The sequence below is a fragment of the Rhineura floridana genome, chromosome 6 (genome assembly GCF_030035675.1).
Source record: "Rhineura floridana isolate rRhiFlo1 chromosome 6, rRhiFlo1.hap2, whole genome shotgun sequence".
Taxonomy (NCBI): Eukaryota; Metazoa; Chordata; class Lepidosauria; order Squamata; family Rhineuridae; genus Rhineura; species Rhineura floridana.
Window position 1 is genome coordinate 127,664,443 of NC_084485.1, and position 121,896 is coordinate 127,786,338.

Below are 121,896 nucleotides of genomic sequence, written 5' to 3' on the forward strand. Positions count from 1 at the left end.
TGTGCTTTAAAATTTACTTTTCACATCAAAAGAGGATTGCAAAGAAGCACACTGAAGGGACATTAGTGGTGGTACACGTTCACCTCAAATGACACATGGATGACAGGAAAAAATTGTCTTAGGGAGTGCAGTGAATGCACATTAAAGTGTAGTGTGTCCACAGCCAATATCTTAACCATAATCACAACTGGTGATGTGTGAATAATAGTAAGGTCAGGAAACAGTAGACTATAATTACAATATTAAAATAGCTATAAAATAATATTTAATGTTAAAAATTATGATATCTCAGGCTTTGGACGTGTGCAAAAGTGTATTTATTTATTTATTATTTGATTTATATCCTGCCCTTCCTCCCAGCAGGAGCCCAGGGCAGCAAACAAAAGCACTAAAAACACTTTAAAACATCATAAAAACAGACATTAAAACACATTAAAACAAAACATCTTTAAAAACATTTTTAAAAGCTTTCAAAGTATCTTTTTTTAAAAAAAGGTTAAAAGCTTCTTTTTTTAAAAGGTCTTAAAAACATATTAAAAAGCAATTCCAACACAGACACAGACTTGGATAAGGTCCTAGCTTAAAAGGCTTGTTGAAAGAGGAAGGTCTTCAATAGGTGCTGAAAAGATAGCAGAGATGGTGCCTGTCTAATATTTAAGGGGAGGGAATTCCACAGGGTAGGTACCACACTAAAGGTCCGTTTCCTATGTTGTGCAGAACGGACCTCCTGATAAGATGGTATCTGCACGGGGCCCTTATCTGCAGAGTGCAGTGATCAACTGGGTATATAAGAGGTAAGATGATTTTTCAGGTATCCTGGTCCCGAGCTGTATAGGGTTTCGTATACCAAAACTAGAACCTTGAACTTGCCGGTAGCAAATGTGCAGCCAGTGCAATTCTTTCAGCAGTGAGGTGACATGTTAGTGATACCCTACCCCAGTGAGCAGTCTCGTTGCCACATTTTGCACCAGCTGCAGCTTCTGGATCAACCTCAAGGGCAGCCCCTCATACAGCACATTACAGTAACCCAGCCTGGAGGTTACCAGTGTGTGGACACCAGTGGTCAGGCTATCCTGGTCCAGAAACGTCCCCAGCTGTCTTACCAGGTGGAGCTGGTAAAAGGCACCCCTAGCCACTGAGGTCACCTGGGCCTCTAGCAACATAGATGGATCCAGGAGCACCCCCAGACTACAGACCTGCTCTTTTAGAGGGCGTACGACCCCATCCACAGCAGGCAGGAGCATCAGTCCCTTATGGAAACCCCCGGTGCCATTATGGGTGATGGTAGGCATGAGCACACAGCGCACACAGCATTTACACTGATGGGAGAGGTAGGTGTGGTGTGGGCTTATTGAAGCCTGCACTGTCTGTATTGGGGAGGTGCCTGGGATCTCCTTCTCCGCAATCCATGGCAGGTTGGGTTGCAGGACCTGACACTGCTGTAGATCATGGGACAGCAGCGCCACCCTCCCACGCTAAGGAGGGGCCTTCTGAGCCACAAGGGCCCTCAGCCAGGGCCCAACCTGGCCGCCCTCTGGTGCCGGCCCTGCACCAAAAGCTATTCTCTGAAGCCAGCGTTGGAGATATGATTGGAACCACTGAAAACCATGCCTCCAATACCCATCTCACCAAGTCATCCCAGAAGGATACCATGGTCAATGGTATCAAAAGCCACCAAGAGATCAAGTAAGAATAACAGGGTTGCACTCCCCCTGTCTTTCTCCCAATAAAGGTCATCCATCAGGGCGACCAAGGCTGATTCAGTCCAATAACCAGGCCTGAACCCAGACTGGAATGGGTCAAGATAATCTGTTTCATCCAAGGCTACTTGCAATTTTTGAATGGGTTCAAAAATGCCTTTCCCAGCTGACAGGAAGTAGCTTTTTAAGCACAGTCCATTTACAGAGAGGTTACTTTGAGCGTATTCAGAGTACCCATCTTCTGAACTTTACCATCTATTTATGTACTTACTTTTCATGAGATGTATTTTTAAAAATAAGAAAATCACAAAAATTCCAAACACAAATATTTGCTTCTGCCTCATTTCTTCCCATCCTGGCAACGGGTCCCAACACAAGAATGAAATTTTGTTGTAGTCTAGTTCTGACTGACTAGTAAAGTTGAGGTATAGCCATTGTACACAGATATTAGCCACATTTGTATGCATCGTGCATGTGCATTGTAAATAAATACTATACACATCCATGCCTAGATGATAAATGTCCTTTTGGCTCCTTCATTTTAAATCAGCAGTTAAACCTGCTTCATCTTCTCTTCATCAGAGTTTTCTTCTGCATACATCTTTAGCAACAGCACCTAATAGCTTTTGTGCCACAGTTCCACACCTGTAAAATGGAGCTAATAGTCACTTTCCGGTTTCACAAGGGTGTTGTGAGGAATGGGGATTAAAGCACCAATGCTGAAAGAAGTCGGGAAATATTAGTAAGGCAGTGGCTATGGAAGTACAAGTGTACAGCCATTCAAATAAGAGTTACACCTCACCAGTCATGTCCTGGAACATCCCTCATTGACTGAATGTTACCTAGTGGTGATATCATGCTCTCGGAAGATTATAAATCCAGCATATCCTTTGTGGCTCAGCTATTACCTTTAGGGCTTCTGCTAATGGAATAGTGATCTGTGAATCATAGGTGTTTCCGCATCAATGAACAATGTTTGTTTCCCTACCTTTCTACTTTTTGAGCATATTTCCACACATTTCACATCAACAAGCAAGGCCAATTGTTCACATCTTTATTTAATCCAACCATTCTCTTCCTGTAATAGAGGAACAAGTGCACACAACCTCCTCCACTACAGTCATCACATGACACGTGATGTGTCCACACTCTATTCAGAGGTCCATAAACTCAAGGAAGGAGGGAAAGACTGTGCAGAGTGGTCTGTCATACACAGGAAGGAGGGAGAAATTCAATTCAGTTCACATTGAAAGGCAAACCTACAAAATTTGCACTTTCCAGAGCAATACACAAACTGTAACACAGCCATTCAAAATCTGCATTTTTCCAGCCAAGTAATGGGTTCAGAAATGCACATACTAGGGTAAATAGTACATAAAAATTCATATATTCATGAAGATAACATACAAAAATGTATTATTTGCAAAACTGTGCAAGGCAATATTACATAGAATAATATGATTATTAGGAGAAATTCGCACTAAAATCCTGACAAATTTTCATTTTAAAAAAATCACAAATTGCTGCAGAAATATATAGAACTATATTTAGGATTGGAAAAATTAGAAATGGAGAGAACTGAAATGGGCAGATCCACCCGCTCCTAGTCATACATATGAGCTACCACATGTTAAGCACTCAGTTGTGACATGTTCTATGAGTGAAATATGCACTCACTCTTATACCAGAGCTTGGAAAAGTTACTTTTTTGAACTACAATTCCCTCAGCCCAATCCAGTGGCCATGCTGGCTGGGGCTGATGGGAGTTGTAGTTCAAAAAAGTAACTTTTCCAAGCTCTGCTTATACCATGACAAGAGAATAAGGCTATCAATGGCCACTAATCATGATGGCTAACTGGCTGTATGCTACCTCTAGGAACAGAGACAGTATGTCTCTGGATACCAGTTGCTGGGAAATAAGAGGGTTCTGGCCCTCATGTCTTGCTTGTCAGCTTCTCATAGGTATCTGGCCACTGCGGGAAACCGTACAACAACGAAACAATAGCAAGAGCACCCACACACAGCCACAGGAAGGTTTGGCAGCATATTAAAAACAAAACATCATCTTAATCTTTCAAATGCCTGGCAGAAATGGTATGTCTTTACCTGGTGCCAAAAAGATGTCAATGATGGCACCAGGCGGACCTCAATAGGGAGCATATTCCAGAAATGGGGAGCCACAACTGAAAAGCTTCCATTTATTGGCTCTCATCCAGGCCACTATCGCAACCAAGCACTGATTCAGCACATCCACTGCCTCACCTGCAAAACATGAAAAGGAGAAATAGATCTGTGTGTCATCAGCATACTGATGAAAATGCACTCCAAAACTCCATATGACCCCATTCAGTGGTTTCATGTAAATATTAAACAACATAGGGGACAGAACCGGCCCCTGTGGGACCCCATACTGGAGAGTCCATGGAGCCAAGCAATGCTCCCCAAGAACCGCCATCTGGAGCCACCCATCCAGGTAAGAACAGAACTACTGCAATACGGTGCCCCCAATACCCAACTCAGGCAGTCGCCCGGGAAGGGTCCCATGATCAATGGTATTGAAAGGCGCTGAAAGATCAAGGAGGATCATAGAGTCACACTCCTGTCTCTCTCCTGACACAGGTCATAGTATGGGGCGACCAAGTCATTTTCTGTGCCAAACCCAGGCCTGAATCCTGATTGAAATGGGTCTAGAAAATCTGTCTCCTCCACGAGTACCTGGATCTGGTTGGCAACCACCCTCTCAAGAACCTTGTTCAGAAATGGGACATTTGCTACTGGTCTAAAATTATTAGGATCTTCCGGGTCAAAGGAAGGCTTCATTCAGGAGTGGCCTTACTTCTGTCTCCTTCAAATGGTACCTATCTAAATTGAAAAGTGTCTTACTTTGGTACTGAAGGGATCCCTTCTGCCACAGTCGCTTCTCTAATGGGAGGAAAGTTGTGGGGCCATCTGTTCTGGTTCTATCCTCCTCCTTTTCAAAGAAACAGTGGACACTTAAACATTTCAGTTTTATTTATACTTAGCACCTCACAGAGCTTTAGTCCTATGCTTACTCTCATGAGTGTGCACAGTTAAGTCATACTTTGTCAGAGTAGTGAACAGAAACCCAGATCTCTGCTCATTTAGTAATGTTATCTCAATACTGTGTTTTAAACCCCACACACACATACCCAAAGTGAGTAAGTTGCTGGAAACTCACATTTAGTAGGCACTCCAAAAGGCTTCAGTCCTGTGCTCATTCTCTTGAGTAAGCCCCACAGAACACAATGGGTTTTACTTACTTTTGGAAAAAATGAATAGGATTGTGTTAGTAACCACCAATGCTTGAAAAGTTCATTTTAAAAAGGAATGAAATAATTCAGTTCAAGTTCATCCAAATGCACTTTTAGTTCATAATAATTTCTGCCTGCCACATATCTTTTAAAAGCACAAGAGTGTTGCTCTCCCCCAATGCCGACTCTAAACCATGCAAAGAACTCAAGTTAAGAGTAAAAAGAAAAGAAAACACACATTTGGGCAACTTGATAATGCATTTTTAAAATTTAAAAAATATTTAAAATGAACATCTGTAATTGTAGAGATGTAATATTCTCTGGAATGCTCTGCCAACAGAGATTCAGCAGGCACTTTTAAATGCCTGCTGAAAATGTTTCTGTTCCACCAGGCTTATGCAGGCTATTAAGCAATAGTTCACAATAGGTGACATTTGTTTTTATTGTATTTTTAATGTTTTTATTGTAAGATGGTTGTTGTTTTACTTGTTAGCTGCTTTGATGTTTTTAACGAAATAGAGGTATACTAATATATTTATAAATATAAATAAATAATGGTGAGAGTGTTGGATTAGGACTTGAAAGACTAGGGTTCAATACTATACCCACTTAAATGAGCAGAGTAGGGCTAAGTAAAATGGATAGGATTGTATTAGTAACTACAGCTAAATTATACCTTCTCAGTATAGCTAAATATTACACATGTGAGACTATATTACTTCTATGGAGAAAAAGCCAATATTATGTTCAGAATTATTATGCAGTGGTGCACAGAAAGAACCTCCCTGACCTGAAGCAGTGTATTTAAGTATCATGGATAATAGTCATTGGCGAAAGATCTCCAGGGTTTCTTCATTGAAAAATTAAATAAAACCAATCCTGGGAACTCCTATTGATCGGAGAAAAGATGTGGTGGGTGGGAAAGACAAGCTAATACACTGAAGTTGTAATACCTGTAACTGTTTTTGTGGGAGAGAACATTCCAGGTCCCAAATGTCTCTTTCCCCATAGAAAATGCAGGGAGAAGATCTAGAGCAAAGTTGCTTGAATATGCAGGTGTTTCTGTCATCAACAGAGAGTAAACCTTCCTCTTCCCAGAGTTGTTTCGGGGGCTCACTTAGAGTATATCACTCCGTTTCTGCTTGGTCTGCTCTGGCTTCCAGTTCATTTCTGGGCTCAATTCAATATGCTGGTTAATGCCCTAAATGGCCTGGGACAAGGATACTTAAAGGACTGCCTCGTCTCACACAAACCTGCCTGCCTGCTCTGTTCATCATCTGAGGCCATCAAAGGCGTGGATGGCTGGGAGAACAAAGGATAGGATTTGTTCGGTTGTGCCATCCAGGCTGGCCCAAAAACTCTTATGGATTTTAGATAGGCTGTAATCCCCCACACAGATGTGAACACCAAGCATTTCAGTGGTTTTGCATTCCTTTTTGCTGCCAGATGGTGCTTTTACGGCTCTGTTTTTACAGACCTTTGCTTTTATTGTATTTGTACTTCATATTAATAAGATGCTTAATTAAAGGGGGCCTTTTAATTAAGACCTAAGATGCAGGGTATAAATAGTTTTTACAAATAAGTAAATAAGGCTGCGATCCTCCCATACTCCCTTGCCTGTGAGTAAGTCCTATTGAACCCAGTAGGACTTACTCCTATATGGCCAGACATACACAGGATTACTCTGTAAGTGACCTATAAATAGAAGTTGTATGCTGTGATTTGCCTTCTATTAGGATTTTGTGTGTTAGCAATTACACCCAAATCTTTGGCTGAGAGGTGTATGTCTGTGCCACACAATGCTATGGTCCTGCATTCCACAACACATGAGATAAGAAGATGCAACTATCACTACAGTTCACATGAAAGTGCCTCTGCCACCAGGGAAAGTGTAAGTATGCATCGTCAAGCCATGGAAATGGGTTCTTTGGAACATACAGTCTAGATGTTGATAAGTTGCTAAATAGTTTTCTTATTGGCCGCTCAAGTGCCACTTGCATCAGTATCAGATTCTTTTTTTTTTTAATGGCCATGGAATTATTTTGCCACTTAGGCAATGAGTTTATTGCTGATAACACAAAGATAATTACTATCACTATCATTATCAGATAGGAAGAATGGGCACATGGTTAGAAAGAGTTGCCTTGGAAAGTGAGAAAGCTCAAGTTCTTTTCCCAGTTCTGTCCAAGAGTGCCAATGATCCAATTAGTAAACTAAGAATAATTATAATTTTCCATATTACTAGTGTATTATTGCATAAATCAGGCAAAAACCGCATTATTGAATAAATCAGGCGAAAACATAACCATAGCTTATATTCTAGGCTGAGTGTTCTTATTAAATGTGGTTCCCAATCCTTCTTCAAATTACCAAATCACCTTAAATTTAAGCTCCAGCCACAACCCACAGAGGTTCAGTTGCACCACTGTCAAGACTGTGATATGCATTGTGTTGTATTACTCTTCTGGAATCACCCATATATCTTGCTTTTTCTCTCAATGTACTTCCATCCATATAATTTCAGGCAAATTTACAAATTGCAGTATAATCTCCTTCCACTTGTTCTTTCCTATGGTTGCTGTAAGAAACATTCTTCTAGGTTACTGGAAATTTTACCAAGAACTCACAGAAATTATTATGTATTTATGTCTCATCCGATCTGCCACTGAGACTAACTAAATGTATCACAGGAGTTGCTTTCCTAGCATATAGGCCATAGTTGCACTTTAGATTAGTTTAACCCCTGGGATTAAGTGTGTGTGTGCGCGCGCATGTGCATGTGTGCATGCAACTGAACCCCTGTGGGTTATGGCTTGAGAATTACATCACTAGGACCCGCCCCTGAAATCTCAGGGTTTGGGATGCTTCTGACCAGGCAACCCTAATATGTGTGTGTATAGTTGGAGCCAGACTTGCTCTTTCTGTTAGTGGAAGGAGCTGAGAAGCTCCCCACTGGGAAAAGGGGGGGCAATTTTGGCTGATTCTCCCTTTTCCCTGCAGCCCCCAGTACCACCTCTTACACTGTTCCTAAGGTCCCCTAATCCTCTGGAGCTGTTTGTCAGGGATCACAGGGGACTGCAGGGGGAAGAAGGAATTTGAAAAAATCACCTCGCTGCCGCCACTTCCAGCAGGAGTGGAACTCTCTGGAGCTCAAGTCTGGAACCAAACCATAGTGAGTTGGACTTGGTGGCCTTATGGGCCCCTTCCAGCTCTACTACTCTATGATTCAACTAACTGTTTGCACTAGCACAAGGATTAGCACTAGCGCAAGGGGATTTCCCACCTCTCATCCCCTTGCACAAGTCCTGTGCTGTTCCCAAATCTGCTGCGGAGGGTGGGGGAAAACCCCAGAACAGATTTAGGGGCCATCTAGGGAGAAGACAGGAAAAATCCTTGTGCTGATGGAACCTTAGCCTTAGTGTAACTTTGAATACAGCCTGCTATCTCCACATTTATTGGCCAATACAATCAATATATTAATTGCCCTCTGACTTTTCCCAATAACATCCCAATTCAAAACCCTTGCATGTCTTTTACAAGGCCTATTACTCCCCTGCAGGGACAAAAGAATGTCAAAGTAAACTGTCACAGCCTCAACAAATGGGGAAAGGAAGCTCTCATAAGAGTTTGAAATCAAATAAGTCTCTTGAAACTCACACGGTAAAAGAAGATAGATAATGGCTTTGGAGTTCAGATGGAAAGAATAAGAAGAGTATCCGTGAGGATTTCCCTTTATCTAATTATTTTTAACTACTTAGGCTTGTAAGATGACTCCTAATGGTATGTTGTACTGTATTTGAATTGTATTGTATATTTTTGTGATTTATTTATTTCTTGGATAGTTTTTGGGGTTTTGCTTGGTATATTTTGATGTTTCTTTTTCTACTGTGATTTTTGATATTATTATTATTATTATTATTATTATTATTATTATTATTATTATTTCTACCCTGCCTTTTGGCCAAAGGCCCTCAAGGCAGCTTACAAAAAAAATAGGCACAAGCATAAAAATACATCAATGAAGGCAATACAATTTACAAAAATTAAATAACAAATATCATTATTAAAAAAAACAGCGATTACAACTTACACCCCTGCAGATGTTGCTGGACTGGATTGGATGTATGCATTGTCACAATATATGTTTTTGAGTTTTTTTTGTAAGTTGCTTTGAATTTAGTTCTCAAAAAAGGGACTAAAAATATCATTAATAATAAAAAATACTGTAAAGATACAATAAAACACAGTTGAATAGTATAGCATATTCAGTTATTAATTTCAGGTGGAGAGTTAATCACATGCGTACCTCTGCTCCATTTAAATGAACAGGATGTTTGACTCTGGCCAGCTTGAGGCCACCGAGTCCCCTGTAGACTGCTGCTCTGCAATTAAGGATACAGAATCAGAATTCAAGAAAGGCACTGCTTCTAACAGAAATGAAATACCACCAGTTGGACACTCTGTAGGGCACAAAGTGCGTAATTGCTTTGATTTGTACAATAGCCGGTGCAAAAGGATATCGGCCTCAGGTACTACTGCAATAAAATGCATAATAGCAGTTAATAATAAGTTCCTCTGAGTCAAACAAAGGGAAGAAAAAGGCTGTAGTGAAGCATTTGACTTAGAGGTGCTGACATCGCCAAAAAACCTTAACTGCCCAAGGCCTCACCCAGGTGCCTCATCAATGTCACAGCAAACAGGAATGCACCTTCAATCTCCCAACACCTTCCTTTAACACCTCCTTTGGTGATAATGACAGTGGTGCCAGCAATACAATGATGTACTGTGTTGTCATGACATGTTTAGTTTAATAATTTTGTAGTGTGATGGTATAATTGTTCAAAACTCCCGGGAACTCAGTATTGAAGATGCATTATACTGTTTTTTCAAGCTACATCAGCACCTTACATTTAAAGCACTATTATACCACTTTAACTGCCATGGCTTTTCCCAAAGAATCATGGGAAGTACAGTTTGTGAAGGGTGCTGAGAGTTGTTAGGAGACCCCTATTCCCCTCACAGAGGTACAATTCCCAGTTCCCTGGGAAAAGGGATTGACTGTTAAACCACTCTGGTGAGGGAGAGTGGGCATAATTCAACCAAATGACTCTCTTCCCCAAGCAGTTTATTGGCAGGTTTCAACCTTCTTTTAGCACCAGAGCTTGAATTACAAGGCACCAGACAGGACCTAGCCCCTGAACTCTGTAATGGTCTCCTTAGCTATTGTTTTAAGAAGGTAATGAGGAGAAGCATGTTTTGGCAACAAAGCGGTTGTGTGCGCGTTAGGGTTGCCAGGTTCAGGGCCTGATCCTGATCCTGTATCTTTAGGAGAAGAGAAAGTCAGCCAAGTGCAGGTGTTCTTGCAACACTGTAATGGGAAAACCCACAAGGTGGAATTCTCCTTCCCCCCTGCACACCTTTTAAAGAGACAGAAGAACTCTTGGAGGCTTAATTTGAGTACGGCTACTCATACACAGCCCCAGCTGCTGTATTGGTCTGGTAGGGAATCTTATATAAAGCACCCATTTACACCTGCGATTCCCCATCCAGCCAGGGATTCACATGTGTTTAGTAGGAACAGTACTGGTTTTGCAAGGAACAATAGATATATGGATTCTGAATGCAGGAAAGTGAATCTTTGCTAATAAATGGGTTTGGCTGTTGGAAACAAACTTTTCCATGAATGAAGAATATTCAAAAGGATTGGATGGTGTTTTGGGGAGATTGCTTGTTTTGTGGGTTGCTTGTTTTTTGGCCAGCTTATTTTGAAACTGCAGGTTGATCTGGTATCTTTGAATACTTAACTAATTGCTATCTCTACATTTTTCTTCCCAGCTGTATCTTATTTCTCTGAACTATACACCTATTTGTTTTTACAATTTTTAGAATACATAAGTTGATATTTTTTGGGCGGGTGGAGGGGTATACTTTCTTATTGTTCATTGTTATTTTTTTCAACAACTTGTTGCAGTTTTTTCACAAAGTGAATATAGTTTTTAAAAAAATCATTTACTACTCTTGCAATAAAAAATAATGTGGTATATTCCTCAGAGTCATATTGGCCTACTTCACACATCACTTTAAACCATAGTTAAGCGTAATAGTTTAAATGTGAACATGCAGTGTGCTGGTGCATCATGGCCGCTTCAGTTCTGTCGGGAGCCAAGCCATGGTTTGGTTTAATGTTACATTAGAACCTGAACTTGTGGTTTGACTCTCTCCCCAAAAACCATGAGCTGTGACCAAGGTATGTTCTTGGATTACTGTTTGTGGTTTGTTGGGGGGGGGGGAACAAACCATGAGCCATTACATTTGGATGAAATGCTAAACTAAACCATGGCTTAGTTCCTGGCAGCACTATAGCAATAGAAGCAGGGGAGAAGTGAAGCTACCACATTATAAGCTCTATGCCCCAGCATGCTGTGTATTCATTTTTAAATCATAGTTAACCTTAATTTTGGTTGAAAGTGATTTGCAAACCACTGTCTGCAGACCCCTAGTTCTGGAAAAAAATGTTTTAAAGTTGCTAGGTCCCTACCACTTTAGTCTGTAAATATTAATTAGCTTTATTTCCTTTCATACCCTGCACCAAGACACCTGAAGTAGCTTTGTGTCATATAAGCAGTTTGATATAAGCATAGATCATAACTTAGAAACTAGAAAGTGGGGAGCAGAAATGTATTCTAGCATTTACTTCACTATAATGCTACTTCGCTTCACTTCCCAGTAACACAGTAGTAACAGTAAGATGCTTAGAGATGAAAGTTGAGAAGTAGTTGTCACTTGAGATTCCAGCAAAATGTTCAAATTCTTGGTTGCTTTGCTTCTGTCGATTTCCTACTGGAAATGTTGACTGAAAACCAACCTCATCCTAGGCTCCATTTTTAAGTCTACCAGTTTCAACCCAGGTGGTTTTAAGGTCAATGGAGGCATGACTCATGAACAGTATGAGTGCTATGCAGGATTTCACCTGTTATGTCCTAATATATGAGGAGGAGATGCCAGTGCCACTGATTGGCTGATTTCCTTTCTCCACCCTGCCAGTGATTGGTGGATCCTCCCACCTCCCCTTAGCTTTCTACAGTTCTTTGCTAAGGCTGTTGCACTCCGGGACACTTGCTGCACACTGACCACAGGGGTTGCTCACAGCTGATCAGGACTCCAGAAACAAGGTGTGTTGGCTGGAATTTTGTGGGAGGAGAGGGTGAGGAGGCACAGTTTCAGCTGCTCACCTTTGGTTTCCTATAGCACTGCAGTTTGCTTAATGGATATTCTACAGTGATCCCATTTATAAAGGGAAGGATTGTGATATGTTAGGAAATATTAAAGTTGGATGGAAACCTGACTGTTTTCTGTGCCCTGAAATATACATTCAGTTAGGACAGTGCTGAAAATCAAAAGAAGCAGAGTGTGTATGTGTGTGTGTTTTAGTGTGATTTTATTTAGGTGTTCCACTTTGGGATGAAATTATCCAATACTTGCAGCTAACACTCCTAACAATCTTGTATATCTAAGGACATGAAGTCATTCTAAATGATAAGTGGGTGGATGTCTAGGATAAATGATTTGGCAGTGCTGTGGTTGAAGGCAAGAAAGCTCATACAGTATTTTCAAGTCAAGGACAAAATGTAGGATGAAGCTTGCTGCTTTTGCGGAGGCAAAAGCAATGTCTGTATTCTCTCCTTTCCCAATCTTTCTTTCTGAGATACAGGATAAATCTATCTCCATGTGAATGTCACCCATTTCCAGTTGGCTAATATTTATGTTCAACAGCGGGTATAGCACAGTGGGGAGGAGTGCCTGGCTGGGAGTCCAGAGTCTGTGAGTTCAAATCCCCACTCGTGTCTCCTGGCTGTCAAGGGCCAGCTAAAGATCACCCCCACAGCAAGTGGCTCAGGGGTTACGTGCCCTGCTACCTGTGCAGCCGTGGGCAAGCTGCATAGTCCCAAGGAGCTCAGTTGCCCCCCAGCTGGCAGTTGCGGACAAGGAAGGGGCTGGCTTGTGCAGCTGTGGCAAGCTGAGCAGGCCCTAGCCAGCTAGGGAGGACTAGCCTCAGAGGGAGGCAATGGTAAACTCCCTCTGAATACCACTTACCATGAAATCCCTATTCATAGGGTCGCCATAAGTTGGGATCAACTTGAAGGCAATCCATTTCCATTTTTCAATATTTATGTTCAGGCCTAAATCAAAAAAGTCCAAAATGAGCTTTTACTTGCGAATGTCCTTTGTAAGATTGTGCAAAGGATATACATGGTATCTATGTGCCAGATTATTTTTATAGTGGAAGAATGTCATCGTTTGTGGATTTCTTCCAGCTGTGTGTTGTCTGTGCAAACGGCAGGTGAAGTAGTAGAACTTCAGAATGTGTGTGGAAGAATTGCATGGCTGAGTACTTCCCACAAGGGTGGTGATGGGCAATCACTGCGTGCAAAATTAAAATATCAGGGAGAAGGCTTGGCTTTCATTCTTTCCCCTAACATCTGCTCCTGAGTGCCCAATGTTTGTTTTACATGTGGAGGAGCATTCAGTCCTGACATTCCCTACCTGCAATTTGAAGCAGATCATTCACTCTAGATCTAGACAAGTTTTACCACCTGATCTGTTATTTGTGCAGACCAGCGTTGCCAAGACACATGGGAATTCTCATAGCTCCTTATAGCCCCCTTTCATATTCCCAGTGGAGGCTGGTGGCTCCAATGTCAGTGGGGGAGTGAATCTGCTCCGGGTTTTCATCTAAACTTTCAAGGAGCTGTCCAAGGTGCCTTGGACATCAGCCTCCACCGCATATTCCTATGAGCAAAACACATGAGAATTTGGGGTTCCTTAGTATAGCTTTCATTTTGACTGTGTTGGCAGTTCCCAGCATGGCCAGCAATCTGATGAGAAAGTGGGAATGGAGAATGTGGTGGGAGTCTGGAGAGAAGACAGGTTGACTCTGTTTGTCTGCTGTTGTTGTTCCAGCCAGGGGTGCTGTGACTTTCAAAAGAGAATTCTGGTTTTGTATTTCCTCCCCTGCTTGTAGCACCTCCTTGGGCAGCATTACTGAAGAAATAGAATGGGCTGGAAAAGTCTGCAAGGAAGCATATGGGGAAAGGGGAAGAGACTAATAGCACCACATAGCTTTCAATAAGGCTAGGCAAGGAGGACAACTGATATTCCTAACCCCCTTGGTGCATGAGGTGAGATGATGAAATTGCAGAAGGATATAGCAGCCAGCCCATGATACATCTAGGCATTATTTTCCTGAGGTGAAGTGGCTTCTGGTGCTGCTGTGAGGAAGAAGGGCGGGAGCGCAGGAGGAAGGTCCCCCTGCAAGAGTTGTGGGGTGGGAAGACAAAGAATTTTGAGGCTCTGGAGTTGAGAGTGGTATAAACTGGGTGTGAGTCTAGCAAAGACAATCCAAAGGCCAGTGGGATCTCAGATGTCCTCCAGCTGACCTGTTTATTCATCCTGTGGAGGTTATACAATGTCCGCTCTTAACTGAGCATTCACTCTTATTTATTTATTTAATTTATTTATTACATTTATATACCGCCCCATAGCTGAAGCTCTCTGGGTGGTTTACAGCAATTTCCCATCTTGCCATTATGTTTTTTGTTTATTTAGTTTTGTGATCCAATGCATTTATCAGATTTTACTCATATAAGCCACTTCAGGGCCCTCTTTGATGGTGAAAAATGAAGTATACTTAATTAAAAATTATCACCAGGTACCCAACCCCCTCCAACTAGTATGGGACTGCAAACAGTTGCACTTGACATAGCTCAGTGGTAGAGTGGGTGCTTTACAAGCCCAAGATCCTAAGTTAAACATTGTTGGGCAATGGGTGGTGTTGAATAGACAGGCCTTCGTTTGTTTGTGGGAAAAATGAGCATTCATCAAGGTTTGTTAATTAGCATTCATCCTGGTTTGTTTGTATGTCTTCCTATCCATCCATCGTTATTCTATACTTTTTTGTGCATTTCCCTGTCACTTTCCTAGCCACAAAAAGCCTGTGTGTGTTTTTAAGGGCACCAGGCAGTTTTAATCCACTTTAATTTATGCAAGCCTAAATTTCCGGTATGCGACTGAATTCCTCCCGCAAACCAGTGACAGTCTAGAGATCTCTGTTTTAAGACATTTATTGTGGTATAAGCTTTTGAGGTATACAGTCATCTTCATCAGATTCTTTAAACAGTCTGGAAAGTTGCTAGGCATGTGGATTTCTGTAGTGTTCAAATTTGCATAGGGGAATGGTTCTTGTTGATGTGGACTCTCTGTTCCTGATTTGTAGAATTCCATTTGGCCAAACCGTCATGCACTGATCCAACTCTCTTAGCTTGCATATGTGACTCTCCCTTTCATTTCTAGTACCACACTGGGTAGATTGAGCAATGACTCTTCCTCCAGTCCAGCCCATGGCATGACAGAGACCTAGTGAAAAAAGTTTCCCCCTGCCCCACCCAACCCATTTACATTCCTTTTGTCATCACATGTCCCTGTGCGGATGGAAGGTGGAAGTGCCACCTACGCACATAAAATGCAACAAACGTAAGCTAAAATTGTGTCATTGATCACCAGATTTTTAAAAGGAAATAAACTGTGCAATTTTAGCAAAAGCATGTTGGATCTGATGCATATAGGCAGCATTTACATGTTCCATTCCTGCTTGGATATGAACATCAGAAGCTCATTTGATCCAGTGCACAATAGGGTCATCACACATTATGCTGAGGCAAACTCAAGTTTGCTCAAAGTGAATGCTCAACAGTGAGCTGTGTCGCCAATTACTGCCCCCTAATGAATGTACACATGTCTGTTACATTTACTGTTTCCATTGTCATGCATAACATCTTAGAAATATACACCTCCCCCCAAAAAGCAAAGTGTGAAGTGGCCGTTTCAGCTTGTGATGAGGGATGCTGATTTAGCTCCTTCATTTGCAGATCAGGAAGGAAGAAAGGAAAACGTTCAGGATAGAATTATTTTGAAGCTGCCTTTCCCAAACCTAATTTAAATGCAGCATTTCAGAACAGAGCAGCTCATTACTGATGTTATGAGTCAGAGAGAAAGATCTCAACGACACAGAGGCTAGCTCATACGAAATCACTATTTATCACAGCGCTTAAAAGAACAGCACCCACATGCTCTACTTAAATTTTAATTAGAGGTTGGTCAAGTCAATATACCCACAGGAAAGTGAGCGACCACACCTACCACGCTGATACATAAACATAAACCCATGTGAAGAATCACATGTGAATGATACTTCCCTTGGCAGCCAAAGGTGAAACAGTCTCCATCCCTTTTGTTTCATAGGGATGATCGTTGTTTCTACAGGTGTCTGATTGCTCAGTACCTTGCATTGATTGTGATAACTGCAAAGCTTACGCAGGTCCTCCTGGCAGTCCCCGTGACATGATTCAGTTCTCATATTTCTGCCAATGCTGTGCCTTGCTTATTTATTTATTGTTTGATTTATATCTCACCCTTCCTCCCAGTAGGAGCCCAGGGCATTCTCAGGGGGGCTTGGTTTCTGTTGTCGCATAAGCTTGTGCACCTAAAATGCAAGACTGGAAACTATTTAGAAAAGTTTCAACAGTCTATGGATCTTGCTTGTTAGTGACTTTGGGATTTGAACTTGCTGAAGTGGTGGTAGCAAGGGATGTGAAGCACAATTCACCCATACTTCTTTGTAATATCCAAAACAGGGCTCAAAAGATGCACCTGATCTCACCTATATCTTTGTACTTGTTAATCAGCCCCACCCCACCCCGCACCACCTGTCACCTGCTAAAGAACAAGTGTGGCTTATTTCTGTTGGTTGATTCATGTATGAATATTCTGTTTTCTGTTTGTGTACTTTGTAAAACAGTATTTTCCACCACTGTGCCCATCTGTGTGTGTGTGTGTTAGGAAGGGGAAAATCTATCAATTTTAGCTCTCTCTCATTTTTCCAATCCTAAATTCAGTTCTCCACATTTCTGCAGCAATGTGCGAATTTTGAAAAAAAATCCTCATGAAAATTCTCCATCTTTTTAGTTCAAATTTCTCCTAATAAACACATTGAAGGCATTTTTGCAAGCAGTTTCTCGTCATATAATGGATTTCTGTATGTTATTTTCACTAATATATTCATCTTTATACACTTTCCCCTATGTATGTTTGTGAACGTTGTTCTGTTGGTGAGCTGCATTGCAAAATTTGAGTAAGTCCAAATTTCAAAGGATGGCTGTGTTTCAGTTCTCATATTGTTTCTGAAAGTGTGAATTTGATAGTTTTAGCTTAAAATGTGTTGTCTATTTCATGGCATTCATCTGATGAGGTAGATTCCTGCCTACAAAACCTCATGCCGTAATGCATTTGTTGATCTTTATGCAACAGATCTCTTGGTAGTTCTTGAGCTGAACATGAGCACTCAAAATCTCTCGCAAGACAGGAAAACACTTGTTTCAGAAATTACAAAAAAAGGAAAAAAGTGTGCAACTCCCCCCCCCAACAAATGATTTCTGTACTCCACTCTTCCCACAATTTGGAACATCAAAACCTGCTTCCATTCAACTATATCATGGAAATCATTTCCAGCCTACTATGGCATAGAAGTCATTGTTGCAGTCTACAGCATTGCCTTTAATGGTGGGTCCAAATTATTGCTAAGGGCCAAAAAAGGATTACATGCTGTTTTGTGATTTTCATAGGATCCATCTGCAAGTGAATTCGTTTCACTCCACTTTACAAATCTTCCCTCACATACATAACTCAAAAGGGTCATGGTAGAACTCAGCACCAACATTGTATCTGGGGCTTAGGGGGCAGTGCTTCCTGTGCAGGTCCTACTAAAAAGCACACAAACCTTTTGCCATGTCGACAGTCAGGGGAATTGACTCAGGCTCCAGTTATGGGCATGTAGCAGGCTTGTAGAGATGCAATGAGTGAGTGCACTTAATGAGTGCATCCAATATACTAAGGGTGCACGAACCTCTTCCTCCATAAAATTGTGTGGATTTGCTCCTAAGGAATCTGCAAAATTGTACTAGAATGCAACAGAATAAATTGCCTTTTAAACAACAACAATTGCATGATGTCATGGCATGGCAGTATTTTTTAAAATATGTTGACAATAAAACTTATTTTTACAGGAAAGAGTCAAGAGAACTGTCCCTCTTCTAGAAGCTAAGGCATCACAAATATAACCAGATACATTGCAGGAAGATAAAGTCTTCTTTTTCTTGATCAGTCTTCCACCTTTTACAATTTGTGCCTACAGAACTCGCCTCCTTTTTCATGAATAGTTAAGAGCTTAATTACACAGAATATTAACAACATGATTAGCAATCACATCATTTAAAAACAAATTAAATACCAGGTGCAACCCTCTCCTGATTATTATCAAGACTGCAGCTCATGGTGAGTGAAAGTTTAAGCCAGACTTAGGAAACTTGCGGCCCTTTAGATGTTGCTGCACTACAAATTCCATCATCCATGATCATTGGCTGTCCTGGCTAAGGCTGATGGGAGTTGGAGTCAAACAACATCGGGGGGGGTTGACTCCATACCCCTGGTTTAAGCTTTCCCTCTTCAGAACTAATCTCTGTGGAAACCCCCTTCCTGGCATGGCAATTGGAATTAGGAAGAAAAATCAAATTGGCACATTAATATCCAGTACTATTACCACCTGACATGGAGGCTGGAGTCACAACAGGAACTGAACGAGAAAGTTTCACCGGTGCCAGTCAATGAGCTGGAAAGGGAACTGTCGCAACAAAGGTCCAGAGGAGATTGAGAGACTTATACAGCCACTCCTCCTCTATCTGGTCCTCTGTTGGATCATTGCTTGTACCAGGGTCTTTTCCCTCCTCCAAAGAGAGCTAGTGTGATGTAGTGGTTAGAGTGTTGGACTAGGACCTGGGAGACCAGGGTTCAAACCCCAACCCAGCCATGAAGCTCACTCGGTGACTTCGGGCCAATCGCCATCTCTCAGTCTAATCTACTTCACAGGGTTGTTGTGAAGATAAAATGGGGAGGGGGAGAATAATATATGCTGCCTTGAGCTCCAGGGGGGACAGGAAATAGCATGCTATGCTGAATATGAGTTTGTAATAATGGGAAGAAATTCATATGCCCAGAGTAGAATAATATTTGAATCAGTGCAGGATCCCACTTGATTTGAGCCTTGACCCTGATACATAATTAAGAAGCAGGCCAAAAATAACCCCCTTCATTCAGTTAAGGTGAAACATCATGTTGTGTTGCTGTCTAAGAATTTATGTTCTACAGATTTTGGTGGTTTCATTGCATGCATGATGCAAAAAGTATTCATGACAGTAGTGATAATTTCTAAAACTGCGTGATTAACAGATTAACTAATATTAACAGAGAGTAACAGATTAACTAAGAGTAACAGATTGACAAAGACTGCGTGATTAAGGCTGAGACAGCAAATCATGAAACTGTAGCAGTCTTTAAAATTTCCTGTCCAGCCTTGCTTAGAAATTCTACAAGGAGCAAAAAGATCCCCACTGTTAACTGTTAAACAGTTGAATCCAAACTGTTCCTTCAGAGAGACTCACTGTTACTTACCGCAAACCCCTTTAAAGGCACGCTCCCAGTGCCAATAAACTGATTGGCACTGAAAGCACGTATTCAAAGGGAAGTTGCTGTAACTGCCAATCTGCTGATCTTCTGGTCTGGTGGCTGGATCCAGTTTCCATTCTGTAGTCAAACTGCTACTATGTTTGCTGATTTCCCCTCCCCATAATATTTATTCTTAGTTGGCATACTTTAAACTCATTTTTCAGCAGGGATGGGCAAGAAATTTGATTCAGTTGGCATTTCAAGCCAAATCTTGAAATTTACACTTTCCAAAACAATATGAGAACTAATCCAACATGAGAACCGCAACACAGCCAACCTTTGAAATTCACTTATTTCAATTTTGCAGTGCGGTTCTCCAAACAATGTTTACAAAAATGAATACATGAGTAAAAATAACATAAAAATGCATTATATGAAGAGACATTGTTTGCAAAAATGTGTACATTAGTCAAAACTGCCTCCAAAATTGTGTTTATTAGGAGAAATTCACACTAAAATTCTAGAGAATTTTCATGAGGATTTTTTAATACAAAAAGCAAATCACAAATTGTTGTAGAAAAGTGGAGAACTAAATTTATGATTGGAAAAATGAGAAACTCAGAGAACTGAAATGGACAGATCTTTCCATCCCTAGTTTGCTGCTTGTATGATCCTTAGTGACTGTTGTGGTTCTCCCTTTCTGGCTGAGATTTTTTCAAAATTGTTGAAAGCTGATATGCTCTCCAGTCCTACTGAGTCCTTTACTACCGCAAAGCAAATGAAAGATAAAATTGCATTGGCACTTGGTGGGCTACAGATTTACTGTAATGTACCAAAGTGACATCATCTCATACCTTGGCCAAAAAAAGATTGACTGCTACCTGAGTCCTGCAATTTGTGTTTGCTACTGCATCGGTGCTTTGGTCTGTAGAGTTCCACTCACCTGTTTTCTTTTTCTCTGTTTCCCCACAAGATGGAGAGTTACCACATCTTTGCATTTTTGCTCTGTGGAGTCTTCATGTCAAGAGTCTTCAGCCTTCCATATAGAAATTTTTCAATCGATTGTGAACTTCTGTTGCCAGACTACCGAATTGAGCCACAGAAAACTGTATCGCCTTACCATATTTCTGTATCATCAGACGAATATGATCCAGGAAGTGAAATAAAAGGTAAATTACATAAATTTTCTCTCTCTCTCTCTCTCAAATTTATATCCCATGCTTCCTGCTAGAAGGAGCTCATCATTCTTTTTATTCAGATCACCTTCTTGGAAACAACCTGCCCTCTTTCCAAGAAGGTGATTGGCATAAGATAGATGGTGAAGTATGAAAATATAATATATTTTACAAGACCAACGTGTTGGGGGGAATGCAGCATTATTATAGCAAAGCAGACTATAACTGAATTCACGTAAAAGCTTCACCATTTTCCTGCTGTTCCAACAGTGTATTATATCCAGCAATTATATTTTCTCATTCCGCAATGTTAAATTGAAAATACCCCCACATGCCATTATGCTTCTCATAAGCTCATTTCAAAACAAAACCTTACAAAACTTATAGTCCTGAACTCAGAAACACTAGCTTAACAACCGTCTAAGTTTTCATGGCAATACACAAAACAGTCGGAGAGAATTGAGCATTCAAAGTGTAAAAAGAGAGAGAGAAAAACCAGACCCCTTTTGGACTTTTTTCTTTCAGAGTTCTCATAATCAGTTGAAATTCATTAAAAATCTGCCATGTTCACAGAGTACCTGTAATCCTATTACTGACCTTGCCCCATACTCTGACCTTCAATCTTCTGCAGTTTAAAAGTTAAAAAAAATGTCTGGCTGATTTTTAATCAATTTAAGAAATTTTGGCTTGAACTCAATGATAATGTCGGGCATGCTCAGTAAGAACCAACTGTCAGTGTTCTAAAAGCCAGACTCACAGCTGCTGGGCTTGGCTAATCAGGGGGCCACACCCACATCAGACATTGATTTCATGTGAGTCACATGACCCCCAAAGAATCCTGGAAAGTGTAGTTTGTGAAGGGTGCTGAGAGGAGACTCCTATTTCCCTGACAAAACTCCAGTGGCCAGAGTGGTTTAACCATCAGCCACTCTGATGGAAGGTCTGTGAGAGGAACAGGGCATCTCTTAGCAACTATCAGCACCTTTCACTAACTATACTTCCCAGGATTCTTTGGGAGAAGCCATGACTGCCTAAAGTGAAACAGCAGTCTGGTGTGGATGTGGCCAGGGACAGCTTTGGTTTAAATTTGGGTAGGAGGCTACATGAGCCTGCTATAGAACAAAAAGATGGGGGAAATGCTGAAAAGCAATGATCCTGTTCACAATGTTTTCCTTTTGGAAAGGAAAGGGGCTTCCCCTCTGCCCAGTGCCCACTCACCCACCCAGTCTCCTCCCCTCCCCTTCCTGCCATCCCCCAGTTTCACCTATCCTAAGTATGATTGCACAGGAGTAAATCCCACTGAACTCAAAAATCATGCAAATGATCAAAACTGTCCTTCCCTCCTCATTCCTCCTATCCCGTCCCTTTTGCCCCTTCCCTCTCCCTTCCTTCACCCCTCCCTTCCCCTCCCCCATCTCCTTCCAATCCCCTCCTTCCCCCTCCTCCTCCTTTCCCTCCCTTCCACCCTCCCCCCCAAATTCTTCCAAGCTACACAGGAAGTGAATTGGACTGTGAAAGACCCAAATTGTGTTTGCATTTTGACAAATTTGTAGGGTACTACAATATCTCAGAGAGGAAGTCAGGTCTCCTGCTCCCCTGGTACATTCACTATAGCTGCCCAATTTCCCTGCTTTTTAAAGTTTGATAGAAATATCTGTGGGCTATAGGTACATTCTTAAACCGCAAGGTTTTTTCCTATTAGTGAATACATGATGGCTATTATTGGGATGCTTCTTTAAAATGACTGCTTTAAATTACTTCTGATAATGCTTGTATTCATATTCACACTCAGCTGCTGATGTGCTGTGGCACACCTTGTGGAGCAGGGAATTTTCTCCATGCCATCAATCTTTTTGCCAGAATGGAATCTTGAGCATGTAGCTGCACATGGGATCCCTAACTTCAAAACCATGAAATACTTTGGGTGGTATTCAACAAACTCCTTGTGCTAGTGGAATAACTTCAGCTAGCACAAGGGGATTTCCACCCTCTCCTTACCCTGCACACATCCTACACCATCCCCACATCTGGTCTGGATGGTTGGGGGGAAACCCAGAACAGATTTAGGGGACGTGCAGGGGGAGGGGGAAGGAAAAGCATTCAATTGTGGAAGGAAACATCCTTGTACTGAGTGCTACATTTAATATAATCCATTGGATGCCCCCTATTTCTGCTTTTAATAGGAATATCATGAATTTAGTGACAACATCTAAAAATGTCCCACATTACTGAAATTAAAGCAATGAGGAGAGGCCTAAGTAAAGGATAGGGTGACTCAGTGCATCTATTATTGCTAACACTATTGACAACACAGTATACAAAATGTATAGCACTTATGATTCTCATATTGTCTGTTTCTGCAGTGAACATAGAAGGATCATCAGATGCTGGGTTTAAATGGTTTATGCTACAGGCCCGAGACATTGATGAACACATCCCTGTTGGTTCATTTCAAATCACAGATCCAAATACACAAACCTATGACTGTTACAACATGTCGGTATGTCTTTATTCCTTCAGCTTGGTTATTTCACATGGTTGAATTTGTTGATTCCATCTGGAAGAAATCTACCTGGTACATTAGATGGGATACTGCATGATAGAGGATTCTTATAATGCATGGGGGGGGGATCCCTGTCTGAAGAAATTATTATTCTATTCAGGCAGAAAAATAGATTAAAGCAAAACTGTAATTACTACCCTTAGGAAAATGTATATAGTGCTGCTTCAGTTGATAACTTTTGTAGTGAAGTAATGGTAGAATCCCTGTTGAAGGAGGTTGCCTGAAGAAATCCAAAATGAGATAGAAATAGTCAATAGACATGTAGATGGAGTGATCCCGTAGATCTCATATGTCTGGATTTTCAAGAAAGCTTTTGAAATTGTTGCGACATTGTCAGCAAGCCAAATTTTTATTGCATGCATGCAAAAAAGCATGGTGACCATGGAGTCCATTATGCATTATGTTGTCCCTTGGACAACCCAGTTTATTATACTGAACCAAATGGAACCAGATTGCATGCTGGACATCAAATCAGAGCTGCCTAGAAAAGAGGCAGCCTTTGATTTAATCCTGGTGCCCAGAATCTTCCATGAGATGTAAGTGTTGTTGAAACACATGGGTATAGTGGTTGCAGTGGCATCAGATTCTCTATGTAAGTGGGAAATTGCCTGATCTAATATGGTTATATTTTGAAAGAGGACATTCCTGAAAAATGTGGTGAAATATTGTTAAAAGTTGAAAAAGTATCAGGAGTGTCAAATCTTTACTGGAGGGCATTTAAAACCACTATAATAGAATCTTAGATAAAAAAATATTCTGTGGATTAGGAAAGGTACTTCAAAATGAAGCCCTTCCTAGGGATAGGGGAGAAATGTGGTTCAATTCAGATTTTAATGCAAACCTACCTAGTTTGCAGTTTCCAAAACAATATCTGAACTGAAACACAGCTGTTCTTTGAAATTCACACTTCTCCACATTTCATGAAGCAGTTCTCCAAATAACCAGGGTGTACAAAGATGTGCGAAAAAAACCCAGAAAATGCATTCTAGTAAGGAAAATTGCTGGCAATTGACAGATCCGTCCACCGTAGTCCTGCCTCCCCATCCTTTGAGAATTCTTTGAAAGTGCCAAGAGGTATACAGATGGGGTGTTACGGTAGAACATATATTTGGATTTCCAAGAAAGCTTTTGACAAGATCCCTCTTGAAACAATCTTGGATATACTCAGAGATCATGGGTTGAGAAGATGAGTCCGCACTGCGGCTGATTCGTTAAAGAACAGCAGTAATACACAAATTACTTTCACAACAGCAGGAAATAAGCAGTGGGGTCCCCCAAGAATAAGTATTGGCACTATTGCAATTTAATTTGTTTATCAAACATAATAAGGACATAATGAGAATGTGTTTACAATAGGGAGTGGCATTTCAACAATAGGCATCACCCTCTTCGTATGTGTGTCTATGCAACATATATAGGGAGCCTGCACATGCACAACCCTGCTTAAGCAATTATCAAATGGGGAAATCTGCTCTCACAGGAGCCTGATCTGTACATAGGTATACAAAGCTCTGGGTCATGCAGTGGCTGGGGAAGTCATTTTGTTAACTGTTCACCTGAGCAGAAAGGATAGTTTTGTCGGCAGCAAATCATTAGATTTCATTGAGTATTTCAAGCCCATAGCTTTCTGTTGTATGTGTGCTAGGTATGGCTAAACAGTGATTACCAAAGGCATTAGGACAACTTTAAAAGAATACAAGGCGTGGTGTGATCAAACTGCACCAGTCATTGCCAGAAAGAGTTTATCTTGTGCTGTTTTTGGCATGACCAACTCCCCAAGGGTGCACCACATAATTATCTGCCACATTGCAATAGGTTCTGGGGGATAGTCTCAGTTTGCAGAAGAGCATCTCTGCCTTCCACTGCTTAGGATAGGGGAAAAAATGAATACAGCTCTCTTCATACATGGAACAGGAAAAACGCGATGTAGTCCTAACAGAAAATGAGTCATATTAATTAGATTTCTGTAGAAAATATAATGGGATTATTTTATTATATAATGCTAGCGATGCAGAAAACCATGCTTGAATAGAACATCAAGAGGACTGAATGCCTTCTATTGCTTTTTGCTGGGTTATTATTATTATTATTACATTTATAATAATAAATGTATATCCCACCCTTCCTCCCAAAGGGAGCCCAGGGTGGCAAACAGATGATAACGCACTAAAAACATTTTAAAAATAAAGCACCATAAAAGCATCTTTAAAAACAATTCGAATACAGATCTATTTTTCTTTTCAATATTAATATAGTGCCCATTAACGAAAAATCTCTGGGAGGTTTGCCACAAGTAAATAGGAACGCTGTCTCCAATGTTGCTGTTAAAACACTGCCTTTAAAGAAGCAATTTGAGTAAATGTCTAAAAACAAATGTGCCATGTTCTTATGCCTATCTTTAATTTTTCAGAATTCAGCATTAATTCACAGGGGCTCTGAAGAAAAGCACAATGTAACATCTCTTTGGGTTTCACCTGATGCTAAAAGGGTTCAGTTTATGTAAGTGTATATTAGAAAATATTAAGTGTGATTATGGTTTTCTTTTTCTATGGAATTACTTTTTAAATCCTAAAATTCCTCTAATGCCTACAAACATCCCTTGGTTTTATTTTTCACTCTAGCTTGGTGTTTTCGTTTCAGATTTAATATTACTGTATTGCATGCAGTAAGAGTTGTATTTTTTTCAGTAGACCTACACCTAGGGTGCCATGCAAGCTGCACCTGTTGAAAATCTGTCTTCTATACAACTATTAAAGACTCAGGAGGAGCCCTGTCCTTTTTTCTTATTTCTTTTCATTTGGCCACCCAGTGTGTGACATAGTGATCTTTCTGGTTTACTGGTGTGGTGATTCATTACATATTTACACTTAGGCAATACTCTTTATTAGACCTAACAAAATGTTACAGAATGGTGTGCAAGCTTCTTAAGTTCTCCAGAATTCTTCATCAGCCTAGATCAGAGCTGGGAAAAGTTACTTTTTTGAACTACAACTCCCATCAGCCCCAGCCAGTGCCGTGCTGGCTGGGGCTGATGGGAGTTGTAGTTCAAAAAAGTAACTTTTCCAAGCTCTGGCCTAGATGGTAAACATATCTGGGGAAAGAGGGGGAGGGAAAACATGGCTGATTATGGAGCCATGGATGGAGTCTGCATTAAACCATTCTCATAAGACGAGATGTGAGAGGAGTTTGCAGACATTTAAATGAGGCACTGTTAGGTGCATTGCATGTTTCAAGTTACACTGAGCAGTGCTAGGAAACAGAAAAAATACAATGGTTGATCTCCCAGTTTTGTAAATGTAAAATCCATGATTTACTCATTAATGGTTACTTATGGAGAAATCACTTCTTTTTGCTATTAATTTTACAATGCAGCTCTCAAGCCAAAGAATATGTACGAAAATGTGTATACTAGGGGAAAGCATACTGAAGTATGCATATATTCATGAAAATAGCATTTAAATGGATTGTATTAGGGAATATTACTTGCACAAATTTGTAAATCAGGCAGAATTGCATAAAATATGCATAGTAGGATAAATTTCCACTAAAATGCTGATGGCTTTTCACGAGGACTTAAAAAAAGAAGAATTGCAAATAGGGTTGCCAGGTCAGAAGCATCCCAAACCCTGAGATTTCAGGGGCATGCCCTAGTGATGTTATAGGGGCGGGCCTTAGTGATGTCATTAAGCATGATACATTAAGCATCAGCCATAGTTGCTTGGCGCATACAATTCAAACAAAAACATTTCTCTGATTGAAAATTAAGATAGAAATCTTAGCTAAAAGATGGAGCCTGGGTAGGGAACATTTAATCTAGTTTACTTACTTCTGGCAAGAAGGATTTAAGTGCTCTCAGACCAGGCCAGTCACTGGAAGGCCACTGTAGGAAGAAAGAAGCCTAGCGTTGTGGAGATGTTAGATGGGAGCACTCAGGAGTAAAGATGGATGCCCCTGAAGGCTGCAATTCTAAACACACTTACTAAGCAACTAAGCTCCATAGAACTCAACAGGACTTACTTCAGAATCATGCCACTTTAAGCTGCTTTGCAACTATTTATACTTGTTTTTATGGTCATTAGATTTTAAAGGGATTTATTTCTTATTGTGAGCTGCCTTGGTTTCCAGCCAGCAACCCTACTCACAGGGTTGTTGGAAAGACTCCATATATACACACATACTGGAGATGTAAAAATACATACACCCCATATAATAGTTTATTGTCAAAACCAGTTGGTCATTGCAGAACTTTTTTTAAAAAAAAATGAAATCAGTATTAGTTTCCTACATAATAACAGCAAGGATACCTAAGCATGCCCTGCCTAATTTGCTTTAAAGATAGGATTGGAGGGGGAGAGAAATATTTACAAAACAATCACAATTTCTTGCTATGTTCACTCAAAAGTCCCATTAATTTACAGCACAATCCTAACCATGTCTACTCAAAAGTAAGTCCTATTTAATTCAATGGGGTTGACTCCAGGTATGTGGGATTAGCATTGCAGCTTTACTCCCAGAAAAGTGAGTATAGGATTAAAGATTCATATTAGGAAGGTTTTCAAAACACTGCCCTCTTCAACAGCCCAGGAAAATTTAAATTTAAATTTGTTTGACTCGTGCACACAAGAGAGTAAAAGACTTTGGTGAATAAAATATAAAGAATAGAAGAAATAGCATACATTTGGAAATATGGTCGAAAGCTTACACAAGAGCAAGAAGGCAAAAACTGTGATTAATATTGACGTCACATTAGAAAAATTGTTAGGATTCAAACTGTGAACATCTTCTTTCCAGAGGAACTGTTTTTCAAGATCCTGAAACATACTGGATACTTGTTCCCAGCATAGTTCTCATTCCAAGAGATTCCAATGAGACTAAAATTGAAGAGGAGCCTAAGAAAGCCAATGCATCATCAAAAAGTAGGAAGAAGGTATGCTGAAATGATTTGGTCTTTATATAAACTTTTCCTTTTAAATATTATGAGTGGAATTCAGCCAAAATTGTGCACTTCTCAGCCCCATAATGTTGACTGGATCATTCTCTATTAATTTAAACATTTTCCCCTCTCTTTCTCTCTCTCTTTCTCTCTTTCTCTCTTTCTCTCTTTCTCTCTTTCTCTCTTTCTCTCTCTTCTCTCTTTCTCTCACCCTCTCACCCTCTCACCCTCTCACCCTCTCACCCTCTCTCTCACCCTCTCACCCTCTCACCCTCTCTCTCACCCTCTCTCTCACCCTCTCTCTCACCCTCTCTCTCACCCTCTCTCTCACCCTCTCACCCTCTCTCTCACCCTCTCTCTCACCCTCTCACCCTCTCTCTCACCCTCTCACCCTCTCTCTCACCCTCTCACCCTCTCTCTCACCCTCTCACCCTCTCACCCTCTCTCTCACCCTCTCACCCTCTCACCCTCTCTCTCACCCTCTCACCCTCTCACCCTCTCTCTCACCCTCTCACCCTCTCTCTCACCCTCTCACCCTCTCACCCTCTCTCTCACCCTCTCACCCTCTCTCTCACCCTCTCTCTCACCCTCTCACCCTCTCACCCTCTCACCCTCTCACCCTCTCACCCTCTCCCTCTCACCCTCTCACCCTCTCTCTCACCCTCTCACCCTCTCTCTCACCCTCTCACCCTCTCTCTCACCCTCTCACCCTCTCACCCTCTCTCTCACCCTCTCACCCTCTCTCTCACCCTCTCACCCTCTCTCTCACCCTCTCTCTCACCCTCTCTCTCACCCTCTCACCCTCTCTCTCACCCTCTCACCCTCTCTCTCACCCTCTCACCCTCTCTCTCACCCTCTCACCCTCTCTCTCACCCTCTCACCCTCTCTCTCACCCTCTCACCCTCTCTCTCACCCTCTCACCCTCTCTCTCACCCTCTCACCCTCTCACCCTCTCTCTCACCCTCTCTCACCCTCTCTCTCACCCTCTCACCCTCTCTCTCACCCTCTCACCCTCTCTCTCACCCTCTCTCTCACCCTCTCACCCTCTCACCCTCTCACCCTCTCTCTCACCCTCTCACCCTCTCTCTCTCTCTCTCTCTCACCCTCTCTCTCTCTTTCTCTCTCTCTCTCTCTCTCTCTCTCTCTCTCTCTCTCTCTCACACACACACACACACACACACACACACACACACACACACACACACACACACACACACACACACACAGACTCTCTTCTGGTGTACAGTACTATGCATTTGTGTACACGGATACACAACCACACAGAGAAAGTTTAGTGTGAATTGGGTGGTACACAGGATGAATCAGTGTGATCATAACATCTATAGTTGTAGAAGTGGTGGCTCATTTCCCACATGTTCACACACTACTGGCCATAGTGAAATCTTTTGTATTTTGCAGGGCCTGCTGTCTTGTCACACTGGTTCACACACTAACATATTTTTCCTCATATACAGTCATGTGATAAAACTAGTTCACATTATGGATTTTTATGTCAATGATATGATTCACCATAAGTAAATTGTAGAACAAGCATTTTCATAAAACGTAATTATTTTTGTTTCTTTACAGTCATCCAGTATTACAGTAAGAGTAAACTGTGGCCCGGTAAGAATCCTTGAATTCCTATTTCCCATTATGTCCCTTATTCACACAACTGCTTTTTGTTGCATAGAATCCATTATGTGTGTTGTAGTGTATTTAAATTTAGCGAATGGCTCTCATCTTACAGAATAAGGCTAGTGGGTTGTATTCAATGAAGTCCTACTCAGAGTAGACCCATTGAAATTAGTGAACCATATCTATTCACTTCAGTGGGCCTACTCTGAGTAGGACTAGCATTGAAAGCTACCCAGTGTTTTTCTTCTCTGCCAGAGTTGGCTCAGGATATTGGTGCAAGTGGCAGTCTTTACGGAGCTGACACCTTTGCCTATATCTGCCATGGGCTCCTACTGGGAGGAAGCGTAGGATATAAATAAATAAATATATAATGCAATGAGAGAGAGAAAGGAGGGGGCAGGAAATGTGGGAGAATCCAACTTGCTGTGCCCATACTTCTTTAAATCTCCCAGTCACTAAACCTGAATTTGTACTATATTTGCAAAAGTCCTTAAAAATCAATAGCTTTTTATTACTTTCAGGGTGGCAGCAGTGAGTGCGCCAAGGTAAGCCCTCATTTTTCAAAATATACTACGCAAATGACAGCAATAGCACTTTGGTGGCCTTTCCATTATTTGCTATAAGTAATTTCCTTTATCTCTTCTTAAATATATATTTTCTCTTTAACTTCTCCCCCCCTCCCCCCCCCCCATCCACCAAAGCATATACTGGAATATTACAGCTACTGCTAGTTATTACTGATTCTGTATGCCCATGCTGTAGCCTGCAAAAATGCCTCATGGAGTTCTCAGGGCCAGAGCCTACATTTGAACAGGAATAGCCTCTGTTCACAAGACTTAATCAATGTACAGGGGTCCAGAAGAGAAGAATGCAATATTAGGCACGTAGAGAGCTGCCTTATACCAAGTCAGGCCATTGGTCCATCTACCTCAGTATTGTTGACAATGACTGGCAGCAGGGTCTCCAGGGTTTCAAACATGAGATATTCCAAGCTTTTCACGCAGATACAGGAAATTGAACCTGGAGCCTTTTGCGTGCAAGGCAGATGCTCTACCACTAACCTACAGCTGTTCCTTCTATTGCTCCCACTTCCACATCTTGATGTGTACACTCATTTATTATGTGAACACCCCTGTTGCAATTGCATGAAAATATTAAGGGTGAACAGCTATGCAGGTGTGTAGTCATCCAGAGTCTGGTGGGGTTTTAGACCCCTTACTTTTTGGGGGGAGGGAGCAGAGTCCCTGTGTCACCAGCATCCTTTCCTATTGATTGGAGCCAATCAAAGTGAAAGGAGACAAGTCAGACACTGAGAAGACTCTTCTCAGTAGCTAATACACTCCCCTTTCATGCTGATAGGCTCCTAGCAATGTTTGTTGTTGTGGGAGAAAGCATGCATGGAAAGAACTGAGTGTGTGGAGATGACGATGGAGAGCAAGCAAGCAAGGGAAAGTGGAAAAGGAGGTAGGGGAGGGGAGAACTCGGGCTGAAGGGGTCTCTCTCTCTCTCTCTCTCTCTCTCTATGTGCTGCAAGTCCTCCAGTTTGTTTGTTTGTTAACAAGGTACTTATTCTCAGTTCAGCAGCAAAAAAGGGGGGAGAGAGAAGATAAGAACAAAGAAGAGCCTGCTGGATCAGGCCAGTGGCCCATCTAGTCCAGCATCCTGTTCTCACAGTGGCCAACCAGGTGCCTGGGGGAAGCCCGCAAGCAGGACCCGAGTGCAAGAACACTCTCCCCTCCTGAGGCTTCTGGCAACTGGTTTTCAGAAGCATGCTGCCTCTGACTAGGGTGGCAGAGCACAGCCATCATGGCTAGTAGCCATTGATAGCCCTGTCCTCCATGAATTTGTCTAATCTTCTTTTAAAGCCATCCAAGCTGGTGGCCATTACTGCATCTTGTGGGAGCAAATTCCATAGTTTAACTATGTGCTGAGTAAAGAAGTGCTTCCTTTTGTCTGTCCTGAATCTTCCAACATTCAGCTTCTTTGAATGTCCACGAGTTCTAGTATTATGAGAGAGGGAGAAGAACTTTTCTCTATCCACTTTCTCAATGCCATGCATAATTTTATACACTTCTATCATGTCTCCTCTGACCCGCCTTTTCTCTAAACTAAAAAGCCCCAAATGCTGCAACCTTTCCTCGTAAGGGAGTCGCTCCATCCCCTTGATCATTCTGGTTGCCCTCTTCTGAACCTTTTCCAACTCTATAATATCCTTTTTGAGATGAGGCGACCAGAACTGTACACAGTATTCCAAATGCGGCCGCACCATAGATTTATACAACGGCATTATGATATCGGCTGTTTTATTTTCAATACCTTTCCTAATTATTGCTAGCATGGAATTTGCCTTTTTCACAGCTGCCGCACACTGGGTCGACATTTTCATCGTGCTGTCCACTACAACCCCGAGGTCTCTCTCCTGGTCGGTCACCGCCAGTTCAGACCCCATGAGCGTATATGTGAAATTCAGATTTTTTGCTCCAATATGCATAATTTTACACTTGTTTATATTGAATTGCATTTGCCATTTTTCTGCCCATTCACTCAGTTTGGAGAGGTCTTTTTGGAGCTCTTCACAATCCCTTTTTGTTTTAACAACCCTGAACAATTTAGTGTCGTCAGCAAACTTGGCCACTTCACTGCTCACTCCTAATTCTAGGTCATTAATGAACAAGTTGAAAAGTACAGGTCCCAATACCCCTTGAGGGACTCCACTTTCTACAGCCCTCCATTGGGAGAACTGTCCGTTTATTCCTACTCTCTGCTTTCTGCTTCTTAACCAAATTCCTTATCCACAAGAGGACCTCTCCTCTTATTCCATGACTGCTAAGCTTCCTCAGAAGCCTTTGGTGAGGTACCTTGTCAAACGCTTTTTGAAAGTCTAAGTACACTATGTCCACTGGATCACCTCTATCTATATGCTTGTTGACACTCTCAAAGAATTCTAATAGGTTACTGAGACAGGACTTTCCCTTGCAGAAGCCATGCTGGCTCTGCTTCAGCAAGGCTTGTTCTTCTATGTGCTTAGTTAATCTAGCTTTAATAATACTTTCTACCAGTTTTCCAGGGACAGAAGTTAAGCTAACCGGCCTGTAATTTCTGGGATCCCCTCTGGATCCCTTTTTGAAGATTGGTGTTACATTTGCCACTTTCCAGTCCTCAGGCAAGGAGGAGGACCCGAGGGACAAGTTACATATTTTAGTTAGCAGATCAGCAATTTCACCTTTGAGTTCTTTGAGAACTCTCGGGTGGATGCCATCCGGGCCCGGTGATTTGTCAGTTTTTATATTGTCCATTAAGCTTAGAACTTCCTCTCTCGTTACCACTATTTGTCTTAGTTCCTCAGAATCCCTTCCTGCAAATGTTAGTTCAGGTTCAGGGATCTGCCCTATATCTTCCACTGTGAAGACAGATGCAAAGAATTCATTTAGCTTCTCTGCAATCTCCTTATCGTTCTTTAGTACACCTTTGACTCCCTTATCATCCAAGGGTCCAATCGTCTCCCTAGATGGTCTCCTGCTTTGAATGTATTTATAGAATTTTTTGTTGTTGGTTTTTATTTTCTTAGCAATGTGCTCCTCAAATTCTTTTTTAGCATCCCTTATTGTCTTCTTGCATTTCTTTTGCCAGAGTTTGTGTTCTTTTTTATTTTCTTCATTCGGACAAGACTTCCATTTTCTGAAGGAAGACTTTTTGCCTCTAAGAGCTTCCTTGACTTTGATGTGTGCTTTTGATCCAGCCCAAAGACAGGAGTAGTAGGGGAGGAGGGAAAGAGAGAAAAAGTACATTCAGGAGGGTAAAAAATGTATGTGTGTGATGGTGTTTGTTGTTTTAGTTTGTTGCTTTTGATGATGATGATGATGATGGGGTGGGTGTGTTGTGCATGATAAGGTGAAATACAAATAAATATGCCTCAATGGGGGGGGGAGGAGTATAGCAAATACCACAGGTTAAGATCTGGAATTTCCATGCTTAAGTTTCCTCTTAAAGCTCATAAGCTCTGTCCAAATGCAGTTACTCTGAGTCTTAGTATGACTACCAAGAAGGGAAACTCAGCAAAGGAAGTTCCTTACTTTACATAGTACTTTTGCCCAGAAAATAGTAGATCTAGCTGAAAGGCAATACATGGAGATCTGCAATGATCTTGAAGGGACCTGAGCATTTGAATTTGCCACTACACTGCTATGCATGTTTATTCGGAAGGAAATCCTATTGTGTTCAACAGGATATACTTCCAAGTACGTGTGTATAGAATTGCCACTTACTAAATGTAGAGTAAAATAACAGAATGTTGTGAAATAAAACTCAAGATAAACTGAATAAACAATTGCATCTCGGGTAGGTGAATTTAAAGGTGAATTAATCAAATTTGTCTTTCCAAAAGGCTATGAGAACTGAAACACAGTCATCATTTGAAATTTGTACTTGTCTGAATTTTGCGGTGTGATTCTCTAATCAAACATTGTTTACCAAAAAATGCATTTATTTATTTATTTATTTATTTAATTGCACTTTTAAACCGCCCTATAGCAACAAGCTCTCAGGGTGGTGTACAACAAGATAAAACCACATTTTAAAATACGAACAAGTGTGGATTACACTATACAATTATAAAACATATTTAAAAACAAAATTAGAATAAAAATGAAATAAAAATTACAATTACAGTTTAAATTAAAATTAAAATTAAAATTAAGCTTAAAATGCCTGGGCAAAGAGGTAGGTTTTTACCTGGCGCCGAAAGGATAATAAGGAAGGCGCCAGGCGTATCTCATCTGGGAGGGCATTCCATAATTCGGGGGCCACCACTGAGAAGGCCCTAGATCTAGTTACTGTTCTCCTGGCCTCCCTATGAGTTGGGACCCAGAGAAGGGCCTTGGACGTCGAGCGCAGTGAATGGGTAGGTACATAGCGAGAGAGGCGTTCCATCAGATATTGCGGTCCGATGCCATTAAGGGCTTTATAGGTAAGAACCAACACTTTGAATCTGGCCCGGAAACATATTGGTAGCCAGTGCAGTTGGGCCAGAATAGGTGTTATGTGGTCAAATTTCTTCGTCCCAGTAAGAACTCTGGCCGCAGCATTCTGCACTAGCTGAAGTTTCCGAATCGTCTTCAAAGGTAACCCTGCGTAGAGTGCATTACAGTAGTCCAATCTAGAGGTTACCAGAGCGTGAATAACTGAGGCGAGGTTCTCCCTGTCCAGATAGGGTTGTAGTTGGGCTACCAGCCGAAGCTGGTATAACGCATTCTGTGCCACCGAGGCTACCTGGGCCTCAAGTGACAGGAGCGGATCTAATAAGACCCCCAAACTACGGACCTGCTCCTTTAGGGGGAGTGTAACCCCATCTAGGGCAGGTCTGACATCAACCATCTGGGCAGAGGGCCCCCCCACCAACAGCATCTCAGTTTTGTCAGGATTGAGTTTCAGTTTGTTAGCTCTCATCCAGTCCATTATCGCGGCCAGGCAGCGGTTTAGTACATTAACAGCCTCACCTGAAGAAGATGAGAAGGAGAAATAGAGCTGCGTATCATCAGCATATTGCTGGAAACGCACTCCAAAACTCCTTATGACCTCACCCAGCGGCTTCATATAGATATTAAAGAGCATGGGGGACAGAACTGAACCCTGCGGGACCCCATATTGGAGCACCCAGGGACTTGAGTAATGTTCCCCAAGCATCACCTTCTGGAGACGATTCCCAAGATAGGAGCACAGCCACTGCCAAGCAGTGCCTCCAACTCCTAAATCCGTGAGTCGCCCCAGAAGGATACCATGGTCGATGCTATCAAAAGCCGCTGAGAGATCAAGGAGAACCAACAGAGTTACACTCCCTCTGTCTTTCTCTCAACAGAGGTCATCATACAGGGCGACCAAGGCCATTTCTGTACCAAACCCCGGCCGAAAGCCCGATTGAAATGGATCCAGATAATCAGTTTCATCCAGGAGAGCCTGGATTAGGGGAAAGTGTGCATTAAAATGAATATGTTGGTGAAAATAACATATAAAAATCTTTATATCAGGAAAAATGCTGGCAAAAATGTATATGTTAAGTAAAATTGTTTTAATTGTTTTGTTTTTATTATACTGTGATTAAGAAATCTGATTTGTTTAATTTATTATGTTTTAAAATAAGCTTGTTTTAGCATGTTGGTTTTTCCTTGAAACGTAGGGAATATTTTGTTTAGTCTATTATGTATATTATTTTTTTTCTTGTATTTCTTGTACTTAGTTTTATATGCAATGTTTATATTACACTGATACTAAAGAGCATATTTTTGTTCAGTTAACTGTATTTTATTGTTTTTTGTAGTTGTTTTAAGATGTTTGGACTTGTTGCACACTGCTTAGAGTTTTATTTAAATGTAAGCGGTATAAAAATAGACTAAAATAAATAAATTTGCATACAAAATTGTGTAATGGGTAAAATTGTATACAGAAGTATATATAGGTAAAATTACATACAAAGTGTGTTTATTAGGAGAAATTCACACTAAAATGCTAATGAATTTTCATGAAGCCTTTTTTTAAAATTGCAAATTGCTTAAGAAATCTGTAAAACTGAATTTAAGATTGGAAACATGGGGAAAAGAGAACTGAAACTGACCAGTCTGTTCATCCCTAATCTTGGAACACTGCGACTATGAAAATACTGTAATTTAATAGCTGTCTTTGCTGAACAAATCATCACTTTATTTGATTTGATTTACAGAGTTCAACATTTTCCTCTCAGAGTGGTAGCAGCCAACCCCAGGTAAACTCTGCTTTCCTCAAGATATTACTAGCTTCATAATCTCATTGCCCTCCCATTTTTTCTTGTGTTTGCTGTGCTACCTGTTTTGGGGAGCTGCTGCCTTCTCTTTCTGCCCAGGTTTTATTTGTTTCTGTTTGAGTATAGGTGTCTTGCTTGTTGTTTGGGTTGGGGGGTTCCTATAGCTGAGGATAGTGTCATGTAAACATTTGTGATGTGAGACTCATGAAAAGAATTGGCCTCTCTCATGATCTGTTAGTCTTTCCCTTGATGCACAAGCCATTCTTCCCATGTCATATTGGGTACTGCTTCCAGTTGGGTGTTTATTGTGGGATCAGTGCTCCTCATGGTTGCAAGTTTTTTGCAGCATCTATATGATATTATTGGCATCAAAATGCCAACTCATATTCCCCTGCCCCATCAGCCATTTATTCCAGATCTACCATTCCTAGAGAACATTTGATGATGATTATGATGATAAATGTGTCACTTGTTACCTGACAGTCTCCAGGCAACTTACAACAATGTTAAAAACAAAAATATATCATACTATGAAAACAAAAAAAATGAAACAATAACACCCCCATGCAACCCAAAGGAAGCTTTGGCAGCATACTAATAACAGACAACATCATCACAGTCTTTCCAATGGTGCCAAAAAGATGTCAATGATGGTGCCAGGTGGACCTCACTGGGGAGCGTATTCCACAGATGGAGAGCCACAACTGAGAAGGTCCTCTCCCTTGTGCCACCCTCCAAGCCTTCCTCAGAGGGAGCACCTGGAAAAGGGCCTCAGAAGAAAATCTAAGGGTTTGGGTAGGTTCAGATTGTGAGAGGCATTCCAGAAGATATTGGGGTCCTGAGCCATGTAGAGCTTTATAAGGCAAAACCAGCACTTTGAATTGGGCTTGGAAGTGTACAGGCAGCCAGTGTACCTGGAACAGGACTGAAGTTATATGTTGCCAACAATCCATTTGTGATATCTCAGTCACCCATTTGCAAATTAACTCTCCCCTCCCCAACTGGAAACACCCATTTTCTCCAGAGTGCTCCAACGAGCAGTGCCATCCCCTTGTCACCTAGCCACAAACCTTCCATTCTTTTATACCACTTTTTGTGTAATCAATTATGTCCTGCCCTGGGCTCCTGCTGGGAGGAAGGGCGTGATATATATCAAATAATAAATAATTAAATAAATAATCCCCCAGTTGTGAATCACTCATTTAGGGCAATAGGATGAAGACATAATATAAGAAAATAAAAGTTCTCCTTGTCCTTCACCTATGTGAAAAGCAAAGAAGTCATTTGAAGCATTCACTTGGTTTCTCTCTCCCTTTAACATCAAAGCAAATAATTTCCGGTTTCTTTGCAGATTGTACATGTTGCTCCCAAGGGCAGCAACAGTTACTCTCAAGTAACCCTCCTCCCCCCAATAGCAGATGGACTGCAATGAAAGCTCTTAGTGGTGCACATTGCAGTTTCTTTGCCTGCATTGAATAAAGCATCTGACAAAGAAATAACCTGTGTTTACTTTCTTCCAGGGAGGTGTAGTGTATCAAGGTGGTATCAAGAAAGGTGGATGCCTTGGTGTAAGTAGAGTAGATGCATCTCCGTTTTGGTTTGACCTTTGTCCCTGTGCAACTATTGTTCTTAAAAATTAGGCGGCACTGTGGGTGTTCTGTTCATTTTCACTTAAATTGGCCTCAGCATTCAGAAACTAAAACTCCACCAGTATACGCAGTTGTTGTGGTGGTTTGATTTCCCCCCGTGATTATTTTATTTTATTGTGTATTGTATATTTTTATGTTGTATCCCACTCCGGGATTAATTCTAATTGTCTAAATAATTAACAGAAACATAATTGAAAATGCTGCTTTAAATAGCTTGGGCCTAAGTACTTTCAAGATTGCCTTCTCCCAAGGATTCCAAGTGCACTAATTGTGCTATACCAAATTGTATGCTTTGTAAGGTACACTTAGAGGAGTTCTGTCCTCAGGTGCTGTCTCACAACTGTGGAACTAATTTCTTTTTCCTAGAAGCTCACCATGAAGTCTCAGCCTTGGCAATTTCCTGAGCCCTTTAAAAACTACCTCCTTTGGCTTTTATTCAGTGGTGTGAGCAGGAGCTGAGATTTTAATTAGGGTGTGTGTATACACTACACATGCTCATTCAGTTAGACATTTTGTTCTGTTTGTGGGAAAAAATGGTGTTAACCTAGTCTGGGTACTAGGGTTGAGATGGCACATAAATCAGGATTAGTAGATAGATAGACAGACAGTTGGCGTGTGCATATTGTCAATATTTACACTGTGATAAGTGGTCACGCCCAGAAAAAGTTGTAATACAGGAGAAGGCTTCCCAGTTCTTACTGATTCCACACTTGTAAGAAATTGTTCTTTTCGTGTGGCACCACCTACCCTTTAGAACTCCCTGTCTTTTGACATCAGGCAGGCACCTTTGCTGTATTATTTTTGACTCCAGCTTAAAACTTTTTTGTTTAGGCAAGCCGATCCAGAGAGATGTTGATGTGTTTTAACCTGTTTAGTTTGTTGCTGTTTTAATTGTTTTTAAAATGTGCTAATTACTTGTTTTTAACTGTGTTATTGATAATGTTAGCGTATTTTCTAAACTGCTTAGAGGTTTCTACAATCAAGTGGCATATACATTTTGTTAAATAATATAGCATGTTTGTATGCAGTGCCTTCCCCACCCAATATTACAACAGCCAGTACCCAGTAGCAGTTAGCAGGGGTGATGCTAACCTGACCTCATCACCAGTGTCGCTGTAACTTATGGGGAGGGTCAAGGTGGTGCAATGACGCCAATGACAGGAGGTCAGATAAGCTCCTCTGTCCCGCCGACTGCTGCTGTCAGCACCTAAACATCAAAAATTACCTCAGATATTAAAGCACTGGAAGAGAATGTGGAAATTCCTGTGGCCAGCTGGGAATGTGTGTTTATCTCTCCAAGGAGATAAACACACACTTTCAAATGTGTGTGGAGCTTCTGCATCTCTAATTCTCTGTGTTATTATTACTTATAAATAGGGATGAGGGAAAAATTCAATTCAGTTCACATCCTACGTAATTCACAATTCCCCAAACAGTAGAAACACAGGCATCATTCAAAATTTGCTCTTCTCCAAATTCTGTAATGCAGTCCTCAAGCCAAATACACACAAAAATGCACATACTAAGGTAAAGTGTGCATAAAAATGCATATATTGATGAAAATAATATAAAAATATATTAGGATAAATTGCTTTCCAAAAATGTGTGTATTATGCAACATTGCATAGCAAAATGAGTATATTAGGAGAAAATCACACTAAAATGCTGATGAATTTTCATAGTGACTGATGTGGAAATGTGGAGAACTGAACTTAAGACTGGAAAAATTAGAAACTGAAGTAAACTAAAACTGACAGATTCACCAATCCCTAAGTGTAAGTCAGGAGGGATGGCTCCCAGGAAGGCTAAGTCCTAGTTCTTTTCTTTCTAGAAATTATTATTTTTAAAGTTTTATTTATTTTATTTGTACAAATATTTATAAATCACCAACTCATCAGAAAAATATCATGGCAGTGTACAATGAAATTATCTAAATCATTATAAAATAATAACATACAGAACAAATGACTAACAATGAATGAGATTTATTCTCTAAAAACACTTGGCAAAGCAAAAACATTTTCAGCAGGCAACAAAATATCAAAGGTGTTGGTACATGTTGACATTAATCACTAAATTAATAACTGAACTCACAACCTAATACTTTCCAGCTGTAAACCAAACAAACTAAAAATAAAGCCAAAATATTTCCAGTGAAGTCCCTCTCCCCATGTACCTCTGTGCCTTTCCAAATCTGCTCTGGAGGGTTGGGGGGAAACCCAGAGCAGATTTGGGGTGTGTGTGTGGGGGAGACAGGAAGAGGCAGAGGAAGTCCAATTGCAAAGCTAGAGGTCCTTACACTAACAAATCCATTATCTTTTCTGTAATTCTGATATTCCTTCTCAATCAACAGGAATATTTTTAATGCAATTAATTTCTATTAACAGGCAAAGTGAAGTAAAATATCAAATTAGTTCTCTATTTTCCAAACAGGGCGCAACTGCTAGTGTCTACAGCAAGCATGGCTGCGTTGATGTAAGCATTCTTCTGGGGTTTTGTTTTCGTTTTGGTGGGGGTTTTTTATGCAAGGGTAGCATTAGTTCAGCCCCATCTCAGTTTAGCAGTACTATGTTTTGTAATTCAAACTACAGCCATGGCTGTTAGAAGTTTGCTGCAATTTGTAGCTATCTGATATAAAATAAAATTGAAAGCACTGCCAAAAAACTGGACCAATGAGTAATGTACTGGTCGAAACACAACAGTTTAAAGCCTAATAACTGTGAGCAGAGTGTTGCTGATAGAATGTGGCTTTCCTGCCCTTTTCCTCTAGTGTAGCCCACTATGCTCCCCAAAATAAGGGTACCTTCGAGAATAGTGTGGGATATGGTAGTGATTGCAAAAAGAAGTGGGTGTTAGTGGAAATTGTGGAACCCCCCCACCCCGGTCCTTTGGGATCCAAACTATTGGGGTCTAATTAGCAAATGATTTAGCAGTCGTATATCCACCTACCTAGGAATAAGCACTATTGAATGTAATGGGACTTACTTCTGAGCAGACATATACAAGTGCATTGTTAAAATTAAATAATATGCTTGATGGTCTGCACTGTAAATAACTAATGCATAAATGTGCAAGCATTTTAAAATTTAAAAGAACACTGTGAAAACCTCCACATTATTTTTTCAATATTAGCTCATTTGGATCTCCATTGCCCTAGAGTAAATCTGAATTTGATTTTCCCCAAGGTCTAGATATTTAAATTAGATAACAAAATGCCCCTTAATAATATATGCAGTTTTCCAGAATTCTTTCCACCTCTGCTTAAATATACGGTTGCAAATGGGTCTAATTTCATAACGTAGCAAATAGTTGAAACATATGCCTATTATAAAGAAGTAACCAGGATTTGTTTTATATGCAGCCGGGTGTAAACTATGGTGGTGGCAGCTCCTATGGACAGGTAAGGAATTAGTAATCAGCTAGTACTACTAGGTCAAAGGTTTACAAATATGTAAAACAAGACTCCTACAAAGATGGGGAGGATACCAGGGAAAGGATGGGGAACCTCAGATCCAGGGGCCAAATGTGGCCCTCCAGGCCTCTCTGTCTGACCTTTGGGACTCCCCCCAGGTCACCTCCTCTCCCAGTCACACCCCTCACTGGTCAGGCTGTGCATCATACAGGAATGTTTTTACCTGGCTGGAATGCATTCTTGAACTCTGAAAATGTGTCTTGCTTGTCTGGATGAAGATAGAGAGAGGGGTGTGAGTGTGGGTGTAAAAACTAGCCTGCTATACAAAGCTTAAATTGGCATTTGCTGCTCTACCTTGGGTGAAAAACCATTCCCCACATGGGACATAGGAACTACTCCCTGATGCCTCCACCTCAATCGTTTTAGCACAAGGGTTGAAAGTATTAAATATTTGCATTTTCTTTTCCTTACAGTCTGTTTCAACTGTTTCAGACAAAGGAAAGGTATGTAGCTCCTTCTGAACTATAACACTGAAGTGTCTCTACTCAAGTACCTTCTTTCACCCAAGTCCTTACTGTTAGGGAAGTGCAATAATTCTGCTATGTTTGGATTTCGTACTGGATTTTTCAACGGTCCACTTATTCTCCATCTCAGTGAAGTGATCCTGTTAGCTCCAAATTTTAGCAGCTTTCTCCTGACACCAGTTTTTCCCCTTGAATACTCCCTCAAAAAGGTTGTTCTTTTATTGATGTTAATCACAGCACAGTAATAAATCTCTCTCTCTCTCTCTCTCTCTCTCTCTCTCTCTCTGTCTGTCTCTGCCACCTCACCTCCACTCAAATAATCCAAGGTCCAAGTGGGAGGAAGCAAGCCAAACCTATAAAAGAGATTAAAAGGCAAGCCTAGCTGTAGAGAATCTCTCCCACATTAAGGACTCTAGGCTTGTTGAGGAGGAGATGGGGGATGGAGGAGCACTGAAAGCTGCTTTCTTCCTTTCCTTTCCAAATGGAAAACAGCCAGTTTCTGCATGCTGACATGAAAACTGACCAGCCTCAGTCACAGTGAAGGAGGTGGAGGAGGCAGAGCGGCTTTTCTTTCCTTTCAAAATATCAATACTTCCTTTCATTTATCAGTATTTCCTTTCAAAATATCAACATTTCATTTAAAAACATTGATATTTCCTTTACAAAATATCAATATTAACATCAATATTTTGAGGGAGAAACAAATGGAATGGTAAAAGTAGCAGATAGTGGACAAAGAATGAATTTGAATCAATACTGCCTCTTAGGTCGACGGAATGCTTTCAAAGCTGTACTGGCCTATAGATCCCATCTCTACTTATAGTCAGCACCTGTACTGGCCTATACAGCTCACACGTTTCTTGTTGACTCAAGCAACATAACATATCAGTAGGGGTGGTGTATAGTACCCAAGGCAAACCTAGTTATTTTGGCAGTTGAGTCAGAAGATCCCAATAATAAACAATAAATAAATTACAAAGTTCACCATTTGCTGCCCTTTAATGACACCTAAAATCAACTGCCTGAGGCAGCTGCCTCACTGTGCCTAATGATAGGGCTGGCTCCAAATATTTGCTTGGGGTTGTCCTGCACATTCTGGCTACAACTTAGTGTACAGTTAAGTTCACCTAAGTCTGGTTTGTAAGTAATTGAACTACAGTGCACCCAACTCTGTGCTGTTATGGCCCTTGCCTTTGGAGAGACTTCTCCCAAACATTCAGTGTGGGGCTAAAACACTACAGTTGAAGGAGATGCTCCCATATAGGTGTACCCTAAAGCCATGGTTCTCCAAGAAGGATCTTCAAGAGCACAGGCTATAGGGTATTGTGGAAACTCTTTCTTCTCCCACTTTCTGCTCATTTGTGACATGGGACGTAGGAAGCTGCCTTATACCAGGTCAGATTGTTTGCCCACCTTGCCTAGTATTGTCTACTTTGACTGGCAGTGGCTCTCTAGGGTGTCAATGTATCTATGGTGGCAGAGTGCCAACTCGGAATGCTGTGTGCCTGCTCAGTTGGGTGGTTTAGTGGCAATTTTTCTCATTTGTGGATATTTGTATAAAATACTTGGCAATCACAGTAGCTCCCAGGACTGAGCCTTAGGGATCCCATGCAAGAGTCCACTGGTCCTTCTGACTGCAGCAGTAGATATTGCCAAGTTTTTAAGACACAACGTTCCCGCTTCCTGGTTTAGGCAGAGAGATCCAACTAGAGAAGGAGGCTTCCAGATGTACAGTCTGCGCGTGGATGCAGATATGCATTTGCATCCACCATGTGATGCTCTTCCAGGCATCAGTTAAGCCAACAGCTGTTATGCACAACTAGACCTATGGATACAAGCACAGCTCCCCACTGGAAAATCAGTGGGAAAACACTAGTTTGCGTTAATGGAGGAGCAAAGCATTTGTAAAAAAAAAAAGTTTTTTTTGTAAAATGGAACTAATAATTAAATGTATTTACACTATATATCTGAAGAAAGAAGGGAGAATAATATATTTGTTTGTTGCTTTGCTTTTTGTTGCTTTCTGGTGATTTTCCAGCTGTCAGTAAGATGGGGGGAAACGTGAGTTTAGGGGCTTTTCTCGACTTTTTTATTTTTCTTGGTTGAAAACTGTAAAAGTGTTAAGCTTATTTTCTTTCTCTCATGTTTTTCTTTTCATACACTTCTTAGTTTCCAAAACTAAACAATAAAGGCAAGGGGAGAGAACAAACTAGTACATATATAAGAAATCCTGTCTTTTGAATTCAACAAAATGTAACTTTCATTTTATTTTATTGACAGGTCATAGTGTATGCTCCCAGCAACCCCTACCCACCTGAAGTAAGCATTTTTTTAAAAAAAACATTTTTTAATTTTTTTTCTTTGACATTTTTATTAATGTGAGAAAAGAAAAGCTATCTGGCAACAGCAAATTAATGACATTTCTGTTTTCTTGACAGCGCTCAACATACCCTTCGGTAAGAATGTTTTCATTTTTCTTGTTGTGTCCTAAATCACCACTTAAGCTAATTCACACAAGAGATCTTCCATTCATGCAAATATTCCTGAAAGTGATTTTTAAGATTGGGTACTGGTGGAACTATAATATACCAATACATTGTACCCCTGCATTGCCTTCCTACCACATGTCCAGGTGAGTATTTAAGTCCAGAGGGTCACATCACTCGAAAATGCTTGGAAGTTGTTTAAAAACACTATATTAGAAGCTCAACTGGAGTGCATACCGCAGATTAGAAAAGGTACCGCCTGGGCCAAGAAGATGCCAGCATGGTTAACGAGCAAAGTCAAGGAAGCTCTTAGAGGCAAAAAGTCTTCCTTCAGAAAATGGAAGTCTTGTCTGAATGAAGAAAATAAAAAAGAACACAAACTCTGGCAAAAGAAATGCAAGAAGACAATAAGGGATGCTAAAAAAGAATTTGAGGAGCACATTGCTAAGAACATAAAAACCAACAACAAAAAATTCTATAAATACATTCAAAGCAGGAGACCATCTAGGGAGACGATTGGACCCTTGGATGATAAGGGAGTCAAAGGTGTACTAAAGAACGATAAGGAGATTGCAGAGAAGCTAAATGAATTCTTTGCATCTGTCTTCACAGTGGAAGATATAGGGCAGATCCCTGAACCTGAACTAACATTTGCAGGAAGGGATTCTGAGGAACTAAGACAAATAGTGGTAACGAGAGAGGAAGTTCTAAGCTTAATGGACAATATAAAAACTGACAAATCACCGGGCCCGGATGGCATCCACCCGAGAGTTCTCAAAGAACTCAAAGGTGAAATTGCTGATCTGCTAACTAAAATATGTAACTTGTCCCTCGGGTCCTCCTCCTTGCCTGAGGACTGGAAAGTGGCAAATGTAACACCAATCTTCAAAAAGGGATCCAGAGGGGATCCCAGAAATTACAGGCCGGTTAGCTTAACTTCTGTCCCTGGAAAACTGGTAGAAAGTATTATTAAAGCTAGATTAACTAAGCACATAGAAGAACAAGCCTTGCTGAAGCAGAGCCAGCATGGCTTCCGCAAGGGAAAGTCCTGTCTCAGTAACCTATTAGAATTCTTTGAGAGTGTCAACAAGCATATAGATAGAGGTGATCCAGTGGACATAGTGTACTTAGACTTTCAAAAAGCGTTTGACAAGGTACCTCACCAAAGGCTTCTGAGGAAGCTTAGCAGTCATGGAATAAGAGGAGAGGTCCTCTTGTGGATAAGGAATTTGGTTAAGAAGCAGAAAGCAGAGAGTAGGAATAAACGGACAGTTCTCCCAATGGAGGGCTGTAGAAAGTGGAGTCCCTCAAGGATCGGTATTGGGACCTGTACTTTTCAACTTGTTCATTAATGACCTAGAATTAGGAGTGAGCAGTGAAGTGGCCAAGTTTGCTGACGACACTAAATTGTTCAGGGTTGTTAAAACAAAAAGGGATTGCGAAGAGCTCCAAAAAGACCTCTCCAAACTGAGTGAATGGGCGGAAAAATGGCAAATGCAATTCAATATAAACAAGTGTAAAATTATGCATATTGGAGCAAAAAATCTGAATTTCACATATACGCTCATGGGGTCTGAACTGGCGGTGACCGACCAGGAGAGAGACCTCGGGGTTGTAGTGGACAGCACGATGAAAATGTCGACCCAGTGTGCGGCAGCTGTGAAAAAGGCAAATTCCATGCTAGCAATAATTAGGAAAGGTATTGAAAATAAAACAGCCGATATCATAATGCCGTTGTATAAATCTATGGTGCGGCCGCATTTGGAATACTGTGTACAGTTCTGGTCGCCTCATCTCAAAAAGGATATTATAGAGTTGGAAAAGGTTCAGAAGAGGGCAACCAGAATGATCAAGGGGATGGAGCGACTCCCTTACGAGGAAAGGTTGCAGCATTTGGGGCTTTTTAGTTTAGAGAAAAGGCGGGTCAGAGGAGACATGATAGAAGTGTATAAAATTATGCATGGCATTGAGAAAGTGGATAGAGAAAAGTTCTTCTCCCTCTCTCATAATACTAGAACTCGTGGACATTCAAAGAAGCTGAATGTTGGAAGATTCAGGACAGACAAAAGGAAGTACTTCTTTACTCAGCGCATAGTTAAACTATGGAATTTGTTCCCACAAGATGCAGTAATGGCCACCAGCTTGGATGGCTTTAAAAGAAGATTAGACAAATTCATGGAGGACAGGGCTATCAATGGCTACTAGCCATGATGGCTGTGCTCTGCCACCCTAGTCAGAGGCAGCATGCTTCTGAAAACCAGTTGCCGGAAGCCTCAGGAGGGGAGAGTGTTCTTGCACTCGGGTCCTGCTTACGGGCTTCCCCCAGGCACCTGGTTGGCCACTGTGAGAACAGGATGCTGGACTAGATGGGCCACTGGCCTGATCCAGCAGGCTCTTCTTATGTTCTTATGTTCTTATGTTCTTATGATTTTATTTATTTTTAAAATGTATGTCCTGCTTTTCACCATCAAAATTTCAAAGCAACTTATAATGGTAAAAATATACTGCATACAGAATTTAAAAATAAATTAAACCTCAAAAATTTAAAATCTCAACGAATTTAAAAAAAGAAACCAAATTAAAAACACCAGAAATGCAGTGATGATGCAAAGACCTTCCAAAATAAAACAGTCTTAACCAGGCACCCTGAAACTGAGCAGGGACACTGCCTGCTAAACTTCTAACGGGAAGGAGTTCCACAGAGTTGGGCTCACAACAGTAGAAAACAATGTGTATAACCAATTCACACACAATATTTTCAGGAGTGAGCCTGTGACTAGAAAACAAGTGCATGAGTCAGCTTTTACTATATAGGTTGATTCTTAATCCTCCCAGTATGGACATGCTGGGGTGTGAAACTGAGTCTGTGGTACATACATACTCAGCAGATGCACACATAGACACATACACACTCTGTATGTAGAACATCTCCATATGTGACTTGGCTGCCTAAACCGTTCTATTTCAGTGGCAACAACATTTTCTGTCTTCATACTTTCCCCATCCCAGGTTCTCATTTTGTTCTGTTGCCCTCAACATGAAAACTTGAAAAGTAGCAGAATAAGTCCTCTCTAGATTGCTACCATCAGGCACATACTTGGTGTTTTTAATTGCTTGGATAAAACCAAAGGTCCAAATTCTGTCGTATCTCATGTTTTTAAAAATCACATACTTGGTGTGGTAGAGATAAGGTAGACATGATGTGGGGCTTCTGTGACTGGAGCTCCCAGTGTCTTTTTCTCATCCCCCCAAAAAAGCAGCTGAGGGACAACTTGGATCAAGACTGTGGTGCAGGAGGTAAATTCTTTGCCCTTCTACTAATTTTCTGGTGTAAATCAGCCCCTGAAGCTGGTGTTAGTTGCTGAGGGAAAAACATGCCTACCACCCTTCCTGTTTTTAAGACAAGAACAATGCATTGTGTGTTCCAGTCATGGCACCCTCCTATCACATTCTGTTTGGCTTTTAGAAGAGCTCTGCTCTTAGTGATAAAAAACAGTGGAGGATGGTGGCTCCAATGTCAGTGGAGCAATGAATCCACTCCAAGTTTTAGTCTGAACTTTCAAGGAACTGTCCAAGGTGCAGCTCTGTGAAAGTTCAGAGTGAAACCCGGAGTGGATTCGCTGCTCCACTGACATCAGAGCCCCCAGCCCCCACTGATAAAAAGGTATGTAGCAGAACTGAGCTACACTGGAGGGGCACTTCTCATTAAAGTTTTTTTCCCCCCTCTATGCCACAACAACAACAAAACAAAATGACACCTCTTTAAGCAATCTGGGTAGTATACAAACCAGGGCAAAATTGTTTCCCTATTGTATGGACCTGGGTGTCTGGGTGGGATGAAATTTCAGACCAAATGTATTTATAAGTGATCGTTCATGTGACAGTGCTAGTTTCACAGGGAATATCAGTATAACATCTTAACGGGAAAGAGAGGCTGTATCTCCTTTAATTTCTGTTGCTGATACACATTAGCTAGTAGGTTTTATCTCCTAATACAGAGATTCCCAAACATCCCCCCCCCCCACAGACCATCTGGAAATTGCTGAAGGTCTTGGCGGACCACTTAATGATTGTTCTACCTGTTGTAGAAATTGTAATGTGCTGTGCTAAATGCTGTATGATTTTTAATTATAGTTTTATTGCTTATTTTATTTCTTACCTTGTATTTTTGTATGACAATTTGAATTCAATGAAAGCAAACAAGAAGCAATAAAATGCCATTAAAAATCAATGAATATTTAATGGGATCTCCAGCCACAAATGCACAGGCATCTCGTGGACCACCTGGATGAAGTTCGCAGGCCACTGGTGGTCCACAGCTCACAGTATGGAAATCCCTGTCCTAATAGCAGTTGGAGTAGCAAGTCATTTAAGAAAAAAACTGATGTTATGTTTTCAGGTCAAATCCGATTTCAGTATCTCCTGTCTACAGTGCTGCATGTTTATTATTTCATCACTAGAGGAGGAGAGAAACAGTGATTCAGTCCAAAATGTATGAAATTGTCCAAAAACATCCTCAGTAATTTGACGAGAAATAATTTAATGAACTGATTTCCCCACTCCAACTTTGTTTTGCGATTCTTCAGCATGTCTACTTGGGAATAAATCCTATCAAATGTAATGGGGCTTTACCTCTGATTAGACATGCATAAAATTGCAGTGTTCATCTCTGATTCTCTCTCCTATCCAATTAAAGGATGGCATAAGACACCTTTTGAACGTTTGGGTTTGCGTTCAAATAAAGCTATTTGCGTTTTTGCAGGACATTCATATTTCATCAAAAAATCTATGAATCTAAACAATTCATTTCAGTCAAATGGCTGTACAATTATTATTTTGAGCAAGCCCTAATTATCATCTAGTTTGTTCTGACAATGAAATTTTTTTCTAACCTTCCTTCCTAAATATTATTACATTATCAAGACATGGGCTATGGAAAAAACGATACTGTGTGTTCCTGTACAGTACAAATGAAATGTTTTTTGATTTCTTTTTAGCAACTTGCCAACTCTAAATACAAACATATTCAGGTAAGCATTTTTCTCTCTGCTTTGTTTAAAACAAATTGTGGGCTGTTGCTGCAAGAATCCTCACCAGGGTGTAGTTGTCTGGGGTCTTGGGGAGTCTTAGACTCCTTACCATTTTGGGAGCAGGGCCGCAGCAGGTTCTCTATGTCTCCAGCATCCTACAGGCCAATCAGCATGAAAGGGGAGTATGTTAGCCACCAAGAAGAGTCTTCCAACATCCTTCTTTGTCCTTTCCTGCTGATTGGAGCCAATCAGAGTGAAAGGAGGTGAGTCAGCCACCACAAAGACTCTTTTCAATAGTTAACACTCTCCCCTTTCATGCTTATTGGCTCCTAGGGATATCTGTTGTATTGGGAGAAGGCATTAACAAGCATCTCACTCTCAACCCAGCAGCAAAAAAGGGGGAAGGGGTGTGGCTCTCACTATCATTACATGACCCAACACTTCTGAATTTGCCGCTACACTACTGACCCTCACTCTAAGATGCAAAAAGAATGAATGGAGCGAGAGGAGACGATCAGATTTATTGTTTTGAACTGTTATCTTGAGAATATGTGCTCAGAACACTCTAGGTCAGTCTAATGGCACAGTGTTCTGGATGCAGAAATGAATAAAGAGGACACCAGCCAGCATATATTTTAAAATCAGGGCTTTACATTTTGCTGTGTATTTTGGCACATTATTTCCCAGATAAATGTAACTTGGGAAACAGACAAAAGAGGGTAGAGCTGGCAGCAGTTCTTGTGATCGTTGGGACACACTTGTCCAGCTGCCTTGATCACATAGATTACTGCTGTACCGTTGACCAGCTGGTCCGTGCATTGCATTCTTCATGCAAATGCAAATCTATGGATGATCAGGACTGTTTGAATGTCTCAGAGTGAAGTTAGTTGACCTAGATCCCATGGAGTGGCAAGCAATAATTGTGGAGAAGGAATTTCACTACTTTCTGCCTGCTCTCAGGCTGTTTTCCCCAGCAGTTTAAAGAATTAATGTCAAGATTCTCAGGATGCCAAATTCTGAATCACATTCCAGATTTCTGTACTTGTCAAATCCACATGTGCATGGAATACCTGTGATGTCAGTCTGTAAGGAACAATTAACTTTATGGAATCATGTTCATTTGCATCTATATGATGCTTGGAATTATTCAGGAGCCAGGACTAATAAATGACATCCTCAAATGGTGGAGCCCATGGTCCACAGCTAGCTCATGGGAGGCTTTCAAAGTAATGGTGTTGGAAATGATGCAACACATCATTTTATGAATGGAATATACATAGAGGTAGGAAATATTTCAGTAAAGCAAGTATACCTCTACATGGAAATAATTAGTTTCTGGTCCCTTTGCAGAGTACTAAATTCAGTGACAAAATCCAGGTATGTTTTCATCTTTCTTTGCAATCTGTACTCTTCGCAGTACCAATTAGGCTGATTCTGTTCATGGTTTGCATTAGCAGATTATCCTATGGTATTGAGGATTCTTTCACAGAGCGCTGTGGAAATCTGGGACAAACAACCTGGACTGCAGTCCAACATTCTGATTACTCAGGAGAAGACAGCATGTGTTGTTTGCAATGACTGTGTAACCTTTTAGATTATGAGGAATTAATAAATTTAGCATTAAACAACAGACTCCATACCTTCACTGAAGAGGAGTCAGACAAACCATATACTGAAGGTTGTAAACGTCCCCTCTTGAATCTTGACTGCTGAAGAAATGATATGTAGTACATGATACATAGTAAAAACAACAAAACTGTTGAACATTGATGCAGAAATGTGGCATACTGAATTTAAGATAGGAAAAATGAGAAACAGAGAGAGACCAAACTGACAGATATGTCCATCCCTAGTGATCACCCACCTGGCAGGTCACAACACATGGCTGGATCTGCCCAGTAATTGCTACCTCACATCCCATTTTGGGGCTACATTTGACTTAGTAGATTTCAAATAGAGATGGATGGATCAGATTCATTCACTTCAGAATACAGATCAAATTCCTCAAGCGACCCTTGTTGTTCACAAGCTATACAGACCTGGGTTTACAATTACCAATCAACTTCCAGATTTATGTGAAGGGAGGAGTAAGATTCCCTTCTTCCTTCAATATACAAAAATCTAGAAACAGTCTGCCTTCAAGTAAAGATGCTATCTTCTATTAGGAAATATTATACAATTCAATGGCAAATTCAGTGGAAAGATAGTTATATTTGGATGTGGGAGACCCTTTTTCAATTTCCACTTCTGCCAGTAACTCAGAGTGTGGCTTTGGGCATAATAATCTCTCAGCCTCACTTCTCCATCTGTAATGGTTGTTATGAAGACCCCAAAGAAACATGAAACTAGTTCATGGGACAAGAGACTTGTATTTCTCAAACAGCAGCCATCTGCAGTGACACAGTGGTTTAGTTGTGGCAATGCAGTTTGGTCTATGACTGTAAATAAACATCAATCAATCAATTGTGGCAATTGCCATGAGTGAGCTGAAGTACCTCTGGATCTTGGCCTGTAAAAAAGAGATATAAATTATGCAAACAGTGTGTAGTAATAGTCCCCATCTCTTTCACACACACAAATGCATCAGAATAATTATACTTGGTTATTTATTTATCTTTATTAAAAAAAATTGTACTGTGGTCCAAAGTAGCCACATAATTACATAATCATATTTTGTCCAAATGATTAGCTTTTGAGCACAGATAATTGCAGCTGTGGTTCATGGGAGACTGGTCATGATCAATAATACCGTTTCTGTGATGAAGAGACTTTTTCCATTCATCTTGTCACCTGAACAGATGCTTCATGTGACCAGTTCCCCACACTTATATGTTATCAGTTGGTAAAAATAGGTATCTTAGGAAACCTTTGTACAAATAATTGCTGGACATTCTAGAACCAGCTCTTTTATTGGGAAATTGTTATTTTTTCTCCCACAGGTCTCAAGCCCCAAAGAAAGCATCCGCATTACTGTCCAGGTAACCATAGTTTCATTTCACTAAACCATCTTAGTGGCTATCAAAAATGACAACAATTGTGTTTCTTGGTAATGGGTCATCCACCACTTCCCTGGATGCCCCATGTTCAAATCACAATTTTAACTAATTTTAATTCATTAGTTACATACGGTAGAGAAAAACAATGATAATCAAAAGAGTGATTTGCTGTGTTCAGAATCCTAGAGCTGGCACCACATAGTAGATGGGAATTATTAAGGAGCTGATGATGGGATCCATTGTCTCTGAATTAACTTTATGAGAAGAAACAGTAGTTTGACAAGTCAGCCTAATGCACAAAGCTGTGTGGATTGTTTCTCTAAATGGAAAGGGATAGAAATCAGCAACTAGTTTTACTGGAGGGAGACTCTCTTGGGGAGTGAGGTGGATAAGGTTGTGATGTGGTCCATGGCTTTGATTCTATTCCACAAATTTGGCTGCTGGCATGATCTTAGTCACTGCTTCCCATACACTCACCTTTTTCCTCCGGTTTGGGTATTACAAGGGGCTGACTGGATCCTTCATGTGGCTGGGTTTAATCTGATAACTACCAGTTCCTGGTCTCTAACATAGTTTGTTAACGAGAGGAAGTCAGAAAATGAATTAGCTATTACTGAAATGCCTTTATTGCCAAGAAAGCTTAAGGGCATCTGTGATTCTCTTTTTGGCTCCAGTTTACTCATTCATCTCATTGATTGTTAGATCAGCATTACATTTCTGAGTGTTTAGTTATTTACCCCAGAACGTGTTATATTCTTCTCTCCTCTATATCAAGAAGCTTTCAGTACATTATAAGGATCTGTTTACCTTCGTGTTATATGAGTTCTATGATTCCCCTTCACATCGCAAAACCAATTAGTGTTTATATTCAATATTTGAAGTTTGCTAACAAACAATTTTGACTGTATAGTGTGCAGGATTCTCTTCTAACATAGTACTATATTACACTTTAATAGTTTCATCTTTTACAATGGCTTCCATTTTCTTTCTCTCCCCCCCCCTCCATTAGAGTGGACAACCTGGGCAGATTTGTGATAAGGTATGTGCGCTTCACCCCTGGGTTGGATACATCTTATTAAAACTGACTATTTTTATCCATGTTACACAATAGTTGTAATGTTTCTAGCTGGCAGCTTTTGCCGGCAGAGCACACACTTCTGACTATTGATAGAAATATCTAGAAGGCATCCAAGGCTAATTAAAGGCTAACTATTTACTAAGCTAATTATTTACTATTAATAAGTTACTATCTACAACAGGGAACAAGCTGAATGCTCATTCACATAATTTTCTGAGTCCATGATACCGAACAGTGAATGGCAACAATGTTCTTGTTGAGAAGGAAGGCCTGAATGGGGCTTCTAAGAGCATTTGGTAGAACACACTCAGAAGGCCCCCTTCCACAATCAGAAAACTTGCAATATCAGGGTTCTTGACTGTGAGGAGATTCCTAAGCACGTTTCCCCAACTGCAATGGGCTCAAAAGGTGATGTGAAAACCCAACTGTTGCTGTTAGGCATGTGATGATCTAGCTCCAGAATAGGACAGAAGGGAAACAGTTCCTTGGTTGGACAATATATAAGCCCAAAGGTGCCCTTCTTTGAGCAGAAGGCCTCTTCTGTGATTGGAACAGAAGGCATCCAACCAGTGCCAGCTCTAGATTTGGAGCTGCCTTTGGGCATGATGCCCTCAGTTCCTTCCCTTGTGTAGCACTACAAGGTGGTAGCTGCTGCTCCTTTCCATCTTTGCCACTTGCTGAGTAGGTGGACAGGTAAGTTGAAAATATGGTTCTAACATGTCAATTAGTGGATCCAGTCAAGGTCTATGCATACACTGCCAAACTCTGGCCTATGCATTCCTCACCTGGTTGTATTTGCTCAGCAGCAACCCAGTGTAACAGAGAAGAAAACACACTCCATGATTGAAAAACACAAATTGAAAACTATAACTGACACAAATACACCAGTTTATTGATCAACAGAGCTTCATGGTATTATGGGATTGATAGAAAATAAACCAAAGATAATACTTTGGCATTACAGCAACTTAAAATAACCTGGAAAATATCTTAAAGTGATATGATATATATTTGCATAAGTTGATTAATTAAAACAATTAAAATATGAACTAACAGAATAACATTTATTTTCCTTCTAACTCCCTTCTGCCCACTACTTGCATATTTTTAGTCTAAGTTTCTTAGAATATAAGACATAGATACCGATTCACTAATACGCAGAAAACCTTGCCGTTTAAGAACATACCTATAGCCCACAAATATTCCCATCAAACTTTAAAAAGCAGGGAAATTGGGCAGCTATAGTGAATGTACCAGGAGAGCAGGAGACCTGACCTCCTCTCTGAGATATTGGACTGCCCTACAAATTTGTCAAAATGCAAACACAATTTGGGTTAGTCTTTCACAGTCCAATTCACTTGCTGTGTAGCTTGGAAGAATTTGATGTGCCTCTGAGCAAGTTTGATAGAAATATGTGTGGGCTATAGGTATGTTCTTAAACTGCAAGGTTTTTTGCCTATTAGTGAATTTCTCTGCTTGTTATTTATTTAATTTTATTTATTTATTTATTTATTGAATTTATTAGTAGCCCATCTGGCTGGCTGTCCAGCCACTCTGGGCGGCGTACAAAATAGGCATACAATACCTAGACATTAAAAATCTAAAAAGAATGAAGATAAAATCTAGCCAACCCCAAAAGCCTGCCTGAAGAGCCAGGTCTTCAAGGCCTGGCGGAAACTCATCATGGAAGGGGCATGGCGGAGGTCATTTGGGAGGGAGTTCCACAGGGTGGGGGCCACAACTGAAAAAGCCCTCTCCAGGAGGTAAGAAATGGGATCCTGTGCAAGTTTGCTGAGAATAGATTGATTATTTGCATGCTTATTGAGTTCAGTGGGATTTACTCCCCTGCAATCATGCTTAGGATAGGTGAAACTGACCACAGGGGAGGGGGAGGGGGAGGAGGGGGCAGGGAAAGAGAAAGGGAGAGGAGAGGGGAAGGCAGGAATGGCAGAAGGGAGAAGGGGGATGGGAGCAGGCAGGGGTGGGAGGGGAGCAGAAGGACAGGTTTGATCACTTGCATGTTTATTGAGTTCAGTAGGATTTACTCCCATGCAATCATGCTTAGGATAGGCAAACCTGACCGGGGGGAGGAAGGGAGGGCTGGAGTGGGCAGGGAAGGAGGAAGGGAGAGGCGAGGGGAAGGAGGGGAAAGGCAGGTCTAATCATTTGCATGATTATTGAGTTCAATGAGATTTACTCCTAGGCAATCATGGTTCGGATAGGTAAAACTGACTATGGGGAAGGATGAGGATGTGGATGTGGCCCCCTGATTAGGCAAGACAAGCAGCTATGAGTCTGGATTTTAGAACACTGGCAGTTGGTTCTTACTGAGTATGCCTGACACTATCATTCAGTTCAATGCAAAATTTCTTAAATTAATTAAAAATCATTCAGGCATTTTTTTTTAACTTTTAAACTGCAGAAGATTGAAGGTCAGAGTATGGGGCAAGGTCAGTAGTAGGATTACAGGTACTCTGTGAATATGGCTGATTTTTAATGAATTTCAACTGATTATGAGAACTCTGACAGAAAAAAGTCCAAAAGGGCTCTGGGGTTTTTTTCTCTCTTTTTAGACTTTGAACTCTTTATTCTCTCTAACTGATTTGGGTATCGCCAGGAAAATTGAGAGGGTTGTTAAGTAAGCGTTTCTGAGTTCAGGACTTAAGTTTTGTAAGGTTTTGTTTTGAAATGAGCTTATGGGAAGCATCAGAATGGCATGGGGGTATTTTCAATTTCACATTGCGGAATGTGAAAAATCCACACTGACTACAGTATACAGCCACTCTCGTGGCTGTATAATGAGTGGGTAGGCCTGAAGCCTTCAGCTTGGCAAAGTATGTGAAAGCAGGGCAGAGCAGAGCGGATAGCAGCAAGAAAAGAAGAAAAAATAATTCAAAGGCAATCCCCACCTTCAAGACCAACAGCTTTTTCTACAGTATAAATACATCCATTTTATATCACCCAACAAACTTGGATCAGGATGCTGGAATTATCTAATAATTGAACATGAATTTTAATAATTGAGGGTGGACCCCCCCCCCCAATATGCAGACCATGAAGTACCATAATCTGTCAGGGAGGGGAATAAAATCAGTATCTGAGACCCTTGCAACAGTAATTTTTCTGCTGGCATCTTTGACAGAATTTCAGAAACACATTTGTGTTTTTCTTAAACTTCAACATTGTTTTGGCTGTTCAACATCTCAGTACCGACTTCTTATCAGAAGCTCTTCTCTGACAGCAGAAAGTGCAGTGTTCACAGAACTACCAGCAGCCTTTAACCAGAAATGACACACACAGCACAAAATTGTCCTCCATCTTGAACCATCATGGCTTCACTTTGGCTGCTCTACTCTAGGCATACACTTCTAACCTGACTGCCATATGTAAATGTATAGGGTCCAGCAATGACCTGATTAACATAAGTGAGTCATGAAGTGACATCAGCAGAGAATTATAGGTCTTCTGGGGCACTGGAACCTTGGCACCTGCCCAAGGATACCAACCAAACATTGATGTTGGTCAAGAAATAAACTTACAACTAATATTTGATCAAACGTTCAAGAACTGACTTTAGGACAAAGTACTTGTAAAACAAAATGAAACGAGAACAAAACACCAGTTTATACATGTATATCAGTAGCGAGGAAATGTTACAGAAATATGAGCTGCAAACTGTACTCCTTGCCTCCTAACTGTTCCACTATTTAATTTCCAAAGACTTTTTTTCTTATTAAGTAGTGCTAGAAAAGATCATCCGTGGAGCACAGATCCTCCGTGGCGCAGAGTGGTAAGCAGCGGTAACGCAGCCGAAGCTCTGCTCACGGCCGGAGTTCGATTCCAATGGAAGGAGGAAGTCGAATCTCTGGTAAAAGGTGTTGAGGTCCACTCAGCCTTCCATCCATCCGTGGTCGGTAAAATGAGTACCTGGCATATGCTGGGGGGTAAAGAAAGGCCGGGGAAGGGGCTGGCAATCCCACCCCATATATACGGTCTGCCTAGTAAACGTCGCAAGACGTCACCTTAAGAGTTGGAAACAACTTGCACTATAAGTGCGGGGACACCTTTACCTTTTAGAAAAGGAGAGACTATGAGCAACTTATTGTTACCCTCCCTTCACCAATCAAATAACTTCTACAGATGTTGAAATATACTATGACAACACAAGTTAACATATTAACAATGTCTTCAGGAAGTAATTTTTTTCTTTTTTCTTCACAGACCTCATCTTCTTACAACAGCCAAGCCTGTAAATTGGTAAACACATTCATATGCCTGAAGCTCTCCTTTTACTCCTTTGAGGGATCTGTTGGTTAAGACAGCTCTGTGTGCTTACCCTGTGGTGAAATGTTGCCCTTGTCCACTTGAATGTTCAATAAAATGCTTTGAAAATAATTCATTAAGAGGTTCTAAGAATACTAGCAAGAGATTTGACACACAGGAAGGAAAACTCCAGCTAGCAAAGCATTTTGCCAAAGCATAAAGGCCTTAAGGCCAGTTCCAAAACAACAAATATAGCAATTAAAGGAATACACAATCAGAATGCGAGATTGCTGTGCAGAATGTGAGATCTGTAGTGAGTTAGTCCATACCCTTATATATGAAAATGCAAATTTTTCCACAATAAATGGAATTGCTCTCCAAACTTACTGTGCAGGTAGGGATCTACTGCATGACCAGAGCCTCTAGTACGTCCAATCAGGGATGGAAACATTAATTTGTTTCTGGTTTTCCCTGTGTTGATTCATAAATCTGTTCTGCCCAATTTCAGTATAACTGAGTGATTATTTCTTTTAAAAATTAAAACGTTCTGCAATTTTAAAAAGCTACAGCATAATTCACGTTTTTGGTATGCATTTTACTCTGACATAAGTATTTTGTACAACTCACCAGCCTGCAATACTTGAGAAGGAGCACTTCAGAATAGGGTTTCCAATATCCCTCCTGATTATAGTAAGTAGAAGGACTAGAGACAAGTAAACAAAGGAAATTACTCCTTTATGCAAGTAGGGCAGCCTTTCTCAACCTTTGGGTCCCCAGGTGTTGCTGGACTGCAACTCCCATCAACCCCAGCCAGCATGGTCAGGAATGGTAAGAACTGTAGTCCAACAACATCTGGGGACCCAAAGGTTGGAAAGGCTGACGTAGGGTTGGGGGAGAAATTTGATTAAGTTCGCATTTCAAGGCAGATTTACCCAATTTGCATTTTGTGAAACCATATGCAGACCGAAACACAGCCATCCTTCAAAATTAGCACTTCTCTGAATTTTGTAGTGAATTCTCCAGCCAAGCAATGCGTACAAAAATGCATATACTCAGGTACAGCATGCATATAAATACTGTACATGTCTTAGTGAAAATAACATACAAAAATATGTTATTTGGGGGGAAATTGCTGTGCAAAAATGTGTATAGTAAGAGAAAATCACAGTGAAATACTGATGAATTTTCATGAGGGCTTTTTTAAAAAATCACAAACTGATGTGATAGGGATAACTGAAGTTAAGAGTGGAAAACTGAGCAACTGAGAGAAACCAAAATTGACATATGGACAAGGCACCTTCTGCAAGATCTGGTGCTAGGTAGCAAATATCTTGTCTCTGCCACTCGTTGGATTGGAAAAGAGTTTTCTCTCTAGAGAAATGCTTTTGGTCCCTTACAAACAAAAATTTGGACAAACACTTTCTATTTTTGACTGCACCATCTTTTAAAGAAACACACGAACAAGAAGGAAAGTTTTTATTTACCTATTTAAGCATTTTATTCCACTCTTCGACTGACAAATCTCCCAGAGTAACTTATAGATCATGGTGATGATGATGATAATGTCCCTGCCTTTAGGCTTATACTATAAAAGACATGCCATAAAAGAAAAAAATGGATGGGGAGGGAAGAGGTGAGGAAAGCAAACTCAGGTACCAGTTCATGGAGCTCATATGAAGGCCAGATGGGAAAGGAGAAGCCAAATGAAAATGGTCGCTCAGCAGAGCTGATAGAATAGCTCTGCGTCCCTTCTCTCTCTCTTTCTCTCTCTGCTGCAGTTGTTGAATTGCATTGTCTGCAATATTTATACATTGCCTAAAATGACCAAAATGTCTGCTTTCTTTATAGAGTGTACAGTCTTCAACACTACAGAGCAGTGGTTCTTATGGCTCTCAGGTAAATAGTCGTAGATGAGTCCCACTGGCTTCACGAGGACTTCTTGGGGCCCTCTCTGATGTTATTTTAGTCGTGTGGGAGGAGCTGCTGCAGGATATGTCCTACCCATGCTCTTCTGGCAATGTCAGAAACCCAAACTCCCATGGGAGGAACAGGAACTGTTTTATTGTTTTATATTATATTATTTGTATTATTTTAAATTGTTTTTAGATTTTTAAGTGCTTTTTAAGGTTTTAAGGTTGTGCATAGTTTAACTGTATTTTAATTGTATGTTTTTCTATGTTTTTAACTACATGTAGTTCTATTTGTAAGCCGCCCTGAGTTCCAGTTTGGAAAAAGGGCGGGGTAAAAATAAAGTTTCAATCAATCAATCATCATGATGCAGCTTCTCCTTCCTATGCCAGCTTTTTCCAGTTTCTGGGAGGGGCAAGGCAGGCGTGGGAAGCAGCTCTTTGTGGAATCTTCCCATGTTCTAGTTTCTTCATCACAGCAATCTTCTCCTGCACAAAAGCTTCTGCCCATGTGTGCGTGCATAGCTCTTGGTGCTGCATCCACACAGCCTTCTTCAAAAAACATGAATTGTGCCAATAAAGTTCTCGGCAGAAAAGATAGAGCGGGGGGTATATATAACCCCCTGCCTCCCTACAAACAGCTGATGTGATTGCTATTTTCTGAAGAAAGCTTTTTACATGCAACTCAGGCAGCTGGATCACTGAGAGGAACCCCTCACACAGTACCAGTTTGGGTTTGTGGTTCCTCATCTAACTAGATAAAGCCACCTCAGCTTTATCAGCTAAGTTTGAACTGATTTTAATATTGTATTTTTATATTGTTGCAACCTGCCCTGGAACTTTTCAATAACAACAACAGCAGCAGCAACAACAATAGTTGTCTTGAGTCTTGCCCCTGCCTGGATTGGTGCTTCCTGAACTCAATGATTTTATGACTTTGCAGGGCTTTCCAAAAAATTTCCTGTAATCTTAAAAAGCAAGTACTGTACTATTTTCAGCATTTGGAACGTCAATCATCTCCCCCCTTTTCCTTGTAGGTTCTATGGCCATGCTTTTTTCAAACCCTTATTTGTTTACTATTTCAGATGTATAGCTCATCCTTCCTCCCCAAAGGGAATCCAGGATAAGTCACAATTATAAAATTACATAGAAACCCACTTAAAACAGTACTCTAACATATCTCAAACAGTATTTAAAACCAGCAGTGTGAAAAATAAGAAAGTCTTTACGTGTTTCCGAAATGCAGGTAAAGAAGGGAGCTGCCTGATTTCCCTTGGGAGAGAGTCTCATTGATGGGATGTCACCACGGAGAAACCCCTGTCTCTGGTCCCTGTTCTTTGTGCTATTCCCACCGATGGGCCACAAGTAGAGCCTCTCCCCCAGATCACAGATTTCGGGTTGGAAAGTGCTGGTGATGGTGCTCTTTCATGTTAATAAGGTCCTTTTTTCTGTTTGGGTGTTTTGGCAGAGTGGATCCTCTACTTCCATTGGTGGCAGTGGAGTCTCTGTTACATTTGGTGGCAGTGGATCCCCTTCTTCAGTTGGTGGCAGTAGAACTCCTACTTCAGTTGTTGGCAGTGGATCCTCTACTTCAGTTAGCAGCAGTGGAGTCTCTGTTACAGCTGGTGGCAGTGGATCTCCTTCTTCAGTTGTAAGCAGTGGATCCTCTACTTCAGTTAGAGGTAGCCCTTGTGGTCAGGTAAGAATTCCCACAAATTAGTAGCAGAACAATTTGCTAGAATTGTGTCATATCTTGTAGTGGCAAAGAAAGATTCATTTTGTTTTCCCTAGTGTAAGTAGTTGAAGATATACAAATAATACAAACACTGGTTCAATTTGACATTATTTTCTTGTGTCTGACCAACATCTTTTTGTATCCATTCTCATTTATTGCTATGTGGAGAATTTTTCAAAGTTTAAAAAATCAGATTTCTATAATAAGTTTTGCATCATAAATCAGTATAATAGTCAGTTGTCAGCAGCTTAGCTTTCTGCTGCTTGAAGAAGCCATAGCAAATGCAAAAGGCATAGGAAATTTATCTGTCCATATTTGTCTGTCTGCTCTTTTACAACTTGATAGTTAATGCCCATTTGGTAGAATTTTAATTAACTGACACAATCACTTCTCCAGCAATGAAGACAAAGCAGGAAATAAATGTCCTTTAGAGTTTTTTTAATGAATAATAATAATAATAATGATTATTTTCCCCCTAGGGCTATACATATGATGGCAATCCTTGTAATCAGGTAAGTTTTCTTTCTCTAAATTCCAGATTGTATCTTAATATCTGAAATTTGTTGCCTTGAGTCAGCAGTTGTCATTTGTATATGGATATAGGCTACTGTTCATGCATCTTGCTTATCAATTTGGTCCCCGTATTTAAAAAGGGCGTGACAGAGAAATACCTCATTATGTCTTGGGCCCCCCGCCATGCAGTGCAAGTTCACTACTGAACGGATTGTGGGTGTTCTGACAGTGTTGATCACCTATTGGAGAAGCAGATACTAGACCACCACTTGCATCCTCTCAAGTGATCAGACCTGTCAAGCTCTTACCACTTATTTGGCAGTGGGATTGTTGAACCTGAGAATCACCAGATCACAGTCCTTGTTGCAAGCCTGTGTTTCTGATTTCTGCACTGCATCATCCAATGTTTCAGTTATGGCATATGTTTAAGAAATTACTTGCTTGGATTTTTTTTATCTCAATGAAATTGTATTACAAAGCTTATAATGGGAAAGGAGAAATAGGGAAGAATTACTTATAGTAGGGTATCACCACAGTACACAGTGATCAGTGGATTTAAAGGCAGTGACACTCGTGTTTGTCTTCTACCAAAATTATTTATTGTGTGGCCAAGATTTCTCTCTGTAACTCAGGTGTGGTGAACCTTTGACCCTCAGATGTTGCCAAACTACAGCTCCCATCACAGAGCTTGGAAAAGTTACTTTTTTGAACTACAACTCCCACCAGCCCAATCCAGTGGCCATGCTGGCTGGGGCTGATGGGAGTTGTAGTTCAAAAAAGTAACTTTTCCAAGCTCTGTCCCATCATCCTTGGTTTTTGGCCATGCTTGCTGGGGCTGATGGGAGTTCTAGTTCTGCAACATCTGGACGGCCAAAGGTTCCCCACACTGCTGTAACCCACTATTCTACCTATAACTACTTAAATATGTGAACTAACTAGAAAAATGGTCACCTGAACAGAGTAGGACTCTTTTGCTTTGGAACTATGCTAGTCCTGTTCAGACTAGCGTCGTTGGAGTTAATAAAATGTAAATGCACTGCCTTCAAGTCGATTCTGACTTATGGCGACCCTATGACTAGGGTTTTCATGAGGCTGAGAGGCAGTGACTGGCCCAAGGTCACCCAGTGAGCTTCATGGCTATGTGGGGATTTAAACCCTGGTCTCCCAGGTCATAGTCCTACACCTTAACCACTTAATAGACATGAATAAATTAGATTCATTAATTTCAGTGGGTTTACTCTGAGTAGGACTTAGTTGACTATAACTCTATGTTAAGAAGTTGATCAGTGCTGAATCTACATGATAAGTAGCAACCAATGCAGTGAGATGCTGTTGCTTAAGAGGCTCCCCAATGCCGATTGGGCGTTGCCGGTAACCAAGAGGGGAAGGAGCGAGGTCGTGGGGAGGTCCGCATGGTCTGGGCACAGTGGCAGGAGCATTGGATTGGCTCTGCTGCTGCACCCACACCTCCTTGCCTCTTTGCCCCTCCACTTCTCTCCACTGGCTGCGAATGTAATGAAAGTACTTTAGACACAGGTCCACACTTACAAAATTAATAGTTTTATTAATTATTTCTCCCACAGGGTGGATCAACATCTCAGCAAAGTTCTGGAATGAGCCAGGTAAAGGATTCGTACTAAAAATATTGCTTCACTTACCCTTCTAATGATTCTGATTTATAACAATTTTTATGTTGTTTGTTGTTTTCCTTATCATTGCAGCCGAGTAATCAGGTGAAGTAGCTATTTAACATGCTGCGTACAGTCCTATTTTTCTCCCTCATATTCTCCCTCATATTTTCTCCTGCATATTTTTGTCGTTCTTAAAGATACCAAGTTAGAAAAAGATTAATTTTTTTTGTTTCTTTGCAGGGTGGATCCAAACAATATGGAAGCAACCAGGTAAAACAGATGTCTCTATACATCTCATCCTATTGCAGATTTTGTAAATACTGCTATTTAATTTGCCATTCTTCAAAGATTCTGACAATATACAATATTTTTTAATGATTTGTCTTGCAGGGTGGATCATCATCCCAGCAAACTTACGGAAGTAACCAGGTAAAACTGCTTTTTAATTTTCCTACATTGCAATCCGTTATGCTAAAAAAAATAAAAAGTATAATCTGCCATTTGAAAAGGCCCCCATTTCCAAGAAATAATGTTTTTGTATTGTTTCTGTTGTAGGCTGGCTCATCATCCCAGCAAATTTATGGAAGTAACCAGGTAGAGCTGCTTTTAACCTTTCTATATTTCAACATACTGTATCATCATCATAGAAATTGCATCATTTTCTATTTGAAAAGTTCCCAGTTTACAAAAAAATGTTTTTGTTCATTTTTTTCCATGTAGGGTGGATCATCATCCCAGCAAACTGGAAATAAACAGGTAAACTTGCCCTTTGTCTTCTTTTTATCTTTCCCAATATGGTCTAACACAGGTATGGGGAACTTGTGGCCCTGCAGATCTCTTCCATTTTCCCCCTCCCTCCCTCCTCTCCTTCCACTTGCATGAAATTAGGCTGCGGGCCACATTGCAGCTCTTAAGCCGCAGGTTCCCCAGACCTGAGTATATTCTTTCCTATATTGAATTTATCTTGATTTATAAAAATCTGTGCGTCTGTTGGAATTGCTTTTTAATATGTTTTTAAACTTTTTTCTTTTTTTAAAAATGTTTTTAAAGCTTTAAAAAAATGTTTTAAAGATGTTTTGTGTTAATATGTTTTTAAGGTTGTTTTGTTTTAATATATTTTAAAGCCTGTTTTTATGATGTTTTAAAGTGTTTTTAGTGCTTTTGTTTGCCGCCCTGGGCTCCTGCTGGGAGGAAGGATGGGATAGAAATCTAATAAAATAAAAATAAAATCTCTTGAAAGGAAGTAACTGAGTGTTTTTTTCCCCTTCCGATTTTACATAGGGTGGTTCCTACTCCAGCAATCCTTGTGGAACGGTATGTCCCTTTCTCTGGGTTTACTAACTTGGTGTAAGACATTTGGATATAAATTGCCACCTTCCCTTACGGCTTTTAAAGTGGGAGCTTTCATTGAATAGCATATTATGCATAGTGTCAAGCAACAATTTAAATAAAACCCTTTCTGTTTTAATAAAATGCAGTAGCTTCTTCCAAAGAAAACTTAGGAAGTGTTATCCTTCTCTTCTGTGCCGTCTGAGCTGTGCTCTGTTGGGAAGTTATCCCAATCTACACTTTCTAGTAATCAGAGTAGCCTAAGCCAATTCCAACCATGAATCACTGAGTTTCTAAGTATGCTAGTTTCAAAGTGCCCTCATGTGACAATCCCGCTATACATCAATAGTTATTACATCTGGGGGGGGGGCTAGACTAGAAACCTTCTCTCAGGCAGGATGTTTTGACAACATACTACTACTGAGTTAATTTTCACACAGTACTTTCAAACAAGCAGCATCCCATCTGAAAGCTGAGGTGGTAGAATAACATAGGTTAGTGACTAAACCTTTGAGCTGGCTCTAAATTTTAGCAATATCAGCTGGATTCCCATGGCCATGTTCTTAGTTGGAAAATATACTTACTTGAAGCCTCCCTCAAACATATGGAAGCAGAAGCCATCAGTGGGAGAATAGTTTACCCCTTCGGCCTTGTGCAGACTCAACACTGTCTGATCTAACAATGGTTAGGAGATTGGAAATGCCCCAGGCAGTGGAAGCTAGTCCAGTGGGCCAAATGGGGCACTGCCCCACCAAGCTCAGTCTGCCCTCAGCCAGTCCCCACCTGTCTGACTTCCCACTTAGAACCATTCCAGGGTTGGCTTTGGCCCCATCAGTCACAAGCTCTGGCTCTACCTACTGTTGGCCTTTCTGCCTTCTGCCCTACCAGCCTCCACTGGCCTCATGGGCTTGCTCAGACTTGCTTCTGCTCCTGCACATTACAGTTCACAAAACTGTATTTCTTATGGGTCTTTTGAAATGACCCAAAAGTTCATGTTGCAGTAAAGAAAGCATTAAAAAGAGTCCATAGTAAGATAAAGAGTGACAAAATTCAATTTGCATCCATTTCACCGTTTACAGGCCTCAAGCTGATACATTCAAGTGCTTACAGAGGTGTTAGGGGTGTGTGTGTGTGCAGGGCCGGTGCGGGAGGGTGGCCTGAAAGGCCTCTCCTTAGGGTGGGAGGGTGGCGCTTCTGTTCTACAATCTGTGACAATGCGACCCTGCTGTGGATCACGGAGAAAGAGCTCCCAGACACCCCCCAATACAGACAGCATGGATTTCAACAAGCCTGCATGCATGCCCCGCATACCTCTCCTGTCAGTATGAATGTTGTGTGCACATGTCTGCCATTACCCAAGATGGTGGCGGGGGCTTCCCTAAGGAGCTGATGCTCCACTACCATATTGGTTGATAGCAGGCATGGATGCTATGCGCACACGTCATTCACATGACATGAGAGGTAGGTGGGGCATCTGTATTGGGGGGTGCTTGGGACTTCCTTCTTAGCGATCTGGAACGGTTAGCCCTGCGCTGCCTGTATGGGGGGGTCGGGCTATGGCGCCACAGGCCCAGGGCAAGCTGGTGCCCAGGGGCCCAGTCATGCCTGCGATGGCCCTTTAAGTGTGTATGTATGTATATGAAATAAACACTATATTCAGAGTACCTTAACATGTATTTTTCTTTCCAGGGCAGTTATTCTGGCAAAATATTGAGCAGTAGCAACTGTCCACAGGTAAAAAAAAAATGTCTTCTATTTTCTTCCATTGACAGTTGGAGCCTCAAGCAATGTGTCTGTGGATGAAATGTACTATAGCTGTACCAAATGTCCATAGTTTAAGCATTTGCAGTGTGCAAAGGGGGAGTTTCCACAGCCCCAAATGCTTATTGCGTTCACTGCTATCTGTTGCCCCATTTCAAGTTCTTCAGTGCCCTTCCCTCTTTTCCTTAAACTGCGACTTCTTCCTAGCTATGTGATCCCAGGCGATCACTGGCAGCTTTTGAAGACTTTTATTTTTCAAGCAAGCAAGCATTTATTTAAAAAATTCCTAAATCACCGTTCATCAAAACAGATTCTAAGGCAATGTGCAACAATGTAGATAATAAATGAATTTAAACTTAATGCAAAATACAATCAAACACCACTAACATGACCAACAGTAATAAAAGGCAGTGGGTAACAATTACATAGCAGATGGAAGGACTGTATAAATTAAAATGCCTGGGTAAATGAAAATGTCTGATTTTACTGTTTAAGTTGTTATATATTAGTTCTGGTTCTCTTGGTTTTTAATGCTTTTTTAAGTGTTGAAGTGTTTTTTAAAAATTGTACTTAATTACTGGATTATTGTTATAGTGGGTTGTATGAAAATGCTGCCGAAGCAGAGTTCTACTAAGGCAATGGGTCTTTCCTTCCTTTCTGCTCCCCACAATATACTCTAGAGGGTTCCCCAATGCTCTGGAGCATATTTTGAGGATGTGCAGGGACGAAAGAGGACGGACCATTTCATTGCGTAAGGGGAAGTCTGCTGTGCAAGTGGAAGAGCAGCATTGGATACAATCCTTGGTTAGGGGACCTTCCAGAGCATGTGGGGGGCATTTGGGGGTGATGCAGGGTTAGGAAAAGAAGGGGGAGTCCCATCATGCAAGCAGACCTCTGTTCATGAAATATAAGATCACCCAATGCCTTTTTTGACCATGTAACGCAATTTTCTTTTTCAGTATTTTGCCTGGGAATTCTACCCATTGGCTAATGTTGGTAGATATTCTATAGCAGGGGCGGGGAACTTTGGGCCCTCCACATATTGTGGGACTCCAGCTCCCATCATCCATCACCCTTTGCCATGCTGGCTGGAACTGATAAGAGTCCAACAGGATCTGGAGGGCCACAGGTTTCTCAGGCCTGTTCTATAGAACACCTGGTTTTTGTACTTTGCCTGTAAAATATGCTTTATATTTTAATAGTTGTTATATTTACACTCACCTTTTGTAACATTTTAAAAAATAAAGTTTTCTAATGGGCAGATTGTATTTTTCCTAAATGTAAATGTACTGCCTTCAAGTCGATTCCGACTTTTGGCAACCCTATGAATAGGGTTTTCATGAGGCTGAGAGGCAGTGACTGGCTCAAGGTCACCCAGTGAGCTTCATGGCTATGTGGGGATTCAAACCCTGGTCTCCCAGGTTGTAGTCCAACACCTTAACCCAGCCTTTCCCAACCGGTGTGCCTCCAGATGTTGTTGGACCACAACTCCCATCAGCCTCAGCCATTGGCTCTGTATTTTTCCTAATAGAATGCATATGAGCAGGCACAATTGGCCTTACCTGATTTCCTTTGGGAGGTCTGAAATCTTATCCAATGCTGCCCTCTGCTGTCACCCAGGTCCACACAGGAATTGTGGGGCTGCCTGCTTTCACAGAAGCATCCATGTTACACTTAGAGAGGTTAACCAGGAACTTATATTTAATGAAATATTTTGAATACTTTGAAGTAATAAGTGTTTTCTGAATAGGGTGGACAAACTGGATCATATGGCAGCAGCAGCCAATATGGACAGGTAAAAAATTTTTTGTAGTACAATTGGTTGATTTTTTTTTCCAGATAAGTTTCCTAAAGTTACCTAATGCAGAAATATTTAAGCAGTCTGGTCCTTTAGCAACAAAACCTTTTGTGTAATTAATAAGTGTTTTCTATACAGGTTGGAACATATGGCAGCAACAGCCAATATGGACAGGTAAAAAAAACCTTTTAATATATAGTTTATGAAGTAAATATGTAATAGATGTGTTATCAGGGCCAGCACCATGCATGACTGGGCCCCTGGGCACCAACTTGCCCAGGCCTGCGGCGCTGTAGCCCAGCACCCCCTCCCAATATAGGCAGTGTAGGGCTAATGAGCCAGCCCACAGGCCCCTATCTACATCCTGCATTGTATGAATGACGTGTGTGCATTTCACACATGCCTGCCATCAACCAAGATGGCGGTGGGGGCATCAGCCCCTTAGGGAAGCCCCTGCTACCATCTTGGGTGATAGCAGGCATGCACGGACAGCGTGCAAGGCATTTACCCTGACTGAAGAGATAGGTGGGGCATGCATGCAGGCTTACTGAAGCCCACGCTGCCTGTATGGAGGGGTGCCTGGGAGTTCCCTCTCCGTGATCTCCTGCAGCATCAGGTTCCAGGAACCGAGACTGCCATGGATCGTGGAAAGGGAGCACCACCCTCCCACCCTAAGGAGGGGCCGTTCAGGGCCCCTTGGCTAGGGCCCAACCTGGCTGCCCTTTGGTGCTGTGCCTGCATGTTTTATAGTATGTGACAGGAGAGGAGAACCTTTCTCAGCTCAAGGGTCACATTCCCTCTGAATGCTACCTAGAAACATAGAAAATAAAATAAAAATAATATAGAAAGTAGCTCCTGTAGATATATTAAAGTATTCTTTTTGTATTAAATGTTTTCTGTACAGAGTGGATCATATGGCAGCAGCAGCCAATATGGACAGGTAAACATAGTTTTAATACATGGTGTGTATAATATGCTATATAATATATGTAATAATATACCAGGAGGAGTGTGGAATCTTTTTCAGCTTGAGGGCTGTATTCCCTTCTGGACAACCTTCTGAGCAGAGCTTGGAAAAGTTACTTTTTTTGAACTACAACTCCCATCAGCCCAATCCAGTGGCCATACTGGCTGGGGCTGATGGGAGTTGTAGTTTAAAAAAAGTAACTTTTCCAAGCTCTGCTTCTGAGGGCCACATGCCTGCATATAGAGACATAGAAAATAAAATAAAAATAATATAGAAGTGGCTTTGTGCAGATGTATTAAAGTAATCCTTTTCAATCCTTTTCTGTACAGAGTGGATCATATGGCAGCAGCAGCCAATATGGACAGGTAATTGGTTTACATATATATGTTGTAGATATGAATAGAAATGTTTTTAGAAGTTAAAAAAATCTGCTTCTGAATATAAAGAGCTGCATACACACCACAATTTAACACACCTTCCCCCCAAAATTCCTGGGAACTGTAGTTTACCCCTCCCAGAGCTGCAGTTCCCACCACCCTAAACAAACTACAGTTCCCAGGATTCGGGGTGTGTGTGCTTTAAGTGGTATGGTGCACACAGGCTCATAATCTGCTGTCTTAAAGATGGGGTTGATCTAGAACCAAAAGCAGATAAACACCTGATCTAATACCATGCCAGGCTTCTGCAGGCAAGTTAGAAGTGAGAGTGGAGCTGTGGTCTTGTCCTCCTGTGCCCTTCTCTAGTTTGTTTTAATTTACTGATTTCCAATACAATACAAGTGGACCTCTCTCTTGCTCTGTCTCTCAGAACAGAAAAAGAGTTCCAGAACTGGCATAGTTTCTTCTCTGGGGGCGAGTCAGGGAATGGAATGCTGTGGATCATCTGGATCCATGCCTGTAAAATATAGTATTTACACAAAGGATGGTGTCCAAACCACTTTATTTATAGCAAACTATAGCACACATTAAGCATGAGAAAAGTCCACCAGAAATCTATGAGTGCTAGCCAACTAAATTATATTCAGCAGACCCATTGAAATTAATGGGCCTAACTTTAATTAATTTTAATGGGTCTACTCTGAGTATGATTAAGATTGGATACAACCCAATCTCTTCAATTACCTCAGGGCTCAGTCTCTGGATCACCTGGGCTTTTGTGTACAACCTGGAAGGGAACACATAGAACAGGCACTGGATTTCCTTAACATTACAATCAGCTTCAAAAGACCTTCTCTCTATCCCACCAGTTAAAACAGCTAGATGGGTGAGGACTAGGGAGAGGGCTTTTTCAATCATGGCCCCCACTCTGTGGAATTCACTCCCAAATGATCTCTGCCAGGCCCCCTCTATGATGAGCTTCTGCCGGGCCTTGAAGACCTGGCTCTTCAGGCAGGCTTTTGGGGTGGGTTAGGTTTTATTATTATTGTTTGAGATTTTTAATGCTCTAATGTAATTTGTATGCTTTTATGTTGTATGTTGCCCAAAGTGGCTGGATAACCAGCCAGATGGGCAACTAATAAATTTAATAAATAAATAAATAATAAAATAGTTTCTCCTGATCTGCTCCTGGCACACATTCTTTCTCCTCTACCAGTGTTGTAGCTCTGACCTGACATCAGTGGGGTCAGGGCTGTGGAGATTTACATGGTGTTGGGAGGGGACCTATGAGATCAGGTCTTTCTCTCAAAGGACAGGCTTCTGTATAGCTTCATCTGCTCTAGTGATGGGATCCATTGGCCGGTTCCGATTCAAAAGGATTCTGTCAATGTAACAGGCTGGTATCGATTCAAGTTCATTCTTTGTCCACAAGCTGCTGCTTTTGCCAATCCATTTTCCCCTCTGAAAAAATACTGATATTAATATCAATATTGATATTTTAAAGGAAATGTCAACAATGTAGAAAATATCTATTAAAATATTGATATTAATATCAATATTTTAGATGCGGATTTTTTTTACACAAAAAATAGCTGAAAATAGCTGCAGAAAGTTACTAACTAAAATTCCTATCTGCAACAATAGCAAATAAGCAAATTAATGGGCATTAATGGAAAATGTGGTACCAGGGAGATCCACTCTATCCCATTGCCTCTGGGATGCCTTTCCAGAGACTACAGAGCTGCAGGGCCAGTGGTACTGCACTTCAAGAAGGATGCAGACAAACTGGAACAGGTTCAGAAGAGGGAACAAGGATGGTCAGGGAACTGGAAACAAAGCCATATGAAGAGAGACTGAAAGCACTGGGCATGTTTAGCCTTCAGAAGAGAAGACTGAAGGGAGATATGATAGCACTCTTCAAGTACTTGAAAGGTTGTCACACAGAGGAGGACCAGGACGTCTAGGACGTCTTCTCGGTCATCCCAGAGTACAGGACATGGAATACTGGGCTCAAGTTACAAGAGGCCAGATGTTCCTGAATATCAGGAAAAACTTCCTAACTATTAGAGCAGTACGACAATGGAATGAATTACTTAGGGAGGTGGTGGGCTGTCCAACAGTGGAGGCTTTCAAGAGGCAGCTGGACAGCCCCCTTGAATATGCTTTACGCTGAATTCCTGCATTGAGCAGGGGACTCCTTCTAGGCCCCTTCCAACTTTACTACTGTATTGGGCTGATGGGAGTTGTAGTTCAAAAAAGTAACTTTTCCAAGCTCTGATTCTATGGTATAGCACACAGATATGGGCGAAACAATCCTATACTGACATGATGCTGGGACTGGAAAGACACTTCTGCTGCGCCAGGGAAACAGCTGCCTCATCTAAGCATGCTCAGCTCAGAATGGAAGAACAAATATACACAAGTAGAAGATACAAAAAAAGTCATGAAAAATGACAGAGGCCCACAGTGTTCCAAGAAACACTGTCAGTGCCCAGCAATCGGGACTGTGCTGGTGACTATGAGATGTATCCAACTAAGTCTATTCAGAGCACACCCACTGAAATGAATGGACCTAAGTTAGTCATATTCATTCATTTCAGCGGATCTACTCTGAGTATGATTGCACTGTTATTACATTATCCCACACCGTTCATTTCAATGCAAAGGAAACATTGCAAATGTGGGGAAAGTTGTCAATTACATATAGTTTGTGGACTGAAAATAACAATAGCAAATGCTGAGCATATTCACTGGACTGATTTTCATTTTGGACATGGGACAGATAAGCAAACACTGACAATTTCTGATATCTCTAGTGTTCCTAGGTGTACAGCCTTCAATTCCAGGCTCCTCATCCCATATCATTTAAGCAGCTTTTCTCATATTAAGAAATAATTGGGTTCCTTTTTTTCTTTGCAGGGCTCACAGAGTAGTGGACATTACAGCAGTAACAACTGTGATGACGTAAGTGGCCCTTCTATATTGTACCGTATCTTTGTCATGTGATGTGCTATTAACATTTCACTTGTTATTATTTCTCACAGTTTCCCCAAAGCTTTGTGCAGTCATCTGGTTCAATTGCCTTTTGTACTTTCTGCTTCCTGCATCCGTTGCCAAATCCTGAACTCTCATGTAAAAAAATCATTCATGTGTGAATATGGATGAGATCGCTTTGGTTGAATCTTTCTACTTCACATTCCTCAAACAGTCTTTTCAATATTGTAGGGTGATACACCTAAATCAGAATTTTTACAAGCTAATAAGCTGCCTTGCAGTACATGAAATTTGATCACAGTGATTAAAATATTAGTGATTTCACTTCAGCTTTTTCTGATTAATGAAAGGTAGGAGAAAGAAAGATTTGACAGCAAAAGCCATTTGCATTTCTCATGTCTATAACTCTACATGAGACAGAATTATAGGTGATGTAAAAATGGCTGTCTTCTGCTTTCTCCCATATTTTAATAGCATCTACTAGTGGCACGTGTCAGATGATCTTCTAGACTTTGGGCTCATCCAGACGACTGCAAAATGTGTGACACGCCCGCTATGTGTGTTCATTATTTTTCGGTCGTCCAAATGACATCTCGCGCTGTTACGCATTTTCGCAGGTTAAATCTGCTCCTTGCAATACTGGCAAAAATGCGATTTGCTGTTTAAAATCGGGAATCATCTGCTGTGCCTTCAGGAGATAGGATGCAATACCACGGACTTTACAGCTGATAGGCGGTTCTTGGGCATTTCCCGTTGCCCCTTCTCCTCATTCCAGCCAATCACGTATCTGCACTTTTGTGCATGTGCGAGAATAAGCCCAGGAAAATTGAACCAATCATTGCAATGGCGGGGTGTTGGGGGGGTTCTGCAACTACTGCGCAGATGCATTTTATTTTTTGCCAGCCTGCAAACTGGGCGGCTGCTCTGGGTGAGATCTGCAATGCACAGCAAGCGAGAAAGGGGCTGCTGTCAGTTTCATGCCTGCCTCCGGAAAGCTTTGTCAATTTCATTCTACCTGCTGGGGTTTTTGTTTCAAATCATTTTGCCGGCAAAAGCCTATCACACGGCCGCTGCCACCACTGACGCCACCGCCTCAGCTCTCCTCCTCTCCCCTCCCCAAATCTTATCAATTGTCCCAAAGGGAGCAGCAGGCAGCCCACCCCTCATGCACGCTCCTAGGCGGGCTTGCCTTCACTGGGGAAAGCTGGCAGGCACAGCTGGTCTCAAGCTGCAAACAGTGGAGGGAATTCGTTTTACCTCGGCGTGATATACTTTATTCGTTTGGTGCCATGGCTTAACCTGCTTCAGTGGCTTTAGGCACCTTGAGACACCTTGGAGAAATAAGTGCAGTTGCCAGCGTGTGTATCTCCTTAGAGACTGGAGAACCATAGAGAATGAAATTGACAAAGCTTTCCCAAGGCAGGCGTGAAACCGAGCAGCAGCCCCTTTCTTGTTTGTATTTGTGATATTATGCTTAAACGAATGTGTGCTTTTCTGCCTTTATGGATATTTAAGGAGATACACATGCTGGCAATTGCACTTAATTCTCCAAAAAAGCAAGAAACATGTCACCCCCCCCTCCTTCTGCCTTTCCTTCCCTCGGCAAAATGATTTGAAACAAAAACCCCAGCCGGTAGAATGAAATTGACAAAGCTTTCCGAGGCAGGCTGAAACCGACCCCCCTCCTTCTCCCTTTCCTTCTGCGGTGAGAACTCCTTTATAGCCATATTGTGCTTCGTTGCAAAGGGGGAGAGGAGCATACGTCATTTTTTTGCTGACCAATTGGTTGATAGGGGGAGGTTTTAGAGGCGGAGCTTGGAAAAAGCGAAAAGAATATAGGGACCTTACCGCTGCTTGTGCGGGTGCAAAAAAGCATTTTTTTTAATTGGGAAAGAGCAAACTAAAAGGCAAAGTGAGGACTATCAAATGATAAACCGAATATGGAAACCGTGGATTATCCCGCTCCGTTTGGATAAGCCCTTTGTCTATGCAATAAACTGATATGAGTTTTACACCTGTGTAATTGTCATGGCTTCCCCCACAAAATCCTTTTATGAAAAAGTACTGACAATTAGCCATTAATGATCTGTAGTCCCCTCAAAGAGCTGCAGTTCCTTAAGGTTCTGTGGGGGAAGGGAACATTAACCCATTTCCGTTAACAATATCAATGCATTCTTAGCATCACTTCTGAAGAAACAAACAAAAAACCCTGTATATTTTCAAGATATCACAAATGAGTCTCTTCACTCTGTTTGCAAAAGAAATAGCAACTGTTTATTATTTCTACCCCTCTAGGGTGATGTTTCTACTTATGGTGCAAGAGCTCTGGTAAATACTGTTTCTTTATAATATTTTAAAATATCAGTTAAGATATGTTAACTGAAATTCATGGGTCACATATTGATCCTTTGAATCAGAAGATTATGACTGTTTCTCAGATTTGAACCCTATAATTATCATTACACCCTCAGAGCTCAAGGCTTGGCTAACATATATGGGGCACTATTACAGGCTCCTCAAACGGCAGCTGGTAAAGAAAGTAGTAGTTCATATATGCTGATATAGTTGCACTGCTTAAAGGAACCTCATATCAGAATCTTTCTATAGACTTCCAGATACAATGTGATGAGAGAGAGTGAGTTCCATTCCTATGTGTAACTGTAGTAAATATTAGTGGCTGGCATTATACTTCCACGAGAGTGGCTGTATACTATAGCCAGCATGGATTTTTCACATTCCGCAATGTTAAATTGAAAATACCCCCATGCCATTCTGCTGCTTCCCATAAGCTCATTTCAAAACAAAACCCTACAAAACTGGTCTCTTAATTTGTTGAAATAAATTAAAAATCAGCCATGTTTACAGAGTACCTGTACTCCTATTACTGGCTTTGCCCCATACTTTGACCTTCATCTTCTGCAGTTTAAAAGTTAAAAAAAATGCATGGCTGATTTTTAATTAATTTAAGAAATTCAACATTGGACTCTATGATAGCACAGGCATGCTCAGTAAGAACCAACTGTCTGTGTTCTAAAAGCCAGACTCACAGCTGTTTGGCTTAGCTAATTAGGGGGCCATACCCACCCCAGATATTTTTCCACTTTAAACGCATGGTTTCCCCCAAGATTCCTGGGAAGTGTAGTTTGTGGACTGTGAAAGACCAACCCAAATTGTGTTTGCATTTTTACAGATTTGTAGGGCAGTACAATATCTCAGAGGAGGTCAGGTCTCCTGCTCGCCTGGTGCGTTCATTATAGCTACCCAATTTCCCTACTTTTTAAAGTTTGATAGAAATATCTGTTGGCTATAGGTACGTTCTTAAACCACAAGGGTTTTTTTGCCTATTAGTGAATTATACCACAAGGCTGCTGCACAATTGCTCACTATTATACTGTTGCGGTGTAGTGTTTTGCACTGACATGTTGCATTTGGACCATTGCACATTTCATATTGCCTCCGGAAAATGTGAAAACACCTGGCTGGTGAACTGAATTCATTTCAGCCTTCATGTGTCACATACTGAGGGGGCAAGGTTTAAAATACAGAAAAGATTTTTATTTTCATTTCATTTTATTTCATGCCACTTATTTTGACAGAGCTCAACGAACTGTAGACGCAAAAGGGATGTAGCAGCTCAAGTAAGCACTCTTTTGTTTTACCACCTGCTGGGTTTTCTCCAAATATGCTTCTAAGAACATATTTATAAACAAAGGCACAGAGGAGTTTGTTTGGCACCTGCTAACTTGAGTTTACTTTTTTTTTTTATCCTATAGGATACATTTAACACTTTCATCAGAAAGATTCAGGAAAAAAGAGTAAGCACAACCCATAACCATAATCTCAGTTTTAACCCTGAGAGGCAGTGGAATTGATTTTTTTGGCAGCAGTGGCTCATATTCTCTTAAAATTGTATAAATGTCTGGCTGTATCAATGGCTCTTTGCCAACTTTGAAGTCATGAGAATAAATGCTTTTAAATATGATATCAGGAAATAAATGACCATGCCACAGATTCACTTGCGTTAGCAGAGAATTCCAATTTTAGTCATACATTTTGTCCCCTTATGTTGGGCCATGGTGCGTTTGTGTTGTTTACAAACCCTTCTTGGATTCAGCTGCCTGTAGTGTTTTCTGTGGTGTCGTGCACTTTACTCATGAAGTTTTCCTAATGGAAGTTATGATTATTTGTTTATTTATTTGTTATTTCTATATATATTCATCCAAGAAGTTCAGATTGTCCTGAACTATCTAGTTTAGGAATGGCGTCTGTTCAAGGCAGTTTTAACTGGCCCCTACTGTTTCTGTCAGATAGTAATAACAACGGTATAGCAAAACTTTCAGCCATGGTTTAATTGAAATGGAAAAGAACAAATGATTATTCCATCCTTTCATATTACATCTCTCTGTCTTGGATTTGTGTGTTTCATTTGTAATATGCAAATGTACATATTTGTATGAAATGCTATGCTTGAGAACATGTGGTCTGTAAATGGGAAGATCTCACTAACAGTTACCACTAACTTTATTGTGGGAGGGACACTTGTGAATACACCAGTTTGTATGACAAAATACATCAGCCCTTTGAGGTAGGTTAAGTTGAGAAAGAGAGAGAGACTCAGCAAGCTTCATAGTTGCAGGGATTTGAACCCAGCTCTCTCACATCCAGGGGAGGGAGATCAAATTTCCCACTGCTCTTGATCTTCCCCTGTAATGCACAGCCAGGCAATAGTGTTCAGTGTGTTCCTAAAACTCTGCATGAACCCTGCACCCTGGCTTTTTATTTTCCCTATATCTTTTGTAACATGCAGGGGTTCCTCAGTGGACACAAGCTGTTGTGGAAAGGTTCCCTGAGCATAGAAATGTTGAAAAGCACTGCTCTAACTCAAAAGCATGAATGCCATCAAAAATTAATACTTACATTTCTTTTACACAGGCACCTCCTTTGTTCAGAAGGACTCGAAATGCTCTAATCAGAAAGACTCGAAGTGAAAAAGTAAGCATGATTCATATATTTTTACTTGGCTTTTGACCATGGGTGTCTATGGTATTGTTGGCATTTTTGTAGGGCTCCAGCATCTATTCTAAAAATTAGCTCATATTAAAATGAAGAAAAACAACAACAACCACTAAGTACAACTCTATTTTGTCATTTCAGCTAAGAAATTATTATTGCATTTATAACAGTCTCATTTCTATTTGTTTTATGATTTAGGAAACACATTATGATTGTTGTTAAGGGTCAGTGCATCAAAGTTATTTGCTTCTGATGGCCACTTTCTTCCTCTGACCTTGGTAGCTATCTGATGATGGTGAATGGATTCTCTGATTTATCAGGAGAAGTTGTACTTTTGCAACTTCCTCACTGTGTTTTCAGCAGTGGCGTGCAGGGTATTGTCTACTCCTCAGTGGAGAACAAGTCACTATAGTTTGGTGATGGAGCTACCGAGTCCTAGGACTGTCCAGCTCCAGGAGTGCTTTTGTCTCAAGCAGGGACTTGAACTTAGAAGAGGTACATCTCTAGGAGATGGGTTTCCTTGAGAGAATTAATGAGGTACTGTATATCCTGTGGGTAACACAAAGCTCTTAGACACCCCCTGCCTCTCCCTATTTTTTTTTAATTTGAGGTTGTTTTGTTTGCTTTTTGCTTTTTCTTTGGTTGAAGGGGTTGTTTGTTTCTTCGGGGGGGGGAGCAGCCTGATTTTGTTTGTCTCTGTTTTACTTGTGTTGTTGTTGTGTGTGATGTTTTGGGAGAGTTTGAGCATCACCAGTTTTTCTTCTGTAAAATGAATATTTTGTGATGCCATTTTTTTTATTTCCAAAAGCGTCTCCGGAATCAAAACATTTGGAGAACAAACTAGCCCTGCCACTAGGCATATTTTAAAAGCCATCCTCCACTTCCCTGGGGTTGGTTAAGAGCAGCAGGTTTTATTGGTACCAGTCTTTGTCAGATGTCATGGTCCTCCTTGATAGGGATGCGATCCATTGGGCATTGCTGCTTTGAAAGCATTAAGTTGACCTAAAGGCAGTTCTTTTAAAACTGTCCACTGCTTTTACCAGACCAATTTTTTTCTGTCCCCAGTAACATTGATTTTCTTTTTTCAAAATATTTATATTAATATTTTCTTTCAAAATTTCAGTATTTCATTTCAAAATATTGATATCTTGAAAGGAAATATTGATAAATGAAAGAAAATATCAATATTCTGAAATAAGAGATTGATACTTTGAATGTAAGTATTAATAAAGGAAAGGAAAGTGGCTCTGCTGCTGCTGCTGCATCCACTGTGACTGAGCCTGGTCATTCACGTTGGAAAATTCAGCTCAAGGAGTTTGTAGAGGTTGGTCTAGAAAGTCCCATTCCCTTCAATCTTCTATGTCAATCTATATGCAAGAATAGTTGGAAGATATGATTTCTTTCTGTACCTGCTCCTCCAGTGCTGGAATAAAAAGTTACATTGGCACATGGGGCAGAACTCCCAATGTGTTTTGTCCTCCAACACCCATTCAGAGATGAAGAAGACAAGGTCAATGAAAGTTTACTCAAAATGTGATTCCCTGTTATATTTGTGTAGCTGCTTTTTGAGCATTGGGTGACCCATGTTGTAATATTTTGCAAACCAGCCAAAGGGCCCATTAGTATTGTCACAGGGCTTTGTTCTTGTTTTTTGTTTAAATCAAAGCAAGAGATTGAAACTTTCCTTTGTATCTCTGCAGGCTCGCGCTCTAATCAGAGCAGCTCGGAGTGAAAAAGTAAGAACTGCCTGACACCATTTTCTTCATTTTGATTCTGAGCATCTGCGGTATTGCTAGTGTCTTCATAATGCCAAAGTTAACTCTATTTAAAATGTAGAGGTGTTGTAGGCCCCTTTAAATAATAATTATGTATCATATAAGTCTATATAGTTAGAGTGTTCTGAAGTTGCCCCCCTCAGAGTTGTAATGAAATGTATTTTTAAAAGACAAGCTGTTTCTGTACCCATTCTCCCGCTCCAGGAAATCTGGGCATACAGCCAGAGTGTAGCTCTTAAATCAACAAGTCTGAGCTTAATTGAAAACATGGAAGAGACCAGAAAGAATATCTTATTAGGATTTTCCGGATGTCCAGTAGTAACCTGACATAGATCTGATATAGCTGAGAGACCTGTGAGAATGTCTGTGAGAAATGTCTGTGAGAACGGAAAGGTGATGCAATTTCAGATAGGATGATCTAGTTGAGAGACTATAAAGGAGAGATCACCAATGCAGTTCTTTATCAGTCCTCATGGACTGATCATATGTTGCTGCCAGTTTGTCTAACTGCTAGGTCTTATTCCAAGGCATATCTGAGCCCCTGTGGGTGAGATTTAAATTGTCATTCTTTTCTGTCTGTGTTAAGATATCCAGACTGTATATGAATATATTGTATTACTTAATATCCTTTGGTTTTGTGTTGTATTATTAATCCTGATTTATTAATTTACTGGCTATGACCAGAGTTATGTGTGCTTATATATATGTGTAATCAATAAAAAACATAACCCTCCTTCTGCTGTGGAACTCCTTTTTTACCCTGATTTATCTCTAGTCCTGAGATAAACCTCTGGTGGGAGTTTCCTCTTTAAGTCTGCCTGTTCAGATACACTGCTAGGCAAATGCAGCTGATAACATGCAAGGACTCTGAACAGCTTTCGGCTTAAGGGAAAAGTGAAGAACCCTCAGATCTGCGCATGGGCATGTAAAAGATTGTGCAAATGATTTCAGTTGGCAAGCCTGCCAGGAGCTACTAGCGGCAGATGTGTCCCAAAGAGAGGATCAGATAAACTGCAGCAAAATCTGATTTTCTAAATATTTGCTCTAATAGGCTGAGAAAACATTAGACCAAGTATAAAAAACTTGAGTGACCTGAGCTTGAGAGAGCTGGGTGGCAGGGTATACATATATCCCTGTACTCCATGACAGGAAAAGTCTTGGGAAGACACAAACTTCAGTCATGACACAACCATTTGCTGATACAGAAGGCTTTTTAGCTGCTTTCCATAGAGTTGGTGAAAGAGAGCCTGCGGATTATGACTTTGTGGTCTTTGAAATAACAAATGGAGATTGGTTAACAGGATACCGGTATACCACCACAGCCTATGTGGCTGATGTGGGTGAGGAAGTTCCAGGATGGATATATGTGCATGATCATGCATATGAAAGAGCAGATGTACACATTCAAGCCAGAGAAGCAAGGGTAGCTGCCTGGCTGGGAGCAATGCCAGAACTCCCTCCTGAAGTGATGAAGTATGGGCCTGTAGCCAAAAGGGCAACTGATCCCTAGGTTGATGAGGGGCGAAATTATATCCCATTAACTCCTGAAGAAATGCCAGCTGTAGTCAACAGAAATGATATGGCTCAAGAATATGAAGTTCTGAGAAGGCAATATTCAACAGATAAGAGTTATATGCAGGAGCACCAGCACCTGTTCCTGGAGAGTATAGGGAGGTGCCCCAAGCCCATACAGGTGGTTCGAGGAGTTGTAGGACCAACACCTAGTATGAAGGATGTGGCAATGTGGATTTCCAAGAATATGGCTGCTATAGAAGGGGTAGTCCCAGTTCTGTCAACAAATATATGGAAGAGATTTGTCAATGCCTTACCCCCAGCATATTTGGTTTTGACTGAGAATGAATGTAGCAGTTAGAGTGATGTTTGGCAGCACTCTATTTAAAGGCACATGGGCATATTGGCAGCCTCTAATCTACAACCTTGTTTGGCCAATACAGCAAAAACAGAGGGAGCAGCAGTGCCCTTTCGACTGGGAATGTGCCTGGCTCCAGAAGCCTAAGCCACTGTGTATGGCATAGTGAAGAGTTTGCTGAGAGGACAAGCATTAATGTTGGCAGTGAATACAGCTTTAGAAGCTCTAGCAGATGTACAAAAGTGGAACAGTTTGAGGCAGCTCGAGCCCAGAATGCCCTGGGTCTAGATCCATTAGGAAGAACTCAGGGAGCTCAAGAGAAGGAGACTGCTGAAGAAGCTGACACTGGAACGGCAGAGATTTGGAGGTAGAAGAAGACTGGCACAACATGCAGGGACAGAGACAGCTCAGAGATCTCAAGGAATCCCGCAGAAGAGATATGAAGAGCCACAGAGGCAGCAAGAGCTAGCCTCACCAAAAGGACCACAGAGGAGATATGAAGAGCCACCAAGAGAAAGGTATCAGTTGAGACTGATGGTAAGACCACCTTCACGGTATGGTGGTAAAGAGAATCCTGAATTCAGAGGGCGATGTGTTGCCTGAGAAGCCAGAGGACAAGCAGCAGGCCCCCTCACTCCAAGAGGACGATGTTCAGCTACATTATGAGCAACAGGAGAACCTGGCACACTGGTTACAGAGCCAAAGGCAGTGCTACACATACGTACTGTATAAGTAGAGGAGGATGTCACTCAAGACTGAGTATCCATATGGGGTAGTTATATATCAGGGCAAGGCCTTTCAGGGTTTGATGGATATTGGAGCTGAAATATCTTGCATGATTTTACCCCCAGAGCAGGCTCATGTCTGTTGCAGAGCCTGTTAGGATCAAAAGAAGTGCCTGTGGTGCATGTGACTATAACATTTAATGATGTACCAATAACTGCGGAGATGGCGTTAGTTGACAAGTTGTATAATACAGACTCAGAGCTTGGAAAAGTTACTTTTTTGAACTACAACTCCCATCAGCCCCAGCCAGCATGGCCACTGGATTGGGCTGATGGGAGGTGTAGTTCAAAAAAGTAACTTTCCCAAGCTCTGTACAGACTTCATATTGGCATACCAATATACGAAGGTGCCACCACAGTGTTTGCCAGTAAACACGTCATACTTGTCAGAACCAGTAGACCTTCCAGTATTGTTGCAGATGCAAACAGAAAAAAGCAAGTCTGCCAGAAGAACAAAAATATATCCTTTTTTGGATTCTTAGGACAACATCATCATTATTTGCAGAAATGGAGAAACCAGGTGGGTCATCAAAAGGATATTTGCCACAACATAGGCCTAGGGACCATACCCCCAGTGAAGCAAAGGCAATATACTATAAACAGGAAGGCAACCCCAAATATACAAAAAGTTGTGAATGATTTAATGAAGCAAGATGTCCTTGCCGTACAGACTTCTCCAATGAATTCGGCTGTGTTCTTGGTCCCAAAGCCTGGAGTTAATCAATGGATGTGCATTGATTACCATGATGTGAACCAAAGAACACAATGAATAGGGACACAGAATTGTCACACCAGGTCTTTACTGAAACAATTATATCAAGGAAAATATAAGACTACCTTAGATCTGTCAAATGGGTTTTGGTCCCATCTAGTAGATCTGCAGGACTAGTGGCTGACTGCATTCATGTGGGCAGGATGCCAATACGTTCTTAAATGTTTGCCTAGGGGATATCTCAATTCACCTGCCATGTTTGCTGCTGATGTACATTTATTGCCTTATGTCGAAGACACAGTAGTCTATATTGATGATATATATACATCCCATGATAATCCTCAGAAACATGTAGAAACCGTGATGAAGATTTTTCCAGATCTTAGGGAAGGCTGGATACATCATTTCAGTGAAGAAATCTCAAATAGCAAGAAGCGGTGTAGATTTCCTGGGCTTCACGATATATGAAGGAGGACATGGCATATCTGATGGATTCCACACGAAGTTAGGAAATAGTAAATCTCCCACAACTACCAAATGCTTGCAAAGCATATTGGGAACATTGAACTTTGCTAGATTGTTTGTACAGGATTATGCTGAATGATGTAAGACACTCTGTGAAGCCCTGGTGAGAGCTCAGAAGAAGGAAAGACCTCTCTGGACACACTGTGAAGAAAGAATACTGCAAGATCTGGTAAAGGCAATAACTGGAGCAATTGCCCTAGTAATAAGAAACCTGGATGCCAGGTTTAGTAGTCAAAGTACAGGCTACACCCTAAAGTGCTATGTATCAATTCCATAATGAAAATAGTGTGGGATCACTGGCTTTTTATTCATATGCCTTCAAAGGAGCTGAGTTAACATACACTCTGTTGGAATAATTATGGTTAGCAATTCATTTAGCCACGTTAACTGCACATGATATGGCTCAAGGGCAACCCATCATATTATATTCAGCGTTAACAACGCCAACACGCCGACAGAAATCAGCAGTAGCTGAGATGAAAACAGTTAATAAAAGGTGGTTAAACTGGCTAGCCATGTTAGAGAACACTCAGATAACCTTCCATTATGAAGAAGATACAGGAGCAGCTAAAGATTTCCTTGACTTTGAAACACAGCCAAATAAAGTGCTTTTGTTCCAAACATGCCCAAAAGAAGAATGTACCACAATATATTATACTGATGGGTCAACTGTGAATTCCAAGATAGAAGGGAAGAATACATCTGGTGCAGCAGCCCGTGTAAAAACACCCTGGGTAAATGGAGAAATACAAGTTCTGCAAGAATGGAAGATACCCTTTGGAGACCATTCCGCCCACTATGCTGAATTAGCTGCGCTGGAATTAGCACTCGCAGAAGCTGCTAAAGACAAACCACCTACTCTAATAATAACTGACTCTACTTATTTGGCCCAGGCCTATACTGAAGATTTACCCACATGGATATTGAATGGTTTTGTGAATAATAGAAGAAAACCTTTGAAACATGCAGGCAAGTGGAAAAAGATAGCCATTATTAAACAGACATCCCCTGATTGAAGTTGTGTTTCTACCAGGACATCAGAAATCAGAAACAGCACACAAAACCTGCAACTCTTTGGTGGATGCTTTAGCACAGTCTACTTCTAAAGCAGCAGGTGTTAGCTTAGACTTAGCAGCAGCATTTAAAGGCAAGCAGAGATTCTGTGCTAGAACGATGTGTAGATAAGTCTAGAAAAAATCCAGTAGGATACCCAGAAAAGAATGAATATTGGTTTGAAAATGATATATGCATGGTTAAGAAACCTGATGGCATGTAAGAGTCCTCCCTCCTGTACTGTACGTTGATATAAGATGGCCATGAATCATTGGAGCATGTACACCCTGGTAGGGATGCTACCCTTAGCACATTTACAGACTAAATACTGGTGGCCTAATCAAAAGAAGGAAGTGGCTAGACATGGGATGTAGTGTTTGCCATGCTTACAAAGCAATGCAGCAGACACACAGAAATTACCTCCTTTCAAAATACAGCCAGCCACTGAACCCTGGAAAAACTGTATGATGATTATATTGGTCCTTTAGCCCCATCACATGGCCATGTGCTAGTCTGTGCTGATGATTTTTCTGGATTGCTAGACACCAAACAGCTGATGCCACAACAAGAGGATTCAACAATCTCATTGGGCTTGCAATTCCCCAATCCTTGCGCTCAGATCAAGGAACATGCTTCACCTCTGCCACTGTGCAGCAATGGGCAAAGGAGAGGGGTATTAAATGGAAATTCAGTGCACCTTTTCACGCCTAGAGCTCGGGGAAAGTGGATCATAAGGTCTTTCAGATAAAGCGTGCTCTTACCAAGTTGTTAGCCAATAGGCCTAAAAAGTGGTACACTCTAATTCCAGTTGTGCAATTAGGAGTGAATAATATGCCTAGACGCAAGGATGGGAGAACTCCATATTTTTTAATGTATGGTGTACAAATGAATACTCCTTTTCAGCAGACAGTAGAAGCACCAGCTTCTTCAGCTGATCGCTTAGTCCTGATGAAGGAGCTAAGAGATGAATTGTCTCAAGAACAAGGTACCCCTACAAAGCTTCCAGAAAAACCAGCAGTTTGGATTCCCAAAGTGGGAGGTTAGTTCAAGAAAGCAGAACTATCAAGAGCCCAGATCTACATCCTCAATGGAAATCTCCTCAACCAATTATAAGAGTTATCAATCCACGAACCCTGGTAATTGAAGGCCAGAAAGGACAGGAAAGAATTGTATCCATAGATAATGTAAAAGAACTCTTAAACTCCATCAACTACCAGAAAATGAAGTTGAGGCTAGTGAACAGCCACTTATACCTGTCCAAGGTCAGCAAGTGAATTAGAAGAAGTTGTGACAGTAAGACATGAGTTTCGAACATGTACATAACAAACGTGATGACTTAATAATATGTAAATAGCCAAGATGGGGAAAAAGGAGTAAAGAGATACAAAACTTAACCAGCTACACAGTAACTTTTGGGACGAGAGACAATGACAGAAGTGCTTATTGGGAAAGAGACTCCCCGAAGATACCTATTAACTACAAACAAGTGTTTAAGAGATGGACAACAACAATCAAGTACTGAATGGAATGTTACTATTAAAAAGTTTATCATAGAAAGAGACAGTATGGAGGAGCTCTGATTAAGTCAGAGTCTTGCCAAGATTTTAATTGGTCTCTTCTTGATTTAGCAGGAGCACCCTCTATGCCCAGAGTACCCGCTATATCAGGGACAATGGCCCTAGATTCAAGGATTAACTGCCAATGAGAAGCCCCTGCTCCTGTCTTTAAATAACAGGGGATGGGTTCCATTGGGCAGAACAGAATTACCAGAAGATAGAGATCAAGTTGTGAATGCCATAGTACAATTGATTCAACTCTCTGGAAGAGATGTGGTATGGCATAGTGTGGAGAATGCAACTCATATTTCCTACCTTCAAGCATACCTGTATAATTTTGGGAAAATTGTAATTGTCATAGATTCCTTTATGTCCTTAACTACTATGGCAATATGCAGTGAAGGGTTCCACCATGATTGCTATTCTGGCTGGGCATCTTATGAAGTAATGAGAGAAGTCACATCTGAATTTTCCTTCACAAAATTGAATATCATTCCTAAAGCTGTACTGACATGTCCCCACGGACCCTACTGGCATTGTATCACTAAGATGAGCAATTTCCTAAACCTTGAATTTGATTATGTACAAAGATGTGAAACTCCATTCTTAAGAAGGAATCCTAATTGGACCCCTGGAGGTGTTGTACAAATACTAACTACTGAATCATGAAGCTTGTGTCACCATTCAAACTGACTGGCAACAAGATGACATCATAAGAACATAAGAACATAAGAAGAGCCTGCTGGATCAGGCCAGTGGCCCATCTAGTCCAGCATCCTGTTCTCAGTGGCCAACCAGGTGCCTGGGGGAACCCCACAAGCAGGACCCGAGTGCAAGGGCACTCTCCCCTCCTGAGGCTTCCGGCAACTGGTTTTCAGAAGCATGCTGCCTCTGACTAGGGTGGCAGAGCACAGACATCAGTGATTTATAGTCAGAAAAGGAGTCAGAAGTGATCCCTAGAAGAGGACAGCCTTTTGGACTGGATAGTGTGTATTGAAACAGCTGTTGCAGAAGATGTCGAAGAAGAATCTGTCAGAAGACCCGTATGCACCGTTACACCAATGATACAGCTATTTGACATCATGTAATAAATAATTGTTTTGCTTTTCTGATAACACTCCTCGGGGTGCAAAGTGGGGGTATTGTAGGCCCCTTTAAATAATATGTATGTATCATATTACATACATATGTAATATGTAACCCTTCTGGGTTTAGCGCTGCCAACATACACGAGACACTGAATACATCACTGGACGTTGTCTCTCTTTTAACTCTAAGTAGCTGCTACAAGGATATATATGTGTGAAATCAGGGTCAGGAATGCTGGGGCCCTTGGGCATCAGCTTGCCCTGGCCCCTGGCGTGTGTGTGTGCGCGTGCACACATGGCACCCCCAACCCCCCACCTACCTGTCTGCTGTCTTTTACCATTGCCCTTAATGAAGATGGTGGCCGCGGTTTCCCTAAGGGGGATGGCGCCTCCACCACCATCTTTGTTGATGGCACATGTGTGTGCTATGCCATCAACTAAGATGGCGGCAGGGGCTTCAGGACCTTAGGGAAACTGCGGCCACCATCTTCGTTAAGGGCAATGGTAAAAGACAGCAGACAGGTAGGTGGAGGGGTGGGGGAGGGCGTGGGGGGCCCGCAGATCGCGGAAGGGGAGCAGAGGGGCAGCTGAGGGCCCCCCTGTAGCTCCGGGGCTGTCGCGCCAGTGCCCAACCTGGTCACCCTTTAGAACCGGCCCTGGTCAGGGCCATGAAGAAGGGGGCTTAACCCTTTCTTCCCTGCTGGAGCCCAATGACAATTATCCACTGAGCTGCTGTTTGCGCCAGGAGGGAAGCTTCTGTTTATTGGCACCAGTGGGAGAGTCTCTCCCAAGCCAAATAGCTCTTAATGACAACGAAAAGACAGCCATGTCTATTGCCTAAACACATGAAAGAACTTAAACCAGAGGAAGGTTCCTGAAAACATCTAGGACTATTTAGTGTTTATACAATGCATCAATATATGTCAGGGGTGGGGCACCCCTTTCAGTCAGCGGACCAGATAGAATTATGGCTAACATTTTGTTGGCCTGCTGACCCCCCGTGGAAACTGTGCTGAATGCAAGCTGTACTTTCAAAGGAGCTTGGCTCCAGTTGTTCCTTTGCAAGCACAACTTGCACTCAGTACCATTTATGTTTGGCACCAAATGCAAGATATGCTGCCAATTTCCAAGGGAATATGATGTCTGCCGCAACCAGCACAGCTTGCTTTTTCTTTATTTTAACATTCTCTTATGTACACCGCCCAGAGAGCTTTTTTGGCTTAGGGCGGTATATAAATAAAATAAAATAAATAAATAAATAAATAAATTTGAATACCATCTTTCCACTGATGGTATTGGTAGGGCTCTCAAACTCCTATAGTTTCTTTATTGTTTTGAAACCCAAGATTTTTTCTCGTTTGCATAGCATTATTTATTTAATCTGTTGCTCATGCAAGGAAATAACTTGGCTTTCTGAAATTTCTGTCTTTGTTGCAGAATGAAACCACTAATTCACGAAGTATCAATACCTATGGCCAGGTAAGAATATCCACTCCATTCTGTTTAAGTCTTTATTGAAAATTACTAACCTATTAGCTCTTTAAGATCAGGAATGCACATTGCCTCCCCAGAGGAAACCTCCTCATCTCATCTTAAATACTTTTGGAGAATCAGTTAGGACTTATATTCACTGTTGCTAAGGCTAATTCCAAACCTGCTTCACGGGAATTTTTTTTTAAGAAAAACACGCTTAAAAGGGTTTTGGGTTTGTTTACAATCAAGCAGTATATACATAATGTTAAATAAATAAAAATGTCAAATAAATTCATAACTAGGGTTTGAAGCAAAGTAAAGCCAGACTATTTGTGATGGAGAATGTCGGCTACCAAAGTAGCAGCCCATGTGCTGGCCCCAAATTGCAACTTTAGGAGTCCTCAAGGGCTTGCAAATGACTGGTGCAAATTTTTAAAGACTGTTTTTCTAGGACAGCAGAATTCTCCCCCCATGTTATGTCAGAAACTGCTTTTGAAATTCCTCTTCGTTGCAAAAACAGTTTGCCATGCAACATGGAAGGCTCCTGTCCAAGAAACAGAAGTCCCCTTGGAGAGTAAAAAGAGTTGCAGTCCTAGAAGTAAGAAAGAAGTACAAGCCATGCAATAAAAGAGTCGAACGCCATTGCTCAACAGCTGAGATACAGCTGCTCCTCCCTCTTTGCTCTTGGACAGTAAAATCCTAGGAAAGGGGGCACATCCTTAAGCAATGTCATGTCATGTGCCAGAGTGGGCAGAAAGCAGCTCCAATGTTGTTGTGTTGTAGTATTTTATGTACGCTGCCTTGGAGATTCTTCTAGATCAATTGGTGGAATAGAAATAAATTTAAATAAATAAATAGTCTGAATCCTGAATGCAGTATTCCTTTCAGTTAATTTCCCCAGATATTGCTAATTTTGTTTTCACTTCAGCACACACCCCACACCATCCTGTTAAACGTGTTAGCAATGGGGGGTGTCTGTTTTTCAGTGTTGTGAAGTCACATACGATTGTTTGATTATTATTGTGTATCCTAATGGCCATAGGCCACAGACTTTTTTTTGGTAAAGATTGAAATTCTATTCTATTCTTTCTTTCTTTCTTTCTTTCTTTCTTTCTTTCTTTCTTTCTTTCTTTCTTTCTTTCTTTCTTTCTTTCTTTCTTTCTTTCTTTCTTTCTTTCTTTATATCCCACCCTTCCTCCCAGCAGGAGCCCAGGGCAGCAAAGAAAACCACCAAAAACACTTTAAAACATCAAAAAACAGACTTTAAAACACATTAAAATAAAACATCTTTAAAAACATATTTTTAAAAAGCTTTCAAGACTTCTTTAAAAAAAAGGTTTAAAAACATACTAAAAAGCAATTCCAACACAGACGCAGACTGGAATAAAGTCTCAACTTAAAAGGTTTGTTGCGAGAGGAAGGTCTTCAGTAGGCACCAAAAAGATAACAAAGATGGTGACTGTTTAATATTTAAGAGTAGGGAATTCCACAGGGTAGGTGCCGCCACACAAAAGGTCCATTTCCTGTGTTGTGTGGAATGGACCTCCTGATAAGTTGGTATCTGCAGGAGGCCCTCACCTGCAGAGTGCAGTGATCAACTGAGTATAGAAGGAATAAGATGGTCTTTCAGGTATCCTGGTCCCAAGCTGTATAGGGCTTTGTACACCAAAACTAGAACCTTGAACTTGGCCCGGTAGCAAATGGGCAGCCAGTGCAATTATTTCAGCAGCGGGGTGACATGTTGGCGATATCGTGCTCCACTGAGCAGTTTCACCACCGCATTTTGCACCAGCTGCAGCTTCCAGACCAACCTCAAAGGCAGCCTCACATAGAGCGCATTACAGTAATCCAGCCTGGAAGTTACCATTGTGTGGACAACAGTGGTAACAGTGGTCAGGCTATCCTGGTCGGTCCAGAAATGGACACAGCTGTCTTACCAGGCAAAGCTGGTAAAAGGCACTCCTAGCCACTGAGGTCACCTGGACCTCTAACAACAAAGATGGATCCAGAAGCATGCCCAGACTACGAACCTGCTCTTTCAGAGGGAGTACAACCCCATCCAAAGCCGGCAACTGACAGATTATCTGAACTCGGAAACCATCAACACACAGTGCCTCTGTCTTCCTAGGATTCAGACTTAGTTTGTTGGCCCTCATCCAGCCCACCACCGATTCCAGGCACCGGTCCAGGGCTTGCATGGCCTTTCCCAATTCAGATGTTACAGAGAAATAGAGCTGGGTATTGTCAGTGTACTGCTGACACCTGATGACTGCTTCCAAGGGCTTCATATACTGTAGATGTTAAACAGAATGGAGGACATGATGGTACCCTGCAGCATAACTGCCAGGGTGCCGAAAGACAATCACCCAATGCTATTGTCTGAAAATGACTTTGGAGATAGGATTGGAACCACTGTAAAACAGTGCCTCCAATACCCATCTCACCAAGTCAGCCCAGAAGGATACCATGGTCAATGGTATCAAACGCCGCTGAGAGATCAAGTAAGAGTAACTCTCCCTGGGGTGGCACTCCCCCTGTCCTTCTAACGATAAAGGTCATCCATCAGGGCAACCAAGGCTGATTCAGTCCCATAACCAGGCCTGAACCCGGACTGGAATTTATGTTGTAGTAATACATGGCATTTATTTAGTACCTTGACTTTAAGTATTCTTTTGCATCTTTTACAGGGTGAAACCTTTTCTAGTAATGAAAACTATAATTTACAGGTAAGAATTTTTCCATTGTAGTTAGATTTGACCGGATGGTCCTTCAACCAACTCTGATCTAAGAGTAATAACCACTCATTTGCTATAGTGTTCTGATGTTCATACAAAAACAGTGAGGGCAAGTAATTCTCCTAGAAGTATACTCCTGTTAAAATTCTCATTTTAATCAGAACCTTCAAAAGTTCTTTATACTTTTAATCAGGACATGGCATAAACTCAATAATTTTAATGAAATTATTAATAGATTTGTTAATCTCATGCATAAAACCCTTGAGAACAAAATGTAAATGATGAGAAAATTGTAGATGGGAAAACTGAATGCTTACAAAAGGCTTCTTGCTTGGAGAAACCTAGCATAAGCAAAAACTAAATACTGAGAAGCTGACTGATTTTAACTCCCTTTGTTCTGTATAGGATGGGTCATTTGTGGCTTATGCCAATGGCCAGGTAAGCAAATTGATCATTTGATTGAACCTTGCTCAACTGTTTATAGTATCCAAACATTAAAGGAAGACTGAATATGTTTCCATTTCTATTCCTTTCTTCAACTGCTCAGCCTCCCATATTTGCCTAAACTGTCTCCGACCCACTTAGGCCCTTATGCTTTGAGCTTCTCCAGTGCTCCTCAATCACCTTGACACTGCCTTTTTAGACATATCCCTTCAGGGGCTAAAGGCAACCACTCCCTTTCTGACAGTTGAAGAATGTAGCTCCATTGTTTTGCATTTCAAAGGGAATGGGTGCAGCAAGATACTATGGGAAACTTCTGCTGCTTTTTTGGTGACGTGTGCAAACTGAAAATGATTCAAGATTTAATTTATTTGCATGTGCGATGGGATGGAATCGAGCAAGTCCCAAGGTTACTACAGCTTCTGAAACAAAATCCATCTCCTGAATTTCTGAAGTTGAACTGATTTCTGTTTTCCACTGGATTTGTAGCCAGCCCCACTACTGTCACTTGACAGCATCAGACCGATCAAGGCCCAATTGCTGTGCCAACTCCAAGCTAGGCTGGTAATTTGCCTGCCTCTCGCCTTCTGCCCTTGCCAGCATGAGCAATAGAGATGTAGATGTGGTGATGGTGGCCCTACCACTCTGTCATGCCCTGCTGCTGCTCAGCTGGGGTTTAGATTGACCTGCCTATTTTTACTGTATGATTTTGTGTGTGTGGAGAAGTAACTCGCCCTATAATCAATGAAATTGATGAAGGGCAGGATCTAAATTGAACCAACAAATATTTCTGATGTTCTCCAGTGGGAACTGATCTCTACTTTCTAGAAGGAAACAGGAATTTATTTCTTCAACACTTTCACAGTTGTGCAGGCAAATCACTTAAAATAATCTAAAATGTTATAAATATAAACCTCTGTGTGAAAACATATTGCATTTCATCTCACTTTTTAAAAAAACAAATATTTTTACAGGGAGGATGTTTTTGCCCTGGTACACTGGTAACTATTTTTCTTTACTATTCATGTATTAGTTGTCTTACATGATTTAATTTATATTTATTTTTGATAGTTAGCATTGTTATACTTAAGAGAATGCTTGCTTCACAAGAGATCACATTTCCTCACCATGGAGTTATTTCCCCCCCCCTATTAATTTCTTGATGAGATTTTTATACAAGACAGTGTGGGGGGGAAATCCTTCCCTTTTGGTATGCTTGCCATAATGGCTGCTATCAAAAATCAGACTTGCTCTTTATAAAGTGGCTTGGTAGTTGAACTCTTGTTGGAGCTTTTCACAAAATACAGTTCCATGCGGATCTTGATGGCAGAGCCCATTCCATTCAGAATTTATGCCTGTAAGCCTCAGAGTTCTTTGTTGGTCCATCTATAGTTGTAAGTACTCTTAATAACGATATGATGCTTTGGTCATCGAACATCCCAGACAGGCATTAAACACTGGCAGGAGCCCTGGATTAGCTCCACTGGTGCTTCTATACCTCCCTGATCTTGCCACCACCGTACCCTGCCCTCACACTGCCTGGTACATGGCAGCATTGCCACTGCTGGGAAGCCAGTTCTGCAGCACCACCCATCCTGCCAGTCACTCCTGGCATTAGCAGTGTAGCACTTTTTTGTGTGTCTGTTAACTTTCATTTCCTTTTTCTCATGTTTTAAATCTAGATTATTTCTTTATAATATTGAATTTATGTTATGATTATGTAATTGTTTTTCTCTTATTTTAATTTGCTGGTATCTTTTGTAAACCGATTTTCAAATGTTTTGTATATTGATAATATATAAAGCTTTTTTTGGCAACCGTCTTTTTTTTTAAGTAGTAACTGTTTTCTGTGCAGGTTGGATCATATGGCGGTGGTGGCGGCCAACATGGACAGGTACTTAGTATATATGAAATATGTACTATATATGTACTATATATAAATATATATTATAGTAATATACAACACGATTTTAATATGTTGAAAAATATGTTTTATGGGTGATATCAGTCATATTCATAGCAGATCCATTGAAATCAATAAACTTAAGTAACTTCAGTCCATTGATTTTAATGGATTTACTCTGGATACGGCTTAGCTGGTATCACTCTATGTTTATTCCTGCTCCTGAATTTAAAAAATAGTTTAGTGCATGTATATTAGAGTATTTCAGCAAAAAACAACCTTTTTGAAGTAACAAATTCTTTTTCTGCAGAGTGGATCATATGGCAGTGGCAGCCAATATGGACAGGTAAAAACTTTATTTATATATATATATATATATATTATATGCAGTGGTATAGTGGCACATTCAAAAGTGCAGGATCCCTTCATGTTAGTCACACCACTCCCACTCGCTTGCTTGTTCTCCGTTGTCATCTCCACACTCTTCAGTCCTTCCCGCACACACCTTCTCCCACATCCCTGGGAGCCAATCAACATGAAGGGAGAGGGTGTTAGCTACCAAGAAGAGTCTTTTCTGTGGCTGACTCACCACCTTTCACTCTGATTGGCTCCAATAAGCAGGAAAGGACAAGGAAGCAAGCTGGGAGATTCTTCTCAGTGGCTAATACATTCCCCTTTCATGCTGATTGGTTTGTGGGATGATGGAGATATAGGAACCTGGCTGGGCCCTTGCTCCCCAAAAAGTAAGGGTTAATCCCCCCAAGACCACAGATGACTACACCCATGATTATATGTAATATACATAGAGAGATTTAAAGTGTTATATGCTTATATCTGCTTCTGAATGTAGAAAGTATTTTTTTTCAGTAACAAAATCTTTTTGGAAAAACTATTTTCTGTACAGAGTGGAGCGGCTGGATGGAGCGGCATCCAACATGGACAGGTAAAAACACTTTTAATACATCATCCAATGTATCCAACTAAGTCATATTCAGGTAAGCCCACTGAAATTAATGGATGTAAGTTAACCATGCCTAATTTGATTTTGGAGGTTCAACTCTAAATTCGATACAGCCCCGCTATACAGTATACACAGAAAAATGAAAATTAAAATAAATCTATGTTTATTGCTTATTTTGCTCTTAAAAATATAATGTTCCTTAGGGCAGATTTATTAATGTAATTTTTTAAAAAAATGTTTCTTGTGCAGGGACGACCAGATGGAACATTTGGGGGCAGCAGCCAATATGGACAGGTGAAAATTATTTTAAAGTATATGTAATATATACAAGGTAATATACAGTGTACAGAAAAATATTTTTAAAAAGAAAAATAATATTTATTCTTACTCTGATCTTGAACATAGACAGTACTTTAGAGTGCAACCCTTACTGCAACATGGGAAGGTGAGAAGTGGTAGAATAACTACTACTTTCACAGCCCTGCCTACTTGTGCAGGCCAGAGTGGGTGGTGCTAGAGGTGACCTTTTTTACTGGGTGGATATTTTCAACCCTCCCCCATTTATTCAAATAGGCAGGAAATTAATTATGCCTGCTACATGCTGGCAGAGAGTGAGTGCCCAATCCATGAGCCTGTCTCTGATCAAGTGAATCCAAGGCCACCACTGTCTTTCTCCTGCTCCACCCCTGGAATGCCTTGTTTCGAGTCCTAATGCTAGCTACTGAATGTGAAACAAGCTCCAGCAGTTGCTCTATTACCCTGGAATGATCTGCAAGCGTAACAGTGGCCTACATGGTGGATGTGCCCCACTGCTAGCAAAGTTTGACTCTACTAACAGAGAGGCACCTCTACTCCTTCCTAACTCCCTTCCGCCAGTGGATTTGGTGGTAGGATTGCACTGCCCATGCACTAAGGTAATATTATGAAGGTAATACTGTATTGTTTTAATAAGTGTTTTCTCTACAGGGTGGATCATATGGTAGCAGCCAATATGGACAGGTAAAAAGTATTTTATTATCTAGTATATTGTATAAGTGTACACATATATACACATATACATACATGTATATATACACACAAGAGCACGCACACACACACATATATACACACACGCACACACATACACATACATATACATGAAAGTAGTTTAGTGAAAGTATATTAAGGTAATCATTAATTTCAATTGTTTTCCGTACAGGGTGGCTCATATGGCAGCAGCAGCCAATATGGACAGGTAAACATTATTTTATAATATACCATATATTTAATATTTATAATATATGTAGTACACAATATATCTATATCCATCTATCACACAATATAATAAATATAGGCTATCAAATAAATAAATATTTCAGCTCTGGATTATACAAAGTAGTTTATTGCAGATATATTATAGCAATATAGTATTCTGTTCCTGGAGTGCACTGAGCATGCTAGGGTCCCTTTAATTTGAAAATTAATATTTTTCTGCATACACAAGGGACTTCTCCAGTATGTAGAGACTCCTGACTTCTTTGTGAGTTGCCCCGTTTTGTTGTTCAGCTGAAGGTTTGGGACAACTGAATTTGGTATTAGAAGGAATGATAGTAATTGTATTATATTATATTATACTGTATTGTGACCTAGGGCCAGTCACTGCCTCTCAGCCTCAGAGGAAGGCAATGGTAAACCACCTCTGAATACCACTTACCGTGAAAACCCTATTCATGGGGTCGCCATAAGTCGGGAACGACTTGAAGGCAGTCCATTTCCATTGTATTATATTATTACCTATATTATAGGACATATATAACATAGAAATAAGTTTTATGTTTACTCTTCTCCTGAATATAGCTTAATGCAGTTATGTTAAGATAGCATATTTTTATAGTTATAAGTGTTTTCTTATATAGGGTGGATCATATGGGAGCGGTCGTCCGTATGGCCAGGGTGGATCATATGGTGGTGGCAGTCAATATGGAGAGGTAAAACACACACACACACACAACAGACATATATACAGATAATGTGCAACATACATTTTACTATAGCATATATTGCTATGTTATCTATGCACCTAATAACATCCAAGCTTCTGTAATGTATTTTTTGTCATTTGAAAGATGTTTGGAAACTTCACTTAAATTCAGAATGTGACACCAAGACACACTGATCTGAAAGTATTTTATCTATTTATTAAGTGGTTGGTGACTAGGGTCTTTTCAGTAGTTTATGAACCACCCTTGCCAGACAAATCCATGAGGTGTTAACTTGCAACTTTATCAGGCACACTGTAGCAGTCAATTTCTTGCAATGACAGGTGTCATGACCTATGACCTCATGGGTGCCAGGTACATGCTTCGGACCCAATTCCCCACCCTGGGTAATTGATCCGGAACCCAATTTTCCCCCTTGCCAAGGCTGTGCAAACCACACCAACCCTGCAGGGTAGAAGATAGGCTGCTACCACCCCTTCAACTGGTTCTCACTCTGAGTTAGGGGAAACCCAGAGCCCAGACATAGGTAAACCAAGGATTCCTAAAGACGAGAGCCAAACAGGCGCTCCTTGTCCAGAAGCCTCTGGTAAAGCCAAAACACACTCTTGGTAGTTTGTGGTCAGCGGTCAAGGTGCTGGATTCAGAACCAAATTGTTCTCGCTCAATGAACACACAAGGGTAAATAAGAAGTAGCTTTATTAATAAAATATAAGTGTACAATTAATAGCAGCAAAACAATTCCTCAAAACCCACATCCAACCAGGTAAGACATACAGGAGAGTTCAGACACAACCAAAAATAACAAACCTAACTGACCTATTCTACTTACCGTATATTCCGGCGTATAAGACGACTTTTTAACCCAGGAAAATCTTCTCAAAAGTCGGGGATCGTCTTATACGCCGGGTGTCATCTTATAGGGCGGGTGCTGAAACTTCCGAGCCGGACTGGAGAATCTGCGGTCGCCACATATGGTGGGGGGAGCTCAAAAACGGCCACGGCCGCATCCCCGCCGTATGCGGCGACCGTATGAAAGCAGCAAGGGCAGCGCTGTACAAGTACGGTAGAAGAAAATCCACTCACCAGGATTCGTGGAAAGAAGTGAAAGAGGCGTGTTTGCGCTACCGCTCTGATAGTCTTGGAGACAGGGAGGGCTGGGCAGGCAGGGAGAGCTGACCAATCCAAGCAGGCTTTGTATACAACAACCAGCCAATCGCCGGTAAGGTACATCGCTTGTTGTATACTGGGGTAGTCTTATACGGCGAGTATATCCCAAACTCTATATTTTAACTGGAAAAGTTGGGGGTCGTCTTATACGCCCAGTCGTCTTATACGCCGGAATATACGGTACTTGAAGAGGTAGTTCTTGTAAATCTCATCCCCTCCTAAGAGAGGCATCAGTAGGGTAGTGAAATCCCACTCAGGTAACCACCCGTCTAGATGGAACCCAGGGGAACAAAGACTATGGATCTCACCCCCTATACTTAAGGACAAAACCCTAGCAACGGTTCACAGTGATTCAGCCAATCAGGGGGCTTTCTAATGAAGTAATTTTCCCGAAGCTTCTTCACTTTTCACGCCTTAACCCCCCTCCGTTCCTGATCTCAACTCTTCTCAGGCCTGGTTGTCCTTGAGTACCAGGCTGTCACAGATAACAGAGATAACCAGGTGCTGCTTCACCAGCTCTTAATTAGTGACAGCTGAGAAACAAAACTTAAAAGTTTTCCACTCACACAGAGGCCCATCTCCTCCCAAGATGAAATCCCCACAATTCTCTGCATCTGAGCCATGTTGCAAAACCCCATTTTAAACAATGGTACAATTTCATGACTGTAGGAGCTTGGACAAAATGAGCTATGAGATTCATTCCATGATATTAACATGAATGACAATAATGTTAGGGTGATTTTATTTATCAAGACTTTTAAGGGTTAAATTATTATTTCTTTATGTTTTACTAATTGACAAGTGACATAGTGGCTTGTTCTCAATTTATTGTTTATCTGTTTTATCTGATTTTTGTTAGATGTTACAGTCATAATTAGATTTACTACTGACATTTCATTGGTTTGTTTTCAGCCACTTTGGAGATTTTAGATATGGAAGAGTAGCTTACAAATATTTTTAATAAATAATAGAAGATAGTGGGAGAGTTTTGGCTTTGCATGCAGAACATACCAGGTGGAGCTGGGAAAAAACTGTCTAAAATCCTGGAGAGCTGCTGCTTCAGCATAGACAGTACTGGACCAGTTGTCTGACTCAGTATAAGGCAACTTTCCTGTGTTCCTAAAACCCCAGTTTTTGAATGAAAGAAAGAGACTAGCTTAGTGAAAATAAAATTAATATGGCATTAGTCTTTTTTGTAATTAATATTTGTTTTCTGTACAGGGTGGATATGGTGGATCATATGGTGGCAGCAGCCAATATGGACAGGTAAGAACACTAATGCATAATATATATGTAATATCTACTGTAGTTGTATATATAGGGGACAGCAGACTTTAGACATACGGGGGTATATTTTGTGTTTTACTGAGACCCATCAGCTGGATGCAAAAAACATACACTTAGAATTAAAGAACATATTATTTCTGAGTAGCTGCTGAGATCAGGGATTTGTTTTGAGTACCAGAACTAAGCTGAACTCGTAGGGCTGAATTCAGTGCTAGTCTTCCTCAGAATAGACCATTGAAGTTAGTAGATTCGACGAACATTAACTTCAGTTGGTCTGTTCTGAGTAGGACTCCTGTTGGACAAAACTCATAGTCCTTCTACAAGATAATCCATTCCTGGTTACCCCCTAAAGTTTCTTCATGTCAGCAATCCAAGTGAGTGTGGACAGATCATTTTGTTGCTTTATTGTTAGACAATTGGGAGTCGGAAATCCTTGCCAAATCTACAGCAAATCATCTAGCGATCCCAATCTACCTTCTGCCTAGGAGATATAAATTAAAAATACGTGTTATGCTTGTTCTGCTCCTGAACACAGCTAGTAGCTCAGTGCCTATATTTAGTTACTTCACAATTTCTAAGTGCCCCCACTCCACAACCCAGCCAGCTATCCAGAAGGTGCCGCAGTTGATCATATCGTCAAGTGGTCCAGGAGAATTCACAGAGCTGAAATTCCTTTGTCCTTCCTCCAGCATAGTTCACCAGTCAGGAAAACCAAGGCAGGTTCGTTGCAAATATTAGCCCTGGAAATAGATTGAAATGGATCCTGATTAGTTTCACAATATGTCTAGCATATATAAAGGCAGTATGGTATCTCAAAGTGACAATCTTTTTTTTAAGTAACGTATTTTCTGTTTAGGGTGGACAGAGTGGACCATATGGGGGCAGCAGCCAATACGGACAGGTAAAACATTTAAATATATATTATAAATGTCATCCATACAAGTGTTCTCCAATTTTGGGTCTCCGGATGTTAAACTCCAGCTCCCATCATCCTCAGCAAGTATGGCCAATGGTCACAGATTATGGGAGTTACAATCCAACAACATCTGGGGACCCAAGGTTAAAGAACACTGATCTATACCATTGTGTTAAATAATATACACATATATTTTAGTAAAAGTGTTATGCTTATTTCTGTTTCTGGATACAGACAGTAGCTTAATGAAGTTATCCTAATGTAATATGGTATTTCACCACCAAACAACTTTTATCTGATGTACTAATTGTTTTCTGTTCAGGGTGGATCATATGGGAGTAGCAGCCAATACGGACAGGTAACAGCACTTTTAATATTATAAATGTAATATATACCATGCTAACCAATACATGCACACATATATTTATACTATGTTATGCTTCTTCTGCTGTTATATATAGAAAATATTTTAGGGAAGATATACTAATGTAATTGTTTAAAGTAATGTGTTTTCTCTACAGGGTGGATCATATGGTGGTGGCAACCAATATGGACAGGTAAAAACTCTTTTAATGTATGTAGGTAGGTAATATATGCCTTGGTATACACACCATTACAAAAACTAAAAATATGTTTTATTGTTTATTTCTGCTCTGAAATATAGAAAGTTACAGAAAGTAGCTTTTGTAATTAACAAATGTCTTCCATACAGGGTGGACAGATTGGATCATATGGTGGCAGCAGCCAATATGGACAGGTAAAAAACAAATATATAATGTAGCATATATGGAATATATACCAAGATGGTATATGTCCATCTAGATTTCATCTTCTGTGGATGCAAAGTCCCCATTTGAGGGATCCTGCTGGCAGAGGAGGTGGGAGGTAACTTTTGCCAATTTCTCCTTCACCTGCACCACCTTCCATGCTATTCTGGAGGACCTCACAACTCTCCATCCACTGGGAGGCATCTGCTAACAGTGGAGGAGGGGAGAGGACTTCTGCCTCTTCCCTTTCTTCTCTGCAGGCTACTAGCACCCCTTGAAAATCCGTTCTGGAGGCTACTCCAACCCTCTAGAAGAGTTTTTGAGAAGTGCTGGAGGCTGAAGAGAGGAAGGGTAATCAGCCAAATTTGTCTCTCCTCTTCCATTAGTGGACAGCTGCCTCCCACTGAAGCAAAAGCACTAGGAGAGCCATCTGGATCTCCCCCCTCCAGTTTTTCTACTTATTTCTGCTCCAATATATCAAAAGTAGTTTATTGCAGATCTGTTGAGAAGACTAGTCTCAGAGGGAGGCAATGGTAAAACCCCTCTGAATACCGCTTACCATGAAAACCCTATTCATAGGGTCGCCATAAGTCGGGATCAACTTGAAGGCAGTCCATAATGATGATGATGATGAAGTGATAACATGGTGTGTCAGTGACAAAGCATCTTTTTAAAAAATAATTGTTTTCTGGACAGGGTGGATCATATGGCAGCAGCAGCCAATATGGGCAGGGTGGATCATATGGTGGCAGCAGCCAATATGAAAAGGTTAGAACCCTTTTCCCACTTACAGTATTTTTACCACTGAAAGTGAATGTGCTTTTTTAATTGAAATGTTGGCTCCTGCCTAGTGCAGGTTTAACTTATGAGTATTCAGAATTTGAATAATTATTTTCTTTTAGCCCTGGAAATAATATTTCTTACAATAATGCTTTAAATATAATTTAAATTAAATGTGATAATCTTTTAATGTATGGAGCTGATAAGGTATTAGACAGATCTTTACAGGAGGGTTTGCCAGTCTTGAAACTGATGTTTTCTTGTGTATCAGGATGTGCTTCAGCTAGTCTGATAGCTGTTAGAAACCATTGCGGTAACCACAATGAGTAATAAAAGGCAGTTCCACAAATCTGGTTGGCCTAATTTGCATATTATGCAAATTTGCTGGTTATGCACATCAAGAGGGAAAAAGATGGTAGCCTTAAGAAAGAAAGAAAGATAAAGAAAGGTGAGGCCTCATTTATTTATTTAGAAGGAACTACCATATAAATAAATAAATGATAATAAGATTACATATTATATACATACAAAAATTAAAATTAAACAACTCAATTTTTTTTTTAAAAAAGGAAACTTCATGGGGGTAGAATCTAGGGTTTGGAGGGTGGGGTTATAGAGATGGATTGGAGTTAGGTGTCTGTAGAAGGAAAATCTGGATTTAGGACAAAGAGGAGAGAGTGGGGTTGATATTCACAGGCTTTCCTTAAGCATCTGAAAGACAGGATAGACTTGGAAATTTTAAGAGGGCATAAGATCGTTTTTCTTAAAATGTTTTATTTTTAGAAGCCAGTTAAAGGCTAAGAAGCGAAAAATTTAGGCGGTGCACACAAGTTGATGCATACCATTATTTTACCTTCAGCTGAGTTAAATTAAAAGAAGAGCAAACACATAGCTCTGGTTGAAAAGGAAGAGATCAGAAATTGCTCATACTGCTTTTTACCCATTAGTTTATAAAAGAGGAGGGGAAAGCAGGATATCCTTGCTTCTTTGTGTGTCACCTACAGCTGTGTCTTCCTTCAGTAGTAGCAATGGAAGGTGGAAGCAGACATGTGTCTCACTAAATAATCCTGCTGCAGATTTGCCTCATTTCTGTGGATCTACAAAGGCTAGTGACTTTTTTTTTTAATGGAAGCTGGGGATCCAGCCCAGATAATTGCCCAAATGGGTCATACTGACTGGTATGCTCAGAATCTGGCCAAAACGTGGACAAGAAGGCCATATGGCAACCTTATTCATATCCCTAAAGCTGTCCCATCATTTCTTGGGAATGCAATTATTGTGGAAATCTGCTTTATGTTAGAAAATTCTTTTCCCATAGTTTCTTTAGAAATAAATCTTACCTTGCACAAAGAAGGCCCATGCATGATACTCCTCTCTTCCACCTTTTGCTTGCCTGAAGCTAGGCTAGGGAGCTGGATATATCCTCCCCAGCCAGCTGTGGAAGACCTGAGGAAATCAGAAGTCACTGGAAGTATTGTGGGATAGTAGTAGCAGTAGTAATGGTGCCTAGTGACATTTGTTCCAAATTTTTCCAAACCACCTTCAATGTACTGATATATACACATTATGAATATAAACTTATTTCAATGTTGTTAAACTACTATGGATTTCAACAAAGGGATCCTTGCAATTGTAGTTCTTCTCTAAAGAAACTTGGCCTTATAAGAAATTATTCACCCTCTTATACTATTGCAATTCCCAGGTTATGTGGCGAGGGTTAAATGTGTAGATTTAAGCCCTAATGTAGGAGTAGTTAATGTGGTCTCCTCCAAATGTGAGCAGAATTCAGTTCCCATCATCCTTGACCATTGGCCATGTTGGCTGGGGCTGATTGGACTGTAGGCCAACATCTGGAGGGCACCATGTCAGCTATCCCTGCACTAATGCAACCAGACCCTTGTACAATAGACAGGACTGCAGATTCAAGCACTGTCAGAAAAATCAGCAATCAGACCAATCAGCTGTCCAGAGTAATGGAGGTACACAAAATCCAGTTTCCTGAGCTGTTGATGTGATTGTTGATTTCCTAACCAGCACTATACATATACAGCATAGTAACTGGATTAGGAAAGGAACTATGCATGCAAAACAAACATCCTGAATTCATCTAGCTAGAGAGACATATGCAGCTGGATCAGAATATAGGTATTTTCTTTCTACCAAAGAAGAACCGTATCCAAAAAAGCATCAGAAACAGAAACAATCCATGTCTAATTTTTTACAGAACAACTCTTCCTCAGGAGGCAGTCAGCCTGGTGGAAAGGTAAGCATGCTTCCTAGCTGGATTGAGGTATAAACTTTCTGTTATTTCCAAAAGAAATCTGAACCACAAAAAGATTGCTTGATAAAAAAAAGAAAAAACTGGAGCAGAAACAAACAATTCCTAATCTTTTACAGAACTCAACTTCTTCAGGAGGCAGTCAATCTGGTGGACAGGTAGGAAATTAACATGCAGAAAGGAAAATAAACCACACAGAGATAGGTGTCTTGTCTGTAAAGATGCTGTTAGCACAGAAATAGATTGCTTGTGCATTGCTTTTAGGGATCCTCAGGAGGAAGCTAATCTGGTCAAGTAGTGTTTATTCAAAATTTGTAACAAATTTGCCATAATACTTTAAAGCACATGTGCAATTTGGCATTTGCCTGCTTTGCTGGTAAAACAGCTGATTCGAAAGAACATTGTAGCTCTGAGCTGCACCTCTCAGCCTTGTAGTATTTTATTGATTACATAAAGATTCTGACTTTCTTCCATGATAGAATTCAAGGCACCATACACATATAGGGTTCCCAAGTGGTCTATGCATGCACTGACCAGACCCAGATCTGCTTTAGCAAGGTTGCTGCATCATCATGTGCCTTCATACCAAAGCTGAAGGAGGCAGCTAAGCTAGGTGTGCAATGGATGGTATTAAACTGGATTGCTGTCATGACTGTATTTGCTGACTCTCCTCATGTTTTATGGTCAGTGAAGGGAGAGAGCATGGGCAGCCATGGGGCAGAGGTGAGTGACCGAAGCAGGTAACTGGCAGTCAGAAAAAGATGGAGTGAAAGAATGATGATGTGGAAGATAGGTAACTGGGCTTTGTAAAACTAGTTTTAGAGATTTTTTCTTGTCCATTTTACATCAAAGTGGTGGCAGAGTCCACCAGTGGTGCTTGTGAAAATGAAATAACAGCAACAGTATCTATTAAATTCAGGGTGGTTTATAACAGATGCTATTGGAGGTCAATGATTCATAGGGTTGCCATAAGTCATAATTTACTTGAAGGCACATAACAACACATCTATTAAATTATTTATTGAATTTATATCCCACCTTTACTACTGAAGGAGCCTAGGTCAGCAAACACATCAACAAAACAATTTAGCAACAACAAGGCATTTCAAAAACAGTGTAAAACATTCTAAAAGTAGTTACAGTTAAAAACCTTCAAAAAGCTGTTTAAAGATAAAACTCTTTCATCCAGTGATCTCTGGGTTGCCAAGAACAGTCTCCTTCAGTCATCAAATACTTGGGTAAACAGGACTTTTTCAAATTCCTCCAAAAAGTCAACAGTGTTGGAGACAGATGTGTCTCACTAGAGAAGGCATCCACAAATGGAGAGCCACCACAAAAAAGGTCCTGCCACAGGTCTGTGCCAACCGGGCAGCCCTCTGGTAATGGCACTACCACCAACGCTTCCTGCCAATCATAGCACACAAATGCCTTGTATAGCTGGTCACATTTCATAGATGTGAGTTCTGTACACATCACATGATAGTATTACTTCCAGTCCCCTGAAAAACTAGGTGATATGTTATGGGAATATGGGAAGTTGCTTTTTTCTCATGTAGCAAGGATCTCCTTCCACTATTATGTCTGTGGATCAAGCTATCATTGTTGGATCAGGGCTATTGCCATGCAGCAATCAGGAGAAAGTTGTTTCCTTTGCTCCAAAATAATAATTGTCTATATATAGCTAAAATGGCTCTCTCGTGGATGGTGCAGATTTAATGGAGCCAGTCTCTTAAATGCAGTTAAGAGGCTAGTAGTGACCTCTGTGGGATTGTGTGCTCCTTCGCTGCAACTCTTTCCCTACTCAGAACAAATCCTGTTCTCCTTTAACCATGTTTATGGTGGCACTGTTAACCATGGTTAAGGTTAATCAGTTTCCATTTAACCTGGTTTCCTAACCAGGATTTGAAGCTGATTGTAATGGGTCACTGGAGCACAGATCATTATGGTTTTCCCCCACTCATGCTGATTCCTTTACCTAACCTTTTCCACATTTTATGCCTTAGAGTCAGCTTACATCAGTATTTTGGAGATTCTGCCTCCCCCGCCCTGCAAAAAAAAATCTTTTTGTCAGCCTGGATTGGATGTGTAATGGCCATCTTAGTATTTATTTTTGCATCTTGTCTTTGTTCATTTCATAAGAACTTAGGTTTTTATTATCCTGTTCTGCATGCTGTGTACAGATTAGAAAGTCCATGGCCATATAAATAACCTGTGTTTTCACTGTATAATTATAGGATTCTTCATCCCCTTCAGGCAGTCAGCAGAGTGGTCCGGTAAGCATTCTTTCCTCACACTATTGATACTGTATTTACAGAGTACTATTGGTGAACTCTCATGTGGTTATAGATATGCAAGTTTAGAATATGAAACCCTGTGTGTTTTTGCAAATATAGAGCTCATCGTACTCTGGAAGCAGGCTTGGTGGAGAGGTAAACTTTCTCTCCTTGACATGCTCATTAATTGCATATACTCAGGTACAAGCTAGCCATTCCCATATCAAATAAATAAATAAATAAATAAATAAAACGTTTAAAAAGACACTGTAGAGTGCTAATAAGAAAACAGGCCCTGCGCAAATGAGTTTGCCATCTGATAAAGACAACACAAATACAAAATAGTTAAAATTGGAGGCAGAAAATGAGAATGTCAAAATTGAAATTAGGGTCTAGAAATGCATGACATTTCATAATTTTTAACTGTAAAGCAGCATTGATCAATCTTCATTCAAAGAAAATTCTTCCATGAAAATAGCATTCTAATAAGATGACTGATTTCCTTTTAGTAAAGAACTGTAACGTGTGTTTTCTTTACAGCGTGGATGTGATTGCCCAGGCAGGGTGACTGTAAGTATCTATTGCCTGCTGTATTAGTTTGTGCGACAGAAGCTAATCAAGCAATATGAGCTGGATTATTATTATTATTATTATTTATTGCATTTATATACTGCCCCATAGCTGAATCTGTCTGGGCTGTTTACAACAATTAAAAACATTAAAAACAAATATACAAATTTTAAAAACACGTTTTTTAAAAAAAAATTAAAAACATATACATGATCCATTTAAGTTTTTGAATGGGCTTCTTTCTGACACTTTTGTTACCTGCAACATTTTGCAGCTATTTCTTTTCTTTTTTAACTTACCCACCTAAACTCTTGATGTATCTAGATGCATCTTTGTGTATTTGCATGGTCTTCCTCTGCTCCCATTCAAGTTATTGATAGATTTCTTTATAAAGACTTTTGAATATTCAATAAATCCCCACGTATATTATCTCTGTGTACTCAACAGAATGAGATAAAGACAGATAAAACAGAGTGCTCACATTTTTTTCAGGTCCCACCACAATAACTTGCAAAGTAAGGGTTCCTATTCAGGGAGTATTCTAAACACATTTAGATTACTCATGAAAGATATGAAAAAATAAAATTCTTTCCAAGTACTTGCCCTTCTGCATAGAAAAGAGAATATAGAAGTGTTTTCCTCCTTAACAGGGTTCTTCTTACGGAGGACAAGGCAGCCAGTATGGTGGACAAGTAAGGGATAATCTTCAATTCCATTGGTAGTTTGGCATGAATTGTCTCTTGAGACTAAGAATGAGCATGTGCATTAAAAAAAACCTGTCTTTTTTTTTAAACAGGGTTCTCAGTCAGCAAATAGCCAATATGGTGGTAGACAATATGGTGGCAACAGCCAATATGGTCACGGACAATATGGTGGCAGCAGCCAATATGGTGTTGGACAATATGGTGGCAGCAGCCATTATGGTGGTGGACAAGGAAGCCAATCTGGTGGACCAGGAAGCCAGTATGGACAAGTAAGGAACATTTTTCAACAGAATTTACATTTTGGTATAGTATCCAGTATGCTGGCCATCGAATGAAACTAAAGCATAGCATAATTAATTGTTTTTGTTTTAAAAACAGAGTTCCTATCCAGAAAGTACCCGATATAGTGGTGATGAAAGTAGCTAATATGGTGGAGGCAGATGTAGCCAACATCATGATGGTCAAGTCAGGAATATTTCTCAGCAATATTTATATGTGGTTAAATTACTCTGTAAATGTCAAACTATATATGGTATGGGAGTTTTGTGATTGGAGCTATAGGGGAATGGTTATTTCAGTCCCACTTTTTATCAACATAAGTTCAGATATTTGTGTATCTTTAATTGGTTTTTTTTACAGGATCCGTGGAACTCCCTGCCATGATAACCTAAGAGTTCCTCAACGTGACTCTTTTCCACTGCCACCCATTCCCTTAGAATGCTTTTCAGGACTCCTAGTAGCTTTGCATAGTAAGCTTAGATGCAGTGAAGGCTGGTTCATTTGGGCAAATGGGGCCCTGCTCCACCAATATCATTGTGCCCTCAGCCAGCCCCCACCTGTCTGTCATCTTACTTCCATCCAGTCCATGGGATGGCACTGCCTGTGAGCTTAGCGTTGCCACTTGTCAAACTCATCGAGGAGGATGGAGACAAAACTAGAATTATTTGTCTCTGCTAGTCATTGCTGTTGTTCCAGCTATTGCTGGACTCCCTGACTTCCGCCCTACCATTCCCAATGGGCACCAACCACCACTGCTCAGGTATCAAATTGATACCATCATTGGAGACAAAATAAATTATTTACTAAGAATGTTTGTTAAAGGGATATTTTGTGCATATAGGAATACTGATATTTACATTGGGGTCTTACATGTGCTTGATGACAGTTTCTAAAGACTCAAGAGACAGCTGACACCAGCCTCTAAAAAGGCTTTTACCATAGGCCAAACTTCCTAAACTTCTACTGCAGCCAAATTCACTCACAGTCACAGCCCAGTCCAGGTATTGAGGACAACCTGCCTCTGGCTCCAAAGTTCCTGTGTTTGTACCTGCGCTGCTTGGATAGTATAACTGGTATTTAAAAACTGCTTTTGTGTCCTCCTTCTGATAAGGCCTTTACACAAGGCAGGCTTTTAGCCTAACACAGCCACCAGCTCCCTTCTTCTGATCTTCACCACAACATGTTGTTAAAAACCATTCTGGTTGCTTTTCAAGTGGCTAGTGTGTCCACAGCTTTGCACTCTGACATCAACAGGGGTCACAGACATCTTTTCCAAAGCACAAAACATAAATAGGCATACACACACAGATAATTTCTCCACAGGAATGCACATTTCCCCCTTTTTCAAAAAAGAGCCATGGAGCCCCTGATATGGATCAGGACCATTTTGTGGGGGAAGGGGTAATCATATTGAGTTTGTACCTCTTCCCCACCCCCATGGCTAATAGCAGCTTTGTGGGGGGGGGTGGATCTGCATTGGCGAACTGCTGCTTAAGCAAAGAATTACCCCCTGTCCTTCGGTGCCACAGCGCCAATGAAAATACAGCTGCTTTTAGAAAAAGGAAAAGATGCTCGCTAATCACAGTACTCCAACATCTTATCTACTTTATTTTCTCCAGAGTGTTCACAAAAGTTCAAAGAAATATTGGTATTTCCTTGGTTAAAAAAAATCTTTTTCTAATTACATTTTGCTTCTAGGGTTATCAATATGGAAGTAGTCAGTATGGTGGTGGACGAGGCAGCCAATACGGTGGACAAGTAAGGACTGCTTATCAAATGTATTTATGAGGGCTGCAAAGTTCAAGTCAGTTAATGGCTCTAGAGGAGCAATCCTAGCTCTTGTCTGGGGCTACTGAGCTGAATGGAGCAGCAGAGCTCCTACCACATCCAAAGCTTTGTCGCTCATGTTAACCAGAACAGGATATAAAGGGTGAGTTCATCTGATGTTTTGCTGCACCAGCTTGAAGGTGGCACAGCAGAGAGCCCCAGAGTGGTCACTGGACTAACGTAGGAACCAGAGGATGCCCACCTCTGCCTCTTCCCTGCTCCTCCCCCAAAATGTCCCATTTTGGAGTTTTCTGCCAGCAGGGATGCCACAACCAGTACCTTCCACCCATCCATGCTTTCAGTGGCCACCACCTGTACCGTCAGAAAGAGCCTTGTGGAGGGACACCTCTGCCATATCCAAATCTCCTTCAGCATGGCAAATAGACAGTTGGGATTGCTCTGTAAGCATCTAATCAGTCTTCTTCCTCTAGAGAATTTCAGTGAAATGGTCCTCCCAATTTCCTTCTCCACAGAGTGGACAATTTTGAGAGCTCATTTGCTCACAGCTCCATTTTTACAGCATTATTTAGGAACATAGGAGGCTGCCTTATATTTAGGGCTGGCGCCAAAGGGCAGCCAGGTCAGGCCCTGGCTGAGAGCCCTGCAGCCCACAGGGGCCCCTGAAGGGCCCCTCGCTAGGTTGGGGGAGTAGTGCTCCCCTTCCGCGATCCGCGGCAGGGTCCCTGCCGTGGATCGCTGGGAGGGAGCTGCCCACCCACTCACTCTCCAGCCCGCCTGCTCACTTGCCCTCCTGCCCCCCTGCCTGCTTGCTCACTCACTCGCCTTTCTGCCCATCTACTCACCCTCCCGTCCCCCCCACCTGCTCTCTCACCCGCCGTCCTGCCCCCGCCTGCTCACCCTCCCGCTCCGTCACTCACCCGCTCACTGGCCTGCCCCCCCACCAGCCCGCTCGCTTGGTAGGTAGGTAGGTAGGGCATGCGTGTGTGTGTGTGTGTGCCAGGGCCCAGGTCAGGCTGGTGCCGGCCCTGCTTATACTGAATCTGACCAGTGGTCCATCTAGCTCAGGATTGTGTACACTGACTGGCAACAGCTCCCCAAGGTTTTGGACAGGAGTATTTTCATGTCCTACCTGGAGATGCTAGGGACTGAACCTGGAATCTTCTGCATACAAAGCAGATGCTGTACCACTGAGATCTGGCCCCACCTTATTTAGTTACTTAATTCAGTTGATTTCAGACTGAATACTACAGAATCCTGGAGTAATTAGAAGCTTATGAGGGATTCCTCAAGAAGAAGAAAAGTACCAGTGGACAAGCTGCTCATTACTACTAATCCACCCAATTATAGTGAGACTCAGCAGGCCTGGCTAGTTTCCTCATGAGAAATGAGTGTGCAACTGGACAACAGAAAGGGGTTCTATGGCAGATACTTGGATATTCCTCAGCAAACAAGTCAACATGGGATGAGTTCTCTTAGGGTAGAAAGTTTGAAAACTTGCTTAATTCATATGGATTTCTGCTGTGTCATCCTTAGGATTGACAGAGGAAATACGTTTTTCCTGATTTCAAAATATGAAACTATATATTTAAAATCATAAACAGTATTTACACTTTGATGCTAAGCACACTTGGAAGCAAGGCTGTAACCCTATATCTGCTTATCTGAGGACTGAGAGTAACCCCCATTGAATCCAGCCCCACTGAATACTTCCGAGTATTTATGTATAGGATTGCACTGTAATGTCAGTTGAAATTAATGGCCAAGGAGGATCAATATAGTGCAAGTTTTCTAGAAATAATGGGTTTCTCATTGTTATAGGGTTCATCATATGGAAGTGGACGATATGGTTCCAAGGTAAGCAACCTTTCTACAGCTTTTAATCTTGGTTTGGGCAGCAATTCTAATAGTATATATGAGTTAATGGGCAGGGTTGACTTTGAAAGCAGAATGGTGAAATACTGGGCTCTGGTATGTTCCGATCTTGATCCAAATGCTAGGCAATCCTAGATCTCACCATGCATGCACAGGAAGGCCTCTGCATGCACAGTGAGGCCTAACAAAACCTGGAGTCTTCAGGCCATGTGAAGCCTTATTATGAATGTATAGAAGCGGAGTTGCTGAAATAATTTGCATCTGATTTTTTCTTCCTTCAGGATTTTCAAGACTACAAGCAGTTTCATACTTCTGTAAGTACACTCTTCTCAAAACATTAACCACCACCACACCTTCCTTCAACAACGGCCATTTTCACAAGTAATCCTGTGAACAATATTGTACATTCCTGGCCCGCCAATACTGAGTCAGTGGCATGGATTAGAATGCAGTGATCTTCTTGTGCCACTTCTGGCTTACTGCCATTGTTGTTCTTTCTTCTTCTAACAAGTGATGCACTGGAGACTGAGGTGGCAGACACCTGTTTCTTTTCATGTGTCCAGCCAATTTACATGTAGACGTGTGGAATAGGGTCTTTAAAAAGAGTGCAGGAAGGGAGTGGACCCTCTTCTCTCCCACACCATCTTGCTCTAGGCACTTTTCTCCATTCCCAGTTTACTTCTGGTATTAGAATGGGGCAGGGAGATAATTGCCTGGAGCAACTGACTGAAAAGAGGTAATGCAGGAAAGGGGGAAGGTTCAGCATCCCTCTCCTGCACGCTCCTTTTACTGTTACAGTAAGGCATTTCACATCCCGTTTTCAGAGCTTGGAAGATTACTTTTAAAAAGGAATAAATTACAATTACTGTTAAATGGCCCCAAAAAGGAATAAATTACCATTACAATTGTTCTGAAAGTAATTGATTACCACTACTCAAAAGTAATCACTACAATTACAATTATTTTTGTTAAAAAAACAGAATGCCCTACAAGGTGCTGGCCTTGGCTGCTGCACACCTAAGTAGCCTAAAACAATATTAAAAATAAACACACACATGCAGAAAGAGTTGAAGAATAAATGTTTTAATCCATAAAATATTCTCTCTCTCAGCCAGCAAGTGTTGTCTCTCTCACTCAACCACCTCCTGGACCCTGCCCTGACACCAACTAAGGCACACCCACCCAAGCAAACATTTTCCCCTGGGGTGCAAAAAAGTTAAAACACTGCAAATACAGCAAAATAGCCAGGAGAGCTGCAGAGGCTGTTTCACGCAACAAGTGCAAGCGCAGTATTAACACACACGTGTTGTCATCTCTCACCTCCGCAGTTCTTCATCTCCATTCCACTGCTGCTTCCTTCATCCACATCCTTGCCCTCCGGCTCCTTTCTCCTTTCACTCTGTACTTCACCACCACTGTCCATTTTAACAATTTTTTCTCTCCACCCATCTCACTCTCCACCTGCTCCCTCATCACCTTCTGAATACCCACAGAACACAAGGGAAGAGTGACGCTGCACAGAAGCCCAGATTGAAGCACATGATTTTCATCCACAAATCAAAAAAGCAGAAGACTTCTCCGGCTCCCTCCCCCAGTAATGCCCAAAAGTAATGCTGGAAACATTAATTACTCCTCAAAAGTAATAAAATTATTCCTCATTCTGTTACAATCAAAATGTAAAGAAATTAACCACTTGTTCCTCAAAAAAATAATAAATTACAAGTAATTCGTTTTTCCTAACTAATTACTTCCAACCTCTGCCAGTTTTATATTTAAATGAAACAGACATGCAAATGAAGGTCCCATATAAGTTTTGCCTAAAAGAGTTCATAGCATAATTTGTGAAACAACAGTCCTATGGATATTGTGCATTTGGACTTTCACCAAAGACTCCTATGTCATGGGATCAAAGGACAGGTTATCTTACGCATCAGTAAATTGCTACAGAGAATAGGAATAAACTGACAGTTTTGTTAATGAAGGAATGTAAACAGTTATCCTAAAGATTGATGCTGTTTAATGTCAGGCAGCAGAATGCAGTAGGAGAGTGGATTGTACCCCTGCATTCTCTCACCGACAGTCTGAAGTGATACAGTTCATTCTACCACCTCGCATTCTCACTTTTCAGGTGTTTCTTGAAGACTTGTTTGTTTTTGTTTTATTTGCCAATTTTACAATAAGAAAAAATAAAAAATGGATTGAAATAAAATAAATAAAAATATTGAAGGTTCAAAAATGAGTATTGTTACTAATAACAATAAACCACCATCAGTTTACATTACAAATACATCTTTTTAATGCATCTTGAATTAAGCATATAAATTAATATAAGCCCGCCATATGTCCAAATAGGTATCCACTTGAAACTGACATCTATGTGAAGTATGTTCAGATATAGCCAGGGTAGTGTGGTCTTTCATCCATTGTGTAAAATACTTTTTTGTGCTGACAGGTCTGGGCAGCTGTTGAAATTTTTAGTAGTCAGTCATTTTAATGACTGCTTACCTGTCCTGATGTTTTGCAAGAGGGCAGCATATAAATACTATTAAAAATAAGCATGCCAAAATAATCTGCAGTCAGGGGTGAAAAGGTTGCCAAGTTTGTAGATGACACATTGTAGATTATTTGTAATTATGCATACTGAAGCAGATTATGAAACATAACAAATGGAGTTCTCCAAAGTGGGGAATGGGTAAAAAAAGGGCAAACAAGATTCAATGTGAGAAGGGGTGAAGGAACTCGCATTGGGGCAAATGTGCAATGATAGGATCTGGCTGTGACTACCCAGCAGAGATGTTGGGGTTGCAGTGAATAGCTTACTTTAACATCAATTCAGGGTGTACCAGTGGTGCAAAATGCAGATTTTATGTTGGAAATCACTGGGAAAAGGATTGAAAATAAAATGACAAATATCATTAGCCCATTATATAAATCTTTTGTGTAGCTGCATTAGAAATACTGTGTGCTATGCTGGATTGCTCCATGTCAAATATGATTATTGCAGAGCTAGAAAAGGGACAGAAGACTACTACCAAAATTATCAAGCAGTGGAAGCACTTTCCTATGAGGATAGGTTAAGGCTGCATTCTTATATCCACCGACCTGAGAGTAAGCTCCACTGACCTTAATTCAGAGAAGGCATGATTATGCTGTAAAGCATTCTGGAGCTTTTTTGTTTAGGAAAAATGTGACTGAGGTTGGGCAGAGGGCTGAAAGAGGTATATAAAACTCTGTAGAAAGGAGGTAATGTTTTCACCCTCTCACAATATTGGAAGGTGTTTCTAGAGTAATAAAATAACTTTGTTCTTTTCTAGAATGCACCTGGGAAACAGCCCATCTTCAGCCTTATACTTTTCAGTGTTCTAAGTGTCTTTGCTGTTTTCTTCCATCATATCTAAATGGATGATACAAACTTCTGAAGTCATACCAACAAAGTGGATTGTCTTCTTCATCAGAATGCTATTTTTATACAAAACAATTGAGTCAAATTTATGGATTGACAAAACATTTATTCCTCCCCCTCCCCACCCCTGGTTAGTACCCCAATATGTCATGTCACTGATGGTTATCTTTTTATTTTAGTAGAGTGCTTCATATGCTTCATATGAAATAGGTTTAGTAATTGCAAGAAATATGAAGTTTTATTTGCTTCTTGATATGTAGTTAATTCTTCATCTACATTTGCTCTAAATAGGAACCTGATCATTCTAAAGAATTTACTTAGGCCCATTATTATCAAAGAGAATAAATGCATTTAAAACTGCTGGATTAAGCATAGTGATACGTCCAACATACTGAATGTATATAATGGTAATAATCCAAGCATTTGGCAATACACTTTAATTTTCAGAAAGTGACCTAGATACCAGGAATAATTATCCTGAGTTAATTTATAGTAACTAGGCTAGAGCTGAATACAAAGATTACAAAAGAGAAATTACTCTTACAATGAATCTCAACTTCTGTCTTCACCATAAGCACAATTATGTTAGGCCCTTATGATAATTATAACAGAATAAAAATCAACTATATTGAATTCCAAATAAATACAGGAATTTAAATAATCAGGAATCCCTCACAAGTTTGAGCATTCCTGCATTCACATTAATAGGCATAACTTCTAGGCTTTTGATAGTGTTTGTGAGCTAGTATTCAATGCAGAAATTAAATTCTACAATATTCCTGTGAATCACCTTCTGCCTAATTTGCCCTCTGAAGGCCACCAAAAATGGCCACAGTTATATGGAGCAAAACTTGATTCATTCTTTTCTGCTCAGAGCTAGCAACCGCAGCTGCTCCAGCCTTTTGGTGGAGCCCTCTCTCTTAGCTAGAGCTACAGACAGTCCTCAGGTGTGGCATAGCACCACCCTCACATCAAGGGGTCAGGAGACTGCTCAGGCTCCCTTAGGTCCTAGTTTACCACGAATCTCCACCTAGCTCCAGTGGATCAAATCCAACCCCTCCAAAGTTACCAGCTGCCATTTACCTTACAACTTGGTTATAGTTTTTTTTATATTTATTTTTTTTAATCAGCCCCATCCAGTCTGTATTTAAAGGGACTTGCCTTTCAAAGGCTCTCAGCTGGGATGAGAGCATGCATTTTGAGGAGGCTGGTCCAAAAACACAAATGTTAGTGTTTTTTAAAGAAACACAAAAACTTCTCTTGTGTAGCTTTCCCAGAACACATTCCCAGAGAGAAATGTGGTATTATTGCATATATTTGTGCAGTACCAAGTACACTGGTGATTATCTAAATTATATATGTTTATTACATTGCCTCTGACATGTAACCACTAATACGACCATTTTTTTCTGTAATAGTGTGGCTTGTGTTTGCATAAAACTATTTTAAACATAATTTCAAAAATTCAAGACCACATTCTGCTCATCTTTAGTGTAATATTTCCTAAAAGCTTATAAACAGTAAATGGGTCTGTTGTTTAAATAGGATTAGGACAGCGCAACAATATCCATAACTCAGTTAAGCCAGAATACTTGCAGTTAAATCAGCGTGGTTATTAAGCACCTTCAGTATATCTGGATTATGGATTCAGTAGTGCTTGAAGTGGGATGGAATGCGATAGGAGGAATGCCATCTTTTTCAAGTGGACGTGACTGAGTCGGCCTAACCACCCTACTTACTTTTTTATCTCACTTCATGTATTTCAGACTATAAAAGTATGAAAAAAGAATGTCTTGTTTCAGTATTATTCCTAGCACACAAATCAGAATTCAATAAACATGAAAGAGTACTATATTGATATTAAAATCCTTATTGTAATATCCATAAAGCAGAAGCTAAAAAGTATAATCCTGAGGATTCAGGTTGAATCATCAATGGAACAGGCTGTGAATCTTCAATTCCTAAATATGTTTCCTCAAAAATAATTAAAAGTTTAACTCTTAGGGAAGTGTTCTTACTATCACAGCCTTACTGTGATATCCAAGTAAGTCATACTCAAAGTAAACCCACTGAAATTAACATACTCAGGTCCATTGATTTCAGTGTGTTTACTCAGAGAATGACTCATGTTGGCTATCACCCTTAATGTTTTGTTGTTCCTGTTCCTTTCCAGGTTGCATGCTCATCACTGTTCTATATTGCTTGTGGCAAAACACCTTTTTACTTGAATGAGGATTTTCGGAGTCCATCAATCAGTTTTATATTCAAAAGAGATGGATAGATACAGGTTTAAAACGTCTTTAAGATGTGATATATTTTGGATAAGTATTACATTGCTCTAATAAGTTTATTATTGGTTTCATACAAATTGCAATTGTATGTGTCATACAATTTGTAATTTGCAATTACGATGTAATTTTTTGTTCTTATATTTTCACCAACAGTTTTTGAGACAATAGCGATGAAGCCAATTTATGTAAGTTTTATAAAGTACCCTACTAGCTAACATTGTTTGGGCATCATATTTATTAGTAGTACTTATAGCCCACCTTTCACCAAATGGTCCCAAGGTGGGTTACAAAAATATTACAATCAAAATAAGTACAATGTACATTAAAATAACAAAATTAAGTCACAAAAACAACCAGTATCAAAATAACAAAACAGCAGTGCAGAACAGCAAAGCTGGAGGACAGAAGACATCCACTCATCCAAAGGTCTAGCAAACAGGTAGAAGTGCATCGTGACCAATAGTTGAAAAGCACAGTGATGGTGCAAAACACACCTCAGAAGGGAGGTCATTCCACAATCTGGGGCCAGCATAGAGAAGGCTTCCCATGTGCTGCCACTCTTCGAACCGCAGAGGGTGGTAGAACTACCAGCAGGGCTTCTACTCTTGATCTTGGCACCTGAGCAGGTGTGCACTCCTTCATATTCTTGGGGCCCAGTCATTTAGGGCTGTATATGTCAATGTTAACGCCTTAAATTGTGCTTGGTAGTGAACAGGCAACCAGTGCGGATCTGTCAAGCTTAATATGTGTCCAACCAGAGACACCCACCAGTTGCCTCGCTATTGCATTCTACCCTAGTTGCAGCTTCCAAACTGTCTTCAATGGTTATCGCATACAGAGTACACTGCAATTGTCAAGTATGGAAGTTACCAGAACATGCATCACTGTAGCCAAGCTATCCCTATCAAGGAAGGGCTGTAGCTGTTGAAACAGCTGTAGCTGGAAATAGGGACTCCTAGCCACTGAAGCAACCTGGACCTCAAGCAACTTAGATGGATCAAGGACTACTCCCATGTTATATGGTTCTAATATTTCATTATTTAGGTATTTTAGGATGCTAATGTTTATTTTCCAACCCTTTCCACCCATCCTGTATTTTTTTTCTCATGCCAGTAGATATTAGACTCTTAGACAGACTCTACCTCAGGGGTTCCCAAACTGGCCTGTGAGCCACTGGTCCATGATTCATTCAGGTAGTCCATGGTGTGCATGTAAAAATACAATTAAAATCATACAGCATCTAGCACAGCACACTGCAACTACTACAAGAGGCAGAAAAATCATTAAGTGCTCTGCCAAGACCCCCAGCAATTTTCAAGTGACTCGTGGGGAAAAAAGTATGGGAACCACTGCTCTACTCATGTTATGGATGTAAATCTTGAAAGATGGGATGGGGTAGTAAAGAATAAGTGAACATGTATCAAAGATATCCCTTTGCCAGAAGGAACCATTTTATGGTTATCAGGCTGAACCTGTTGTTTTTGTGTAGACAACACAGAATACATACATGTATATGGCAGAAATGCAGCAGGGGAAAAGGTTTAAATAATTGCTCAGATAAGCCCATGCTGAACTTTTTCTACTATAAAAATACAAATTCAAATATCAGCAAATCTGAGGTTTAAAATCCCATTAGGGAAGTTGGTAGTCAGGCTAGTTTTATGCCAAGGAACATGACATTTAAAAATGTACAGATGACTGGCCTCAGTATAGCTTCCATTGCTGAAAGCACTTATCAGCACCATACAAAAAACTTTACATTTTCTCCAGTACATTAAAAAAAGAGGAAAACAACATGTTGTGGTCTTAACATCACTTTTACACAGAATCCTGTTCCAAATGACTGACAAAGCAGAAAAACAAACAGGACCAGATGCAAGTGAGGATGATGCCTTGAAAAAAGCTATCTTGAATGTTTCATTGGAAAGTTAAGATATAAACTTTTTTAATAAAAACAAGTTTAAAAATTGTACCACTGTGCAAAAAATGCACTGAAATTATTTCACCATCAGCTTAAGCCGGTGCAGCTTCACTGTGCATTGCATGAATAAGGTGTGGGCAGACAGAAGGCATGGTGGCAAGGGAAGAAGAAAGCGGCAACAATAAACTCAGACCCTTCCACATGGACAAGGGCAGTGATTCCTCCTGCACTGTTGCAATATAGTGAGCACAAAGCATAAACAATGTCATTTATTGTTGTTGAAAGTATGCAAATGTTCACGTAATCAATTTTCATGTAGAAGAAAAAGAGAGCTAATGTTCAGTGTTAAAGAGAACATACTTATTTAATAATAAAACATTGTATGACCCTGCAGATAAATAGGATTTTCTTTGGCCTATTTCCATAAGTACCCCACCAACCATGAATGGCAACCCACCAGGTGCTTCATAAATTTATTTTTGCTACCTTGCCGGAAAATGCAAAAGCAAGGGGTGGGAGTATTCTTGAGCTGAAGTGCTAGGTCAAACGCTGTGTATGCCTGGAACAGGGAAGAGCTGAATATATCTAAACAGATAAAAAAATGTGTGAGTGTGTCCATTCTGATGCCATTATGCTTTTGGATGCGGCAGCACACACTATGTGCCTGAGGGGTTTAAAACAACAAAATACATTTTTGGTTGCAACTGTGTGAGTAATTTCCTAACATAGCTGATATTTTTTCTTGTAAAACAACTCATAATGTGTAAACAAGTCTGTCCAACTTGGGTAGTCTTATGTTGCCAAACTGGCTTTTCCTGTAAATTATTCACCGTTTCATATTAGTTGTGCATAGGACATATGGGTGTGTAAGTCAGAATCAACTTGAAGGCAGTACATTTACATTTCAGTGTACTCTCTTAGAATGCTATGAAACATCTCTTCCTGAAACAAAATTTCTGACTGCTTCCTAAACACATTTCCCCTGCAGAATACTTAAAGTGGCAGGTGTAATAAGTTAAAAGTGAGGATGTTGAGGATGACACAGTCACTATCAGAAAATCTAGTATTATGTCCTTGGTTTGACTGTATGCACAGAATGTGAGATTGTGCTGTGTGTCTTTATCACAGCCCATATACTTATTTATTACTAGGTATACATTCAGGCAGCTTTTACAAACAATACAAAGGTCCTCTTCTCATGTTACACTGGTGGTGTCGGAGTTCCTGCAGTGGGACTTCCTTCTTATGTCACCAGGATAACATGATGCCCTCTTAGGAAATCTAAAACTGCTTATCTGTGAAGTATTCTATGTAACTGTCTTTGTATATAGGGTCCTGAGATGCTGCGCTTACCAGGGATCCGTATCTTTAGGAGGATGCCATATTGTCAGGCAGCTGCTGCATATCTACTTACAGCAGCCACGTGGAATACTAAACAAGGTTCCCCACCCCACCCAGCATCCCACAATAATTTTCTCAGTTGTTCAGGTGCAGCAACACTGGCATGTGAAGGCCATAAGCCCTGGGACTTCGGACATTAGCCAAGCAGCACAGGAATGTGCCACAGTGAATTACCTCCCACACCCCAGAGGTAGTAGGATCAACCACTCTGACTTCTTATCCCATACCACAAAGCTAACTTAATTAACTGTAAAATCCTATGCTTCTCTTCTCAGAAGTAGTCCAGCTGTGTTTTATGCCCTATTTGTTATTAACATGACAGTTATATGCAGGGCTGCATTATGACTTTCGTGGGCCCTAGGCACTTTTGCCTTTGCGGCTCCTCCCACCACAATAATAATATCAATATTAAAAATTATTTTTCATATAACTTTAAATACTTCAACATTTTATTTTTTTTCTGTTTTAGGCAAAATTTAATAGATTTTCATGGGCCCTAAAAATTTCATTTTTTTTCTGATGTGAGAAAAAAATTAAAAGATTTTATTCGACCCTAAAAGTTCATTTTTTTTCTTCTGATTTGAAAAGAAATTAAAACATTTTCATGGGCCCCTAAAACTATCGTGGGCCCTAGGCACTGTGCCTACTGTGCCTAATGGATAAGTCGGCCCTGGTTATATACTGCCCCTAAGCAGAGTTCTCTGGTGGCTTACAGTGAATGTTAGAACACCATCCTATAAAACTGGTTTCCAGCATAAAAACAGATAAGGCAACAGAGAGTATCAGTTATAAAGAACAACACTCCAGTACCAGGGCAGATCTTAACAACTTTTAAAACTCTGCAAAACTTTAAAATCCCTGTTTACAGCCTTTGACAGAATTAAAAAAAAAAAACCACCTTCACCCATCTGGCACCAAAACTGTAAAATGGTTCTAGGCAAGCCTGTCTTGGGAGGGCATTCCATAACCGGGAAAGCATTATCTCCCTGCTAGCCACTCACTGCACCACACTTGGCAGGGGCACCCAGAGAAGAGGCTCCAATGATGACCTCAGGCTCTATGTGGGTTTATGTGGGAGAAGGCCATCCTTTGTATAACCTGGCCACAAGCTCTTTAGCACTTTAAAAGTTCAGGTCAATAGTTTGAATTGGGATGACTGCCTCTTCTGAAATTATAGCAATGCTATCTCTGTTCAGGTAAAGTTGCAGGTGGTTTATCGGCCTAAGGCTAAACTATAAAAGGCAATCTGACCCACACAGGCCAGTTGTGTCTGC

The 121,896-nt window shown here is 40.8% G+C and overlaps 1 protein-coding gene across 13 annotated transcripts; it reads left to right on the forward strand.

Moving 5' to 3' along the window:
• Positions 1 to 9,366: 9,366 nt before the first annotated feature.
• Positions 9,367 to 116,798, forward strand: LOC133387928 (hornerin-like). 13 transcript variants are annotated; one of them, XM_061633792.1, is made up of 66 exons: positions 9,367 to 9,501; positions 20,499 to 20,694; positions 23,064 to 23,200; positions 25,674 to 25,762; positions 28,055 to 28,190; positions 29,787 to 29,822; positions 30,356 to 30,379; positions 36,547 to 36,588; positions 38,127 to 38,174; positions 40,689 to 40,730; positions 41,617 to 41,655; positions 42,141 to 42,170; positions 44,472 to 44,510; positions 44,630 to 44,647; positions 49,675 to 49,707; positions 51,058 to 51,084; positions 52,647 to 52,685; positions 53,713 to 53,742; positions 58,003 to 58,038; positions 59,893 to 59,940; positions 61,420 to 61,650; positions 62,166 to 62,198; positions 63,783 to 63,821; positions 64,071 to 64,100; positions 64,221 to 64,259; positions 64,386 to 64,424; positions 64,551 to 64,586; positions 65,112 to 65,144; positions 66,849 to 66,893; positions 68,671 to 68,715; positions 68,857 to 68,892; positions 69,623 to 69,658; positions 70,015 to 70,050; positions 72,982 to 73,026; positions 75,352 to 75,384; positions 76,653 to 76,694; positions 76,830 to 76,871; positions 77,989 to 78,048; positions 79,770 to 79,805; positions 88,871 to 88,912; positions 91,594 to 91,632; positions 92,047 to 92,079; positions 93,057 to 93,083; positions 93,938 to 93,976; positions 94,296 to 94,331; positions 94,890 to 94,928; positions 95,196 to 95,240; positions 95,913 to 95,945; positions 96,145 to 96,180; positions 96,842 to 96,913; positions 99,314 to 99,358; positions 100,236 to 100,280; positions 100,618 to 100,653; positions 100,817 to 100,852; positions 101,008 to 101,052; positions 101,759 to 101,830; positions 104,067 to 104,105; positions 104,240 to 104,278; positions 106,355 to 106,393; positions 106,934 to 106,963; positions 107,614 to 107,655; positions 107,760 to 107,936; positions 109,645 to 109,704; positions 111,553 to 111,588; positions 111,888 to 111,920; positions 114,921 to 116,798. In XM_061633792.1, the coding sequence occupies exons 2-66, from the start codon at positions 20,499 to 20,501 to the stop codon at positions 115,002 to 115,004; spliced, it is 3,324 nt and encodes a 1,107-aa protein (XP_061489776.1). In that variant the 5' UTR covers positions 9,367 to 9,501; the 3' UTR covers positions 115,005 to 116,798. The 13 variants fall into 13 exon arrangements, with proteins under 13 accessions (XP_061489776.1, XP_061489775.1, XP_061489782.1 ...); XM_061633791.1 differs by lacking the exon at positions 9,367 to 9,501 and adding an exon at positions 12,039 to 12,144; XM_061633798.1 differs by lacking the exons at positions 9,367 to 9,501; positions 101,759 to 101,830 and adding an exon at positions 12,039 to 12,144.
• The last annotated feature ends 5,098 nt before the right edge of the window (positions 116,799 to 121,896 follow it).

Excerpts from the sequence above, each read along its gene's own strand:
- LOC133387928 (XM_061633792.1), top strand. The coding sequence starts at position 20,499 with ATGGAGAGTTACCACATCTTTGCATTTTTGCTCTGTGGAGTCTTCATG. Across the intron at positions 65,145-66,848 it reads CCAGCAATCCTTGTGGAACG|GGCAGTTATTCTGGCAAAAT; the intron begins GTATGTCCCTTT and ends TTTTCTTTCCAG. Across the intron at positions 104,106-104,239 it reads GCAGTCAGCCTGGTGGAAAG|AACTCAACTTCTTCAGGAGG; the intron begins GTAAGCATGCTT and ends AATCTTTTACAG.